The sequence below is a fragment of the Oncorhynchus mykiss genome, chromosome 23 (genome assembly GCF_057628025.1).
Source record: "Oncorhynchus mykiss isolate SJ-2025 chromosome 23, ASM5762802v1, whole genome shotgun sequence".
NCBI lineage: Eukaryota > Metazoa > Chordata > Actinopteri > Salmoniformes > Salmonidae > Oncorhynchus > Oncorhynchus mykiss.
The window spans coordinates 27193833-27319959 of NC_143044.1; the positions used below are offsets into that span (position 1 = coordinate 27193833).

At 42.7% G+C, this 126127-nt stretch overlaps 5 protein-coding genes across 21 annotated transcripts; 3 read left to right on the plus strand and 2 right to left on the minus strand.

The window, feature by feature from the left end:
• Positions 1–21714: 21714 nt before the first annotated feature.
• On the minus strand, positions 21715–22926 carry marveld1 (MARVEL domain containing 1). The gene has a single exon (XM_021580874.3). It carries the CDS (start codon positions 22665–22667, stop codon positions 22179–22181), a length of 489 nt encoding a protein of 162 aa, XP_021436549.2. The 5' UTR covers positions 22668–22926; the 3' UTR covers positions 21715–22178.
• A 13941-nt stretch (positions 22927–36867) lies between these two features.
• On the plus strand, positions 36868–43140 carry LOC110502664 (uncharacterized). Of its 6 annotated transcripts, none has more exons than XM_021580876.3 (6): positions 37033–37153; positions 37942–38052; positions 38538–38728; positions 38825–38994; positions 39171–39379; positions 39767–43140. In XM_021580876.3, the coding sequence occupies exons 4-6, from the start codon at positions 38878–38880 to the stop codon at positions 40026–40028; spliced, it is 588 nt and encodes a 195-aa protein (XP_021436551.3). In that variant the 5' UTR covers positions 37033–37153; positions 37942–38052; positions 38538–38728; positions 38825–38877; the 3' UTR covers positions 40029–43140. The 6 variants fall into 6 exon arrangements, with proteins under 6 accessions (XP_021436556.3, XP_021436550.3, XP_021436554.3 ...); XM_090217206.1 differs by lacking the exon at positions 38538–38728 and adding an exon at positions 37686–37728 and having other exon boundaries at positions 37058–37153; XM_021580879.3 differs by lacking the exon at positions 38538–38728 and having other exon boundaries at positions 37002–37153.
• A 4880-nt stretch (positions 43141–48020) lies between these two features.
• On the minus strand, positions 48021–60050 carry LOC110502666 (phosphatidylinositol 4-kinase type 2-alpha). 2 transcript variants are annotated; one of them, XM_036960375.2, is made up of 9 exons: positions 59557–60050; positions 53740–53940; positions 53159–53290; positions 52510–52663; positions 52293–52354; positions 52065–52164; positions 51842–51975; positions 50002–50061; positions 48021–49792 (listed from the first exon to the last, which is right to left on the minus strand). In XM_036960375.2, the coding sequence occupies exons 1-9, from the start codon at positions 59878–59880 to the stop codon at positions 49631–49633; spliced, it is 1329 nt and encodes a 442-aa protein (XP_036816270.1). In that variant the 5' UTR covers positions 59881–60050; the 3' UTR covers positions 48021–49630. The 2 variants fall into 2 exon arrangements, with proteins under 2 accessions (XP_036816270.1, XP_036816271.1); XM_036960376.2 differs by having other exon boundaries at positions 53740–53937; positions 59557–60003.
• Positions 60051–75682: 15632 nt separating this feature from the next.
• LOC110502667 (phosphoglycerate mutase 1) lies at positions 75683–85689 on the plus strand. Its single transcript, XM_021580884.3, has 4 exons — positions 75683–76041; positions 77515–77789; positions 83609–83789; positions 84181–85689. Exons 1-4 carry the CDS (start codon positions 75903–75905, stop codon positions 84348–84350), a joined length of 765 nt encoding a protein of 254 aa, XP_021436559.1. The 5' UTR covers positions 75683–75902; the 3' UTR covers positions 84351–85689.
• A 2741-nt stretch (positions 85690–88430) lies between these two features.
• On the plus strand, positions 88431–108706 carry LOC110502668 (uncharacterized). Of its 11 annotated transcripts, none has more exons than XM_021580892.3 (16): positions 88431–88623; positions 89830–89867; positions 92381–92916; positions 94053–94110; positions 94507–94669; positions 99158–99902; positions 100286–100365; positions 100615–100737; positions 100916–101083; positions 101203–101305; positions 101491–101720; positions 101800–102064; positions 103552–103875; positions 104196–104360; positions 104539–104607; positions 106199–108706. In XM_021580892.3, the coding sequence occupies exons 1-16, from the start codon at positions 88592–88594 to the stop codon at positions 106898–106900; spliced, it is 3801 nt and encodes a 1266-aa protein (XP_021436567.3). In that variant the 5' UTR covers positions 88431–88591; the 3' UTR covers positions 106901–108706. The 11 variants fall into 11 exon arrangements, with proteins under 11 accessions (XP_021436567.3, XP_021436560.3, XP_021436568.3 ...); XM_021580885.3 differs by having other exon boundaries at positions 88435–88623; positions 98303–99902; XM_021580893.3 differs by having other exon boundaries at positions 88435–88623; positions 94510–94669.
• Positions 108707–126127: the final 17421 nt, after the last annotated feature.

A 126127-nucleotide genomic window follows, 5' to 3' on the forward strand; every position in this document is an offset into this window, starting at 1 on the left:
AGCCTCGGACGCGTCCACCTCCACTATGAATGCTAGAGAGGGGTCCGGATGCGCCAACACGGGTGCATCCGTGAACAGCACCTTCAACCTGTTGAAAGCTCTGTCCGCCTCTGCTGACCACTGCAACCGCACCGGGCCCCCCTTTAGCAGTGAGGTAATTGGAGCCGCTACCTGGCCAAAACCCCGGATAAACCTCCGGTAGTAGTTGGAAAAACCCAAAAACCGCTGCACCTCTTTTACCGTGGTTGGAGTCGGCCAATTACGCACGGCCTTACTGCGGTCACCCTCCATCTCCACCCCCGAGGTGGAAATGCGATAACCCAGAAAGGAGACGGCTCGTTTGGAGAACACACACTTCTCAGCCTTGACGTAGAGGTCATGCTCCAGCAGTCTACCAAGCACCTTGCGTACCAGAGACACATGCGCGGCGTGAGTGGCTGAGTAGATCAGAATGTCATCGATATAAACAACCACTCCCTGCCCGTGCAGGTCCCTGAGAATATCGTCTACAAAGGATTGAAAAATGGCTGGAGCATTTTTTAACCCATACGGCATGACGCAGTACTCATAGTGGCCCGATGTGGTACTAAATGCGGTTTTCCACTCGTCTCCCTTCCGAATACGCACCAGGCTATACGCGCTCCTGAGATCCAATTTTGTGAAGAACTGCGCTCCCTGAAAGGATTCTACTGCCGTAGCAATGAGAGGTAGTGGGTAGCTGAACCCCACTGTGATGGCATTTAGACCTCTATAATCAATACAAGGACGCAAACCTCCCTCCTTTTTCTTCACAAAAAAGAAACTCGAGGAGACGGGTGAAATGGAGGACCGAATGTACCCCTGTCCCAGAGACTCCGTGATATATGTCTCCATAGCCAACGTCTCCTCTTGGGACAATGGGTACACGTGACTCTTGGGAAGCGCAGCGTTTACCTGGAGATCTATCGCACAATCTCTTCCCGGTCGATGTGGTGGTAATTTAGTCGCCTTCTTTTTACTAAAAGCGATTGCCAAATCGGCATACTCGGGGGGAATGCACACTGTGGGACCCTGATCTGGACTTTCCACCGAGGTGGCACCGACGGAAACTCCCAGACACCTTCCAGAACACTCCTCTGACCACCCCTTGAGAACCCCCTGTCTCCACAAAATTTTAGGATTGTGCCGGGCCAGCCAGGGAATCCCCAACACCACTGGAAACGCAGGCGAATCAAAAATATAGAGACTGATACGCTCCCTATGGTTCCCCTGCGTTACCATGTCCAGTGGGATTGTGGTCTCCCTGACCACCCCTGACCCTAATGGCCGGTTATCTAGGGAGTGCACGGGAAAGGGAGAATCTATCGGCACAAGCGGAACACCTAATTTAATAGCTAGTCCGCGATCCATAAAGTTCCCAGCTGCGCCTGAATCGACTAGCGCCCTATGCTGGGAAGAGGGGAAAAATTTAAGGAAAAAAATCAAGACAAACATGTGACCAACAGGGGGTTCTGGGTGAGTTTGGTGCTGACTCACCTGGGGTGATCGAGAAATGTTCCGCCTACCATCTCGACTCCCAGACGGACCCCCCCAGCACCGATCGGCCGTGTGTCCTCTCCGACCACAGTTGGTGCAGAGGGAGCCTCCTCCTCCGGTACCCCTCGGCAAAGCCCCTCCCAACTCCATCGTAACAGGAGTGGAGGTGCTGGGTGGTGGAACACACAGGACCCTCTCCGAACGCCCGCGGGCAGCCAGCAGATTGTCCAGTCGGATGGACATGTCAATTAGCTCATCCAAGGAAAGAGCGGTGTCCCGACACGCTAGCTCCCTGCGGACGTCCTCCCGGAGACTACACCTGTAGTGGTCGATAAGGGCCCTGTCGTTCCACCCGGATCCTGCTGCCAAGGTACGGAACTCCAACGCGTAATCCTGGGCGCTCCTTTTCTCCTGCCGGAGATGGAATAGTCGTTCTCCCGCCGCTCGGCCATCTGGAGGATGGTCAAACACGGCGCGGAAACGGCGAGAAAACTCGGGGTAGTGCTCCTTCGCTGAGTCTGGGCCGTTCCAAACTGCATTTGCCCACTCCAGAGCACGACCCGTGAGGCAGGAGATGAGGACATTCACCCTCTCCGCTCCCGAGGGAGTAGGTCTGACGGTGGCCAGGTACAGTTCTAGCTGGAGTAAGAACCCCTGGCACCCTGCTGCCGCTCCATCATAGACCCTTGGAAGCGTAAGACGGAGGGTGCTGGAGTCGGGAGATGGGGAGTCCTGAGGAGGGGGGGCCGAAGGTGGAGAGAGGGGGGCCGAAGGTGGAGAGAGGAGACCGCTTCTCTCCCATCGGTCCATTCTCTCCATCACCAGATCCATCGCCGTTCCGATCCGATGGAGAACGGTGGTGTGATGTAGAACCCTCTCTTCCATCGATGGGAGGGGAGTGGCTGTTGCTCCTGCTGACTCCATTCCAGGCGGTGCGGGATTCTGTAACGGTCTGAGTGAAGTGGGTGAGGAGTCAGGCGCAGGAAGCAGAGAGTTCAGGGGAGTGCTATTTTAATGCACTGAATAAACGCTGAACATAAACCAACCCTCACAAAAACACAGGGCGTACTGAACAAACAAATGCCCCAAACAGGGGGACTTAAACTGTACAGGGAAAAACCCACAAAATGGGAAACCACAAAACCCAATAGACGTGCACACAAGTACACCAAACAGACGATCACAATAATTAATCCCGCACAAGGAACCCTGCGGGCCGGCTGACTAATAAAGCCTACTACCTAACTCAAAACAGGTGCACACAATCAACACATAAGGAGGGGGAGGAAATAATCAGTAGCAGCTAGTAGGCCGGCGACGACGACCGCCGAGCGCCACCCGAACGGGAAGGGGAGTGTCCTTCGGTCGGAGTCGTGACAGTTGCTCTACATTACACACCACAAACTAGAAATATTATTTACATCATCAGCATACGAATCACTACAAAACTTATTGTACGATATAATATAACCTATATTAGGCCCAGCCTTTGGAACTTTGGTTTTCCTAGATATGGCTATTAAATTGTGATCACTACATCCTATGGATTTGGACACTCCCTTAAAGCAAAAATACATGTAATGATTAATTCCTGTGCTGTTTGTAACTACCCTGGTAGGTTGACTGACAATCTGAACCAGGTTGCAGGCACTGGTTACAGTTTGACGCTTTTTCTTGATGAGGGCAGCTTGATTAGGGCAGCTTGATGAGAGCCAGTCAATATTTAAATCACCCATAAAATATACTTCTCTGTTGATATCACATACAGTGCCTTGCGAAAGTATTCGGCTCCCTTGAACTTTGCGACCTTTTGCCACATTTCAGGCTTCAAACATAAAGATATAAAACTGTATTTTTTTGTGAAGAATCAACAAATCCGGCTTTAAACTTCTTCACAACAGTATCTCGGACCTGCGTGGTGTGTTCCTTGTTCTTCATGATGCTCTCTGCACTTTTAACGGACCTCTGAGACTATCACAGTGCAGGTGCATTTATACGGAGACTTGATTACACACAGGTGGATTGTATTTATCATCATTAGTCATTTAGGTCAACATTGGATCATTCAGAGATCCTCACTGAACTTCTGGAGAGAGTTTGCTGCACTGAAAGTAAAGGGGCTGAATAATTTTGCACGCCCAGTTTTTCAGTTTTTGATTTGTTAAAAAAGTTTGAAATATCCAATAAATGTCGTTCCACTTCATGATTGTGTCCCACTTGTTGTTGATTCTTCACAAAAAAATACAGTTTTATATCTTTATGTTTGAAGCCTGAAATGTGGCAAAAGGTCGCAAAGTTCAAGGGGGCCGAATACTTTCGCAAGGCACTGTACATTATCAGACCTTTCACATATTATCCAGATACTGACTGTTAGCACTTGGTGGTCTATAGCAGCTTCCAACAAGAATGGGCGTTAGGTGAGGCAGATGAACCTGTAGCCATATTACTTCAACAGTATTTAACAGGCCCAGCCTTTGTAAGTGTTCAATTGCTTTGCTAATGTTCTCAACCTAGCGAACACAAACTAATCATAACAGCAGGGAGATGTAGCTTACACACAACCTGTCAGTTTTTCTCAAGTGGATTTTAACCCCTGCCTACTCACACTTGTGATTTGTTGGGAGAGTTGTCTGTCTGAAGAGCATTAATTTCTGCCCTTTCAAAGTGACCAAGAAAATCTAACATGATCCCAATGTATGAGTTCCGCTTGCTAGATAATACAGAAAATGATGCGGCAGTCCCACGCACCCTCAAGTGCTGTTGTCCTAGGTCTGGGATTTCCGAGACTAACTTATATGTGATTGTTATTTAGAGGTATTTGCAGGTAGAAATGTTAGATGTACAGTGCATGTCAGGACTTCTAGAAGTAGTGGGTGGAGGAGTCAGGCGCAGGGAGCAGGGTAGTTTGATACTTGGATATTTATTTATTGTCGGTCCACGCCACACACACGGGCGCTAAAAGACCCAGTCCAAAACAAACAGGACGAAACGGTTCGGGAAATAAAATCCACAAAATATTCACACACCAATAACAGAAAAACAAGCCCGCACAAAAGCCGGCGGGCCTACCGGGTTTAAACAGCCCAAAACCAAACCCAAACAAGAAACAGGTGAAACTAATCAGAGAAAACTAAATGAAACAGAAAAGGGGATCGGTGGCAGCTAGTAGGCCGGCGACGATGACCGCCGAGCGCCGCCCGAACAGGAAGAGGCACCATCTTCGGCGGGATTCGTGACAGTGCATTCTGAAAGTATTCAGAACCCTTCACTTTTTCCACATGTTCTTATGTTACAGCCTTATACTAAAATGAATTCAATAATTATTTTTCCTCATCAATCAACAGAGAATAACCCATAATGCCAATGCGACAACAGGACATGTATAAAACGATATACAGTGCCTTGCGAAAGTATTCGGCCCCCTTGAACTTTGCGACCTATTGCCACATTTCAGGCTTCAAACATAAAGATATAAAACTGTATTTTTTTGTGAAGACACAATCATGAAGTGGAATGACATTTATTGGATATTTCAAACTTTTTTAACAAATCAAAAACTGAAAAATTGGGCGTGCAAAATTATTCAGCCCCTTTACTTTCAGTGCAGCAAACTCTCTCCAGAAGTTCAGTGAGGATCTCTGAATGATCCAATGTTGACCTAAATGACTAATGATGATAAATACAATCCACCTGTGTGTAATCAAGTCTCCGTATAAATGCACCTGCACTGTGATAGTCTCAGCGGTCCGTTAAAAGCGCAGAGAGCATCATGAAGAACAAGGAACACACCAGGCAGGTCCGAGATACTGTTGTGAAGAAGTTTAAAGCCGGATTTGGATACAAAAAGATTTCCCAAGCTTTAAACATCCCAAGGAGCACTGTGCAAGCAATAATATTGAAATGGAAGGAGTATCAGACCACTGCAAATCTACCAAGACCTGGCCGTCCCTCTGAACTTTCAGCTCATACAAGGAGAAGACTGATCAGAGATGCAGCCAAGAGGCCCATGATCACTCTGGATGAACTGCAGAGATCTACAGCTGAGGTGGGAGACTCTGTCCATAGGACAACAGTCGTATATTGCACAAATCTGGCCTTTATGGAAGAGTGGCAAGAAGAAAGCCATTTCTTAAAGATATCCATAAAAAGTGTCGTTTAAAGTTTGCCACAAGCCACCTGGGAGACAGACCAAACATGTGGAAGAAGGTGCTCTGGTCAGATGAAACCAAAATTGAACTTTTTGGCAACAATGCAAAACGTTATGTTTGGCGTAAAAGCAACACAGCTGAACACACCATCCCCACTGTCAAACATGGTGGTGGCAGCATCATGGTTTGGGCCTGCTTTTCTTCAGCAGGGACAGGGAAGATGGTTAAAATTGATGGGAAGATGGATGGAGCCAAATACAGGACCATTCTGGAAGAAAACCTGATGGAGTCTGCAAAAGACCTGAGACTGGGATGGAGATTTGTCTTCCAACAAGACAATGATCCAAAACATAAAGCAAAATCTACAATGGAATGGTTCAAAAATAAACATATCCAGGTGTTAGAATGGCCAAGTTAAAGTCCAGACCTGAATCCAATCGAGAATCTGTGGAAAGAACTGAAAACTGCTGTTCACAAATGCTCTCCATCCAACCTCACTGAGTTCGAGCTGTTTTGCAAGGAGGGATGGGAAAAAAATTCAGTCTCTCGATGTGCAAAACTGATAGAGACATACCCCAAGAGAGCAAAAGGTGGCGCTACAAAGTATTAACTTAAGGGGGCTGAATAATTTTGCACGCCCAATTTTTCAGTTTTTGATTTGTTAAAAAAGTTTGAAATATCCAATAAATGTCGTTCCACTTCATGATTGTGTCCCACTTGTTGTTGATTCTTCACAAAAAAATACAGTTTTATATCTTTATGTTTGAAGCCTGAAATGTGGCAAAAGGTCGCAAAGTTCAAGGGGGCCGAATACTTTCGCAAGGCACTGTATATATGCCTTATTTACAAAAGTATTCATACCCTTTGCTATGAGACTCCAAATTGAGCTCACATGCATCCTGTTTCCATTGATCATCCTTGAGATGTATCTACAACTTGATTGGAGTCAATTGATTGAACATTATTTGGAAAGCCACACACCTGTCTATACTGTATAAGGTCCCACAGTTGACAATGCCTGTCAGAGCAAAATCCAAGCCATGATGTCGAAGTAATTGTCTGTAGAGCTCTGAGATAGGATTGTGTTCGAGGCACAGATCTAGGGAAGGGTACCAAAACATTTCTGCAGCATTGAAGGTCCCCAAGAACACAGTGGCCTCAATCATTCTTAAATTGAAGAAATTTGGAACCACCAAGAGTCTTCCTAGTGCTGGCCGCCCGGCCAAACTGAGCAATCGGGGAAGAAGGACCTTTGTCAAGGAGGTAACCAAGAACCCGATGATCACTCTGACAGAAAAAAAACAATGTTTTTGCTTTGTCATTTTGGGTATTGTTTGTGGATTGATGAGAGAAAGTTTTGGAAAAAGTCAAGAGGTCTGAAAACTTTCTGAATGCACTGTAAAACCTTCATGAAATACTTCCAGCGCTTCAGTCCTTTCACTGCAGACTATTTTCACACTGCTTTGTTTGGTTGCACTTTTACTGTAACCTTAACTACAATCCACACTTTGGTTTTGGTTGACAAGTCATTGCCAAATGCTAATGTTAGCATTTTCAGACAAAAATGTGTATGAAGCTACACATCACTGTGCAGGTGTGTGAGGTGGCTGTGTCACGGCCCTATGTCCATATAGAGAGTACCTGCTACACGATCCAAGAAAGGCAGGAGCACATATATGCTGCGTTATCATCGTTGAACAATGCTCACAATGGACAGTGACTGATCGGTAATTGATTAAAACCATTAACGTTCTGTGTTTGTGCGGGGCAAGGACCGTTTTACACTCCATCACGCATGTACCAACAAAAACAAGCACACAAACAGAAACACATGCACTGAATACCTCTGACTTCACACATGACTTCACACACAATGCTCATGGGAGATAAATGGCATGTGAAAAAAATGGTATCTGACCACTGGGTTTTAAGAGAGGAGCTTCCTTCTCCAGACATATAAATGACAGAGATGGTCTGAGACAGAGAGACAGAGACAGACACTGACAATGATACGGATACAGAGGCACGGAAAGACGGAGAGAGATGATAGAGAGAGTGATCCATGGACACCGACGGAGAAGAGAGAGTGACAGAATAAGACAGTTGATGAAGAGACACCAGCTGTGATATCTCACTGAAAGTAAGACTTCATCATCATCATCATAATCATCCTCCTTACAATAAATTCAGTCTGGTGTTTAAAGGAAAATTCCATTACAATAAAACCAGTTATTATTCTGTTAGTGTACAGTATATGCATCAATGTAATATTTGATTAAAATATTGGTGTTTTATCGGAGGGTTTTCAGTTATACTGCACGATTCCTCACGTTAGTCATTTTTAAAGCCTCTGGTTGAGTTCCTGCCCATCTGCATTACACTCAAAGGTAATTTGAATTTAGATGCTAATCTGGATCAAGAACGACACTACCATGCGTTATCATAGCCTTTTTCATGCCTTCGTTGACATACACTTTTATTTAGTGCACTGGTTCTTAGACATTGAACATATTACAGTTTTTCTCAATTGCTAAAACACAATTTCTGAAACCTTGCTCCATTTCCTGAAAACATTAAACACAAAACCTCATCTTCAAGCACTATTTACATAACCTCTGACTCCTCTTGCAAAATGAAACATTCGCCTCAAAACAGTTTTACTTTACTAAACAATACACCGAAAAATAGAAAACACATTGTTCAAAACATACAATTCTCAGGAGAAGTACATTTTTAATCAAAAGAAATATTCATATTTTTCCGTCATTGTCTTTTGATGAACGAAAACATGTTCTATCATAGTAGCTCAAAATTGATCAGAAATTACTACTCTGCTTTGCTCTTTGCAATTTTGTTTTTTGTTCTTCCTCCTCCTTGTACCCCTATTTTTACAGTACTGTACCCTGCATCTCACAAACTTGTCATTTTTCTCTGTGATACTGTAATTCTTGTTCTTTGTTGATATGAACCTGCAACCAGTCAAAATCTATTGAGCAGTCAGTACTGTTACAGTTTTTCTCAATTGCTAAAACACTAAAACCCATTGGCTGAACAAAGTTCTCAGTTGCCTGGACTCATTTAGCTAATTATGCAGTCTGTTGTCAATACCTTAAACCATTTCACATGGTAAAACACAATTTGCAGATCTCACTTTTCAGCAAAACTCTTAACACATTCTCATTCTCAAAACACATTCTGCACTCTAATGCACATGTCATCCATACTGGTAAACACAAGTGGCAACAATCAAATACAAATAGAGAACACATGTCATTGATTGAACACAACCACTCAAAATTGATTTAACCTGTTTCAAATGATGCGACACAACCAATATAAGCCAGTTCAAAAATAAACGGAGTTAAGCAGAGGCAAAATCCTAGAGGAAAACCTGGTTCAGTCTGCTTTCCACCAACCACTGGGAGATTAATTCACCTTTAACCTAAAATAACCTAAAACACAAGGCCAAATCTACACTGGAGTTGCTTACAGTACCAAGAAGACAGTGAATGTAACTGAGTGGCCGACTTACAGTTTTGACTTAAATCTGCTTGAAAATCTATGGTAAGACCTGAAATGGGTTTCTAGCAACGATCAACAACCAATTTGAAGAATTTTGAAAAGAATCATGGGAAAATGTTGCACAATCCAGGTGTGGAAAGCTCTTACAGACTCATAGCTGTAATTGCTTCCAAAGGGGATTCTAAAATTTATTGGCTCAGGGGGTTGAATTCTTATCTAACAAAGATATTTTTATTTTATTTTTCATGATTCTTTTTTTACAAATGTTAGAATTTTTCTTCCACTTTCACATGACATAATATTTTGTGTAGATCGTTTAAAAAATACAGAATTCAATCCATTTGAATCCAACTTTGTAACAACATGAAGTGGGAAAAGTCAAGGGGTGTAAATACTTTTTGAAGACACTGTATCTATTGTCTGGAACACCTTGCCAGTCCACTCAGGTTGAAAAAATATGTGAACCATAGTAATTCAACTTTTTCCGAAGCTCACTGCCCACCTCTGGTAGTGAAATGCCATCTTTGAAGACGCGATTGTCTCGCGCGGCCAACTTACTTCCAAAGTTGTGGCAAAATGGCTTATAGACAAAAAAGTCAAGGTATTGGAGTTTCCATCACAAAGCCCTGACCTCAATCCTATAGAAAATTTGGGGGCAGAACTGAGAAAGCGTGTGCGAGCAAGGAGGCCTACAAACCTGACTCAGCTACACCAGCTGTGTTAGGAGGAATGGGCCAAAATTCACCTAACTTATTGTGGGAAGCTTGTGGAAGGCTACCCGAAACGTTTGACCCAAGTTAAACAATTTAAAGGCAATGCTACCAAATACTAATTGAGTGTATGTAAACTTCTAATCCAATGGGAATGTGATTAAATAAATACAAGCTGAAATAAATCATTCTCTCAACTATTATTCTGACATTTCACATTCTTAAAATAAAGTGGTGATCCTAACTGAGCTAAGAAAGATCATTTTTACTAGGATTAAATGTCAGGAATTGTGAAAGACTGAGTTTAAATGTATTTAGCTAAGGTGTATATAAATGTCTGACGTCAACTGTATATTGGGAAGGTAATCAGTGAGGTGAAGGAGTCCAGGTGAGTCTGATGTGCGCGTATCGATGGTGACAGGTGTGCGCCATAATGAGCAGGCTTGGTGACCTAGAGACCGGAGAGGGACCACACGTGACACTGGTCTGTGAATCTGTCTAATGTTAAACTGCCCCAGCAGATCTCTACTCTCTGACAAGGATAGCATCCTCTCATGTCCTCATTTTAGTGAATGTTGGCAGAGCGAGCGTGGTCTGCAATTAGACCAGCATGCCAGTGGCTGTGGAGAAGACCTCCTTTGTGGGTCTCCATGAGGACCAGTCCTGCAGCCTGAACTCCAAAAGCAGCCACGTCTTCAGGACCCTGGCCCTTAACCCTGTGGTACCCTGCTGGAGGTCAGGGCTTGTATTCACAAAGAGGCGGTCCTATCCTCAATCAGGTTCCCCCTGTCCCTATAGTAATATTAATTATGATCTCAAATGGAAATCTGATCCTATATCAGCACAGAATTACATACTTTTTTTTGTTTACATACAACCAGATCTTTGCCCTTGATGTCAGTCTAACACTGATCATCAACAGTTATTTTCACTGCTGAATTAAAGCAAAATGTGTTGTTTTTCCGGAGGAAGGTGTCAGCGTCAGCGGTGTATAGGTGAGGACGGAGTCAAGCGCAGGAAACAGAACTGAGTAAAAATAACGTACTTTACTCTGGAAAAGTAAACAGTACAATAAATCCACGTAGGGATAACAAACCCTAACACACAAGCCTAACACAAAACAGGAACAATCACGCACAAAACATAATGAGAACTAGATGGTTAAATAGGGAAATAATAATAACGTAATGGGAACCAGGTGTATACAATCAAGACATAACAAATGGAAAAAGAAATGTGGATCGGTGGCAGCTAGAAAGCCGGTGACGACGACTGCCGAACGCCGCCCGAACATGGAGAGGCACCAACTCGGCGGAAGTCGTGACAGAAGGGAACAGCCTGATCTTCAGAAATTAGATCTTCAGAAAAGAGGGACAAACAAGATGGAGATCAGGTTCTGCTGTGTCTACCCTAAGAAGGGTAACGTGAGCCTAGAATTCCTGGCCCACAAGATTCTGTACATTTTCAGAGAGGAAAGTTCAACTATCAGTTCAAGTTCTTCCACAACAGTCGTTTCAACAGGATGGTGGATCCAGCCAGTTACCCAGTGGAGGTGTGCATGTAGCAGAGGTAGTTCAGTGAACTATGCTTGCTTAATGTGCTACCTGGCTTGAAACATTAAGTTCAGAACATCCAGACCAATTAAGTTTTAGCTCAGTGGGCAAAGACAATCTTGATTCATGCAGACAACCCAGCTTCATTGAACAAGACATTGTATATTCTCTACTGTTGTACTTTCACTGTGTAAATATAGCTATATTGACTTAACCAATAAATACTGCCCATTTTTCCTAAAGAGGATCTAGCCAATGTACAGGCTAATTGGTTACTGTATGTCACAGATCTAGGATCAGCTTACCTTCCCCAAATCCTAACCTTGACCTTTAGGGGTGGGGAAGTAAAACCATTAAAGGTCCAGTACAGTCAAAAACTGCGTAATTTATGTTTCCACACTGTGAAATTTTGAAAATTATGACAATGCCCTTTTAGTGTAAGAGCTGTTTGAAAAAAACACCAGAAATTTTAGCCTGTTTTGGTGGGATAGAGTTTTGGGCTTTCACGGTGACATCAACATGCTGTAAATTAGTTAATAGCCCAATAAGACAGAGAGTTCCAAACCTCTCTGCCAATAACAACAAATGTTCAGTTTTCCTCTCCCCACTCAGACTACTCCCAGACAGTCTAGCAAAATTCTTGCTTGAGAAATTGCTATTTGCTAAGAAGCTATTTTTGTTTATTTTTGATAATTTTAATTGAAAATGATCACAGTAAGGTACTTATTACCAGAAATGATTTAATATTGAGGTTTTTTTTAAACAGCTGCATTGGACCTTTAAACTGACCTCATTCAGCATTTATGGACAACATTATGCTGTAGTAAGTTCCAGGTGGATCTGAAGGAGATGGTCTACATGGAGATCACGTCTACATCCTCGGTCCCCAACACTGAGATGTTTGTGGAGTCCAGCATGTAAACTTCCAATTTCAACTGTTTATTGCAGTGTTCTCTCTAGGGGAAATGTTGCATTTTTGGAAGAACCACCGACAGCAAAGGCAGTCCTGAAAACCTGGTCAACTGAATGATTTGATCAGATTTAGATATATGGTCATGGCCCAAAAACCTAAAATTAAGAGGGATAAATATTTAGCCAATAACTGTAGCTATTGTGTTATTTGCATATCTCATTTCAATCTCTTTTGCATTGAAGAAGTACTAATAGTAGAGAAGGCAAACACCCTTTAAATCCATTCCTTTTCCCTTTCCAGCTGCTGATGTGGCTTTGAACCTGAACTTGAAGTTGATCACTGACTGTCTCCTGGCAGCAGTCGCCCTAATGAAGGCATCAAAACTATGAAATAACACATGGAATTTAAAAAATTGTTAAACAAATCAAAATATATTTGAGATTCTTCAAATAGCCACCCTTTGCCTTGATGACAGCTTTGCACACTATTGGCATTCTATCAACCAGCTTTACCTGGAATGCTTTTCCAACAGTCTTGAAGGAGTTCCCACATATGCTGAGCACTTGTTGACTGCTTTTCCTTCACACTGCGGTCCGACTCATCCCAAACCATCTTAATTTGGTTGAGGTCGGGGGATTGTGGAGGTCAGGTCATCTGATGCAGCACACCATCACTCTCTTTCTTGGTAAAATAGCCCTGACACAGCCTGGAGGTGTGTTGGGTCATATTCATGTTGAAAAATGATAGTCCCAATAAGCCCAAACCAGATGGGTTGGCGTATCGCTGCAGAATGTTGTAGTAGCCATGCTGGTTAAGTGTGCCTTGAATTATAAATAAATCACAGACGTGTAACCAGCAAAGCACCCCCACACCATAACACCTGCTCCAACACTAACACCATGTTCTATGGTGGGAAATACACATGCGGAAATCATCCCACACCGCATCTCACAAAGACACGGCGGTTGGAACCAAAAATCTCTAATTTAGACTCCAGACCAAAGGACAAACTTCCACCGGTCTAATGTCCATTGCTCGTGTTTCTTGGCCCAAGCAAGTCTCTTCTTCTTATTGGTGTCCTTTAGTAATGGTTTCTTTGAAGCAATTCGATCATGAAGGCCTGATTCACAGTCTCCTCTGAACAGTTGATGTGTCTGTTACTTGAACTCTGTGAAGCATTTATTTGGGCTGCAATTTCTACTACGTGCAGGTATGTACGGCAGGACCAAATCAGAGAGAGAGCCCATGAAATGCTTTGTAGGTTAGCAGTAAAACCTTGAAATCAGCCCTTGCCTTGACAGGAAGCCAGTGTAGGGAGGCTAGCACTGGAGTAATATGATCAAATTTTGGGGTTCTAGTCAGGATTCTAGCAGCCGTATTTAGCACTAACTGAAGTTTATTGAGTGCTTTATCCGGGTAGCCGGAAAGTTGAGCATTGCAGTAGTCTAACCTAGAAGTAACAAAAGCATGGATACATTTTTCTGCATCATTTTTGGACAGAAAGTTTCTGATTTTTGCAATGTTACGTACATGGAAAAAAGCTGTCCTTGAAACAGTCTTGACATGTTTGTCAAAAGAGAGATCAGGGTCCAGAGTAACGCCGAGGTCCTTCACAGTTTTATTTGAGACGAATGTACAACCATTAAGATTAATTGTCCGATTCAACAGAAGATCTCTTTGTTTCTTGGGACCTAGAACAAGCATCTGTTTTGTCCGAGTTTAAAAGTAGAACGTTTGCAGCCATCCACTTCCTTATGTCTGAAACACAGGCTTCTAGCGAGGGCAATTTTAGGGCTTCACCATGTCTCATTGAAATGTACAGCTGTGTGTCATCCGCATAGCAGTGAAAGTTAACATTATGTTTTCGAATGACATCCCCAAGAGGTAAAATATATTGTGAAAACAATAGTGGTCCTAAAACGGAAACTTGAGGAACACCAAAATGTACAGTTGATTTGTCAGAGGACAAACAATTCACAGAGACAAACTGATATATTTCCAACAGATCAGATCTAAACCAGGCCAGAACTTGTCCGTGTAGACCAATTTGGGTTTCCAATCTTTCCAAAAGAATGTGGTGATCGATGGAATCAAAAGCAGCACTAAGATCTAGGAGCACGAGGACAGATGCAGAGCCTCGGTCTGAAGCCATTAAAAGGTCATTTACCACCTTCACAAGTGCAGTATCCGTGCTATGATGGGGTCTAAAACCAGACTGAAGCATTTTGTATACATTGTTTGTCTTCAGGAAGGCAGTGAGTTGCTGCGCAACAACTTTTTCTAAACATTTTGAGAGGAATGGAAGATTCGATATAGGTCGATAGTTTTTTATATTTTCTGGGTCAAGGTTTGGCTTTTTCAAGAGAGGCTTTATTACTGCCACTTTTAGTGAGTTTGGTACACATCCTGTGGATAGAGAGACGTTTATTATGTTCAACATAGGAGGGCCAAGCACAGGAAGCAGCTCTTTCAGTAGTTTAGTTGGAATAGGGTCCAGTATGCAGCTTGAAGGTTTAGAGGCCATGATTATTTTCATCATTGTGTCAAGAGATTTAGTACTAAAACACTTGAGTGTCTCTCTTGATCCTAAGTCCTGGCAGAGTTGTGCAGACTCAGGACAACTGAGCTATGATTTAAAGAGGAGTCCGTAATTTGTTTTCTAATAATCATATTTTTCTCAAAGTGAAAGCCATCCTCACTTAGGGAATGCTGCTTTTTAGTTAGCTTTGCGACAGTATCAAAAATAAATTTCAGATTGTTCTTATTTTCCTCAATTAAGTTGGAAAAATAGGATGATCGAGCAGCGATAAGGGCTCTTCGATACTGCACGGTACTGTCTTTCCAAGCTAGTCGGAAGACTTCCCGTTTGGTGTGGCGCCATTTCCGTTTCAATTTTCTGGAAGCTTGCTTAAGAGCTTGGGTATTTTCTGTATACCAGGGAGCTAATTTCTTATTAGAAATGTTTTTAGTTTTAAGGGGTGCAACTGCATCTAGGGTATTGTGCAAGGTTAAATTGGGTTCCTCAGTTAGGTGGTTAACTGATTTTTGTCCTCTGACGTCCTTGGGTAGGTAGAGGGAGTCTGTAAGGGCATCAAGGAATCTTTGTGTTGTCTGTGAATTTATAGCACGACTTTTGATGCTCCTTGGTTGGGGTCTGAGCAGATTATTTGTTACAATTGCAAACGTAATAAAATGGTGGTCTGGTAGTCCAGGATTATGAGGAAAAACATTAAGATCCACAACATTTATTCCATGGGACAAAACTAGGTCCAGAGTATGACTGTGACAGTGAGTAGGTCCAGAGACATGTTGGACAAAACCCACTGAGCCGATGATGGCTCCGAAAGCCTTTTGGAGTGGGTCTGTGGACTTTTCCATGTGAATATTAAAGTCACCAAAAATTAGAATATTATCTGCTATGACTACAAGGTGCGATAGGAATTCAGGGAACGCAATGAGGAACGCTGTATATGGCCCAGGAGGCCTGTAAACAGTAGCTATAAAAAGTGATTGAGTAGGCTGCATAGATTTCATGACTAGAAGCTCAAAAGACGAAAACATTTTTTTTTTGTGAACTACATGATTCCATATCTGTTATTTCGTCATTTTGATGTCTTCGCTATTATCCTACAATGTAGAAGATAGTAAAAATAAAGAAAAACCCTTGAATGAGTAGGTGTTCTTTTGACCAGTAGTGTATATCTGTAATTTCAGGCAGCAGCCACAAATCCAGTCCCTTATAAGTGACTCCAGTGACCCACTGACAGAGGGAGGGAGCAGCAAAATATCATAAACTGATCACTCCAGATTGTTCACTTTGGCTCCTTTATGTAGAGGCCGATGTTAAAGACACTCAGACATGGAAGAGGGGAGGGAAAAGAGGGAAATAGCCTGAATGCATGTCAGGTACAGCTTAAGACAGCTCTATAGCCCTCTATTAAAAAACACAATGACATAAAAGTGTGCTAAAGCAGAAACACTAGCATCCAGGCTAGAGAAAAGCTCACTTTTAGCAGAAACAGACTGGCATCAAAGCTAGGGAAATGCTAACTATTATCACATACAGAATGGCTCCATGCTAGGTATCCTAACTATTAGCAGAAACAGACTGGCATTCAGGCTAATGAAATGCTATCTATTCACAAAAACAGAATTGCATCATGGCTAGGTAAATGCTAACTATTAGCAGAAACAGACTGGCATCTAGGCTAGGGATATGCTAACTATTAGGAGAATCAGACTGAAATCCAAGCTAGGGATGTGCTAACTATTAGCAGAAACAGACTGGCATACAGGCTACAGATGTGCTAACAATTAGCAGAAGCAAACTGGTAAACTGGCACTCATCACAGCCTGTTTGATGCTCTAGTGGTTTTTACTTTAGTGGAATAATCTTTTGGTCAAAACATTAGAGAAAGAGAGTCCTGAATAGACCATGTTGATTCAAGCAGTGAAAAGAATGCCTGCTGTTCCAACAAGGGGGAAATGAAATATGGGCTAAAGGCCCTGTGTAATAACCACATCTGTTAAATAGCATTGATGTAGGTTATGATGGCTGCAAGATTAAAAAAAGGTTTTGGGAACACAGAACCAGGGCCCATATTCAGAAAGTGTCTCAGAGTAGTAGTGCTGATCTAGGATCAGGGCCCGTATTTATATTTCCTACTCTGGGTACGCTTTGTGAATACGGGCCCAGAAATTCCCAAATAGAGCGAGACAGATAGCACTTTGTTCATGTTCTTGAAGAAAGCCTGCCAGTGATGTAGTTATAGTTGTGAATCATAGTTGAGAGAGAGAGAAAAAGAGAGGCCATTGAAGTAGTAGCTGGTCTCCCAGTCTAGTCCAGTCCAGTTTGAGTCCATGCAGGAAATGTCTCTCTGGTTGAGTAGCCAGAGTAAATATAACTGGGCTGGCACTCTATCATCCGCCTGGCTTTATATGTGTTGAAGTGTCTTTTTCCCGGGGTTTCTCTCTGTCACACACGACGCATATAAGGCCCTGCCCCGCCCCCCTTTCGGAAAAGCTGACCACGACTCCATTTTGTTGATCCCTGCCTACAGACAGAAACTAAAACAAGAGGCTCCCACGCTGAGGTCTGTCCAACGCTGGTCCGACCAAGCTGACTCCACACTCCAAGACTGCTTCCATCACGTGGACTGGGAGATGTTTCGTATTGCGTCAGATAACAACATTGACGAATACGCTGATTCGGTGTGCGAGTTCATTAGAACGTGCGTTGAAGATGTCGTTCCCATAGCAACGATTAAAACATTCCCTAACCAGAAACCGTGGATTGATGGCAGCATTCGTGTGAAACTGAAAGCGCGAACCACTGCTTTTAATCAGGGCAAGGTGTCTGGTAACATGACCGAATACAAACAGTGCAGCTATTCCCTCCGCAAGGCTATCAAACAAGCTAAGCGCCAGTACAGAGACAAAGTAGAATCTCAATTCAACGGCTCAGACACAAGAGGCATGTGGCAGGGTCTACAGTCAATCACGGACTACAGGAAGAAACCCAGCCCAGTCACGGACCAGGATGTCTTGCTCCCAGGCAGACTAAATAACTTTTTTGCCCGCTTTGAGGACAATACAGTGCCACTGACACGGCCTGCAACGAAAACATGCGGTCTCTCCTTCACTGCAGCCGAGGTGAGTAAGACATTTAAACGTGTTAACCCTCGCAAGGCTGCAGGCCCAGATGGCATCCCCAGCCGCGCCCTCAGAGCATGCGCAGACCAGCTGGCCGGTGTGTTTACGGACATATTCAATCAATCCCTATACCAGTCTGCTGTTCCCACATGCTTCAAGAGGGCCACCATTGTTCCTGTTCCCAAGAAAGCTAAGGTAACTGAGCTAAATGACTACCGCCCCGTAGCACTCACATCCGTCATCATGAAGTGCTTTGAGAGACTAGTCAAGGACCATATCACCTCCACCCTACCTGACACCCTAGACCCACTCCAATTTGCTTACCGCCCAAATAGGTCCACAGACGATGCAATCTCAACCACACTGCACACTGCCCTAACCCATCTGGACAAGAGGAATACCTATGTGAGAATGCTGTTCATCGACTACAGCTCGGCATTCAACACCATAGTACCCTCCAAGCTCGTCATCAAGCTCGAGACCCTGGGTCTCGACCCCGCCCTGTGCAACTGGGTACTGGACTTCCTGACGGGCCGCCCCCAGGTGGTGAGGGTAGGCAACAACATCTCCTCCCCGCTGATCCTCAACACTGGGGCCCCACAAGGTTGCGTTCTGAGCCCTCTCCTGTACTCCCTGTTCACCCACGACTGCGTGGCCACGCACGCCTCCAACTCAATCATCAAGTTTGCGGACGACACAACAGTGGTAGGCTTGATTACCAACAACGATGAGACGGCCTACAGGGAGGAGGTGAGGGCCCTCGGAGTGTGGTGTCAGGAAAACAACCTCACACTCAACGTCAACAAAACTAAGGAGATGATTGTGGACTTCAGGAAACAGCAGAGGGAACACCCCCCTATCCACATCGATGGAACAGTAGTGGAGAGGGTAGCAAGTTTTAAGTTCCTCGGCATACACATCACAGACAAACTGAATTGGTCCACTCACACAGACAGCATCGTGAAGAAGGCGCAGCAGCGCCTCTTCAACCTCAGGAGGCTGAAGAAATTCGGCTTGTCACCAAAAGCACTCACAAACTTCTACAGATGCACAATCGAGAGCATCCTGGCGGGCTGTATCACCGCCTGGTATGGCAACTGCACCGCCCTCAACCGTAAGGCTCTCCAGAGGGTAGTGAGGTCTGCACAACGCATCACCGGGGGCAAACTACCTGCCCTCCAGGACACCTACACCACCCGATGTCACAGGAAGGCCATAAAGATCATCAAGGACATCAACCACCCGAGCCACTGCCTGTTCACCCCGCTATCATCCAGAAGGCGAGGTCAGTACAGGTGCATCAAAGCTGGGACCGAGAGACTGAAAAACAGCTTCTATCTCAAGGCCATCAGACTGTTAAACAGCCACCACTAACACTGAGTGGCTGCTGCCAACACACTGACACTGACTCAACTCCAGCCACTTTAATAATGGGAATTGATGGGAAATGATGTAAATATATCACTAGCCACTTTAAACAATGCTACCTTATATAAATGTTACTTACCCTACATTATTCATCTCATACGCATACGGATATACTGTACTCTATAGCATCGACGGTATCCTTATGTAATACATGTATCACTAGCCACTTTATACTATACTATGCCACTTTGTTTACATACTCATCTCATTTGTACATACTGTACCCGATACCATCTACTGTATCTTGCCTATGCTGCTCTGTACCATCACTCATTCATATATCCTTATGTACATATTCTTTATCCCCTTACACTGTGTACAAGACAGTAGTTTTGGAATTGTTAGTTAGATTACTTGTTATTACTGCATTGTCGGAACTAGAAGCACAAGCATTTCGCTACACTCGCATTAACATCTGCTAACCATGTGTATGTGACAAATAAAATTTGATTTGATTTGATTTGATTTCTCTATTGGTCATGCGCTCTCTCTATTTGTATTTCCCTCACACTCTTGCGTCCCCCCTCTTTCTCCCTTTCTTCCTGGCTTAGCTAACAAGGAAAAAACCATCTCACATCTGTCCAATGCCATTCTCTCTCTCTCTCCCTCTCCCCTCTCTCTCTCTTTCACTCATGTTCTTAGAGGGAAAATACACTTAAAAACTATATTTTGGTATTTTTTTCATTAGTCCACTGGCGGCAGGTAGCCTAGTGGTTAGAGCGTTGGACTAGTAACCAAAATGTTGCAAGATTGAATCGCCAAAAATTGTTCTGCCCCTTAACAAAGCAGTTAACCCACTGTTCCTAGGTCGTCATTGAAAATAAGAATTTGTTCTTAACTGACTTGCCTAATTAAATAAAGGTAAAATTGAAAAAATACAGTCCCAATATGTTTTGCATGTCAGCAATCAAGTTGGACTTTCAAGAAGCAAAGTGTCAATGGCCACATCAGCAGCAGCAGCAGCAGCAGCACCGACACACATTAAATTTACTTCATTAGCTGACGCTCTTAGGAATAGAGTCTTGCACATGCAGTCAGTCCATGGCTGAGTCAAAATATCTAGTTCTGACGAGAAAATTTGAACATTTGAGAAAAAACGACAACGGCTTAATGCAACTAAAGCAAAGCTGTCAGTTTCCCCACAAACAAATCAACGATAAATAACTTTCATTTTGGGAAGACTCATTGTGATTGATCATAAGAAAAGTATCTGTCACTAATTGAAGTTGTGAGTTAGAGAGGCCTAGAGTTAGCAGGTCTTATTGAGGAGGGTTATTGTTTGTTTCTATCTGAGCTGTTTGCTTAGGCTGTGCTGCAGATCCATCACTTATGACTCACACACACTGTGGTAGATTTACAGTCTATCCCTGCAGTGCATCTGTTCAACATTAGCCTCACCATTCCATCTTGTGTTTTGTGTCCTCCAGTCTACTCAGGGCTCAGCACAGAACATGGGTCCTGTCCCAACATTTTCACATCTCTTCCTTCATTTTCACATTGCTAGGTTTAGCCTGTGTCATACACTCTGTGGCTGGATTTATTTCTGCTTATTCCAACTCTGTTGTCGTTGTCATGCCACGCATGCTTTTCTTTTTGCTTTCTAAGTTAGCAGGAAATGTGGGTTTGCCTGGAATAGACCACTACTCATCTACTCTCCCTGCAGACCACTTCTAGACCACTTATCAACACTTCTCACCCCCTCTCTCCGCACACACACCCTCAACCCCCCACCATTAATAATAATAAGAACTTCCCCTTCCCAGTCAGTATCATCTCTCTCTCTCTCTCTCTCTCTCTCTCTCTCTCTCTCTCTCACACACACACATAGACACACAGACACACACAGATATAACAATAATCACATAAATACGTACCCAGACACACACAGTTCCAGTCACAGAGATTACAGAGTAAAAGCACACGCTCTTCCATGTCTTTCATGTGGCATCCCAGAGACCCCTGCTGATTGGTTAAGCATGTTTGTCTCAGACAGGAAGTAGCTGAGGGCTCCCAGCCCCAAACTGGCTTCTCATTTTGGAAAGCCACCAACATCATAATCATTCACAAACAGGTGCAAACACAGAGTCTGCAGATGTATACTTTTCAGATTTGAAATAACTCTGGAAATAGTTATTAATGAAACAAACTGGTGTAGACCTATTACTGCAAAATAATGATAATAATAGTGGTAGCAATAGGCTACTTCTGTAAATGATATCTGCCCCTACATGCAGAAGGTGTTATTACCAAATAAGAGAACCTTGTCTCTGGTGTTCAGTGACATTGGTTTTAATTCATCAACATTTGGTTTTAACATGAAGGACACTTCAGGAATAATTAGGAACATAATTGTTTTTGCTTTTGATATAGACATGTGTTATTTCTGGCTAAAAGGATACAAAAAAAAACATTGGCAACAAATATGGTGTAGTTTCTTCATATCAAAGGCATGTCATATCATGTCCCTGCTATTACAGCTTGTAGTACGCTGCAAAGCATAAGAGGTATGCTTTTCAAAGGCATTGGTAAAAGGTCCGGTAGACTGCTCGTGGTTTCGGAATGTTGTTGTCAGTCAACGCACAAACATTGTACCAAAAAAGTACTGTACTGTAGCTTACGTTGATAAACTACTGAAATTATGCTGACATTAAATTACGGAACAGGGAGAGCTCTTGCCTCCCCCCCCAGTCCTCCAACATATCCCTTCCACCTTAGTCCCCCTCTGTCCTCCCCTCTCTCAAACCACCGTCTGCTCTCCCCGGCACTTCCTACAACCAACATACACCGACGAGACAAGATACACAACAGCGGCCAGACATGCGAACACGGCAGCAGCCAGATAGACTTTATACAGGCAGTGGTGTTTATATTGCTCCAGGTTGCAGTACTCGTACCGCCCTGTCTTGTAGATCATGACGCCGATCGCCGGTAGATACAGCACCGCAGCAGCGATGTCATGAACCAGGTTGCTAAGCAACCACCGGTCCCCTCCCAAGACGGGGACAAGGTCCTGTTTGTCCAGGAGAGTGATAAAAAACGCGGTGAGGGTGAGGAGCCAGAAGAGCACGGCCACGAACAGGACGAAGTGAATGGAGCCTTCGTATTTGTTGGCGGCGATTGTGACCCATAGTCCTGCTCCGAAAATGATTTGGAGGATTCGGATAATGCCGAGAAAACTCTTTAGGAAGTCCCAGAAATGTTTGTTCACCTCCGGCTGGGGGGGCATCTCTAATCCAGCGAACACTGGGTCCTTTAACTGAGCACTAGGTCCTTTAAAATCTGCCACAAAATAAAAATAAAAACAGCAACAAAAAAATGACAAATAAAAAGGGAGGGTGGAGTGCTAAATAGGTGGTTATAAAGTGTAAAGTTTGTCAAAGAGTTGTATTTTCTTCTTCACAGCCCCGGGGTTTTAAAATGAGGATTTTGTGAGTTTCGTCTCTTCCGTTTCCTTTGGAGGGCTACAGCACTCCCCTCTCACCCAGGGGTTGGGGGAAGGAGACAGGGGACGGACTGGAATTCCAAGGCTGCTCCTCCTACTGGGGGGGAGTGCTTACTCTGTTTATTTTTCTCTTTCATGAGACAATCATTTCTTATTTTGTAACTTTTTTTACTTAAAAAAATAAAATTAGTCTATCTTTATTATTTAAACTGGAATAATATCATACATCGTAAATTACAACACATTTACATTACATACAGTACCAGTCAAAAGGACACACCTACTCATTAAAGGGTTTTTCTTTATTTGTACTATTTTCTACATTGTATAATTATAGTAAAGACATCAAAACTCTGAAATAACACATATGGAATCATGTAGTAACCAAAAAAGTGTTAAACAAATCAAAATATATTTGAGATTTTAGATTCTTCAAAATAGTCATCCTTTGCCTTGATGACAGCTTTGCACACTCTTGGCATTCTCTCAACCAGCTTCACTTGGAATGCTTTTCCAACAGTTTTGAAGGAGTTCCCACATATGCTGAGCACTTGTTGGCTGTTTTTCCACTCTGCAGGGGGGCAATGCAAATATGCCATACCAGGCAGTGATGCAACCAGTCAGGTTGCTCTCGATATTGCAGCTGCAGAACCTTTTGAGGATCTAAGGACCCATGCCAAATCTTTTCAGTCTCCTGAGAGGGAATAGGTTTTGTCGTGCCCTCTTCACAACTGTCTTGTTGTGCATGGACCATGTTAGTTTGTTGTTGATGTGGACACCAAGGAACTTGAAGTTATCAACCTGTTCCACCACAGCCCGTCGGTGAGAATGAGGGTGTGCTCGGTCCCCCTTTTCCTGTACTCCACAATCATCTCCTTAGTCTTGATCACATTGAGGGAAAGATTGTTGTCCTGACACTATATGGCCAGGTCTCTGACCTCCTCCATATATGCTGTCTCGTCGTTGTTGGTGATGAGGCCTACTGTTGTGTCATCGGCAAACTTAATGATGGTGTTGGAGTCGTGCCTGGCAGTGCAGTCATGAGTGAACAGCGAGTACAGGAGGGGACTGAGTACCACCCCTGAGGGGCCCCCGTGTTGAGGATCAGTGTGGCAGATGTGTTGTTACCTACCCTTACCACCTGAGGGCGGCCCGTCAGGAAGTCCAGGATCCAGTTGCAGAGGGAGGTGTTTGGTCCCCGGGTCCTTAGCTTAGTGATGAGCTTTGATGGCGCTATGGTGTTGAATGCTGAGCTGTAGTCAATGAATATCATTCTCACATAAGTGTTCCTTTTGTCCCGGTGTGAAAGGGCAGTGTGAAGTGCAATAGAGATGGCATCATCTGTGGATCTGTTGGGGCGGTATGCAAATTGGAGTGGGTCTAGGGTTTCGGGATAATGAATTTGATGTGAGCCATGACCAGCTTTTCAAAGCACTTCGTGGCAACAGACGTGAGTGCTACGGGTCGGTAGTCATTTAGGCAGGTTACCTTAGTGTTCTTGGGCATAGAGACTATGGTGGTCTGCTTTAAATATGTTGGTATTACAGACTCAGACAGGGAGAGGTTCAAAATTTCAGTGAAGACACTTGCCAGTAGGTCTTTGCATGCTCAAAGTACACGTCCTGGTAATCCGTCTGGTCCTGCGGCCTTGTGAATGTTGACCTGTTTAAAGGTCTTACTCATATTTGATGCGGAGAGTGTGATCACAGAGTGTCTAATGTTCATTGCTCGTGTTTCTTTGCCCAAGCAAGTCTCTTCTTATTATTGGTGTCCTTTGGTAGTGGTTTCTTTGCAGCAATTTGACCATGAATGCCTGATTCATGCAGTCTCCTCTGAACAGTTGATGTTGAGATGTGTCTGTTACTTGAACTCTGTGAAGCATTTATTTGGGCTGCAATTTCTGAGGCTGGTAACTCTAATGAACGTATCCTCTGCAGCAGAGGTAACTCTGGGTCTTCCTGTCCTGTGGCGGGCCTCATGAGATCCAGTTTCATCATAGCGCTTGGTGGTTTTTGCGACTGGACTTGAAGAAACTTTCAAAGTTCTTGACATTTTCCGGATTGACTGACCTTCATGTCTTAAAGTAATGATGGACTAGTTTCTCTTTGCTTATTTGAGCTGTACTTGCCATAATATGGATTTGGTCTTTTACCAAATAGGGATATCTGTATACTTATGTGTTATTTCATAGCTTTGATGTCTTCACTATTATTTGACAATGTAGAAAATAGTAAAAAATAAATAAGAACCCTGGAATGAGTAGGTATGTCCATACTTTTGACTGGTGCTGTATATATATGTATTTTTTAATCAAAAGTCAAGAACTTCCCATTGTTCACCCCTTCTCGTTTCGTTTAGATGGTTCTCCTCCTTATGAGTTCTCTTCTAATTTGTTTAAAAACTGTTTTGGGAACTAATGCAAGATTTTGGAGTAACTACTCAAGTAACTATTCAAGTTGTCATTTGGCACCGGGTTTTCCATATTTGTGCGTTTCACTATACATATGATCAAGTGAAAAAGGTCTTTGTAGATTTCTTTCAGCGTTCCATCGAATTTGTTTCGACTTGAATAGTTACTCCAAAATCTTGCATTAGTTCCCAGATTTCCTTAGTTCTGCTATACTCTAATAATAAGTGTTCAATTGTTTCATCATCAGTGCATAATGGTATTGGGCATTTTTTTGTTTTAACATAATAGCGCCATTGGTATACTGCTCTCACCGGGAGTCTTCGCACTGAGATTAGCCACGCCGTGTGTCTCTTAAGTGATTTTCCCATAGTCTTTTCACGAATTGTACACATTATGATATAGCAACGTTTCTGTACGTTATAATTCCACTGTAAACATCATTCACACTTGAGCCATAGATGTCTTTACTTGACTGCGTACACCAATTTATTTGTAGTTGACTGAGCTTTTCGGTAAAGTCATCATACAGTTGCTTGTAATATGGGACACTACTTATTGCTCTCCCTTTTTTTCCAGCCTGGTGGGAACTTAAATCTCCAAAAGTCCCCACAAGGATAGTAAAACCAGGACAATTCTTGGAAATTAGGCAGAGTTGGAAAAAAAAAAAACATATCTCAGACTGGCCAATAAAAAGAAAAGATTAAGATGGGCAAAAGAACACAGACACTGGACAGAGGAACTCTCCTCTTCACTGTTGACGTTGAGACTGGTGTTTTGCCAGTACTATTTAATGAAGCTGCTAGGTTGAGGACTTGTGAGGCGTCTGTTTCTCAAACTAGACACACTAATGTACTCTAATGTATTTGTCCTCTTGCTCCTCTTGCTCAGTTGTACTCAGTTGTGCCTCCCACTCCTCTTTCTATTCTGGTTAGCGCCAGTTTGCACTGTTCTGTGAAGGGAGTAGTACACAGTGTTGTACGAGATCTTCAGTTTCTTTGCAATTTCTCACATGGAATAGCCTTCATTTCTCAGAACAAAAATAGACTGATGAGTTTCAGGAGAAAGTACTTTGTTTCTGGCCATTTTGAGCTTGTAATCGAACCCACAAATGTTGATGCTCCAGATACTTAACTAGTCTTTAATCAGGACAACAGTTTTCAGCTGTGCTAACATAATTGCAAAAGGGTTTTCTAATGATCAATTAGCCTTTTAAAATGATAAACTTGGATTGGCTAAAACAACGTGCCATTGGAACACAGGAGTGATGGTTGATGATGATGGGCCTCTGTACACCTATGTAGATATTCTCCAGCTACAATAGTCATTTACAACATTAACAATGTCTACACTGTATTTCTGATCAATTCGATGTTATTTTAATGGACAAGAAATGTGCTTTTCTTTCAAAAACAAGGACATTTCTAAATGACCCCTAACTTTTGAACAGTAGCGTATATATATATATATATATATATATATATAGAAAATCCCTTGATGAGTAGGTGTCCAAACTTTTGACTGGTACTATATATATATGTGTGTGTGTGTGTCCAAACTTTTGACTGGTACCAGTCAGTACCAGTACCAGTCAAAAGTTTGGACACACCTACTCATCAAGGAATTTTCTGTATTTTTACTATTTTATACAGTACATTGTAGAATAATAGTGAAGACATCGAAACCAGTGGTGTAAAGTACTTAAGTAAAAATACTTTAAAGTACTACTTAAGTAGTTTTTTGGGTATCTGTACTTTTCTTTGGTATTTATATTTTTGACTACTTTTACTTCACTACATTCCTGAAGAAAATAATATACTTTTTACTCCATACATTTTCCCTGACACCCAAAAGTACTCGTTACATGTCGAGTGCTTAGCAGGACAGGAAAATGGTCAAATTCACGCACTTATCAAGAGAACACATGGTCATCCCTACTGCCTCTGATCTGGCAGGTTCATTAAACACAAATGCATCATTTGTAAATGATGTCTGAGTGTTGGAGTGTACCCCTGGTTATCTGTATTTTATAAACAAGACAATGGTGCCATCTGCTTTGCATAATATAAGGAATTTGAAATTATTTATACTTTTACTTTTAGTACTTAAGTATATTGTACCAATTCCATATATGTTTGATACTTAAGTATATTTAGAACCAAATACGTTTAGACTTTTACTCAAGTAGTATTTTACTGGGTGACTTTCACTTTTACTTGAGTAACTTTCTATTAAGGCATCTGTACTTTTACTTTTTACTTTTAAGTATTACAATTGGGTACTTTTTCCACCACTGATCAAAACCCTGAAATAACACATATGGAATCATGTAGTAACCAAAAAAGTGTTAAACAAATCAAAATATATTTTATATTTTATGTTCTTCAAAGTAGCCACTCTTTGTCTTGATGACAGCTTTGTACACGTTTGGGTATAAAAATAGACATCTTGTCATGTCTGCTCCTGCTCCCCCTCTCCCCCTCTCCGGTGCTCAATGTCACAAGTTCACTCATCATTATGCGTACCTGCGCTTAATTATGGTACTCACCTGGACTCCATCACGTCATTGGTGTCTAGGTGATTCTTACATTCTTCAAAGTAGCCACCCTTCGCCTTGATGACAGCTTTGCACACGTTGGAGTATAAAAAATAGACATCTTGTCAAGTCTGCTCCCACTCCCCCTCTCAGGTGCTCGAGGTCACCAGTTCAGTTATCATTACGCACACCTGCCACCATCGTTATGCGCACCTGTGCTTAAATATGGGACTCACCTGGACTCCATCATTGTACATTTTGCAATACAGTAATTTACCTCCCCTTTATCTGTCACTTCCTCAGTTTCATTCCCGAGTCAGCATTGATGTTGTTATGTTTCTCCTATCCAGATGCTGTTCTTTTTTTGTTTCATGTCTATTTATTATTAAATCCACACCCTGTGGTTGCTTCTCGTCTCCCAGCGTCTGTCGTTACAGAACCGTTATACATCTGGATAGAAATACCGTGATTGAATGTAATAAAATATACATATACATACATAAGCATTCAAAATACAGCGCAGCCATATAATCAACAAAAAAGGTCTGATTGAGAAATTATCATTTAGACCTCAAGGATGCATGATATATTAAATATATCAATCCAAAACACCTCTCAAATCTATCAATCCAAAACACATCTCATTGTGAGATAATTTTAGGGTGGTTCCCACCTCTAATAGGTGTGACCTGTTCCAGGCCCACAAAGCGCAAAGAGGACGATGGGCCGTGTTTTGCCATAGCTTATTCAATATTGCCAGTGCGGACAGCTGTTTTATGTTCAGATATTCTTATTTTATTTTTGTTTGGCCCACATAGGCTTACCACACGGGCACGTAAACATATACACAACGTTGGTACAAGGTAAGCGTTTACGAATAAAAATGATTGACCTTGGGTGAAATGAAGCCTCTTCACAGCTCGACTCCGTTGGTGGAGTTCATAATAAACGTCATTCACCATAGAGTTGAGTTATAGTGCCTTGCAAAAGTATTCACCCCCCTTGTTGCATTACAACCTGTAATTTAAATGTATTTTTATTAGAATTTCATGTGATGGACATACACAAAATAGTACAAATTGGAGAAGTGAAATGAAAAAAAAATTAGATCTGAAAATTAAAAAACTGAAAAGTGTTGCGTGAATATGTATTCACCCCCTTTGCTATGAAGCCCCTAAATAAGATCTGGAAACCAATAACCAATCCGAAATTAAATCTAGAATCAGCTTCCTATTTCGCAACAAAGCCTCCTTCACTCATGCTGCCAAACATACCCTCGTAAAACCGACTTTCCTGCAGAACCTTGACTTCAGCAATGTCATTTACAAAATAGCCTCCAATACTCTACTCAGAAAATTGGATGTAGTCTATCACAGTGCCATCCATTTTGTCACCAAAGCCCCATATACTACCCACCATTGCGACCTGTATGCTGTCGTTGGCTGGCCCTTGCTTCATATTCTTCACCAAACCCACTGGCTTCAGGTCATCTATACGTTTTTGCTAGGTAAAACCCCGCCTTATCTCAGCTCACTGGTCACAATAGCAGCACCCACCCGTAGCACAGTAGGCATATTTCACTGGTCAACCACACAAAGCCAACTCCTCCTTTGGCCACCTTTCCTTCCAGTTCTTTCCAGTTCTCTGCTGCCAATGACTGGAACGAATTGCAAAAATCACTGAAGCTGGAGACTTACGTCTCCCTGACTAAGCATCAGCTGTCAGAGCAGCTTACCGATCATTGCACCTGTACATAGCCCATCTGTAAATAGCCCACCCATCCACATATTTTTTTCTTTTTCTTTTTTGCTCCTTTGCACCCCAGTATCTCTACTTCCACATACACCTTATGCACATCTATCACTCCAGGGTTTAATTGCTAAATTGCAATTATTTCGCCACTATGGCCTATTTATTGCCTTACCTCCCTAATCTTTCTACATTTGCACACACTGTGTATAGACTTTTCTATTGTGTTATGTACTGTGCATTTGTTTATCCCATGTGTAACTCTGTGTTGTTTGTGTCGCACTGCTTTGCTCTATCTTGGTCAGGTCACAGTTGTAAATGAGAACTTGTTCTCAACTGGCCAACCTGGTTAAATAAAGGTGAAATAAAATAAAAAATAAACTCCAGAAGTCACATAGTTAGTTAAATAAAGTCCACCTTTGTGCAATCTAAGTGTCACATGATCTCAGTATATATACACCAGTTCCGAAAGACCCCAGAGTCTGCAACACCCCTAAGCAAGGGGCACCACCAAGCAAGTGGCACCATGAAGACCAAGGAGCTCTCCAAACAGTTCAGGGACAAAGTACAAATCAGGGTTGGGTTATAAAAAAATATATGAAACTTTGAACATCCCACGGAGCAGCACTAAATCCATTATTAAAAAATAGAAAGAATATGGCACCACAACAAACCTGCCAAGAGAGGGCCGCACACCAAAACTCATAGACCAGGCAAGGAGGGAATTAATAATCAGAGAGGCAACAAAGAGACAAAAGATAACCCTGAAGGAGCCACTTTAAGCCGCACACTCCACTGAGCTGGGCTTAATGGAAGAGTGGCCAGAAAAAAAGATATTGCTTAAAGAAAAAATAAGCAAACATCTGGTGTTCGCCAAAAGACATGTGGGAGACTCCTCAAATATATGGAAGAAGGTATTCTGGTCAGATGAGGCTTTTTGGCCATCGAAGAAAATGCTATGTCTGGCACAAACCCAACACCTCTCATCACCCCGAGAATACCATCTCCACAGTGAAGCATGGTGGTGGCAGCATCATGCTGTGGGAATGTTTTTCATCGGCTGGGACTGGGAAACTGGTCAGAATTGAAGGAATGATGGATGGTGCAAAAATACAGGGAAATTCTTGAGGGAAACCTGTTTCAGTCTCCCAGAGATGTGAGACTGGGACAGAGGTTCACCTTCCAGCAGGACAATGATCCTAAGCATACTGCTAAAGCAACACTCAAGTGGTTTAAGGGGAATCATATAAATGTCTTGGAATGGCCTAGTCAAAGCCCAGACCTCAATCCAATTGAGAATCTCTGGTATGCCTTAAGGATTCCTGGAACCCATCCAACTTAAAGGAGCTGGAGCAGTTTTGCCTTGAAAAATGGGCAAAAATCCCAGTGGCTAGATGTGCCAAGCTTATAGAGACATACCCCAAGAGACTTGCAGCTATAATTGCTGCAAAAGGTAGCTCGACAAAGTATTGACTTTGGGGGGTTGAATAGTTATGCACGCTCAAGTTTTCTCTTTTTTTTGTCTTATTCCTTTGTTTCTCACAATGAAAAATATTTTGCATCTTCAAAGTGGTAAGCATGTTGTGTAAATCAAATGATACAAACCCCCCCAAAATCTATTTGAATTCCAGGTTGTAAGGCAACAAAATAGGAAAAATGCTATTACTAATGCTAATATACTAATGCTAAAATTGCAAGCCACTGTAAATCAGCTATTAATCTGTTAGGAAGAACTGATCAGGAGCCTTCCATAGTACTATTAGCCCTGTAACCTACCATCAGACGATGCTGGGCTAATTGTGCGCCGCCCTATAGGACTCCCTTTCACAGCAGGTTGTGATACAGCCCAGGATCAAACCCGGGTCTGTAGTGACACCTTGGACCCCTGCGCCACTTGGGAGAACCCTTTTTTGTTGTTGTTTTAACCCTATCCCAAACTTAAACATTCAGAATGAATGCCTAAACTTAACCAACCGCGAGGCTCCAGCAATAGCAGCGGAGCAACTCGGGGTGCAAAAACACTTTGAAATTTGACATTTGAAATTTGACACCTTCGAAATTTGAAGTTAAATTGGTCAAACCGTGAGAATTTGTTGAAAAATCGTGTGTGTGATTGATGAGGAAAGAAATAAATTTAATCAATTTTAGAATAAGACTGTAACGTAAAAAGCTGTGGAAAAAGAGAAGGAGTCTGAATACTTTCCTAATGCAAAGTACATCTTGAGCTGTCTGTATCCTCCTGACTGGTGGTTATGTTCTTTAAGAAACATTGAATATGCTTTTCTGCATTTGTTAAAATCTGGGTAAAAGATTACAAGGAATGTTAGTCTTATTCAGTACATTTAGTAATTGCTTGCTTTTCTAAAGTCTACCAAACTTGTCAGCAGGCATGCCAGCTAAGATAGTTAGACAAGCTAGCTACTCTAACTTGATTGATAGCCTGAAATGGCTTCTTGGTAGCTAGTTGTAAGGTTGGGAGATTGGGAACCTATCTGGGCTAGCTAAAGACAATTTTATAAAATTGCTAAGTGGCTTGTGGTATTATAGAGAGGAAAAAAATAAATTTGATTAAAAAATAAAACGTTTTAATAGGAGAAATCTCAGGGGGGACGTGCTATGGGCATGATGCCTCAGGCCATACATACACATGTTTCACGTTATAAATAAAATTGTGCTCGCAAGAACAAGCAATAAAAGTTGAACATGTCCTCTAGTCACCTTTTATGGTGACAATAATGCCCTTTATTTGCTGTATAATTTGTAACTATTGGCATTAGGCCTCTAGATGCAAAAGACACATTTTTAGTTTATCAATAGATTATTGGGTTTCTCCATCCTCCCTTGGTATAGGCAATGATGTTGGACTCCTATCGCACAGCAATACTGTAGCCTACCCATACTGTCAAATATTTTACATAAGCTATCAGTCTATTTACTGTGTTGGCAGTAAGGTTATTATACTAAATGAAAACAGAAACTAAAAAGAAAAACTAAAATTGGAAAAACAATTCAGTAAAAAGTACATATTTGAAACTTTTAGCTTTGACTCCAAACCAAACTAAAATCAAATAAAAACCATGATAAATTATGTTCAGTTGTAATGGTTTTCTTCTAAGCTTTGAGCAAAAATTAAATGGGGTTTTCAAGCTTTTTTTCTAATGGGGTTTTTGAGCTGAATCTGCCAATAGACACTGATGTTTCAAATAGGCCTAACTTGTGCATCACCATAACTAGCTATCACGAGCTAATAGGGAAGAAATTTGAGTGCGATCACAGAGCGTGACTGGTCCAAGCTAGAACAGCTTGTGAAGTTGCTGGAGCCATTCGCCATCCACACTGACCAACTTCAAACTCATAGCCAGTAGCTAGCTGTCTGATGTGGTGCCGTGCCCTCTCAACCTTGAGGCACACTTGCAGACATTATTGTTGCAAAACAGTTGGCACAGGTCCTCCTGAACTTACTGTTCTTCGCATGCATACTGAATCCTCTGGCAGCCAACTTCGATCCAACCCCTGAAGTAGCTTGCCTTATGGACCCAAGTGTGTCTCTATCACTTTGCTCAACAGAGAGCAGCAGAACCCCAGGAAGATGTCAGTACGGTGAACCCAGCAAGCATCTCGACTACATACAGTGCTTCAGAAATATAGCCTCCTCGAAACAAAGATTGTTTCTGAGGTCACTGTCCAGCGGGGGGTCGACCTGGCTGGGCATTAAGTGCCCCTGTGTAAGCTGCGGAGAGCGACATCATTGATGTATACAGAGAAGAGAGTCTGCCCGAGAATTGGACCCTGTGGCACCCCCATAGAGACTGCCAGAGGTCCGGACAACAGGCCCTCTGATTTGACACACTGAACTCTATCAGAGAAGTAGTTGGTGAACCAGGTGAGGCAATCATTTGAGAAACCAAGGCTGTTGAGTCTGCCAATAAGAATTGGGTGATTGACAGAGTCGAAAGCCTTGGCCAGGTCGATGAATACGGCTGCACAGTAATGTCTCTTATCGATGGCGGTTATATCGTTTAGGAACTTGAGCGTGGCTGAGGTGCACCCATGGCCAGCTCAGAAACCAGATTGCATAGCGGAGAAGGTACGGTGGGATTCGAAATGGTCGGTAATCTGTTCGTTGACTTGGCTTTCGAAGACCTTAGAAAGGATAGATATAGATCTGTAGCAATTTGGGTCGAGAGTGTCTCCCTCTTTGAAGAGGGGGATGACCGTGGCAGCTTTCCAATCTTTGGGAATCTCAGACGATACGAAAGAGAGGTTGAATAGGCTAGTAATAGGGGTTGCAACAATTTCGGCAGATATTTTTTTAAAAGAGAGGGTCCAGATTGTCTAGCCCGGCTGATTTATAGGGGTCCAGGTTTTGCAGCTCTTTAAGAACATCAGCTGTCTGAATTTGGGTGAAGGAGAAATGGGGGAGGCTTGGGCAAGTTGCTGTGGGGAATGCATGGCTGTTGACCGGGGTAGGTGTAGCCGGGTGGAAAGCATGGCCAGCCGTAGAAAAATGGTTTTTGAAATTCTCAATTACAGTGGATTTATCGGTGGTGACAGTGTTTCCTAGCCTCAGTGCAGTGGGCAGCTGGGAGGAGGTGCTCTTATTCTCCATGGACTTTACAGTGTCCCAGAACTTTTTTGAGTTTGTGCTACAGGATGCAAATTTCTGCTTTAAAAAGCTAGCCTTAGCTTTCCTAACTGCCTGTGTATATTGGGGGCTATTCGATGCTAATGCAGAACGCCACAGGATGTTTTTGTGCTGGTCAAGGGCAGTCAGGTCTGGAGATATCCAAGGGCTTTATCTGTTCCTGGTTCTACATTTTTTGAAAGGGGCATGCTTATTTAAGATGGTGAGGAAGGCACTTTTAAGGAACAACCATGCATCCTCTACTGACGGGATGAGGTCAATATCCTTCCAGGATACCCGGGCCAGGTCAATTAGGAAGGCCTGCTTGCGGGGTGGTCGTTTGACTGCAGACACGTTACGGATGCAGGCAATGAGGCAGTGATCGCTATATTTGGAGGGCAAGTTGGTGAGGATGATATCTATGAGGGTGCCCGTTTTTACGGATTTGGGGTTGTACCTGGTGGGCTCATTGATAATTTGTGAGAGATTGAGGGCCTCAAGCTTAGATTGCAGGATGACCGGGGTGTTAAGCATGTCCCAGTTTAGGTCACCTAGCAACACTAGCTCTGAAGAGAGATGGGGGGCAATCAGTTCACATATGGTGTCCAGGGCACAGCTGGGGGCAGAGAGTGGTCTATAGCAAGCGGCAACGGTGAGAGACTTGTTTCTGGAAAGGTGGATTTTTAAAAGTAGAAGCTCGAGCTGTTTGGGTTAGTAAACCCTCTACAGTTTAGCAGTTACACCGATGGACCCCGGTGACTTGGAAGAGTTCCAGTGTTGGATAGGCATAGCCAGATAGCTAACATACAGTAGCATCCCTCTCTGTTTGAACCAGGTGTGTGAGTAAGCTGAACTAGCTGCATTCACTAGCTAAGTGAAAGGGAAAGAAATACAACGAAATATAGCTATCTCTCTCTCTCTCTCTCTCTCTCTCTCTCGTCTCCTTCATTTTTAAAGAAATTAATTTGTTCAAAATTGTTAAACTATTGGCTTTCTCTCTCTTTGAGTCAACTACTCACCACATTGTATGCACTACAGTGTTATCTAGCTGTAGCTTATGCTTTCAGTGCTAGATTAATTCTCTGATCCTTTGATTGGGTGCATAACATGCTGCAAGAGCTCTGATAGGTTGGAGGATGTCTTCTGGAAGTTGTCATAATTACTAGGGAAGTCTATGGAAGGGGGTGAGAACCATGATCCTCCTAGTTTTTGTATTGAAGTCAATATACCCATATGAGGATGGAAACTAGTTGTCCTCAGGCTACACCATGGCGTTACCCTACAGAGTGCTGTTGAGGCTACCTTCATTGCAAAACAGTGTGATTTAATAAATTATTTGGTGACATTAATATATTTAGTATAGTTTTACCTACAAAGTATAACTTTTTTAATGTTACAATATTAGATTTTTTTGTGAAATTCACTGAGGAGAATAATTCTCCCCTTCCTCCTCTGAGGCTCCACTGATACATAGACTTTATGTCTCTCCAAGTCACCTTATGTATTACTGCCCCCCAGTGACAAGAAGTGACATCCGCAAAAAAAGAACTACAGGCCAACAACACAAATTACTCCTAGCCCCCCATGGAAAGGCTACGTTCTGTCCCTAAAACTAAAACTGATACTAAATTAAATAAAAATGAGATACAAATGTTTTTATCAACCTGAAACTAAAAGGAAACTAGTAAATCAAGTCTGAAAATGAACTGAAACTTAACTCAATTTCAAATAAAAATCTAAAAACTGATAGAAATAAACAATAATAACCTTGGTTGGCAGGATGTTTTAATCTTTAGCAGTAATTTATTATTTATCTGGAAAAGGACGGTCAGTTTCTGAAAGAAAAAACAATGGTAAACTGTGGACCTGTCAGCAGTGAATTCAACAATGTTTTGCATCAACTTTTCCACCAATCTAAATAAGATAGACAATTATTTCAGAATTCGCAGGCAGTCCAAGGCAGATGGGGGGAAAAAGCAATTGCAGTACTTACAGTAGCTTGCTAAGGCCTACTTCAATGTAAAATATTGTTAAAATCGACTGAATACCTGTATTATAAACCGCACTGCCTATGATTTAAAAAAAACTTTAAATACATATAGCCTATCTATTTACTAGGCTACTAGATCCAAATAAATGAGAGATGAGCATGATAATTTGATGTATGGCTACTTTGGGACATTTCTTCTGCAATTGTTATGAAAATAAAATACATAGGAAAAAGATTTATGTCTAATGAATAATGGCAACCTAGTGATAGGTTCACGTGGGTCTTGTAGCCAATAAGATCAGCTCTGAAAAAGATCTGATGTGTAAAGATCTGATGTGATTGGTCAAAAGACGAATTAGTGGAAAAAATATCAGAATTGGGCTGCCTGTGTAAACCTAGCCTTTATTGTTAGCATGATGTCAAGTCCCATGATGCAGTTATACCTTCATGTCATGAGTAGATTCAACTCTTTGCAACCCCCTGTGACTTGTGAAGTTAGTGTGCACATGGAGATGTAGTATACACGCGCGCGCGCGCGCACACACACACACACACACACACACAGTCTGGGAGAGACTTTTTGTCGCTCCTATAATCATGAATCGTCTCCGATACCTCAGTGTTTCACACACAGCCTCATGCCTGGAACATTGACGTCAATGGATTAACTGCGCGGCCAAGGGGCGGGGCTTCACACCTCGACCCGCACACAAACCTTCTGATTGCTCGAGAAAACATTCCAGTGGCCCTATAAAGTGGGAATAATTACCATATCCGCTTTCATTGGTGTATAGACCCCAAACTACTACTCCACATCAACGACGAGTGGACAGAGCAACATATAAATCAAAGGTATTTTGTTAGCCATATTGACGAAATAACCGTAGCTTAGCACAAAAGAACTTAGAGGAATTTATCTTGGGAAAAGCATCAGAACGAAAGTCGCTATCATCTTGGCCGCCGGGTAAGAACGTGTTTAGGCTAGTCTTTTATTCGGCTTTCATGTATGAGACTTGACCTATATTGTGTAGAGTACTAATAATCTAATTAATTTGTTTGGATTTGAAATGCACCGTAGCTCTGCCCTTGTACGTTTTACAGAAAATAAGTCCAAATATGTTTCTTTTGACGCCAACAAACAAAATAAAAATAGTTATTGTCGGCTCTTATTGCCTCACTGGATAGGCTAATTGGCTTTGAATGTCACATCTGCATGCCAACGAAAAGTGCGTATGTCTGCTTTGCCTAAACAGACCGTTCCATGGGGTAGAAATTGTAACAAACGTTAACCCCATACATTTGAAATGTGTCAGTTATCTCGACAGTCTTAGGTTTATGTACTCGTGTATGTTTTTGTATTTGCTTTTTTGTTCATTGAAGGTTTACCCCATGGATATTCAATCTGAATGACATCTGCCTAAAAGGCTATACAAGCCAGAATGTTGACTAAAATTATATTTACACTAACTACAGGTTGTTTGTCCTTTTGATGGTAGGAAGTGGAGATAAGTGTTGTTTACCTGACTGTTTGCAGCGCAAGTAGGTTCAGTCCCTCTTATTTTCAATCTCCTAACACATTGCAGTGGACTGAAGCATGTTCCCTCATAATCAACTGGAAGTGTTTGAAATTTACCAGCTGATTGAGTGGGACAACATTCTGTCTGGTTCGGTTAGGCTCGCCCATATTGTGCAAGTGTTTCATGTGTTAAAAGGTCGGGTTGATAAAGCTTCCCTGTGCGTGTTTTGTCACAGATTACCTCCAACAAAGTGGCAAAATCGTCTGAGGACATTGAGTTTGTTCAACATTCTGACTTGTAATGGGACTGTTCATGAATACTGAGCCTACACGTTAGAGACCAGAGTGTAAGTATTTCACTCTGGGGTTTTAAGAGGCTACCCACCTGCTGTGATGCACATAAGGTTGAATGATGTGCATGGCCTATGTGCATTTGCTACATTCTTTATCTCTGTTTTTTTATGCAATTACTTAAGTTAAAGGCCTTTCAATTCCATTATTGATGTGAGTCATCTTCGGTGCATAATATTTTAGTGGCTTTCTGAGTGAGAGAACTTAAAGTTGGAAAATGTATTGTGCATGCATTCCAAGTGGAATTTTAGTGACTATTGGAGCAGAGCCCTTATTTCCTCCAGTACAGTTGATCTAGTGACACAGCCAGGTAGCTACTCTGCTAATACCATTACAGTTCCTCATGTGACCAAGCAGACTTAGTTACTAGGTGGACTGGTTCTTACCAGAGTTACTGTATAGCTAGATTGATTATTACCATCTGCAGTGTAATGGGCTTTCAAGCAAGACCGATTAAGTTCCCCTCTGCTCCGTCAAGCAGGATTAAATAATCAAGGAACGGTAGAGACTGGCAGGAGCTTACCTTGCATCCTACAGTGTGCCCTCACAAGGCCAGGAGTTTTTCCTAAACCATAACCTGGCCTGGAAAAAACAAGAACCTGGAGTTTCCCTTGGCCAGGACATGCTTCAGTCACACCATCCCAAGTCTGTAACTAGCACAGTCATTCCTGAGTAAGGTCACGTTGCCCATAGAAACAGATTGACATGCCATACAATTGCAACAAGTGAGTTCTAGCACTTATCCCTAACCTTTCCTATCCTCCACAGGAAGGCCCATCTCGCGGCATCGCCTACCGCCCTTGCAGCCTTTCACTTGGAGGATGGATGCGGAGGCAGCCTCTCCGTCTCTCTCCTCTACGGTGGCAGGGCCCTCCACACTGTGGCGTCTCGCTGAGCGGAGGAGTAGGAAGGCTGGCTCAGGGAACATCTTTGGCGGGGTGAGTTTGGTATTATTTAGGAAGCAGATTCAGAGGTATAGGTTAGGCACAGTGATTAACAAATGTCAAGGGTTTGGATTAATGGGGCGAGGTTAGGGTAAGGAACAACAATTAGGAATCATTCAATCTTCTGGCTGTATAAAGGTGGTTAATGCACAATTCCCCCCCCCCCCAAGGTGAACCTGCGTCAGCTGCAGAGGCTGTTCACAGCAGCTGGGGACCAGGATGCAGAGCAGAGGGCTGAGCTGGTGTGGGGCCACGGGGACGAGGCTGAGCTGGCCCAGGCCCTGATAGGACTGAGGGCGAGGGGCCGACGGAGAGGACTCAGGGTGGAGGGGCGAGACACACTGGGGTCGCGCTGGCTCCGGGCGTTTAATCATCTGAGGTGGGTTGACATTATGTAATATGCCGTTATGATTTACAAAAATAATAATTTGATATAAATATATAATAATCATGAATATTTACACACATTGTTAAGTTGAGGGGAGAGACACTAGGACCATGCTGGTAATGGGTGTTCAAGCATCTGAGGTGGGTGACTGTCTCACACACACACACACACACACACACACACTGAATGCTCTCAATTCCTTCCCATTCTCCACATACAATCGCACACACACCATTCAATCACAATCAAGAGATAAAAATGTCTCACACAAAATCTAGAGATTTAAAATGTCTGCTTTGAATCCTTCATAACATTCTACTTTTTCCAAGTCCTCACAGAGCACAATAACTCCCTGAACTTTGTGGCTTGTTTCTACAGGATTGGTAAGAGTTCAGCGAGTAGCCAGCAGAGCGAAGAGCAGTCATCAGACAGCAAGATGGAGGCAAGAGCAAAACGCAGCAGCCCAGATACACAGCCACTGACTCATAAGGGCCCCAGAGGTGCTACAGGAGTCAGAGAGGACCTAACTGAGGGCCAAGGCCCTGCAGGGGCCTCTGAGAGACCAGCCAGACCAGGAGCTCTACTGAAGAAAGGAGGGGAGAGCGACCCGGAGAGGTACCTCCACCGCATCCTCCACTGATGGACACAGAGGACTAGGATGGCTTTGTTGCCCCTAGATCCCTTCCCCCACTAATCATTCATGTGTGTATTAGGTGATGGTAAACTGATCCTAGATCTGTGTTTGGGGACAACTTCTATGTGGAGTATTGACCAACTCTAGTTCAGAGTGACAGAGTCAAAGATACTATATATTTTTTACCATTTCATTTCTAACATTTCATTCTCTCTCAGGAACTGGCTTATCTGTTCTTCTGTTTGTCTCGTGTCTCAAGAGCATCACGTATTAGACCTTGGATTCATACAAAAGATTAAGGAAAGAGGTTTCGACTGTGTGGGATATAGCAGAGCACTTTGGGAGAGCTCAATTCCACCTGGACTTGTTTTTGAATGAAGTATTTTGGTCATTTGATTCTCCAAATTAGACATGTGCCAAGATGTGTCCTAAAAAAGAAAGGAAAATAAGTTGTCAACTGGAAAGGAGATATTTTGAAGAAGTCAACATTTCGACCAGGGTTGTGGAACTCATTCCATACAGGGACAAGTGTCTGCTGGTATCGTTATTTCCTTTTCAATGTGTAAAAACAGAAACAGCAGGGGTTCAAACTTTAGAACCCAGTTCCTACATTTGAATATAGAAATTGATTTTATCAAACAAAACTATGCTACATTTTATCTCTTGGACCCTCAGGATGACAAACCAGAGCAACATTACTGAATGTAAATACATTCACCTCTGAAGGTAAATAATGTATCAACCCAAGTGCTGTGCTGAATGTTACTTATGTCATTCTAGTCAGATTAGTGCACGTTAGCAACCGTCCCGGTATAGGGACATCGATCTCAGAGGTTAAAGGGCCAGATGCACAATTAAAGGGCAATTACACTCAAATCAATGTGTTAGTTTCCTTCCAGACCAAAAATTAATGCTATTCTGATGTGATTTAAGCATTGACGTGGACTCAGAACATCCAATTTTGATGTTTCTCTAAAACAATTTAATTGTGAGAAATTCAAAACAGGAAAAATAAAACCTAATTTTGGGGGGGTGGGGGATTTGTTTTTGGACCCCCACCCCTTAGTTGTTTTATTAACCATTCTTTTGCCAGATATATTGACAGAACACTGCACTACTTTCTCTTGTACATCAGAGGAAGAGTTTCAGGGGAGATGAGAAGTTTCCTACTCGAAAGCTTGATTAAAAATGAGTAGCTGGTAACTTTATTTAATTTTTATAAAATGGTTCTCATGCTAGACAAGGTTGGCAAAAACTAGGGTAAAACGCTGGGCCCTAGATGTAGCCTATAACTAGGACACATTTTCTTGGTCAGGTGACAGGAAACTCATGGCCCAACTCATACCTGGTCAATGTACAAAGAAAGAGAAACCCCCAAAAATATGTATCACTTCAATGTTAATGTTGCCTTTAATTTGACACTACAGTATATGGTCTTCCACACATACATTAACGGAACTTGACATTCATTGATTTAAATTATTTTTAAATCTATATTTCTACAGGTGAAGTTTACATACACCTTAGCCAAAAATACATTTTTAACTCAGTTTTTCAAAATTCCTGACATTTAATCCTAGTAAACATTCCCTGTCTTAGGTCAGTTAGGATCACTACTTTATTTTAAGAATGTGAAATGTCAGAAAAATAGAACAGGGATTTTTCATCTTTTATTTCTTTCATGTTCCTAGTGGGTCAGAAGTTTACATATACTCAATTAGTATTTGGTAGCATTGCCTTTAAATTGTTTCACTTGGGTCAAACGTTTCGGGTAGCCTTGCACAAGCTTCCCACGATAAGTTGGGGGAATTTTGGCCCATTCCTCCTGACACAGCTGGTGTAACCGAGTCAGGTTGGTAGGCCTCCTTGTTCGCACACACTTTTTCAGTTCTACCCACAAGTGTTCTAGCTTTGTGGTGGCCACTCCAATACCTTGACTTTGTTGTCCTTAAGCCATTTTTCCACAACTTTGGAAGTATGCTTGGGATGATTGTCCATTTGGAAGGCCCATTCGTGACCAAGCTTCAACATCCTGACTGATGTCTTGATGTTGCTTCAATATATTCACACAATTTTCCTCCCTCATGATGGCATCTATTTTGTGAAGTTCCCCAGTCCCTCCTGCAGCAAAGCACCCCCACAACATGATGCCCCCCATGCTTCACGGTTGGGATGGTGTTCTTTGGCTTGCAAGAATCCACCCTTTGTCCTCCAAACAACGATGGTCATTATGGCCCAACAGTTCTATTTTTGTTTCATCAGGCCAGAGGACATTTCTCCAAAAAGTACGATCTTGGTCCACATGTGCAGTTGCAAACCGTAGTCTGGCTTTTTTATGGCAGTTTTGGAGCAGTGGATTCTTCCTTGCTGAGCAGCCTTTCAGGTTATGTCAATATAGGACTTGTTTTACTGTGGATATGGATACTTTTGTACCTGTTTCCTCCAGCATCTTCACAAGGTCCTTTGCTGTTCTGGGATTGATTTGCACTTTTCGCAACTCACCATCTCTTCCTGAGCGGTATGACTGCTGCGTGGTCCCATGGTGTTTGTACTTGCGTACTATTGTTTGTACAGATGAACGTGGTACCTTCAGGCATTTGGAAATTGCTCCCCAGGATGAACCAAACTTGTAGAGGTCCACAATTTGTTTACTGAGGTCTTGGCTGATTTTCTTTAGATTTTTTTTCTCCCCCCATGATGTCAAGCAAAGCGGCACTGAGTTTGAAGGTAGGCCTTGAAATATAGGTACACCTTCAATTGACTCAAATTGCCAGTCAATTATCAGAAGCTTCTAAAGCCATTACATAATTTTCTGGAATTTAGTGTATGTAAACTTTTTTTGACCCACCGGAATTGTTGTGATTAAGTGAAATAATCTGTTTTTAAACAATTGGAAAATGACTTATGTCATGCACAAAGTAATGTCCTAACCGACTTGCCAAAACTATAGTTTGTTAACTAGAAATGTGTGGCGTGGTTGAAAAACACGTTTTTATGCCGCCAACTTAAGTGTATGTAAACTTCTGACTTCAACTGTGTGTGTGTGTGTATGTATGTATATATATATATATATCTCAAAGATGTGATTGCAGAGTTTGATTAAAGGTGTTGATAAATATTGTGTTGTCTTTGCGGATTGTTTATGAACCAATAGTAGAACAGAGTTTGTATGTTGGAATTTTGTGTTGCTGTATTTGGTTAGTGTTCTGAATTTGTCTGACCTTTACTAGCAACCATGTGAGATAAGAGAGATGACGTAAAGGGATTGAGAGCGGGATAGAGGAAAACAAATAGCCAGAGGGTTACCAGGTCATCATACTTATCTTTTGACATGTGAACAGGAGGTACTGCTGACCAATGGGATAAATCACAACACCCTTGTCACATGACTGCAGTGATCCTTTGCTGACCTCTGACACAGTTGAGCAAGTCATCACCAACAGCAACCCTTGATCACCTGACTGCATCTCCCAACATGCATGGTATAACCATACAAGAGACTACCCATCTGTTCCAATTCGCTCCCTAACTCTTCAATGTTTCCATTTCTGTAGAGTGTAGACAATTTGATGAAAGTTCAACTACTACACTCCTTCTACATATCCAGACCCTTCAGATCTGAAATCATTGGGCTCCGCAGTGAGGCTTCGTCCAGAAACAACCAGGCTATCTTGAATTCTAGCTCTATCCTTAGCGCCCCCCCCCCCCCCTACTCACTCCTGTAGATCTTAGCCTTGGATAGGTGGAGGCAATATGCCATTCTCCTGGAGAGCTACTATGACTATACACACTTTTTCTCCAGCTCTGCTCTAACAGATCTGATTCATCTAATTTGCTTCTCACTGGGATTTTGATTAGCTGATATCCAGTGGCTCTTCAGGAGGAAGGTGGATGGGGCTTGTTTAAAATGACATGTAGGATGTAACAGAACTTTCAGGCAAATGTATGATATACAGATATGATTCTGTCAAATAGGCTGTGTTTAGACATGCACCCTAATTCTGTTTTTTCCACTAATTGGTCTTTTTATCAATCACATCAGATCTCAAGTTGTCATGTGCAGAAGTACAGTGAAATTCCTTACTTGCTTGCTCTTTCCCAACAGATTTTTGAAACAAGTAAAACAAAAACACACACACAGAATTAACATGAGAAAGTGTAAGATATCAGGGAGGTGCATGTGTGGACGCATGGAGTGAGTCGCTCAGTTTTGTATTGACAATACTGTGGTTATATGTAGAAACCAGACAAAGTTTAAATCAAGCCTCTAAAAACGATACATCAACATATACCCACGCAACTGGAAGAGAGTGAGCAATCAGTTGGTAAAGCGGTGGCAGCGACACTAATCCAACAAGCCATAGCTTCCCCCAGAGGAAACATCCATACGACCCATCTCCACGTCTTGTACCAACACACCGTAACCATTTGTTTAAGTGTCAGACGAAGGCAAAACACCCTCCAAAATGAAGGACTGGGCTGCCCCAGTGACTCGCAGCATCTTCACTGGCTGCTTAACACCATTGCTTCTCCGCAGAGACACGAACCCATCTGAAACAAAGGGTTCATTCATGTCTGATTCCAAATCTTGTTTACGAGATACACCAGTCCCATTCAAACACATAATAGGCTGGAGTGTGCTCAAGCTGTAATTTCTGTTGCTTCAACTTTGCCTTTAGTTCTAACTCTCACAATTACACGTCTGCAGGACTCCCCTTTTCATCAACCTCCCTCTCTGGAAGGATTTGCACCTCCACCAAAGCAGTACCGATCAACTCTTTGACTACTGCTTTTGGATCGCCAGATGCCACCTTGATGTCATAATGCCTTGAAATGATGAGCAGATTTGCCTTTGTACATTTATCTAGTATCGCCCATGTAAGGTTATCCACAAATGCTTCCAACTGGAAGTTGAATTTTTAAATTTATTATCTCCAATTTTGTGGTATCCAATTGGAAGTTAGTCTTTCTTGTCTCATCGCTGCAACTCCCGTAAGGACTCGGGAGAGGCGAAGGTCGAGAGCCCTGCATCCTCCAAAACACAACCCAACCAAGCCGCACTGCTTCTTGACACAATGCCCACTTAACTCGGAAGCCAGCCGCACCAATCTGTCAGAGGAAACACCATACACCTGGCGACCATGTCAGCGTGCACTGTGCTTGGCCTACCACAAAAGTTGCTGGTGCGCGATGGGACAAAGACAAGTCCTCCCCTAACCCTAATGACACTGGGCCAATTGTGCGCCGCCCCATGGGTCTCCCGGTCATGGCCTGCTGCGACAGACTCTGGACTCGAACACAGAATCTCTAGTGGCACAGCTAGCACTGTGATGCAGTGCCTTAGACCACTGCGCCACACAGGAGCACCCCCAACTTAAGTTACATAAAAGCCTGTGCGATTATGCAACTTTCAAAATGATTCAAACTCCTCAGGGTCGATATTAGTGACAGAAACTATCACAAAAGTGTATTTAGAACACTCAAATATCCGGGCGCTTCAGAGTAAGTGACTAGAAAGACTACCATACTCATGGGAAACAAGATCGCGGACGAGCCTCCATTTTGTTATGTTCCCAAGCAAGAAAACCAAAAATGTCACTCAAACAGAAGAGGGAACTAACAAAGAGTCACTGATAAGAAATAAATGAAATGTCACATTTACATAACTATTCAGATCCTTTACTCAGTACTTTGTTGAAGCACCTTTGGCAGCAATTGCAGTATCGAGTCTTCTTGGGTATGACTCTACAAGCTTGGCACATCTGTATTTGGGGAGTTTCTTTCATTCTTCTCTGCAGATCCTCAAGCTCTGTCAGGTTGTATGGGGAGCATTGCTGCACAGCTATTTACAGGTCTCTCCAGAGATGTTCGATTGGGTTCAAGTCCGGGCCACTTAAGGACATTCAGAAACTTGTCCCGAAACCACTCCTACATTGTCTTGGCTGTCTGCTTATGGTCATTGTCCTGTTGGAAGGTGAACCTTTGCTCTAGTCTGAGGTCCTGAGCGCTCTGGAGCAGGTTTTCATCAAGGATCTCTCTGTACTTTGTCTCGATCCTGACTAGTCTCCCAGTCCCTGCCTCTGAAAAACATACCCACAGCATGATAATGCAACAAACCATGCTTCACCGTAGGGATGGTTCCAGGTTTCCTGCAAGAGTGACGCTTGGCATTCAGGCCAAAGAGTTCAATCTTAGTTTCATCAAACCAGAGAATTTTGTTTCTCAAAGTCTGAGAGTCTTTAGATGCATTTTGGCAAACTCCAAGCAGGCTGCCTTTTACTGAGGAGTGGCTTCCGTCTGGACACTCCACCATAAAGGCCTGATTGGTGGAGTGCTGTAGAGATGGTTGTCCTTCTGGAAGGTTCTCCCATCTCCACAGAGGAACTTGAGTGCTCTCAGAGTGACCATCGGGTCTCCTCCCTGACCAAGGCCCTTCACCCATTGCTCAGTTTGGCTGGGCGGCCAGCTCTAGGAAGAGTCTTGGTGGTTCCAAACTTCTTCCATTTAAGAATGAAGGAAGCCACTGCGTTCTTGGGGACCTGCAATGCTGCACAAATGTTGTGGTACCCTTCCCCAGGTCTGTGCCTCGACACAATCCTGTCTCGGAGCTCTACAGACAATTTCTTCGACCTCACGGCTTGGTTTTTGCTCTGGCATGCACTGTCAACTGTGGGACCTTATATAGACAAGTGTGCCTTTCCAAACCATGTCCAATCAATTGAATTTACCACAGGTGGACTCCAAGTTGTAGAAACACCTCAAGGATGATCAATGGAAACAGGATGCACCTGAGCTCAATTTCAAGTCTCATAGCAAAGGGTCTGAATATTTATGTAAATGTATGTTTTTTTTAAATAAATATGCTAAAATTCTACAAACCTATTTTCACTTTGTCATGTAGTATTGATTGTAGAACTAGGAAAAAAATGCATGTCATCAAATTTAGAATACGGCTCTAACGTAACAAAATGTGGAAAATGGGAAGGGGTCTGAAAACTTTCCGAATGCACTGTAGATGATGATTATTAGAGTGTGTGTAGTCAGTATGAGTGTGTGAGCAAATTAAGTGTGTGTGTTGGAGTGTGCATAGAGTTAGTATGCGTACAGACAGAGCAAAAATAAACTATAAAATAAAAGGGTCAATGCAGATAGTCCATGTAGCCATTTTGTTAGCTATTTACCAGTCTCATAGCTTGGGGGATAGAAGCTTTTCAGGAGGTTGTTGGTGTCAGACTTGATGCTCCGGTACTGCTTGCCGTGCAGAAGCAGAGAGAACAGTCTATGGCTGAGGTGGCTGGAGTATAACAATGTTCCGGGCCATCCTTTCACCCCCCCCCAGTGATGTACTGGGCTGTCCGCAACTCCCTTTCCACATCAGATCTTTTTCAGAGCTGATCTGATTGGTCAAAAGACCAATTAGTGAATATATTTTTGTTGTTGCTGCCTGTCTAGACACAGCAATAAAATAGAAAATTGTGACAGCCCTGTTCTTTCTGTTTCACACCACTGAATACAGTTGTACAGTAAAGCCTCGCTGACACAGGAGGCTGCAGAGTGGAGGACAGCTCATAATAATGGCTGGAATGAAGTGAATGAGGTGGTATCAAGCACTTGCGATCCATGAGTTTGATAGCATTCCATTAATTCCGTTCCAACCATTACTATGAGCCCGTCCTCCCCAATTAAGGTGCCACCAACCTCCTGTGCGCTGAACTGACTCATGATAAATGGTTTCTTCTGTGGACATTGAAAGGATTTTGCAGAACATTTTAAAGATCGACATTCCTTTCAAGTTTTAATAAAAAAACTAAACCAAGTCTGTCATCCAATTCTCCGTCCTCTTTGGATTTGAAAGCATATGATTGGTGTGGATTGAGTTTCCACCATTGTTAAATCCATGTGATGAAGTGTGCAAGTGCATACTACTTGCACAATTTGGGAGAAGGGTAGAAAATCAGGATGCAGCCTACAAGACAAGAAAAGTACAAGAGACCCTGATAATGCAATAGTACAATTCTTTATGTATTTCATTCTGTAATACATTACATACAATTTGTACAGTGCATTGTCAATACAATACATTAGTAGAACAGTTTGGTTGCTACAGCAGGAAATATCAATTAAAAAAAACAAATACAAAAAATGTCAACGTAACAAAGACAAAATGAGATGTAGGGAAACAAGCAATACAGGCAATGTGCGTGTTTGAGACCGACTACATTGCAGTCCTCCCCTAGGTGGTGCCACAGGGCTGCCATCACATGCCAATAACACATCAGGTACTGTTGCCTGGGTTATGTTCAGTAGGCATGAAATGGAAGAAAAGTGCCAGAAAAGGAGTGAAATTAGAAGGATCTGGCTTATTTGAATTTTTTCGTTTTTTTCTGCTACAGTGTACCCTAATGAACATGGCTCAGTTCAGTCTGCAGTTCAAACCTAATCGACTACAACGTGAGTACCACCTATAACCTGGCCCTAAAGTCAGCTTGGTTAACCCAGACTTAACACTGAAGTGTTGACAATGGTGAATGCAGTGTTCAGTCTGGTCCAACCAGGCTACTGTATCAAAGAAAGAGACTCATTAAAATAAGGCCACAAACGCTGAATGTCTGACCACAGCATTCATACACCACAGGGTTGCAAAATTATTGTAACTTTAGGTTTTTCAAGTTGAAAGAATCCCGGAATCAGAAGGACATAAGCAGGGAATCCGTAATTCTCCAACCAGGATTTCTGGAAAACCTAGGATTTTGGGAAAGTTACTGGAATTTTGCAAACCAAATGTCAGGACACTTGACTTCTTATCTGCTTGCTAGCTACAAGCCATGGTAATGCCGTACTTCCATAAGAGATGCTACTAAATCTGTAACTTGGTAAGGAAAATGAAGAGTTGGGGCTGAAATGTTTAGCCTTAGATAAAAACGTTTTCTGTGCACTTGGATGGATTTGATTGGACTACCATATATTGACATTTTGTACATTATGTCACTGAAGGAGAATGCTACCATAGAACCATCAATTGGGAACCTCTACTATAGTTGGAGCCTTTCACAGTTTTTGGTCTCTATAATCATATTTCAGCCAGCTACCAGTGTAGGGCTACCCAACTGTCTTAATATACCATACTTCTCTTCTTTTTCTTTTTTCCTCCCCATTCTGAATATTGACACTAGACAAACTAATCTCTTTACTCAATGTAACTCCTCCATCTCTCTTTCTCCACCCTCCCATCTTTCTGGTGAATGTCTGTAGTTAAAGCACAACTGTGAATGTGATGGATTCCAGGGAAAGTGTAAACATACCTGGCTTCCTATTGGCTATGGAGCGGGAGAGGGGAAGAGCTTTACAGGCTGATGAAACAGGACTACGGCAGAGGTTTTTGGACGAAGCTCTTCTCCTCCTCTTTCTCTCATTTTATAACCTTCTACTTGGCCTTTGTCTCTCTACTCTTCAGTCTCTCAATCTGGTTCATTCCTCCTATCAATTCTCCCTTTCTCATCTTCCTCCCCCCCTCTTCCTCTTTCTGATCCTACCATATTCATTCTTCCTCCCTCCTGAGTCTCCTTCACTCCCCCTCTTGCCTCCTCTTCTACTTGGCCTCCTCTCCTCTACCACCAGGTAAAGAAGGGTTTCCTGCTCTGGAAGCTCTGTGTGTAGGACTCACTGTTGGCTCTCTGTGGTGCTCTGGCTGTCTCCACTATGACTGGGGGCATCTGAACCAGGTGTAGCGGGGTCCTACTCTCCTTCAAGGCCTGGCTCAGGTTCAGGATCTGGTGGTAGAGACATACAGAGTTTCAGCATAGGTTTACACAAACAGACAGACTTACATAATCAAGTTCTGGTGACAGAAACATACAGAGCTTCAGCACAACTTAGCATACACACATGCCCACACGTACAATTTCACACACTCAGGGTAACAGTCTGACAATATAAAGACAAATACTGACACTGTCCAGGTATTCCTCCAACAACTCACCTGTCCCCTCATCACAGCTATCTGTTTGTGAAACTGCCCTCTGTCAAAACCTGGATCCTTCTGTAGGATACACACAACAACTTCAATAACGCTGGCATGATTCATTCAGTGCTGTGAGGATGACAGAATAGAGTAAAATATAAAACTTTGTTGTGACGTTAAAAGGCCATAAAAAAACCCTTGGTCCCAGATACAGTGGGGGAAAAAAGTATTTAGTCAGCCACCAATTGTGCAAGTTCTCCCACTTAAAAAGATGAGGCCTGTAATTTATCATCAGATACACTTCAACTATGACAGACAAAATTAGAAGAAAAAAAAATCCATAAAATCACAGTGTAGGATTTTTAATGAATTTATTTGCAAATTATGGTGGAAAATAAGTATTTGGTCAATAACAAAAGTTTCTCAATACTTTGTTATATACCCTTTGTTGGCAATGACAGAGGTCAAACGTTTTCTGTAAGTCTTCACAAGATTTTCACACACTGTTGCTGGTATTTTGGCCCATTCCTCCATGCAGATCTCCTCTAGAGCAGTGATGTTTTGGGGCTGTTGCTGGGCAACACAGACTTTCAACTCCCTCCAAAGATTTTCTATGGGGTTGAGATCTGGAGACTGGCTAGGCCACTCCAGGACCTTGAAATGCTTCTTACGAAGCCACTCCTTCATTGCCCGGACAGTGTGTTTGGGATCATTGTCATGCTGAAAGACCCAGCCACGTTTCATCTTCAATGCCCTTGCTGATGGAAGGAGGTTTTCACTCAAAATCTCACGATACATGGCCCCATTCATTCTTTCCTTTACACGGATCAGTCGTCCTGGTCCCTTTGCAGAAAAACAGCCCCAAAGCATGATGTTTCCACCCCATGCTTCACAGTAGGTATGGTGTTCTTTGGATGCAACTCAGCATTCTTTGTCCTCCAAACACAACGAGTTGAGTTTTTACCAAAAAGTTATATTTTGGTTTCATCTGACCATATGGCATTCTCCCAATCTTCTTCTGAATCATCCAAATGCTCTCTAGCAAACTTCAGACAGGCCTGGACATGTACTGGCTTAAGCAGGGGGAAACGTCTGGCACTGCAGGATTTGAGTCCCTGGTGGCGTAGTGTGTTACTGATGGTAGGCTTTGTTACTTTGGTCCCAGCTCTCTGCAGGTCATTCACTAGGTCCCCCCGTGTGGTTCTGGGATTTTTGCCCCACGGGTGAGATCTTGCATGGAGCCCAAGATCGAGGGAGATTATCAGTGGTCTTGTATGTCTTCCATTTCCTAATAATTGCTCCCACAGTTGATTTCTTCAAACCAAGCTGCTTACCTATTGCAGATTCAGTCTTCCCAGCCTGGTGCAGGTCTACAATTTTGTTTCTGGTGTCCTTTGACAGCTCTTTGGTCTTGGCCATAGTGGAGTTTGGAGTGTGACTGTTTGAGGTTGTGGACAGGTGTCTTTTATACTGATAACAAGTTCAAACAGGTGCCATTAATACAGGTAACAAGTGGAGGACAAAGTAGCCTCTTAAAGAAGAAGTTACAGGTCTATGAGAGACAGAAATCTTGCTTGTTTGTAGGTGACCAAATACCTATTTTCCACCATAATTTGCAAATAAATTCATTAAAAATCCTACAATATGATTTACTGGATTTTTTTTCTCATTTTGTCTGTCATAGTTGAAGTGTACCTATGATGAAAATTACAGGCCTCATCTTTGTAAATGGGAGAACTTGCACAATTGGTGGCTGACTAAATACTTTTTTGCCCCAATGTATGTTTGTGTTGTCCATAGGAATTGGTAGAACCGCACAAACAGATCTGTGACCAGGCAAATGAAACCCCATGCTAACCTTAAAGAGTTCGTAGAGGTCTTCCTCCAGGTCTTTGATGAAGTTGGGGTCAGCCAGTTTGGGCAGAACCAAGTCCCTAATCTCCTGAGAGAAAGGAACCTTAGCCTGGGACAACCACACCCAGTAGAATGGATCTACACAGAGGAGGAATAAAGTAGTTTTGTGTGTGAGTGTGTGTGTGAAAGAGAGTGTGTGTGAGAGAGTGAGAGAGTGAGAGACTCACAGGCTCTCCAGGAGTCAGGGTGTTTGATTGGGAAGGCCAAGCCGTTGTCTATGGCTGCCAGTCTGACGATAGGCTCCTTTACCACCACCCAGTCTGTGTCCTACACAAACAGACAGAAGGATATGAATGTGACGTTCTAGTTTACCATTTAAAAAAATATATTTCCTATAAAAGTAATGCGGCAGATTAAATCTCTAGGTTTAAATAATGTTTTATACGTCTACTCACCCGTTTCCCTTCCGTGTCCATTGAACAGTCATATTTTAACAGCCAGTTGTCGTTCCCCCGATCTGCAAGCATCAACAGCATCATCATTAAACAACAATAAATCAAATTCAGTCATACATCCTCCCCACCACAAACACACACGCCTTTGTTCCTGATGATGAAATACAGAATCACCAGTTCCTCTGTGCACGCACACGCGAATCACACAAACACACACCTGTGTTCCTGATTATGTAATCGAGGACCACCAGTCTCTCAAACTGAAGTTGCAGCTGCCGATTGGTGTTCTCTGGAAGAGGCTCCACCTCAAACCGTCTCAGCCAATAGTCTGCATCTTTGTAGCCCTCCACAAACAACTGGAATGATCCCACCTGTGTGGAATGTATTATGTATAAGCATGATTCTAAGACATTATAAAGGATCATACATGCTTATAAGAAGTTTTAAATTATTACACCTGCAGGGTTTAAGTGTTACAATAGTATTTACTTTCAGGGCAGTGTTCTTCAACTCTGGTCCTAGGGACCCATGGAGGGTGCAGGCTTTTTTTTCTAGTCCAGCACTAACACACCTGATTCAATTAGCCGTTGAGCCGTTGATTGGTTGAATTAGTCAACACTACAGGAGGCATGAAGTGCTGTCTAAACTTTAAAGCAGAGACAGAAATCACCCTATTACATGGTCGTGTTCATTAAAACACTGTAGCAAAACATTTATAAACATTGTACAATGGAAAACTAAATGAGTGTTTCTTATTGGACAAGTTCAGGTAGTACTTTACTGTTTCGGACTGCTTTCTCCAGTTTCATGCCTAATGAACAGGACCCAGTTGTAGGTTCTGAACCCTAGACAGAAGGTGTACCTACCTTAGGAGGGAGGCCTATTCTGTGGAAGCGCTGTCCCACTTTGGGAACTTTCTCCAGAGCTAGCCTCTTTCCCCGAGACTTGACTCGGTCTATAGCATTGTAGTTAAACGTATCACTGGCCAGGTACACCACCTAGAAAAGAGAGAGAGAGAGAGAGAAAGAGATGGTGGTGAGAGGGAGGTGGTAGAGATAAGAGTCAGAGAGATCAGTCAATTATCAGTGCATACCCTTGTGTGTGTGTGTGTGTGTCTGCTAGAACTGGGCGATATGGACAAAAATTAATATCACAATAAATTGCCTGAATTATCAAGATAACGATACATTGAACGATACTTATGAAATGAATAAGCACCAGTTACTTGTTTATATTACCCTTAAAACTATTCCTACTACTTTGAATGGTATTATTGTCCTGTGAGCAATAACCCATATGAGCAAACCTAGGCATACTTCATTTCAAACTTTACATTCCTCTAGTCAAGGCTACTTGACTATGTTATCATTGATAAATTGTTGGTTTGTTCGGTGTTGATAATTGTCGGTTTATCATCCCAGCTCTGTCTGCCTGTAACCCTTCTTACCTTGGTCCGGGGCACGATATTGAGCTCTAGTTTTTGGTCGACCAGACTGGCTCCGGCCTCAGACAGATAGCCCTGGTTCAGGACCAGACAGTCCCGTCCGAAGCAACAGGGACAACACAACTTCTGGAGCCACTTGGTCCACTTTGGGTTCAGCTGACCGTACGGCTCCTCAGTCTTAGGCTTGAACACACCAATGACCTTCTACACACAGACAGATTATTATTACTGGTATTTGTTACACGCAATTAATATTCTTTATTTGTAGCGTAAAAGAGAGAGAGAGTGTAAAACGCACCTAACATTATCCTATAGCTATGAAAAATTAGATTTTTTTGCACAATAAAAGACAATCTCATCTGAAACCATACTACAGTTTTACAGCAGTACAAAGTTGGACAGAGCACAGTGGCTCACTCATCTACTATTTTTAGATTAACCCAAATCTTCACGACAATCTAATGTTGGTTCAGGCACACTATTACTGTGTACAAAGACTGCTCAGGAGGATCATATGATAAACAAAGCATTTGCTTGATAGAAACCTAGGTATCAAAATACTGCCTGTGCTTCACTGATTACCTGAGGCCTGCTGATGACCCAGAGTATCAAACAGACACTGATCTTAAGATTTTTTTAGCATTTTCCCTGTAAATGGTTAAGTTTACGGTGAAGGAATGAAAATCTGACCCTTGATCTGTGCCTACAGGCAATGTCTACCATGTCATTCTTCTAACCATGACTCAGTCCCCTCAGTCCTTAATACATCAAATGTGAGTGGTGATGTCAGAGGAAGTGACATCACACAACATCTGCCATCAGAGGGTTGATTCATGGTACAACAGAACCTGCAGGCTGGGGCTAACGAGCTGGAATGAGAATGGTTTCGCAACCCATTAAAGTCAATCAGATTAACTTAAGATTCCTCACATGATTGACTGTGGAAGGAGAAGCACAGGAGGCTAAGTACAGAGACTGTGGCTAGCTTTTTAGTCTATGGGCACGTTCCAGGTAGTCTTAAATGTAGTCTCGCTGTCTGTGTCAGATGATCCGATCTCACAACACCTGGATAAGTGTTAAGGCATTGTGGTTCCAGAGATGCTAAACTATTAGACAAAGAGTAAATTCCCTCTTGGGCCGAGGGTGACACTGATTTGTGTAGCAGCAGGCAGAGCTACATCAACACGAAAAAGTGTCAGTCCGTCTCGCCTCCACTTCATATGGGTGATTCCTCATAAACAAGATTTAATCCATAGAATGGTCCTTTGGAGGAAGGATTGTTGACATATATATCTTAAAGCATAACTGAGAATGAAATCATTGAAGTTGGAGTTTTGGCAGATTTGGAAATCACAGTTGGGTCACCTGCTACAGTCCTCCCTTCCACAAGCATATTGTTATGTTCCGCTCATAATGTTGTTTTTTCTATTTATTTTGTCTGGTGGTCAAAGCAAGACTGAAAACAGTCTGGACAACCCCTCCCTCTCACTCTTTCCAGTTACTGTCACTTCTCCCGGCTCATACTGGCACCTACCACCTTTCCATTTACATGCAACAATTTCAAAGTTTGACTGAATTACAGTTCATACGAAAATCAGTCTAGACAAATAGATTCCTTGTACATATATTTGTATGGTTTGTTAAACTTGGGAATCAATGTTTATTGTTTGGCATACATTTTAAAAAGTAAAAAATCTGAGTTAAAGCGCAAATCCGTTAACGTTCCATGACCATTTAAGTTGACATTCGACAGAGGGTGGACTGGCGGTCATCTTTGTGGTAGTAATTATAGATAAACATGTTTAATTCAATTTTTTTTAAATGTCAATGGTGTACTAGCTAAATTTCAGTCTTCTGAAGGGGTAGGTCCAGTCTATGAAATCTATATTTCTATGATTGAATACAGGGTTGGTGACATTTCAGTGGCATGCTGTCTCAACCGATGGCGGGCACAACACAAAAACCTCAGATGATGTGAAATAGAGTCTGAGCAACAACATATGCGAATATGGAAGAAACGTTACGTGTTTTTAGATCATTGAAGGTTTAAAAATGACATTGTGATTTTTTCAAGAAATAACTTTTGTTGACAACACTGTTGTATGTGGACACCTGCTCGTCGAACATCTCATCCTAAAATCATGGCCATTAATACGGAGTTGGTCTCCCCTTTGCTGCGATAACAGTCTCCACCCTTCTGGAAAGGCTTTCCACTGGATGTTGGAACAATGCTACGGGGACTTGCATCCATTCAGCCACAAGAGCTTCAGTGAGGTTGGGCACTGTTGTTGGGCAATTAGCCCTGGCTCGCAGTCGACATTCCAATTCATCCCAAAGGTGTTCGATGGGGTTGAAGTCAAGGCTCTGTGCAGGCCAGTCAATTTCTTCCACAACAATATCGACAAATAATTTCTCTATGGACCTCTCAGTGCACGGGGGGGGCATTGTCATGCTGAAACAGGAAACGGGCCTTCCAAACTGTTGCCACAAAGTTGGAAGCACGGAATTGTCTAGAATATCAATGTATGCTGTAGCGTTAATATTTTCCTTCACTGAAATTAAGGGGCCAGGCCCGAACCATGAAAAACAGCCCCAGACCATTATTCCTCCTCCACCAAACTTTACAGTTGGCACTATGCAGTCGGGCAGGTAGCATTCGCCAAACCCAAATTCCTCTGTCGGACTGCCAGATGGTGAAGCGTGATTCATCACTCCAGAGAACACGTTTCCACTGCTCCAGAGTACAATGGCGACAAGCTTTACACATTTGATGAACTAACTTGTTGGAAAGGTTGCATCCTTTGATGGTGCCACGTTGAAAGTCACTGAGCTCTTCAGTAAGGCCATTCTACTGCTAATGTTTGTCTATGGAGATTGCATGGCTGTGTGTTCAATTTTATACACCTGTCAGCAAAGGGTGTGGCTGAAATAGCCAAATCTACTCATTTGAAGGGGTGTCCACATATGCTCATGCTATGGTGGGGTATGCAAAATGGGTCAACTTTAATGTTTTGGCATTCAGGCCCAAACAATAACTTTCTAACTACTTCTTCCATTGGAAAACATGTATGGAAAGTTCTGTCTAAATAAATAAAAAATGCTGTCAAAAAGTAATTGAATTCCAATGGATTTACCCAGAGGAAACATTAATGTTAAAGGACGCCTGGATAAATGCAAAAATATTCCAAATGATTTATTTCTCAATTATACTGTAAAATACAAATGTCAATAATCCTTCCTCGGATTACATTTTGTGAAAATCCCCCAAAAGAATCATGGTATTGTTTTGTCCCATGACTGCAGTAAAGACACCCTGGAACGCAGCCTATGTAACCTTGGCTGAGACAGTGCCTGGATAGAAGGTTATATCTGTTGCCTTTAATAGTTCACTGGTCCATAGGAGAGTAACAGAACTGTGTTAATTGAGCATGTGGAGAGAAGAGAGAGAGAGGCTAGGAAATGGAAATTAAGTGGCCATCTTCAGAGAGTGTGAGGATGCTTATTACTAGGCATACCTCTGGAGAGAAAATGGAGACGTCTACCTTTAGCCATTCAGATTGCTAATACATGACCTCTCCTGAGTTACGACATCTTCACACAGATAGTTGCCTACATGGTACCCAAACACACAGAGTAAGCTAAATTGATTTTCTATGGATTCAAAAAAAGACTGACAGGTCTAGGGTTGATCTCACTTACATGTGAACAATGCATAGAATGTCTGTACAATTCTCTCCCAGCCTGCTTCATTTAAAAAGGAACTAACAAGCTGTATAACAGGATATCTCAACCTTTTCAATACAGGAATGGCAGCAAATTACAATTGTTTTATGCCTGAGAACTGATAGTGACAGCTAATCTCAGAGACTGGGCCTGTGTGCACTTTGCACCACACTTGAGTTAGAAGTTGCCCAAAGGCACATCTAGGATCTTACAATGTCTCTATCCTTAGACCAGTGTCTGGGGGCAACTTCTTTCTATTCTATGCATTATGCAGGGCTGGCAGCCCACAGATTTGTTTTTCCTAGCCTGACTGCCAATGACCCTGGGCTTTGAGATGCCGCCTTGTCACACCCCCAGCCTAGCATGGTTGAACTACACTGAACAAAAATATAAAATGCAACAAGAAACAAAGATTTTACAGTTCCAGTTCATATGAAGAAATCAGTCAATGTAAATACATTAATCAGGCCCTAATCTATGGATTTCACATGACTGGGAATGCAGATATGCGTTGGTTGGTCACAGATACCTTAAAAAAAAGATAGGGGTGTGGATTAGGAAACCAGTCAGTATCTGGTGTGACCATTTGCCTCATGCAGCGCAACACATCTCTTTCTCGTAGAGTTGATCAGGCTGTTGATTGTGGCCTGTGGAATGTTGTCCCACTCCTTTTCAATTGCTGTGTGAAGTTGCTGGATATTGGTGGGAAATGGAACACACTGGAGTACACGTTGATCCAGAGCATCCCAAACATGCTCTACGGGTAACATGTCTAGTGAGTATGCAGGCCATGAAAGAACTGGTACTTTTTCAGCCTCCAGCAATTGTGTACAGTGACATGGGGCTCTGCATTGTCAAGCTGAAACATGAGGTGATGAATGGCACGACAATGGGCCTCAGAATCTCATCACGGTATCTCTGTGCATTCAAATTACCATCGATAAAATGCAATTGTGTTAATTGTCTATAGCTTATTCCTGCTCATACCATAACACCACCACCACTGTTCACAACGTTGACATCAGGAAACCACTCGCCCACACAACGTCATGCATATGCCATCTGCCCAGTACAGTTGAAACCAGGATTTATCGGTGAAGATCACACTTCTCAAGCTCGCCAGTGGCCATCGAAGGTGAGCATTTGCCCACTGAAGTCAGATACGATGTTGAACTGCAGACCCTGATGAGGACGACGAGCACACGGATGATCTTCCCCGAGACTGTTTCTGACAGTTTGTGCAGAAACTCTTTGATTGTGCACAGCCAGTTCCATCAGCTGTCTGGGTGGCTGGTCTCAGACAATCCCGCAGGTAAAGATGCTGGATGTGGAGGTCCTGGGATGGCGTGGTTACACGTGGTCTGTGTTTGTGGGGCCAGGTGGACGTACTGCCAAATTCTCTAAAATGACACATTGAAGGCGGCTTATGGTAGAGAAATTAACATTAAATTCTGGCAACAACTCTGGTGGACATAACTGCAGTCAGCATGCCAATTGCACACTCCCTCAAAACTTGTGACATTTGTGGCGTTGTGTGACAAAACTGCAGTTTAGAGTGGCCTTTTATTGTCCCCAGCACAAAGTGCACCGGTGTAATGATCATGCTGTTGAATCAGCTTCTTGATATGCCACACCTGTCAGGTGGATGGATTATCTTGGCAAAGGAGAAATGCTCACTAACAGAAATGTAAACATATTTGTGCACAACATGAGAACACACCGATCTACTATACGACAAGGTCTACCATGGCTAGAAACAAGCCACAATGTGAAAAATGTTCAACTCAAAAATCAACACTGCAGATACATGCTGGAACTCAATACAGAACATGATGACATCACTGCACAGTCAGGGCTAGAATCAGCAACAGCAGGTTGCCAGAGCAGACAGACAGTAAGCAAAATCATGTGATGTTGTTGCTGCATGAAACTGAATTATATGATTTACTTGAAAACAAAGGACATTTTCAAACATAAGAGATGGCATCCTCTCCCTATTCGTCTCCCTCCCTGTTTATCGGACTGTATTTTTTTACATCTCTCCCTCTGCCCCTCTAGAAATAAAGACCATAGTAGCTAGAAGCTTGTCTGTCTCACCCCTTGAGAGTCTTTGACGAAGTAGCTACCACTGGATCCTTGGCAGATCCTCTCTGGAAATATTTCTTCTTCTATGGCTTGTTCTGCTTTCCTCACGATCTCCCTAAACTCCGGGTCGTCCGGAAACTCATTCCTGTGTGGATCCCGCGGCGAATTCCCTCTGTCCCGGTCCAGAAGCGGCTGTCTCTCACGGCTGCGTCCCGGGCTCCCAGCCGACACTCGCACAACAGAACCCGGCGTTCTCGGATTGGTGGCTTCGCTCTGGCAGTAGTTGTAATCTATGGAGTCCTGGAGAGGGGAGACAAGGGGGCTCGTTTCGTCCATCCCAAAGTGGGATGTGGGGTATAACAAGCGTCGGCGAATGGACAGATAAGAGCCGGGACTCAGACGAGTTATTTCTACGCTGTTGTCTCAACGCTGCTGATTCTGGCCTACCGCAAGCTTTCAAACAAAACAGTGTCGTCTTTCCGCGTAAAAACACGCCCACTTGGAATAGAGACTCGCGATTGGCGCTTTCCCTGCCCAACCTCCTAGATGTCTAATGCTGCATTTATAAGCAAGTGAGAAGGCGGCAATTACCAGTTGTGAAGGCTTAAATACCAGTTGGATGCATTCACTTGTTATCAACTCGTTATGAAACGCTGCGTCAACCACAAACTGCAAGTGCAGCTTTCATGCTTGTAAACAAAGCGTTCAAAAACCATAATAATATATTTTTATAAATAATGTTTTGTAGTTGCAATTAACTGCCGAAAATGCTGTTATGAGGTCATTTCCTTAGTAGTTGACCTCAGAGGTCAGCATGTGTGAGAGGTTAGAGCTCAGGCTTGACCCCTCCACTAGTAATTGCCAGTTGGAGGGGAGTTTAAATGGATTTATCCCAGTTGTATGTGGTTATGGACCAACTATGTTGAAATGTGGTTGGGAGGGGGGAATCGGGTAATACTGAACTTTTACAGCCTGTGAAAACTGATCAGGGTTGTGGTCAAAATACTATCTTGCTGTAGCTGTTGGTTTGAGTTAAGGCTATTGTGGTGGAGTGACCATTCAAACACAGATGGTGGTTAGCAGTTCAAATAATAAATCCATCTGGTTTATTATTTCAGTTTAATTGTTGAAGATAATGATGACAAGGTTCAGGATGTAAGGATTGATGGTTAACTAGGAAACAAAAACATACATGTTAGTGATTTCATATAAATCAAGTGCAGATCCACAAATATACTCATGAATCTCAATAATATTACATTGAAAAAACCTTAGGCTACAGGTTTAAACATGATTAAAAGAAAAGCATGAAGTAAATGTTCTTCAATTGGTCATATAAAAGAAGAAATAAAAACAAACTTGGTCATAAACATCCAAAATACACAAAGGGAAGGTTTACAAGAGAAAAAAGTGTCTTGTAACAAAACACTTACAAACTGAAACAGTGAGGTCTGGCACACTGATTAGTGACTGGTGGGGGTATTTAAAGGTGGTGAAGGAGCTTGAGTCCCACCTCTGCTGGAGGGGGATTGGACAGGCGATGGTGGTTGGTGATAGGGTGAGGGGACTGTTTGTATTCATTATTGATCCCTATTAGCTGCTGCTAAAACATTACAATACATTAACAGATTTCACAACATATTAAGTGTGTACCCTCTGGCCCCTAAACTACTACCATATTTCTACAACACAAAATCCATGTGTACGTGTGTGTATAGTGCATATGTTATTGTGTGTTTGTATGCACGTATCGTGCCCTCTTCATGACTGAGTGTACATTTACATTAGATGGCGCATTAAGTATATATATATAAACTGTGCAAACAGATCACTGTACAAACAGACTGCGTTAGATACTAATAGAGCCGTTTGGTGTGTGTGTTGCCCATAGTTGTCCCGGTGTCGTGTATCTGATGAAGTCCGGGTGGCTTATGAGTTGTAAAGTAGTGATTCAATTTCTAGTACTTGGATAATGATACAGCTATATAGAAATTTGACAAATATACATGTTTCTGTCTCTCGTGTTTCAGAACCGGGTAGACTCGGTCATTATTTATTTCTCGAGCGAGGACAAAGAGGCAGCCGATTGAATTTTGAGGACATATTAGCAGACCAAGCAATAATTCTCGGTCCCCTGCGTTTTCAGTAGTGTGGGTAGGGCACAGGCGTATCTTTATCCTAAAATTACTGCGAGTTCCGGTAACTTAGGGCTAGCAAAGAAAATCGCTGAGAAAGGGTTGAATGTAAGACGTTTCTAGTAAAACCGTTCCCTTGTTTAAGGGGATCCTATGTTATGCTTGAAAGTGTACAAAGTAGGACTCGCTTGCACGAGATGCTAGAACTAACAAGTTGAGCAGCCATTTTGTTTTTCCTGTTTCATGTTGAAATTCCTCCGTCTTGGGCGACGGAAGTCCCGCCCTCTGTATTTCTGTTTGATTTCAGCTTTTTGCAATCACTGACTCCTGGTGGTGAAGAATCACCAGTAATATTCATTTTAAAATAATTAGTTCTATGTGATATCGACCATATGCTCACGTGTATTGAAATGGGGTACTGACTTTAAACTGTTTGGATATGTCTCATTCAATTTTAACTAAAGTTAAAATTGCCTAACAAATCTTTTCAGGTGGATCTTTTAGATAATATCCAAAGTGATTAGTTTCTACATGAACCTAGATCAACAATGCTGTCAGGTTAATTAAAGTTGAATTCCCAAATAGCCTATACAGGTTTGATTTATCATTAACACTGATTAATCAATTACATTTGTGTTTGCAAGCATTAATCCAACTCCTACATTACTGACCAGTATTGATGAAAGTTCCCCCTTCGCGGGAATCCCATGTGGTTTCAGCCCTCAGGGATAAGTGATCCCTGGTGTAACAGAATCGATTAAAAAATATATATATTCCATTGAGGTCCACCGTTGTCCTACAGTGCTAACAAATGGTTACTCTTCTGATATCCAGCCAAACTACACTGATTGGATATCGGTCTCATTCAATTTAACTAAGAAATTAAAATTGCTTAACTTTTTCAAATGGACATTTTAAATCATTTCCAAATTGATTGGTTTCTACAAATGAGACCATTTAAACTCTTCCACATTAACGTTGATACAGCTACTCTCTCAGGTTCATTAAAGTGTAAATCCCAAATAGCCTATATAGGTTTGATTTATCTTTAATTTTGATTAATCAGTCAAATTTGTTTTTGCAAAGCTTATTTTGGGACTACCCAGTACTGAAGGAAGTACCGCCTTCACGGAAATCCCATGTGGCTTTGGCGTTATGGATAATTGAACCTAGTGGTGAATGTACCAACATTTGCTCTACTGGTTACACGTATGATAATCCAGACAATCTCAATTGATTGGACATCATCGTCTCATTCAATTTAATAAGTTAAATTGTCGAACATACATTTTCAGGTTCTTCCAATTAAAGGAGACATTTTAAACTTTCCCATATTAACTTAGATGAACCAACTTCTTAGGTTAATTAAAGTTCAGTTGCCTAAACAGGTATGATTAATCATTATCATTGATTAATCAAGTCAATTTGCTTTTGCAAATTCATTCACCTCCAACTCCCACATTACTGATACAGTACTGATGATTTATTAACATCTATAAATAGATTAAAATTGTCTTTGCAGCTTCCAACGAATTCCCAACCCAAACTTTAGAGAAAAAAATGAACATTTTTCAAATAATGTGCAAGCTATCAGAGGGGGTGGTCCCCACTCCTCCGTTAATTAGTGAACCTCCACCCATAAAAGGATTGATTTCTGACCTCAGCAGTGATACCAACCCTAACTATGCCATTAGCGGAAAAACAGCAGAAATTGCGAACGACCTCCAAAATCAACCATCAAATGCAGGCTTTGCAACGGTTCTATCCACTTCAGCCCTTATGTATCGGCATCAAAGATTGGCATCGGTACAATACCGCAATGCACAACTGAAGCACGTGCAAGACATGGCTGACATGAAGGGACAGGTGGAGAGAACCAAGCAACTATTGACAAAAGCAGGAAATGAAAACATTCTGCTCGCCAAGGAACTGCGTTTGAAATCGGAACAATTAAAAGTAATTGAAAATACTCATGACGATGAACGAGCACAAACTCTTCAACAAAATCATTGTCTACAGGAACAACTAGATTTAGCCAAAACTAAATACGATGTAGTCCACAGCAAACTAGATAAATCTGTGGAGTTATCTACAAACAGGAGCGCGCAATTTGATAACATGCAGGCAGTTTTGTTCTACTCCAAATGCTGCAGACTAAAGACGATCAGTTAATGAACACAATGACTAAGTTGGATGACAAATCAACAGAACTCATTGATGTTGCTGACCAAATGAATGATGAGAGAACGCAGGTGATGAGGATGGAAATATGGATTTCTAAGCAAGCAGAGGAAATCTCATCACTGAATCTCACGCTCTGTACTCAAGACCTCTTTCTGCAAACCATGACAGATAAGTTTGAGACCGAAAGGAGCAAGTGCAACACTCACGTGTGCAAAATTAGTATTCTAAGCTCTCAAGTTTACTCTACAATGCAGCAGAATACCACCCTTAGGTACAATCTGGTGGAATTCCAGAAATGTTACGCGCTACAGCGTGACTACCCAACCAAGCAACCAGAGCCCGGTACTCAAAGGAGTGAAGAGATGGAAGGTTTCAGACTTTGCCTCCATCATGTGTCCCTCAGTCTTCTCCACTTGGCCATTCGGCACTGAGTAATATGGCACCTCTTCGCCAACAAAGCCAAAGCTCGGCTTCTCCTCTTGGCCTTTTGCCCCAATTTCCCCATAAGATGAAGCCAACCCTCTCTGCCCACTTGGTGCGGAACGCCTTGACAAATTCGTCAAAGATTTCCTCACCTTTGAGTGGAACATAGAGGACGCATTGGATGGCTACCCGAACACTACAGGTTCTGACAGGGTTTACCTATGGAAGCGAACGTCAAATAAACACGTGACGAGGTCCATTCGTCTATAACAGCAACACGTGCTAAACGACCACGGTAAACTTGCCACAGCTTTGAAATTAGAATTCAGTGGTTCTGCTAAACACAATAGCTCACTGGCAAACACTGTCAAACAAGCTTGGAATGAACACGCACAAGCTTACTATCATAGGCTTCGTTCAACTTACTCACTACTCACTGAAACAGGAATGGAAGAGCTGTTACCATTCAAACAAATGTTTCTGTCGAACATGTATCCCACCTTCATTACCTACTTGGGCCCTTACAGCCCATGTTGGCTTGCCTATCTTACAACTCAGAGAACTTGCAAGCACAGCTTTTGAGGCATCAACAGCTTGCAATGCCTAGAGCCCTGACCAGGAGCACTCGAGTTTGACCAGGAGCACTCACTCCAGTTAGAGGGTGCATTATCAGGTATTGGAGCGTTGAGAGATAACGCACAAGAACGGTTTCTACCACAAAACCATGAATCCAATAACCACCGCAGTCGAAATAACTGTAAAGTACTTCGCCATCGAAACAACTACCGTTACAATCGACCTGTTCGCTACGTTCCTGCACCCAACCCACAAAAAGTGTTAGAGCACAAGGGTAACAAAGGGTTGAAGGACGATCAAAACGTAGACCAATGTTCTCTGGAAGTTCCACTAGGTGAAGAACCTAAGCGAGAACAATTTGAGTAAAGGGTAAAAGAAAAGTCACAAGAACTAAACAGGAAATTGCCGGACACCAGGTCGGCAGGAATTAACACCATTAGCAAGGAAGTTAAAAATCTAATTTCTCCCGCTCTCACTCAAGACCCTATCCAGGGCCCGCTTGATCAAGAAACAAGCCCACAGACTTTGTCTATAGACTCTGATAGAAAGGTTGCGAAGAAAAAGGCCAAAAGCTTCATTAATGCCAAGCCCACTCAAAATCTGAAAAGTAGATCTGCTTTCACCTTGAACAGGAATGGCACTACCACTCCACCGTGGGGAATATGTCCACTAAACGCGACTCTAAATATGTAAATTGCATTTTATTTTTGAATGAGCAATCGTTCATGTGAAGTATTAGCAATTTCTATGAGTGTAGTTATCCATTTTGTTCTCCCGCTCTTTCTCAGTTGCCACCCCTTTCCTTTGTCTACCAAGCCGTCATATCAGCTTAGCCCACTAGGGACTTTTCTATCATGTTATCAATGCATTGTGTTAGTAACCAATATCTACTGTTTGTTTGTTATGTATTTCTGTGATTGACTAAGTTAGTTAGTAAATAAATAATTAAGCCAATTTGTATTTCGCTGATTCATAATTTATGCTAGGGTTCGTGCAGATGACCAATAATTTTACGTTTGGAATGAGACTAACAGAAGGTAAAGATTAATAATCATTAATAGAAGACTGTATCGATAAGATATGAAAATATCTGAAGAGTCAATTCGGGTAATAGAGACTATAAACATTTTTTTCATGGTGCCCTGACTTCCTAGTTAATTAAAGTTTACATTATTAGTTTAATTGGTAATAATAATTACACCAAGAGAATTGATTTGAAAAAATAACGGTCTTCATATTTGACTATAGTCCAGACACAACAGTACATATCCCAACCAGAAGCCTTGGATTATAGGAAACATCTGAATCGAGGTAAAGGCTAGAGCTGCCGCTTTCAAGTCTAGGACCAAAAGGCTTCTTAACTGCTTCTACCCCCAAGCCAAAAGACTGCTGAACATTTAATAAAATGGCCACCAGACTATTACATTGACCCCCCCTCCATTTGTTTTGTACACTGCTGCTACTCGCCGTTTATTATCTATGCATAGTCACCTCACCCCTACCTACATGTACAAATTACCTCAACTAACCGGTACCCCATGTATATAGCCTCATTATTGTGTTACTTTTTATTATTTTATTTTATTTTTTACTTTAGTTTATTTGTTGAATATTTTCTTAATTCTTCTTGTTGCTTAAGGGCTTGTAAGTAAGCATTTCACGGTAAGGTAACGGTAACACTTGTTGTTTTTGGGGCATGTGACAAATAGAGTTTGATTTGATGTGTGTGTGGCTACAGTGGGGCAAAAAAGTATTTAGTCAGCCACCAATTGTGCAAGTACTCCCACCTAAAAAGATGAGAGATGCCTATAATTTTCATCATAGGTACACTTCAACTATGACAGACAAAATAAGAAAGAAAATCCAGAAAATCACATTGTAGGATTTTTAATGAATTTATTTCCAAATTATGGTGGAAAATAAGTATTTGGTCAATAACAAAAGTTTATCTCAATGCTTTGTTATATACCCTTTGTTGGCAATGACAGAGGTCAAACGTTTTCTGTAAGTCTTCACAAGGTTTTCACACACTGTTGCTGGTATTTTGGCCCATTCCTCCATGCAGATCTCCTCTAGAGCAGTGATGTTTTGGGGCTGTTGCTGGGCAACACAGACTTTCAACTCCCTCCAAAGATTTTCTATGGGGTTGAGATCTGGAGACTGGCTAGGCCACTCCAGGACCTTGAAATGCTTCTTACGAAGCCACTCCTTCGTTGCCCGGGCGGTGTGTTTGGGATCATTGTCATGCTGAAAGACCCAGCCACGTTTCATCTTCAATGCCCTTGCTGATGGAAGGAGGTTTTCACTCAAAATCTCACTTTACTTGGCCCCATTCATTCTTTCCTTTACATTGATCAGTCGTCCTGGTCCCTTTGCAGAAAAACAGCTCCAAAGCATGATGTTTCCACCCCCATGCTTCACAGTAGGTATGGTGTTCTTTGGATGCAACTCAGCATTCTTTGTCCTCCAAACACGACGAGTTGAGTTTTTACCAAAAAGTTATATTTTGGTTTCATCTGACCATATGACATTCTCCCCATCTTCTTCTGGATCATCCAAATGCTCTCTATAAAACTTCAGACGAGCCTGGACATGTACTGGCTTAAGCAGGGGGACACGTCTGGCACTGCAGGATTTGAGTCCCTGGCGGCGTAGTGTGTTACTGATGGTAGGCTTTGTTACTTTGGTCCCAGCTCTCTGCAGGTCACTCACTAGGTCCCCCCGTGTGGTTCTGGGATTTTTGCTCACCGTTCTTGTGATCATTTTGACCCCACGTGTGAGATCTTGCGTGGAGCCCCAGATCGAGGGAGATTATCAGTGGTCTTGTATGTCTTCCATTTCCTAATAATTGCTCCCACAGTTGATTTCTTCAAACCAAGCTGCTTACCTATTGCAGATTCAGTCTTCCCAGCCTGGTGCAGGTCTACAATTTTGTTTCTGGTGTCCTTTGACAGCTCTTTGGTCTTGGCCATAGTGGAGTTTGGAGTGTGACTGTTTGAGGTTGTGGACAGGTGTCTTTTATACTGATAACAAGTTCAAACAGGTGCCATTAATACAGGTAACGAGTGGAGGACAGGGGAGCCTCTCAAAGAAGAAGTTACAGGTCTGTGAGAGCCAGAAATCTTGCTTGTTTGTAGGTGACCAAATACTTATTTTCCACCATAATTTGCAAATAAATTCATAAAAAATCCTACAATTTGATTTTCTGGATTTTCTCCCCTCATTTTGTCTGTCATAGTTGAAGTGTACATATTATGAAAATTACAGGCCTCTCTCATCTTTTTAAGTGGGAGAACTTGCACAATTGAAGGTTGACTAAATACGTTTTTTGCCCCACTGTATGTTTTTCTATTGCTTCACAGTCCCCGCTGTTACATAAGGTGTGTTTTTATAATTTTTTTAAAATCAATTTTTACTGCTTGCATGAGTTTACTTGATGTGGAATAGAGTTCCATGTAGTCGTGGCCCTATGTTGTACTGTGCGCCTCCCATTGTCTGTTCTGGAGGACTGATGAGACCTCTGGTGGCATGTCTTGTGGGTATGCATCGGTGTCCGAGCTGTGTACCAGTAGTTCAAACAAACAGCTCAGTGCATTCAACATACAGTGCCTTGCGAAAGTATTCGGCCCCCTTGAACTTTGCGACCTTTTGCCACATTTCAGGCTTCAAACATAGAAATATAAAACTGTATTTTTTTGTGAAGAATCAACAACAAGTGGGACACAATCATGAAGTGGAACGACATTTATTGGATATTTCAAACTTTTTTAACAAATCAAAAACTGAAAAATTGGGCGTGCAAAATTATTCAGCCCCCTTAAGTTAATACTTTGTAGCGCCACCTTTTGCTGCGATTACAGCTGCAAGTCGCTTGGGGTATGTCTCTATCAGTTTTGCACATCGAGAGACTAACATTTTTGCCCATTCCTCCTTGCAAAACAGCTCGAGCTCAGTGAGGTTGGATGGAGAGCATTTGTGAACAGCAGTTTTCAGTTCTTTCCACAGATTCTCGATTGGATTCAGGTCTGGACTTTGACTTGGCCATTCTAACACCTGGATATGTTTATTTTTGAACCATTCCATTGTAGATTTTGCTTTATGTTTTGGATCATTGTCTTGTTGGAAGACAAATCTCCGTCCCAGTCTCAGGTCTTTTGCAGACTCCATCAGGTTTTCTTCCAGAATGGTCCTGTATTTGGCTCCATCCATCTTCCCATCAATTTTAACCATCTTCCCTGTCCCTGCTGAAGAAAAGCAGGCCCAAACCATGATGCTGCCACCACCATGTTTGACAGTGGGGATGGTGTGTTGAGGGTGATGAGCTGTGTTGCTTTTACGCCAAACATAACGTTTTGCATTGTTGCCAAAAAGTTCCATTTTGGTTTCATCTGACCAGAGCACCTTCTTCCACATGTTTGGTGTGTCTCCCAGGTGGCTTGTGGCAAACTTTAAACAACACTTTTTATGGATATCTTTAAGAAATGGCTTTCTTCTTGCCACTCTTCCATAAAGGCCAGATTTGTGCAATATACTTGTTGATTGTTGTCCAATGGACAGAGTCTCCCACCTCAGCTGTAGATCTCTGCAGTTCATCCAGAGTGATCATGGGCCTCTTGGCTGCATCTCTGATCAGTCTTCTCCTTGTATGAGCTGAAAGTTTAGAGGGACGGCCAGGTCTTGGTAGATTTGCAGTGGTCTGATACTCCTTCCATTTCAATATTATCGCTTGCACAGTGCTCCTTGGGATGTTTAAAGCTTGGGAAATCTTTTTGTATCCAAATCCGGCTTTAAACTTCTTCACAACAGTATCTCGGACCTGCCTGGTGTGTTCCTTGTTCTTCATGATGCTCTCTGCGCTTTTGACGGACCTCTGAGACTATCACAGTGCAGGTGCATTTATACGGAGACTTGATTACACACAGGTGGATTGTATTTATCATCATTAGTCATTTAGGTCAACATTGGATCATTCAGAGATCCTCACTGAACTTCTGGAGAGAGTTTGCTGCACTGAAAGTAAAGGGGCTGAATAATTTTGCACGCCCAGTTTTTCAGTTTTTGATTTGTTAAAAAAGTTTGAAATATCCAATAAATGTCGTTCCACTTCATGATTGTGTCCCACTTGTTGTTGATTCTTCACAAAAAAATACAGTTTTATATCTTTATGTTTGAAGCCTGAAATGTGGCAAAAGGTCGCAAAGTTCAAGGGGGCCGAATACTTTCGCAAGGCACTGTATCAATACCTTTCACAAATATAAGTAATGATGAAGTCAATCTCTCCTCCACTTTGAGCCAGGAGAGATTGGCATGCATATTATTCATGTTCTATTCTGTGTGCATCCAAGGGCCAGCCGTGCTGCCCTGTTCTGAGCCAATTGCAATTTTCCAGTTTGTGGCACCTGATCACACAACTGAACAGTAGTCCAGTTGCGACAAAACTAGGGCCTGTAGGACTTGCCTTGTTGATAGTGCTGTTAAGAATGTAGAGCAACACTTTATTATGGACAGACCTCCCCATCCTAGCTACTGTTGTATCAATACGTTTTGACCATGACAGTTTATAATCCAGGGTTACTCCAAGCAGTTTAGTCTTCTCAACTTGCTCAATTAACACATTATTTATTACAAGATTTTGTTGATATTTAGGGTTTAGTGAATGATATGTCCCAAATACAATGCTTTTCGTTATTTTTTAATATTTAGGATTAACTGATTCCTTGCCACCTATTCTGAAACTATTTGTTAAGTGTTGCAGTCATTTCAGTCACTGTGGTAGTTGATAGACACTCTGGCTTTACTTAAAGCTTGTGGCATGTCGTTAGTAAAGTTTGAAAAAAGTAAGGGGCCTAGACAGCTGCCCTGGGGAATTCCTGATTGTTGGAGAGGATTCCATTAAAGAACCCCCTCTGTGTTATGTTAGACAGATAACTCTTTATCCACAGTATAGCAGGGGGGTGTAAAGCCATAACACATACGTTTTTACAGCAACAGACTATGATCGCTAATGTCAAAAGCCGCACTGAAGTCTAACAGCCCCCACAATCTTTTTATCATCAGTTTCTCTCAGCAAATCATCAATCATTTGTGTAAGTGATGTGGTTGTTGAATGTCCTTCTGTTGTCAATTTGTTTCCTGTAAAATAGCATTGTATCTGGTCAAACACATTTTTTTCAAAAGTTTACAAAGGGTCGGTAACAGGCTGATTGGTCGGCTATTTGAGCCAGTAAAGGGGGCTTTACTATCCTTAGGTAGGGGAATAACTTTAGCTTCCCAACAGGCCTAAGGGCACACACTTTCTAGTGGACTTAAATGGAATATGTGGCAAATAGGAATGGCAATATCGTCCACTATTATCCTCAGTAATTTTCCATCCAAGTTGTCAGACCCAGGTGGCTTGTTATTGTTGATAGGCAACAATATTTTTTCACCTCTTCCACACTTACTTTATGGAATTCAAAATTACAATGCTTGTCTTTCATAATTTGTTTAGAAATACTTAGATGTGTAGTGTAAGCATTTGTTGCTAAATTTGCTAATCTTGCCAATGAAAAAACAATGAAAGTAGTAGGCAATATCAGTTGGTTTTGTGATGAATGAGCCATCGTATTTTTTATTTATTTTTTATTTCACCTTTATTTAACCAGGTAGGCTAGTTGAGAACAAGTTCTCATTTACAACTGCGACCTGGCCAAGATAAAGCATAGCAGTGTGAACAGACAACAACACAAAGTTACACATGGAGTAAACAATAAACGAGTCAATAACACAGTAGAAAAAAAAAGAGTCTATATACATTGTGTGCAAAAGGCATGAGGAGGTAGGCGAATAATTACAATTTAGCAGATTAACACTGGAGTGATAAATTATCAAATGGTCATGTGCAGGTAGAGATACTGGTGTGCAAAAGAGCAGAAAAGTAAATCAACAAAAACAGTATGGGGATGAGGTAGGTAAATTGGGTGGGCTATTTACCGATGGACTATGTACAGCTGCAGCGATCGGTTAGCTGCTCAGATAGCAGATGTTTAAAGTTGGTGAGGGAGATAAAAGTCTCCAACTTCAGCGATTTTTGCAATTTGTTCCAGTCACAGGCAGCAGAGAACTGGAAGGAAAGGGGGCCAAATGAGGTGTTGGCTTTAGGGATGGTCAGTGAGATACACCTGCTGGAGTGTGTGCTACAGGTGGGTGTTGCCATCGTGACCAGTGAACTGAGATAAGGCGGAGCTTTACCTAGCATGGACTTGTAGATGACCTGGAGCCAGTGGGTCTGGCGACGAATATGTAGCGAGGACTAGCCGACTAGAGCATACAGGTCGCAGTGGTGGGTGGTATAAGGTGCTTTAGTAACAAATGGCACTGTGATAAACTGCATCCAGTTTGCTGAGTAGAGTATTGGAAGCTATTTTGTAGATGACATCGCCTAAGTCGAGGATCGGTAGGATAGTCAGTCTTACTAGGGTAAGTTTGGCGGCGTGAGTGAAGGAGGCATTGTTGCGGAATAGAAAGCCGACTCTAGATTTGATTTTAGATTGGAGATGTCATTCAATGAATGATGGAGTGGAGTTTGCCTTTTTGCCCAAAAGTTAATTTAAGGTGCTCAAAAGCTTTTTACTGTCATTCTTTTTGTCAATTGTCTTTGTTTCATAGTGTATTTTCTTCTTCTTTTTATTCAGTTTAGTCACATGATTTCTCAATTTGCAGTACATTTGCCAATCGGTTGTACAGCCAGACCTGTTTGCCATTTATTTTTCCTCACCCTCTTAACCATACCATTTTTAAATTCCTCATCAATCCATAAGGATTTAACAGTTTTACAGTCATTTTCTTAATGGGTGCATGCTTATTAGTAATTGGGATAAACAATTTCATAAATGTGTCAAGTGCAGTGTCCGGTTGCTCCTCATTACAGACCACGGACCAACAAATATTCTTTACATCATCAACATAGGAATCGCTGCGAAACTTATTGTATGACCTCATATACACTATATTATGCCCAGCCTATAGAACATGGTTTTCCTAGATATGGCTACTATATTGTGATCACTACATCCAATGGATTTGGATACTGCTTTCAAACACATTTCTGCAGCATTAATAAAGATGTGATCAATACATGTTGATGATTTCATTCCTGTGCTGTTTGTAACTACCCTGGTAGGTTGATTGATAACCTGAACCAGTTTGCAGGCAGTAGTTACAGCTTGAAGCTTTATCTTGAGTGGGAAGCCTGATGAAAATCAGTCAATATTTAAATTGCCCAGAAAATATACATCTCTATTGATATCACATACATTATCAAGCATTTCACACATATTATCCTGATACTGACAGTTAGCACTTGGTGGTCTATAGCAGCTTCCCACCAGAATGGGCTTTGGGTGAGACAGATGAACCTGAAGCCATATTACTTCAACAGTATTTAACATGAGATCCTCTCTAAGCTTCACAGGAATGTGGTTCTGAATATAAACAGCCATACCTCCACCTGGCATTTCCGTATTTTATTATAACCATGTATTGCTACCACTGTATCATCAAACGTATTATCTAAGTAGGTTTCAGAGATTGTCAGAATATGAATGTTACTAGCAAATTATTGATTTCATGAACCTTGTTTCTTAAGCTACATATGTTAACATGGCAATTTTTAACACTTTTCTGGGATGCTTGAATGTTTTTCTTGCTTTACTGGGAAGCTTCGCAGAGGTAGACATGCTCAGGTTATTTATGTTAGTGCAGGATGAACTACACACAGTGGACTTCTTGCTAGGGCACAACACCTCAGTGCTAACAGTATAACTCTGGTTCATAGGCATATGATTACTGCATGCAATAGCTGTAGGATCAGCAGATGCATTGACCCAGTTAATGGGAATGGATCTGCTCTGGCTCTTCCTCTGATCTCGAGTTCATTGGCAGGCAGATGTAATTGGGAGGTTTAGGAAGAATCTACAGGGGTTAGTGATCCCTACCCAATCATGTGTTCTGTAGGAATGAGGGTGGAAGATACAGCAGATTGCGTCATCTATGGATCTGTTGGGACGGTATGCAAATTGGAGTGGGTCTAGGGTGTCTGGGATGGTGGAGTTGATGTGTGCCATTACCAAACTTTCAAAGCACTTCATGATTACATGATTACAGATCAAATCAAATGTTATTGGTCGCATACACATATTTAGCAGATGGTATTGCGGGTGTAGCGAAATGCTTGTGTTCTTAGCTTCTGTGCGGTAGTGTCTAACAATTCACAACAATACACACAAATCTAAAAGGAAAAAAATTGAATTAAGAAATATATAAATATTAGATTGAGCAATGTTAGAATGTTAGAGTGACTAAAATACAGTAGAATAGAATACAGTATATACATATGAGATGAGTAAAGTAGTATGTATGTGAGTGCTACAGTGTGGTAGTAGTTGTGGCATGAAGCCTTAGAGTTCTTGGGAACAGGAATAAAAGTAGTCATTTTAAGACATGGGGATTATAGGCTGGGACAAGGAGAGGATGAAAATTACATTGAATATGCCTGACAGTTGACCTGTGCATGCTCTGAGAATCTGTCCTGGAATATATTCAGGTCCTGCGGCCTTACGAATGTTGACTTCATGTCGGCCTTGGAGAGCGCGATCTCCCAGTCCTCTGGGTGGGTGGGGGCCCTCACGCACGTCGTTATTGCCGAAGCATACATAAAATGCATTGAGTTCATCTGGAAGAAATCGTTGGGCAGATCATGGCTGGGTATTCCTTTATAATCCGTAATGGACTATAGCCCGTGCCACAAGCGGCGGGCGTCAGAGCCCACCTTATTCCTATATTGTCCTTTGGCTCATTTGATGACTCTGCAGAGGTCGTAACAGGACATCTTGTGCTTTTTCCTTTCCTCAGCCGTAGCCTCAGGGTTGTCTGCGATAGCCCTGCATGTGGTAGCACTGTCCTTTATTTTAGCACCAACCTCTGTGTTAATCCAGGGCTTTTGATTGGGAAAGCAGTTAACCTTCACTGTGGGGACAACGTCGCAGATGCATTTCCTTATGAAGCCGATGATGGAGGATGTTAGCTCGTCGATGTTATAGGCGGAGTCTCTGAACACTTTTCAATCAGTGTTAGCAAAGCAGATCTGTTGCATAATCTCTGATTCTGATTACCATTTCTCAATGGAGTTAGAAACCCAGTGCATTCAAAAAGTATTTAGACCCCTTGACCTTTTTCACATTTTCTTACGTTACAGCCTTATTTTAAAATGGATTACATTGTTTTTTCCCCTCATCAATCTACACACAATATCCCATAATAACAAAGCAAAAACTGAGTTTTTGAATTTTAGCATACAAGATCCCCAAAATTTTACTTTTATTTTAATTTGTTTATTTCAACTGACTGTTTTCCTTGTATGATCTCAGTAAAGTCTTTGAAATTGTTGCATGTTGCGTTTATAATTTTGTTCAGTGTAAAACGGAATTATAAATGAAAAAAATGTATCAGCCTATTTGACATCAAAGATGGTTGAGAATGCAGTGATGATTTTTTAAACTGTCGCGATGACTCTGAATTATTCTGAATTATCCGTATTCTGAATGATCCACCCAATTGATCAAAGGAATGTGACAAATCAGGCGAGATTGGGGTGCTGGTAGTTAAGTATTCTTTCATAACATTTACAATCCTTCATCATTTTCAGTCCAAATTCAGTGGTTGTTTTTGATGCCACTGAAATGTGGTAGTAGACACATTGTAGGTATCAAACTACAAAACAGCTATAAAATAACTGTTCCCTATGAAGGTCATGGGACCTTGTGCCCGCCTACCTTTATTTCATTGGTCGAGAAATATTCAGGAAGTAGGTCTACTGCAGCGGGATCCCATTGGATTGGTGTGAAACACAGGGTGAGAAAACATCCAATCGCATCACTCATATCCTCTAGCGTCAAACGTAGCTAGCTGTGTCCTGCCTTTTCTATTGCTTCTTTTCAACTTGAACAGCGGCGTTTCCTCCTTATATACGGAGCTTGTTCAAATTAAGAGACTTCTATCACTATGGCCGCCTACAAGCTGGTGTTGATCCGCCACGGCGAGAGCAACTGGAACCAGGAGAACCGATTTTGTGGCTGGTTCGACGCCGATCTGAGCGAGACTGGAGAACAGGAGGCGAGGAGAGGAGGACAGGCCCTGAAAGGTGGATTCTAGTTCTATTTTATTTGATCAGCTAGTTACTTACATTGTAGGATACTATACCAGACACAACACATCAAATGTGTCCTCACTAATGCAATTGACTGATTGTACATTTCCATTCTCTGTTTATCGAAAGTCCTGTGGCAGCAGCGACTACAGCAATTTCAAAGGCTGAGTGCCTGAACGTTTGACATTTTTTGCCGCTTGAAGAGATCTCAACTATTATTGATGATTTACAATCAAACATGTAGATGTGAAACTACTTTTTACCAATACCAGCAACGTTACGTGACAACTCCATCGATTTGACATAGGATGGAGGTGTGTTTTGGTGGTCTCCCGGTTGTCAATCACGCCCTCATTTCAACTTTGACCATGCCCGGTTCTAATAAGGAGTCCATTAAGTGCACCCGGCTATGGCCTACTACGTGAATGGTCAAAAGCGGTGAGGAAGGAGCGTCTGTCTCAAATCGAACAGCAATCTTCGGCTCTCGTTCATGTTGTCAACAAGGCAGCATGATTCACTGGGAAGGCAGATAAGCTTTTGTATCAAATGCAATCACTTTTGCATGTGTAAACACAGAATCCTACTCATTACTCAACGTGCTGGTGGCCTAAACAGGGTCACCTGGCTCACGCCCGGGACGCAGCCGGTTCCAAATCGAATGCAATCACCGCTAACCCGGTTCGCTCGGGATATTAATAGAATGCCCTCTGGTGGCCTATTAGTTCAGCCCCCTTTCACTGTGGACAAATGAGCAACGGAGATCCCGACTCCACCGCTTTTGAGGGCAGAGCTTTTCCGAAGGATGTGAACCTGCAGTTCTAGACGTGCTGCTTCGTACAAGTAATACAATCAAGCCTTATGGTATTGGTTAGGGAAATATGTGGTGTTTCTGACTAAAGTCATATTTGGCCCAAAACGAAGAACTAGTAACCCATGCTATGTCAGCTGATGAATTTAACCCGTGACGTTTTTTTAAATGTGTTTTTTTATTTCACCTATATTTAACGAGGTAAGCTAGTTGAGAACAAGTTCTCATTTACAACTGCGACCTGGCCAAGATAAAGCGAAGCAGTGCGACACAAACAACAACAGTTACACATGGAATAAACAAGTGTACGGTCAATAACACAATATAAAGTATATATACAGTGTGCAAATGACATGAGGAAGTAAGGCAATAAATAGGCCATAGAAGCAAAGTAATTACAATTTAGCAAATGAACACTGGAGTGATGGATGATGACATTGCTTGCTTGAATTATGTAAAAATAGTCTACAGCAGTGTCCAGGTGTTGTACTCTCCATCATATCCACTCCTGGTCCTGTAGACCTAGCATAAGCTTTTGTCCCAACCCAGAACTTGACCATTGGTTGATTTCCTAGTCTTACTCTGTTGATCCATCTGTCCATCCACCCACCTACAAATCATCATGAATCAAACGCGATCACAACCTTTCTCTTCCTCAGATGCTGGCTATGAGTTTGACGTATGCTACACCTCAGTTCTGAAGAGGGCCATCCGCACTCTTTGGCTGTGTCTGGACAGCATTGACCAGATGTGGCTTCCTGTCCACCGGACCTGGCGCCTCAACGAACGCCACTACGGTGGCCTGACGGGGTTAAACAAGTCAGAGACTGCTGCCAAGCATGGAGAGGCTCAGGTGAAGATCTGGAGGCGGAGCTTCGATATCCCTCCTCCCTCCATGGACCCAGACCATGACTTCTACACTATCATCAGCAAGGTGAGGGACACACAGACACGCATTCACATACACTCACTATTATGGATAAGAATTTGCCTGATATATAACATCAGACAACAGAATATAAATATTTCTTTAAGCCAGCTCACTCACATTGGGAAGAGCCTATAGTGGAAGTCTTGACAGAGAAATGTTGTTGACGATTGGGTTTCTCCCTGTGCTAGTATGTTTCTGAGGGCTACAGTAAAGGGCTACAGTAAAGCACGTCTCAAAGTATCACCATGTGTTTTGCCCAGTGTTTTGCCCAGTTCATTGATGCACCGACCCCTTAACAGGAGAGATGATCAGAGTATGGGCTGTCTGATTACGTAGATGCCAAGGCATCCGTCATGGCAACCCAGTGTTCTGTGAGACTGGTAGTACCAGAAACTTATGGATTGTGTGTTCTGCTGAGGGGAGCGCTTTATTTGCTTTTTGGCAAACTCATGTACTTTTACTGGCGCCGACAGAGATGGCCGCCTCGCTTCGCGTTCTTAGGAAACTGCAGTATTTTAAAAAAATAATTTAATGTGTTATTTCTTACACTGTTACCCCGGGAAATCTTAAGTCTTATTACATACAGCCGGGAGGAACTATTGGATATAAGAGCAACGTCAACTTACCAACATTACGACCAGGAATATGACTTTCCCGAAGCGGATCCTCTGTTTGGTCCACCATGCAGGCCAATGGATTGGATCCCAGCATACGACCAAAAACAACAGCGCCACAAGAGGGAGCAGGCGGAGCGGTCTTCTGGCCAGGCTCCGTAAATGGGCACATCGCCCACCGGTACCGAGTATACTACTTGCCAATGTCCAGTCTCTTGACAACAAGGTAGATGAAATCTGAGCAAGGGTTGCCTTCCAGAGAGACATCATAGATTGTAACATTCTTTGTTTCACGGAAATATGTCTCACTCGCAATTCAGTACAGCGACCTGGTTTCTTCACGCATCGCGCCGACAGAAACAAACATCTCTCTGGTAAGAAGAAGGGCGGGGGTGTATGCCTTATGATTACCGCCCCCAAGCCTCGACGGCCCTGAAAGAACTTCATTGGACTCTATGTAAACTGGAAACCACATATCCTGAGGCTGCATTTATTTTAGCTGGGGATTTTAACAAGGTAAATATGAAAACAAGGCTCCCTTAATTTTATCAGCATATAGAATGCGTGACTCGGGGCGGCAAAATCCTGGATCATTGTTACTCTAACTACTGCGATGCACACAAAGCCTTCCCTCGCCCTCCTTTCGGCAAATCTGACCACGACTCCATTTTGTTGCTCCCAGCCTATAGACAGAAACTAAAACCGGAAACGCCCGTGCTCAGGTCTGTTCAATGCTGGTCCGTCCAATCTGATTCCACGCTTCAAGATTGCTTCGATTACGTGGACTGGGATATTTTCCTGGATAGCGTCAAACAACAACATTGATGTATACGCTGATTCGGTGAGCAAGTTAATTAGCAAGTGCATCGGCCATGTACCCACGGTGAATATTAAAACCTTCCCCAACCAGAAACCGTGGATTGATGGCAGCATTCGTGCAAAACTGAAAGCGCAAACCACTGCTTTTAATCAGGGCAAGGCGAACGGAAACATAACCGAACACAAACAGTGTAGCTATTCCCTCCAAAGCAATCAAACAAGCTAAACGTCAGTATAGAGACAAAGAGTTGCAATTCAATGGTTCAGACACGAGGTATGTGGCAGGGTCTACAGTCAATCGAGGACTACAAAAAGAAAACCAGCCTTGTCGGGGACCCCAATGTCTGGGAGCAAGACAAACTAAACAACTTCTTTGCTCACTTTGAGGACAATACAGTGCCACCGACACGGCCTGCTACCAAAACCTGCGGGCTCTCCTTCACCGCAGCCAACGTGAGTAAAACATTTAAATGTTTTAACCCTTGCAAGGTTGCCGGCCCAGACTGCATCCCCAGCCGCGCCCTCAGAGCATGCGCAGACCAGCTGGCTGGTGTGTTTACGGACATATTCAATCAATCCCTATCCCAGGCTGCTGTTCCCACATGCTTCAAGAGGGCCACCATTGTTCCTGTTCCCAAGAAAGCTAAGGTAACTGAGCTAAACGTCTATCGCCCCGTAGCACTCACTTCCGTCATCATGAAGTGCTTTGAGACTAGTCAAGGATCATATCACCTCCACCCTACCTGACACCCTAGACCCACTCCAATTTGCTTACCGCCCCACTAGGTCCATAGACAACGCAATTGCAATCACACTGCCCTAACCCATCTGGACAAGAGGAATACCTATATGAGAATGCTGTTCATCGACTACAGCTCGACATGTAACACCATAGTACCCTCCAAACTCGTCATTAAGCTGGAGACCCTGGGTCTCGACCCCCGCCCTGTGCAACTGGGTCCTGGACTTTGTGAAGGGACGCCCCCAGGTGGTGAGGGTAGGAAACAACATCTCCACCCCGCTGATCCTCAACACTCCTCAACACTGGGGCCCCACAAGGGTGCGTCCTTTCCTGTACTCCCTGTTCACCCATGACTGCGTGGCCATGCACGCCTCCAACTCAATCATCAAGTTTGCAGACGACACTACAGTGGTAGGCTTGATTACCAACAACGACGAGACGGCCTACAGGGAGGAGGTGAGGGCCCTCGGAGTGTGGTGTCAGGAAAGTATATGTATATACTGAACTCTATACTATCTACTGCATCTTGCCTATGCCGTTTGTCCATCGCTCATCCATAAATGTATATGTACATACTCTTATTCATTCCTTTGTTGTGAAATTGTTAGATATTACTGCATGGTCGGAACTAGAAGCACAAGCATTTCGCTACACTCACATTAACATTTGCTAACCATGTGTATGTGACCAATAAATTGGATTTGAAGAGTGGCTTCCGTCTGGTCACTCTGCTATAAATGCCTGATTTAGTGGAGTGTTGCAGAGATGTTTGTCGTTCTGAAAGATTCTCCCATCTCCACAGTGGAGCTCTGTCAGAATGACCCTCGGGTTCTTTGTCACCTCTGACCAAGGCCCTTCTCCCCCGATTGTTCAGTTTGTCAGGGCGGTTAGCGCTAGGAAGAGTCTTTGTGGTTCCAAACTTCTTACATTTAAGAATATTTGAGGACTCTGTTCTTGGGGATCTTCAATGCCGCAGACATTTTTTGGCACTTTTCACAAGATCTGTGCCTCGACACAATCCTTTTCTCGGGGCTCTACAGACAATTCCTTCGACCTCATGACTTGGCTTGATTTTTGTACTGACATCCACTGTCAACTGTGGGACCTCATAAACTGGATTGTGCCTTTCCAAATCATGTCCAATCAATTGAATTTACCACAGGTGGACTCCAAGTTGTAGAAAGATCTCAAGGATGATCATTTGAAACGGGATGCACCTGAGCGCAATTTCGAGTCTCATAGCAAAAGGTCTGAATACTTATGTAAATTAGGTATTTCTGTTTCATTTTTTTTGACATTTCTAAACGCCTCTTCATGTTATTGTGTGTAGATTGAGGAAATAATGTATTGTATCCATTGTAGAATATGGCTGTAATGTAACAAGGTGGAAAAAGTCAAGGGTACTGAATACTTTCTAAGTGCACTGTACGTACATGCATATTTTAAAGGCCCAATGCACCTGCTTTTATCTTAAAATCAAATCACTTCTGGGTAACAATTAAGTACCTTACTATGATTGTATTCATCAATGGTTAACAATAAATAATTGCTTCTTAGCAGGAGCAATTATTCAAGCAAGAATTTTGGTCTGAGTGGGGAGGGGAAAACTAGCTGTTATTGTCAGAGGTTTGGAACTCTTTCTTATTGGTCTTAATTAATTTACCACATGGTGATGTCACCAGACAGGCCAAAACTCCATCCCACCAAACCGATCTTACGCTAAAAGGGCATTATCACCATATTCACAGTATTATTCCAATCTCATAGTGTGGAAATATGCACTCAGTGGCCAGTTTATTAGGTATCTTTGCCTTCAGAACAGCCTGAATTCTTTGGGGCATGGACAAGTTACTCAAGTGGTGTCAATGAAAACATTCCCCACACCCCCGCCACCAGCCTGTACCGTTGACACCAGGCAGGATGAGGCCATGGACTCATGCTTCTTACGCCAAATCCTGACTGCCATCAGCATGACGCAACAAGAACCGGGATTTGTCAGACCAGGCAGCATTTTTCCACTCCTCAATTGTCCACTGGAGCCGCTTCTTGTTTTTAGCTGATCGGAGTGGAACTCGGTGTGGTTGTCTGCTGCAATAGCCCATCTGTGACAAGGATGATGAATTAGGCGGTCCAAGATGCCGTTTTGAACACCACTGTTGTACAGCGCCATTATTTGCTTGTTTGTGGCCTCTTGTTAGCTTGCACAATTCTTGCCATTCTCCTTCGACCTCTCAACAGCTCGTTGATTTCACCAACAGGACTGCTGCGACTTTTTTTTTGATTGTCGCACCATTCTCGGTATCCCTAGACACTTGTGTGTGGAAAAACCCAGGAGGCCGGCCTTTTCTGAGATACTGGAACCGGCACGACTGGCACCGACAATGATACCATGCTCAAGGTCATTCGTTTTGCCCATTCTAACATTAAATTGAACAGTAACTGACTGCTTCAATGCCTTCATATAGCAAGTGATGGCCACGTGACTTACTGTCTATAGGAGCAAACCAATTTTGTGAATAAAAAATTATGTTTGACTGCGCTGGGCCTTTAACAAAAAGAAGGTGTGTGTATATGTATCAAGGTCTTTTGGTGTTTCAACTCTGAGTTAATCTATTGCAGAGGAGTGTGATATAGTTCAGCTGAGATCAGAATCAATTGGTGACAGCGTCATTTGCACTGTCGGGTCGTGTTTAAAAATCACCAAGTAGGACTAGCAGAGGCATGGGCCTACTGGTCTTTATATGCTAAACGTATGGAAATATGCAATGAATTTGTCTGACTTGTTCAATGTAGAACCAAAAGCACTGGACAGTTGGTGTCTTCCTTCCCCCAAATTGTTTAATTCTTTATTTTTATTGTACCCTTAATTTACCAGGTAAGTAGTAGGAGAACACATTCTCATTTACAGCAATGACCTGGGGAATAGTTACAGGGAAGAGGAGGGGGGGACGAATGAGCCAATTGGAAACGGGGATGATACCTCTAGCCACCTAGCAATTGTATAACTAGCCATTTCAGGCTGTCAATCAACTTGAGTTAGTAGCTAGCTTGTCTATCTTAGCTGGCATGCCTGCTGGCAAGGTTGTCCAGCTCAGTTGGTAGAGATGGCACTCGCAACGCAAAGGTTGTGGGTTTGATTTCCCACATGGGACCAGTATGAAACTGTATGCACTCACTACTGTAAGTCACTCTGGATAAGAGCATCTGCAAAATTACTGAAATGTAAAGTGTTGGTAGACTTTAGAAAAGCAAGAAATTACTAAATGTACTGAATAAAACTCTCATTCCTTTCAATCTCTTAACCAGATTTGAACAGAAGCATATTTAGTAAAAAATAAATAAAACCCCATTCAGTAGAATACAGACAGCTCAAGAGATGCATAATGGTTATGACTCCAACTTCCAGCCATCAAGTTATTTGTACCCCTGAGATTTGGGGTGCAATTCTGATGTCTTACTAATTGGTCTTTTGACCCATCAGTTATTTTGCCAATAATTGAGCAAAATATCAGAATTGGGTGAAAAAGGGCTTTATAAATGCAATTGATTGACTGAAAGCAATATGGTGGTATGAGGGTTTAGGCCCAGGTTGCTGTTAGGCCTTTGTCTGTTTGTTGACATACTAAATATCTCCATCTTTTATTTAGGATCGTCGTTATGGAGACCTGTCGGAAGAGCAGCTTCCATCCTGTGAGAGCCTGAAGGACACCATCGCCCGGGCACTGCCCTACTGGAACGACGAGATTGTGCCCCAGATCAAACAGGGCAAGAGGATTCTCATCGCTGCCCATGGCAATAGCCTCAGGGGCATTGTCAAGCATCTCGAGGGTAAGTAGTAAGAACTGCCTAGAACTGTGATCTCTGGAGAGCCACAGGATGTGCAGGCTTTTGTTACAGCCTTTCACTGATACACCTGTTTTGAAATCATCAACTGTTCATGAACAGAATTAGTCGGATCAGGTGTGCTTATGCTGGGCTGAAACGAAAGCCTGCACACAGTTTCTCCCCAGGACTGGAATTTATTCTGCTTGGTTTCTAGGAAGTACTGGTCTGTGGTAGTATCGTTTTACTTCCTACACATTCTAATCTGCACATATGAAATGTGAGTGTCCATCTGTGTGCTCCTTATTTTTTTTTGTTTACACTTTCTTTGTTGTGATTGTTTAATTTATGTTGTTGTCACTGATTAACCATAAACCCTATGTGCTGCCCCCTGCAGGTATGTCTGAGGAAGCCATCATGGAGCTGAACCTGCCCACAGGCATCCCCATCCTGTATGAGCTGGACAAGAACCTGAAGCCTGTCAAGCCCATGCAGTTCCTGGGGGATGAGGAAACTGTCAGGAAGGCTATGGAGGCCGTGGCAGCCCAGGGCAAAGCCAAAAAATAGAGGGAGCACTTTGTGCATCGTGGAGTAGGAAGTTGTGCTTATTTACAGATCTAGGATCAGATTTTATATTAGCCTCCCATCAATTCCTAACCTTCTGGAGGAAGCATGTAAAACTGACCTTAGATCAGTGTTTCTGGGAAGCTTCATTCTACTCCATGTGGCACAGAGTAGGGGTAAAGGGATATGGGTTGGAGGTTAGTAATACTACAGATCTCAAAGGAGCTCACACACACTGTACTTGCAGTCCAAGAAACATAGCTACTAAGAATGTGTTGGTATTCAACCCTACTGTGCATAGAAAGTCTAACAAATGTGGATTATAAAGTAACCAATACATTAGTATAGATTAATATTGACCAAGCCACTTCTATGGGGACAACTGACTACACTATCAAATCAGTCATCATTCCACTGGCTTATTGTGTCTGTTTCCCTGTTTAACAATGGATCATTGAGATTACGAATGTGATGAAGCCTAATTTATTTGAAAATATTTAGTCCTGCGTTACCATACTTCCTAGTCTCGCTAAAAAAGAGTATATATTTAGATGTTATAGAAGAATATTTGCACTTTAAAAGTAAATAGTTATTTACACTAAACACGTAAGGTTGTACTGGTTCTTTTATTTTCCAATGTGCTCTGTCTCTGGTCGTACAATTCTCTGTAGAACCACTGTATCAGTAGTTGGAAGACTGTTTCCATCTCCTTCGAGAGCCATGGCAGAGACTAAATACCTTTTTCTCCTCTGCCCCCCTAGCCTTGGATGCTACTTCTGTGTCGTTTACATGTCTAGTACTACTGTGTGTGACATGTCTTTCCATCCCATTTCCTGGTGACTATTGTGGCACATGGCTACTGTTTTGTCAGTGGGATCAAATGTTTGGTACCTGCAATGTCAGTCTGTTTATGCTTCATCAGTGGCATTCAGGGCTAAACATTCATATTTCACAGCACAAAATAGATTGCACAAGACAGACCAACTCTCCTCTTCTATGTCCAAGCGAGCTGATTCTAAACATTTACATTTTTATCTGCAACTTTGAGCATTCCACAACCTATGAATAGGCATAGGCATGCATTTTACTATAAGTTTACTTTTGCTACCCTGTATTCTGCTGAACCCCTCTAAATGGGGAAACTGCAGTGTAGGTACCTGCTCCTATAGGATATGCCGCTTATATCCTTCCCCACCCATTCCCAAGGCTTTCTCTTTTGAAATTGTTGGCAATCTTATGACTGAAAATAAGATCATTTGGAATAATGTAATAATTGCAATGTACTTTTTAGATGTACAGCACTGAAACCTGTGCTGAACCAATAAATGTGTGTGGGAAGAAACATGATTTGGTCAGTTTAACCTTTTTTTAAATTGTATTTTTATTTAATTTTTTATAAATGTTATTTTAATCGAATTATTGTTTTAGTATGAATTTCACTGCAGGGGTTTATTCATTACTCTGATTCTGTTGCAAAACATTTTGCAACAAAAACAAGTTTCTATTGGACAAATTTAGGTGGGTCCCTGCTCGTTTTCGCTCTGTTTGGTTCTTAAACACAACAGTTTCTGTTGCAAGAGTTAATGAATACATCCCACAGTCGTGTTCAGCAGGACCATGTTTCTTTTGTAACGTTCAGACAACGATGTTATGTAGAAGAAAACCGCCTCCGATATGCAGAACAAGGAGTCATGTATAGGCTCTATTTGACAACGTTTGGCTACTGAACATGCAGTTAAGTGATAATGCCAGAGAAGCCGGTGTTTGGAGGATATATTTGGCACGGGTGTTGTCGAGGGCAGGCAAACCATGAATTATCACTTTTTTATACTGGTTACTGACATATTCAAATAATGATTTTTACATATTTTCATAATTTATTCAGACTACACAAACAAATAGTGGTGTAAAAATACTTAAGTACTATTTTTAAGTCGTTTTGGGGGGTATTTTTCTGTTTTTTTTTAACTGCACTGCTGGTTAGGGGCTCATAAGTAAGCATTTCACTACACCTGTTATTTTTATCTGTACTCTATTTATATTTTTGACTACTTTTACTTTGCTACATTCCTTAAAATATTGTACTTTTTACTCTACATTTTTCTTGACACCCAAAAGTACTCATTACATTTTGAATGCTTAGCAGAATAGGACAATAGTCAAATTCACGCACTTATCAACCGAACATCCCTACTGCCGCTGACCTGGTGGACTCACTAAACACACATGCTTTGTTTGTAAACTGTGTCTGAGTGTTAGTGTGCACCTGGCTTTCTGTAAATTAAAAAAAAAAAAAAATTGTGCCATCTGGGTTGCTTTAATTTAAGGAATTTGAAATGATTTATAATTTTATTTAAACCAAATACTTTTAGACTTTTACTCAAGCAGAATTTTACTGGGTGACATTTGTCATTTTCTATTAAGATCTCTTTACTTTTACTCAAGTATGACATTGGGTACTTTTTCCACCACTACAGAAATATAAACGCAACGTGCTGGTGCCATGTTTCATGAGCTGAATTAAAAAATCCCAGACATTTTCAATACACCCAAAATGCTTATTTCTCTCATTTTGTGCACAAATTTGTATACATCCCTGTTTTGTGAGCATTTTACCCTTTGTCAAAATAATCCATCCATGTGATGGGTGTGGCATATCAAGAAGCTGATTAAACAGCATTATTACACAGGTGCATCCTGTACTGGGGACAGTAAAAGGCCACTCTAAAATGTGCAGGTTTTTCATGCTACATATTTCTTACATTTTGAGGGAGCTTACAATTGGCATGCTGAATGCAGTTATGTCCACCAGAGCTGTTTCCAGATAATTACATGTTCATTTCTCTACCATAAGCCGTCTCCAATGTCATTTTAGAGAATTTGCCTGTATGTCCAATCGGCATCACAACCACAGACCACGTGAAACCACGCCAGCCCAGGACCGAGAACAGTGATCTCTGGAGAGCCACAGGGTGTGCAGGGTTTTGTTACAGCCTTTCACTAATACACCTGTTTTGAAATCATCAACTGTTCATGAACAGAATTAGTCAGATCATGTGTGCTAGTGGTGGGCTGAAACAAAAGCCTGCACAGTTTCCGGCTTCTTCACCTGTGGGATCATCAGAGAGGGAGGGTGGGGTACTGAACAGTATTTGTGTCTGTAATACAGCCCCTTTGTCAGGGAAAAACGCATTCTGATTGGCTGGGCCTGGCTCCCAGTCATGTGAAATCCATAGAATAGGGCCTACGGTATTTATTTCAATTGACTGATTTCCTCATATGAACTGTAACACAGCAAAATATTTTAAATTGTTGAGGTTTATATTTTTGTTCAGTATATTGCATCCTCCCACAAGGTATAATCCCGACAGAAATCTAGGGATGCTACCCAAGAAATTGTTGCGTTTATATTTTTGTTCAGTATATTGCATCCTTCCACAAGGTATAATCCGCAGAAATCTAGGGATGCTACCCAAGAAATTGTTGCGTTTATATTTTTGTTCAGTATATTGCATCCTTCCACAAGGTATAATCCCGACAGACATCTAGGGTTTCTACCCAAGAGACACGACCCAGTCAAATCTTCTTGCTCTGTATCTATGGACAAGACCCAGTTGTTCGTTCTAAAATGGAACATTTAGAATCTAAATGTTCCATTGCCATACTGGCTGGTAACGTTCCTATCCCTTGCTTTGTTAGCTAGCCAACCACGGCGAATTTACAGTCACGTCATTTCATTGTATATATCCATAAAAATTATGCTGATTCATGATTTCGACTGCCAGACACACTCATTACTATGCAACAGCTGGAGATCGAATTTGAATATTGAAACAATGTAGCAAATGTCAAGAGACAGACAGCTAGTTTTATACAAATCTCCGCGGTTGAAAACGAAATGTGAGAATGTCTAAATGGTTTTTACATTGGAGATCAAGTTTATAAATGGCCTGGATGTGATGATGAGACAGTGGATAGCGCAGTCAGATGGAACAGCGTAAATAGGCATTTTCATATAATAGATTTAGCCGGTGGTAATTTGCGGAATAGACACTGGTTTAAATGCGGTTTTAACCAATCCGCATTCATGTTTAGACCCACCCATTGTGAAAATTAACAAAAATGGCGGGTATCATGACAACTTTACTGCAGGCGGGAGAGTGAAAGGAAGTAAAGTATCATTAGTGATAGTCTGATACGGAAACAAATACATAGCGAAGTCAATTTAAATGTTAACTTGAGAAATGAGAAAAATACAATCTGAAGGAAATGGGAGGTAAGAAACTAACTGCTTTCCAGAAGATATAGCTAGCTAGCTAAATAATGCTAGCTAACGCTACCTAAGATTGTTTATAACTAACAAAAGATATACCAATAACTGTCCTTTCCAATGGAAGCACATGAATGATAGTGGGCAGAACAAGCAAGCTGGTGGGCAGAGCCAAGCACGAACTAGCGAGATCCTATTGGGGCGTTGCACATTTCCGTTAGGGAACGCCTACTCTGATGTGTGCGTGTGCAATAATCCAATTGGAACGTGCACTCCTAAACAACGCACTTTTTATACAATTTGGCAAAGGGTAAAGTCTACTAAACTTAGCCCATTGTGTTCGTAACAGGTAGTTTTGGATAGAGAAAAACTGTATCGAGATCAAATGTTTCATCGATGATAACATTTGTAGGACGGCCCAAATTAATTTATCCCACTGGTCTTCCTCAGTGGAAACGTCAACCGGATGCTTCAGATTTATACATCCGGTGAAACATCTGTCTCATTGTTCTATCTGTGACGGTATTGTGCAACAAACTAACCACCAAGCTAACCATTGTGAGCTTGTCAAAACTTTTTGACTTGTTAGTGATAACTAGTAATTACTAGCTTTGTAAGTTAGTCATCTCACATACAGATGTGTAACCTAGCTAGCTAGATGTTCCTGTCGGAAGTCTAATTAACATTGGGAGCTATCTAACGTCACCTAGCTAGTGGAGTGCTAGCTAGCTACAGTAAATAGCAATATATTACAAGTCGACAGAATATTTGGTTGCTAGAGTAGCAAGCTAAAAACCCAAACGTGTTGCGTTGTAGACGATTTTTTTTTAAATGCTAAGACTAAGTTAACGAGTGAAACACATTGCTTTGTAGACTTAATGTGTTATTGTCAATTAGGCCTAACTAGCCAACTTACTATTAGTGTCCTAGTTAATGCACAAGTATGTGAGCGAGACAGGTTTGACAGGTGTAACTCATCTACTTCAGTATAGGTCGTCATTGTAAATAAGAATTTGTTCTTAACTGACTTGCCTAGTTAAATAAAGGTTAAATTAAAAATGAAATACGTTGCCAAGGTCAGGTTGCTCTTTCCATTGTATGAATGACTTATTGTATGCCATTTTCAATGTTTAATTGACTAAAATAAAGCATCATGTTGAACCTGACTTTTTGGGGAATAACTTCTTGACTGACTTTTGTCTGTTGTTACAGATCAATTGCAGACTACTTGTCTCCAAAAGGCAGTATTGGTGAGTTTCAGATCTTGACAACTGATGAAACAACACTGAACTCAGGCAACCTATCTATATACAAACACACATGATTTCACTACATGCAGATAACTGTGGTGCCTGCTGCTTCGTGTGGCTGCCTCAGGCATTGTCACATGCTAATGTAACGGAGTGAGATTGTATTTACAGTTGAAGTCAGAAGTTTACACAAACTTAGGTTGGAATCATTAAAACTAGTTTTTCAACCACTCCACAAATGTCTTGTTAACAAACTAGTTTTGGCAAGTCAGTTAGGACATTTACTTTGTGCATGACACAAGTCATTTTTCCAACAATTGTTTACAGACAAATTATTTCACGTTTAATTCACTGTATCACAATTCCAGTGGGTCAGAAGTTTACATACACATTTGACTGTGCCTTTAAACAGCTTGGAAAATTCCAGAAAATGATGTCATGGCTTTAGAAGGTTCTGATAGGCTAATTGATGTAATTTGAGTCATTTGGAGATGTACCTGTGGCTGTATTTCAAGGTCTACCTTCAAACTCAGTGCCTCTTTGCTTGACATCATGGGAAAATCGAAAGAAATCAGCCTCAGAAAAAAATTGTAGACCTCCATAAGTCTGGTTCATCCTTGGGAGCAATTTCCAAACGCCTGGAGGTACCACGTTCATCTGTACAAACAATAGTATGCAAGTATAAACACCATGGGACCACGCAGCCGTCATACCGCTCAGGAAGGAGACGTGTTCTGTCTCCTAGAGATGGTGTACTTTGGTGCAAATCAATCCCAGAACAACAGCAAAGGACCTTGTGAAGATGCTGGAGGAAACGGGTACAAAAGTATCTATATCCACAGTAAAACAAGTCCTATATTGACATAACCTGAAAGGCTGCTCAGCAAGGAAGAAGCCACTGCTCCAAAACCGCCATAAAAATAGCCAGACTACGGTTTGCAACTGCACATGGGGACAAAGATTGTACTTTTTGGAGAAATGTCCTCTGGTCTGATGAAACAAAAATAGAACTGTTTGGCCATAATGACCATTGTTATGTTTGGACAAAGGGGGAGGCTTGCAAGCTGAAGAACACCATCCCAACCGTGAAGCACGGGGGTGACAGCTTCATGTTGTTTGGGTGCTTTGCTGCAGAAGGGCCTGGGGAACTTCCCAAAATAGGTGGCATCAAGAGGATGGAAAATTATGTGGATATATTGAAGCAACATCTCAAGACATAAGTCAGGAAGTTAAAACTTGGTTGCAAATGGGTCTTCCAAATGGACAATGACCCCAAGCATACTTCCAAAGTTGTGGCAAAATGGCTTAATGACAACAAAGTCAAGGTATTGGAGTGGCCACCGCAAAGCCCTGACCTCAATCCTATAGAAAATTAGTGTGCAGAATGGAAAAAGCATGTGCGAGCAAGGAGGCCTACAAACCTGACTCAGTTACACCAGCTCTGTCAGGAGGAATGGGCCAAAATTCCCCCAAACACATTGTGGGAAGCTTGTGGAAGGCGACACGAAACGTTTGATCCAAGTGAAACAATTTAAAGGCAATGCTACCAAATACTAATTGAGTGTATGTAAACTTCTGACCCACTGGGAATGTGATGAATGAAATAAAAGCTGAAATAAATCATTCTCTACTATTATTCTGACATTTCACATTCTTAAATTGAAGTGGTGATCCTAATTGACCTAAGACAGGGAATTTTTACTAGGATTAAATGTCAGGAATTGTGAAACTGAGTTTAAATGTATTTGGCTAAGGTGTATGTAAATTTGACTTCAGCTGTATATAGAATCTTTTATTTTACCTTTTATTTAACTAGGCAAGTCAGTTAAGAACAAATTCTTATTTTAAATGACGGCCTAGGAACAGTGGGTTAACTGCCTGTTCAGGGGCAGAACGACAGATTTGTACCTTGTCAGCTCGGGGATTTGAACTTGCAACCTTCCGGTTACTAGTCCAACACTCTAACCACTAGGCAACCCTGCACCAATGCGGGTGCGAAAAAGATAGTCTTTTTAAATTTTTAAATTGGGTTGTGACTTGGAGCAATAACAGGCTACAGCATAATGCTTCATTGTTGTGTCATTTGGTGTTATGGTTACACTAACCCTTGAACTGCGTCAAAATCCTGGCTGCTTCTGCGTGGTGTCTGTTTCTTTGTCTCTGGCTTTGTGGATTTTGTTTGACACCTTGGCACAATAACCATAACAAACTATATAGCTTACATGATTATTCTGGGCTCAAACTCAGAACTATTACATGCTCACTTTCTCTGTATTCTGAAAATACTTGATTTTAGTTATTATTAACCAATTTATGGTATCTTGTTGCCCTTCGTATAGTGGTGGGCCATAAAATGCTTTTGGGCTGTTAACCTGCATTAATACAGTGTATGTTTTTCTTTTGAGCAAACTTGTGGTACACTGGGAGGGGATGGTTCATCCATATGGTGCTGGGTTATATCTCTGCTGGTTTATTTGCTCACACCTGTGTCGTTCTTCCTCCTGTGTTTGCAGTCAAAGATGTCATCCCTCTAGGGTTGCCTGGTCCCAAACCCTCCCCGGCCGCCTCCTACCTCCAGGTGACCCCCATGAAACCCTCTCAGCCCCGCGGATGCCTGTCCAACCAGAACACGCACCCCCTGCCAAAACGAGTGCCACCCTTGACAAGCCCAGGACTGAACCCAGTGAGGGCCAAGCCCTCTCCTGGACCTCACCCTCCCCAAATGCCAGGGGTGCACCACCGAGCTTCTGGGGGTAGAGGTGGGGATGAAGCCAAGGATGGCAAGGCCAACTTAACAAACCCCATCACCAGGAAGATACAGACTTCCCACAGCCCTGTGACCTCTAACCCCTCTAGGAGTATAACCTTGGACCCTAGGGTTGGTACAGGATCAGGCAACAGTAATGTTGGAAGCTCTAGTGCTCTGTTTACTGCTGGCTTGCCCCTCCAGTCTACCCCCCAGTACACAGCAGGTGACGACAGGAAGGACACAATGAAGAACGGTTGTCCACTGTCACACACCATGTTTAGCCCTGTCAATCCACAGCAGGTAGATGGATAAAGATCTATATTGATCCCGAAACGTGGTGTCAGCAGCAGATACAAACACAGACCATAATCTAAACTCTCACCTTACACAGTTCAATAATTACAATTCAATAATAAGTTTTCCATCCAACCTTTTTTTATGTGGAATAAAAAAACATTCACGACAGGCTTGATGGAAACAGCACATTTGTCGGTAAACTTTCCAAATGTTGATAAAACAAAATACGCTATACAAGGTGGCATCTTTTTGTGAAATGGAGGTGGAAACTCCTTTATGCACTAATATTGATGTAATAACCATCATATCGAAGTAAATTTGGAGTTGGGCAATGACATGTCTGGTCCTCCCTCTACAACTTGGGAAAGCATGCAGTTTATTAGGCTACAGATAAAATAAGTTATGATGAACTTCACAGGGTGGTGAAAGTGCACTGTGATGAGCTTGGTGCTCCTTGCCAATAAATATGAAGTCTTATTCTGGTGACATGACGATTGATGCTTGGCTGCCGTTTGACAAATAAAAATAATCTCATGTTGGCAACCTACCTGCACTGTATCTGCAAGCTGTTGGCTAGGGGTTCCCAAAATGTTTCACCCAGGTCCCCCTTCCAGCATTGGGGAACATCCAGCACCCCACATCTATTTCTATGGGCACAAGCACTGTTCATGACACACTGTGCCCCGCCCCACAGTCTGGGAACCACTGGGTTAGAGAGCACCTATCAAGACCAGAGTGGGCACCTTTGCTATATAACTCAACATTTGTTATGACAAATGCGATGGAAACCCATTTAACTTGTATATTTTATTTAACTGGAAAAGTTATTTTATGTGCACTACGTCGTCATGCACAGCCTTTTTAATAGGCAACAAGTCAATTGGATGGAAACTTCTCTGTTGGAAAAATGTGACTATTGGTTTTAATGCAGATTTGAGAATATTTGCGTGAAATCTGTCACCATTTGGAGGAAAACCCATCTACTGATGTTGATATTGGCTCAGTTGGTAGAGCATGGTGCTTGCAACACCAAGGTTGTCTGTTCGATACCCACAGGGGACCAGTACAAAAATGTACGCACTCATACCTGTAAGTCGCTCTGTATAATATAAATGACTAATATGTTTGTTTTTCCGCAGAGTGGTGGTTCCCTGGACCACAGAGGAACCACTCAAACTAGCAAACTGTTCACTTCAGGTACAAATTATACCTAACTTATGTAAAATAACGAGCACATCCTAGACCTCTTAGTTTAGATTGCTGAATAGATTACTGAACCCGTGTAAATGTAGTCTATGAACAAATCAGTAGGGTAACCATCTCCAAATTATGTTTCACTGTTGTTTTTATACAGTAACATGAAGTGCAGCAGTTAGCTGATGGAAAAATAGAGTTGTAATCTAGTGGGACTCTGTTTTATTGTAATGTGCGTTAAAGGACTTTTTTCCCCTCGTTTTATGAAAAAATGTAATTTTAACGTTTTCACATCTATTGAAGGGCCTTTCTAGAACCCACTTACTCATTCTATAGTATTTTACTTTTTGAACTATTGGAGTTGTTGTTTTTGATGCTGATGATGCTTTCTCCCACCAGTAGGCACCAAATCCCTGTCGCAGAAGAGGGGTAGAAACCCAGACTTGGAGGAGAGAACGAAAGGGGAGGAAATGGCCAATAAGAAACTGCGTCCGGAGGACTATAGGCCAAACTCAAGCCCAGCCCCTATCTGTACCAGTCACCCACCCTATGGAACAGCCAGGTGAGAAGGGTAGACATTCAACACAACGTGGACCCTCTCTTTCTAAAAATTATCCGCTGAAATTGTTGCAACCCCTATTTACTAGCCTATTCAACCTCTTTCGTATCGTCTGAGATCCCCAAAGATTGGAAAGCTGCCGCGCTCATCCCCCTCTTCAAAGGGGTAGACACTCTAGACCCAAACTGTTATAGACCTATATCCATCTTGCCCTGCCTTTTTAAAATCTTCGAAAGCCAAGTTAATAAACAGATCACCGACCATTTCCAATCCCACCGTACCATCTCCACTATGCAATTTGGTTTACTGGTCATGGGTGAACCTCAGCCACGCTCAAGGTACTAAACAATATCATAACTGCCATCGATAAAAGACCGTACTGTGCAGCCGTCTTCATCGACCTGACCAAGGCTTTCGACTAGTCAATCACCGCATTCTTAACGGCAGACTCAAAAGCCTTGGCTTCTCAAATGACTGCCTCGCCTGGTTCACCAACTACTTCTCAGATAGAATTCAGTGTGTCAAATCGGAGGGCCTGTTGTCCGGACCTCTGGCAGTCTCTATGGGGGTGCCACAGGGTTCAATTCTCGGGCCGACTCCTTTTCTCTGTATATACAGTGGGGCAAAAAAGTATTTAGTCAGCCACCAATTGTGCAAGTTCTCCCACTTAAAAAGATGAGGCCTGTAATTTTCATCATAGGTACACTTCAACTATGACAGACAAAATGAGAAAAAAAATCCAGAAAATCACATTGTAGGATTTTTAATGAATTTATTTGCAAATTATGGTGGAAAATAAGTATTTGGTCACCTACACACAAGCAAGACTTCTGGCTCTCACAGACCTGTAACTTCTTCTTTAAGAGGCTCCTCTGTCCTCCACTCGTTACCTGTATTAATGGCACCTGTTTGAACTTGTTATCAGTATAAAAGACACCTGTCCACAACCTCAAACAGTCACACTCCAAACTCCACTATGGCCAAGACCAAAGAGCTGTCAAAGGACACCAGAAACAAAATTGTAGACCTGCACCAGGCTGGGATGACTGAATCTGCAATAGGTAAGCAGCTTGGTTTGAAGAAATCAACTGTGGGAGCAATTATTAGGAAATAGAAGACATACAAGACCACACAAGATCTCACCCCGTGGGGTCAGAATGATCGAACGGTGAGCAAAAATCCCAGAACCACACAGGGGGACCTAGTGAATGACCTGCAGAGAGCTGGGACCAAAGTAACAGCCTACCATCAGTAATACACTACGTCGCCAGGGACTCAAATCCTGCAGTGCCAGACGTTTCCCCCTGCTTAAGCCAGTACATGTCCAGGCCCGTCTGAAGTTTGCTAGAGAGCATTTGGATGATCCAGAAGAAGATTGGGAGAATGTCATATGGTCAGATGAAACCAAAATATAACGTTTTGGTAAAAACTCAGCATTCTTTGTCCTCCAAACACGACGAGTTGAGTTGCATCCAAAGAACGCCATACCTACTTTGCTTTGGGGCTGTTTTTCTGCAAAGGGACCAGGACGACTGATCCGTGTAAAGGAAAGAATGAATGGGGCCATGTATCGTGAGATTTTGAGTGAAAACCTCCTTCCATCAGCAAGGGCATTGAAGATGAAACGTGGCTGGATCTTTCAGCATGACAATGATCCCAAACACACCGCCCGGGCAACGAAGGAGTGGCTTCGTAAGAAGCATTTCAAGGTCCTGGAGTGGCCTAGCCAGTCTCCAGATCTCAACCCATATAAAATCTTTGGAGGGAGTTGAAAGTCCGTGTTGCCCAGCAACAGTCCCAAAACATCACTGCTCTAGAGGAGATCTGCATGGAGGAATGGGCCAAAATACCAGCAACAGTGTGTGGAAACCTTGTGAAGACTTACAGAAAATGCCAACAAAGGGTATATAACAAAGTATTGAGAAACTTTTGTTATTGACCAAATACTTATTTTCCACCATAATTTGCACATAAATTCATAAAAAATCCTACAATGTGATTTTCTGGATTTCTTTTCTCATTTTGTCTGTTATAGTTGAAGTGTACCTATGATGAAAATTACAGGCCTCTCATATTTTGAAGTGGGAGATCTTGCACAATTGGTGGCTGACTAAATACTTTTTGCCCCACTGTATCAATAATGTCGCTCTTGCTGCTGGTGATTCTCTGATCCACCTCTACGCAGACGACACCATTCTGTATACATCTGGCACTTCATTGGACACTGTTAACAAACCTCCAAACGAGCTTCAATGCCATGCAACACTCCCTCCGTGGCCTCCAACTGCTTTTAAATGCTAGTAAAACTGTGAATGCTCTTCAAACGATTGCTGCCCGCACCATCCCGCCCGTCTACCATCACTACTCTGGACGGTTCTGACCTAGAATATGTGGACAACTACAAATACCTAGATGTCTGGTTAGACTGTAAACGCTCCTTCCAGACTCACATTAAGCATCTTCAATCCAAAATTAAATCTAGAATCGGCTTCCTATTTTGCAACAAAGCCTCACACGCCAAACATAGTCAGTTTTACGAGGGTATCCTGCCGATCCTTGACTTCGGCGATGTCATTTACAGAATGGCCCCCAACACTACTCAGCAAACTGGATGTAGTCTTATCACAGTGCCATCCATTTTATCACCAACGCCCCGCCCCATATACTACCTACCACTGCGACCTGTATGCTCTTATTGGCTGGCCCTCACTACATATCCATCGCCAAACCCACTGGCTCCAGATCATCTACAAGTCTTTGCTAGGTGAAGCCTAGGTGAAGCCTTACCTCAGCTCACTGGTCACCATAGCAACACCCACCTGTAGGACGCGCTCCAGTAGGTATATTGCACTGGTCATCCCCAAAGCCAACACTTCATTTGGCTGCCAATGACTGGAACGAATTGCAAAAATCTTTAAGCATCAGCTGTCAGAGCAGTTTACCGATCACTGTACCTGTACACAGCCAATCTGTAAATGGCACAACCGACTACCTCATCCATCCCCATATTATTACTTACCCTCTTGCTATTTTGCACCCCAGTATCTCTACTTGCACATCATCTGCACATCTATCACTCCAGTATTAATGCTAAATTGTAATTATTTTAGCCTCTATGGCCGATTTATTGCCTTACCCCTCTACTCTTCTACATTTGCAAACACTACATAGACTTTTCTATTTTTCTTTTCTTTTGTGTTATTGACTGTACGTTTGTTTGTGTAACTGTTGTTTTTGTCGCACTGCTTGGCTTTATCTTGGCCAGGTCGCAGTTGTAAATGAGAACTTGTTCTCAACTGGCCTACCTGGTTAAATAAAGGTGAAATAAACATTTTAAAACTTGATTTGTCCCCATTGGGCAATTACTATTAGGGTTAACTTTGCATGAAGTGTACTTGTGAAAATTGCTACAGAAAGACAGACAATGGAGTAAGCCAACCTTATATTTTGGGTTATGATAAGTTAGTACAATTATCTATCTAGGCTCATAAGGCATTTCACATTTTTTTTTTTACATGAATCAATGAATATATCATCAATTGAAATAATGATTGAAAAGCTGTACATCTTGCTGATTGTGATATTTAGTCTGGTTTGCGATGGCTAAATGCTCTGTTGTAAATACCACCCCCCCAGCCCATCCTACCTGAAGAAAGTCTTCATGAAAAACAGTCTGAACTCAGGTCCTATTCTGAGTTTGAAGGAGCGTCTCACCCCTAAGAAGACGGAGGGAGGGATGGCGAGCGGGATGGAGATTGTTCCTACTTCTCCACTCCCCACACCCAAGCCTGTGAGGCAGGTCTTTAACAACCGAGGACAACCACCATGCAGGAACAGTGTGAGGGAGAATAGCAATCCTCAGTGTAGATACAGTGGAATGAATCACCAATCTGTCAACCCTCAATCTGTTTATAGTGGTAGTAATCTCCAATCCAGTCACCCAGCAAACTTGCCTGTCAAAAGTGCTAGTAGAGGAGAATGCAGCAGAGGGAAAGAGGGCAGAGCAAGCGCGCCAGAGAGTAGAGGAAGAGAAGCGACAGGTCGCCCCGACAGAAGAACCCCCAAACCTGTCTCGAGGTCTCACAGCTCATACTCCAGCTGCTCTAGTTCTCTGCGCCATCTCAGATTGGCACAGAACCGAAACGTCACTCGCCCCCGGGGAACGTCGGTCTTGACGGATGACTTGAGTGACCTTTTCACTCCTGACCCCATAACCTCTAGCCTGTCGAGAGCAGCGACCTTTTCCTCCAGTCCCCAGAGAGGAGGCGGGTCGCCCTCTGTACACAAGGTTCTTGTGTGTGGTGTGTCGGCTAAAGTCTGTGGTGCTTCTAAAAGACTGCGGCCCACCTCTGTAACAAGCCCCAGAGAAATCCCCCAAATCTCCCCCTTGGAGCGAATCTCTGGCCCCAATATCTTTCCCTGTAAGGTAGCGGCAGTGGACCCCTCTAAACTACACCTGGGCCCTAACATCTACTCTCCCTCTTTTTTAAGGCTGGAGTCGTGCGGGACTGACTTGACTAAATTAAAGACCGCCTCGTACAGGACCATCACCTGCACTTCCTCAGGGAAGCCATCATCCCCTAAGGATGAGTCTGTTACAATGGATGATGTTGCCTCCAAACTGAAAACGAGTCCTACTTTTCCCGCTGTGAGACTGTTTGCGGATGAGTCTGTTAAGACAGAGGCAGGACCCAGATCTCCTGGTATTCCTTCAGCAGGCTTGGAGTCACCTATGGATGAGCATGCCAACCTCAATAATGAGTATTCTGCCCTGAAAACTATCCCCCTCTCAGCCTCCGCAAAGTCCGCATCCTTGTGTAAGGACGAGTTGTTTAACATGGGGACTGCAGACTTCAAAGCCAGCACCCGCTCTCCCTTCCTCCCTTCTCCCACCTCACGACTGGACCGAAAAGGAAAGGAGGGTGAAAAGAGGAAGGAAGGAGACCAGAAGAGTTTATCATTCCTTGAAGAAGGAGAAAAAAGAAGCAAGATGGACAATCCCCAGAAAAGTCTGATATTTCTGGAGGAGGACCCTCTGGATGTGGAGCTGGGCCTAGGCCTCGACCTGGGTCTAGAGTTGGAGCTATCTCAGGCCAGCAGCAGTAGCAGCAGTGAGGACGAGCTGCCATCCCTGCAGCAGATCCTGGACCGTACCGCCCGCCCCCCAGACACCCCAGAGAAAGGAACCTTCACTGCACCCAGCACCCCTGTTGGGCCCCGACACCACAGCCAGCTGGTAAAATGCTACTTTCTTAGGGCTGTGTTCCAAATGGTGTCCCTATGGACCCTGGTCAAAAGTAATGCTCTATGCGGGGAATGGGGTGCCATTTGGGACTCAAGATTATTGTTTAAATGTGTATTTACTCATTGTAATTTTCCAGTTTTGAAGTAGGCTTAAATGTGCAGTATAGCAACAATGTAGCAGCTACTTTCTAGCATGTCGTTTGGTTGTGTTTCGTTAACCTACAGTAGAAGGTTATAAAAATTCAAATTACTCATTTGAGGTGCAGACAAATAGTGGACTACATATCCCAAGTCGTCACTAACAATATTAGTGTGTTACACTAGTATGAACTCGGTCTAAATGAGGGGATGACGTTTGTGTGTTCTCTCTGGCAGCCTGTGACGTCTAAAGCCAAACCCACGAGTTACAGGAACAACCTGGACGAGATGCTGAAGGAAAAGGAGAGCATTCAAAGGTATTGCTTTATCATACCTGACTATTATAGGTGCTATTTTCTCCATGTGGGTCAAGGTGATGGCAAAATCACTGCATTGCTTTAAAATGACAACGTGACATGACATTGTTCTGTCCTTGTTGTCTCCACCCCCCCACCCCCCTTGTTTAAGGAGATGTAGAGGTCTCTGCATTGCTTCAAAAGACTTCTATGTCATATCGTATGCGTACTATGTCATAATGTGTGCAATGTCATGGTTATTCCCCCAAGGTCTAAGGAGATGGAGACGAAGCTGCGTCTGTCCTGTGAGGAGAACCTGCTGAGACTGGCGGAGGAGGAGGAGGAGGATGAGAGCGCAGAGAACATTGAGGCGGCCATCTCCCACCAGCAGAGGTAACAGCACATACGCTTAACACACACACACTTAAATGCAGAGTAGGAGAGCACCGAGAACATAGAAGAGGCCATTTCACACAAACAAAAGTAACAGCAGAGGAGGCACGACAACAACAGTTTGGAGACCACTGGGAAAGGGTGAAATGATCACAATTCCACATTCTTCTCCGCCCAGGGAGTTCCTGCAGCGTTTCTCGGTGGTGTCCAGTGCCATCCGGGACCTGCACCCCGGCGAAGCGATGTTTAGCCTGGACAACTTTGGCCGTCTTTTCAGCCAACACACACTGCAGCTGAGACACTGTAATGTCTCCCCTCGAGACACCGCACAGAAAACACTACTCTGGTAAGACTTTTTGTGTGAGTGAACAGGCTGAAAGAGAGGCAGTTCAATGTTTAGTTCTAACCTCTCTTGCTCCCATAACCCTCATTTTCTCTCTCTCCCTCCCCCTTGGTATCTCGCAGGTCCACTCCAGACCAGTTCAGGTCCCATGTCAGTTCCGAGCTGATCCAGAGAGCCTACCGCTCCTCCCCCTGCCCTCCCCAGGTGGCCCGTTGGCTCTTCCAGGTACTATTCCACACCCCCTTTTACAAATAGATTTGTTTGAATAATTGCCTGAATTAAATGTATCAATGGATGGATCTGTCTTTCTCTCTCTCGTGGTATGAAATGTGTTTTTAGGGGAGGGGGGTTAATCAAATGAGGATGGCTTAAAGAAAGACTTTCTATCTATCTTTCCCTCCCTCCTGTAGATGGTGTCAGTCCACTCAGACAAGCTGACCTGTCATCAGGTACTAAAGGCCCTCAAAGATATTGCCTGCTCCGCTGCTGAACACATGATGCTGAATAAGAATGAGCGCTTTGAGGTGTGGGTGCCCAGTGTTGGAGACGTGACCCTGGTCTTCATGAACATGGGGGTTCCCTTCGTCACCCTGTTCCCCCTGGAGAACCTACAACCCCAGTTCACCGAGGGAGACCTGCTGTAAGCATGTGTCAATATAAACTTTGTTCATAAAAATGTGATGATAGACTGATAATTACCTGTGTGTTTGTCTGTGTAGAGAGGGCTTCCAGATCAGCACAGAGAGCCTGTCCAGTAAGAAGGAGCTCAGCACTTTCCCTGAACACAACTTTGATAGCGTCATCAAGTACCTGTCTCATTGTACGTCGTTGTGCCCGCGGGCCTACAGTGACGGAGAACTGTTGTTACTCCTGACGGTGGTGAGCAGAGTGGGCTTAGACACACAGCTCACCCTCCAGCCCACTGAGCACCTCCGCTCTCTACTGCGCAACCTGATCAGCAGCATCAGGGACTGGGATGTCATGGTCAGTCAACCTTTAATTTCTTTCTCCTGCGTGGTCCAGTAAAAAACAGCCATGTACAACCCCTATGGTTGTGGGTTCAGTCCCCGCCTCAGCCTTTCAAACTTAATCTCTGACTTGCCTGTCAGCCGTCTAATTAAGCGCAACAATACTTAAAGGGCAATTCCACCACTTTCCAAAATGTAATTCATTATTTCCAGCACCATACATGTGAAAACATCACATCTGTTTTGTAAAGAGAAATATTTCTATTCAATCGGTATCGCTGAAGTTCAGCGAAACAGCACGATCGAAATATAAAGGTCATTTCCCATTTGAGCTGACATATGCATCGTTTACCGTGACTGCTGTCTCTTCTAACGTGGGGAGCATTACCTTTTACATTTCTATCGAGCTGTAGTGCAGCTCTTCAGCACTACGGATTGAATTGAGCCCAAAGTGAAAAAGTTCAATATGATGTGGTGAAAGTAAAAACATTTGAATAAACATGTGGTGACATGGGGAGCAGGGAAATGCCCTCCCTCTGGCTGGAAAGCATTGCGGGTTTTGAGAATACTCGTACTTCCGTTATAAATAGTAGGCATTTTGGGAGTGCAGAAATTGAATGTTTTTATTGTATGTCAAATTTAGATGTTTTGAGTACTTTAAATTCCAGGATGTCATACTCATTTCGGCTTTTCATCTAATAGAATTTGGAGCACAATATGGAGGAATATAATTATTTCCAGACCCACGTGTGATTGGGACGGCAGGTAGTCTAGTGGTTAGAGCGTTGGGCCAGTAACCAAAAGGTTGCTAGATCGAATCCCTGAGCTGACAAGGTAAAAATCTGTTGTTCTACCCCTGAACAAGGGGTAGGAACAAGGCACTGTTCCTAGGCCGTCATTGTAAATAAGAATTTGTTCTTAACTGACTTGCTTAGTTAAATAAAGGTAAGCTGACAACAGCTGATAATCACAGGATGACGCGCTATACCAAAATGAACAAATGGCGGGAATCGATGCAATTGCACATTTTGATGCATTCTCAGAATGAATGAGCCTCATATGTTATGTGTTGCTTACTGCTTTCAATTTAACTCCACAGTACGATGTAAGTAGTAGCCTATGTTGTATGATACACAGCATGTAGTTTCAGTAAGTAGTAGCCTATGTTGTATGATACACAGCATGTAGTTTCAGTAATTAGAAGGCAAGAAAGATTTCGGACGCTGACATTTTTAAAAATCCTACTATGATCATGTCTTCGAGGACTTGTTTAGGACCTTATCTTTTTAGCTGCTGAATGTAGACATGCACCATTTTCACAAAAGTAGACACTGGTGATTTAATACATGAGGTTGAAAAGGGAATTCCCCTCCTAAACCGAGACAATGTCACGATTTTTTTCTTCTTTCTCTAGGTTGACCTTTCTTTCCTTCGCTAGGTAAACTCATGTCACTTGTGTGTTTTTTTTTCTGATGTTGATCTATCTCCTGTTTCATCCTGTAGCTGCCCAGGATCTGCATGTCGCTGATTGACCTGAGTGATGACCACCACAACCTGCGCTGGTTGGTCCAGCTACTGCCAGACAACATTCGCGGCAAGCAACTCAGGAGACACCTCAGTGTGTCGGCCATCTCCAAGCTGCTGAACATCAGATGCACTTACAGGCCCTCCAATACAGAGTTCCAGCTGTCAGACCTGCGTCGGTACCTCCCCCGCATGCGCCCATCCTCACTCCTCCGGGGCCTGGCCACCTCCTTCAGGAGGAGTCAAAACGCACACAGAGAGAGGGAAGAGGAGGAAGAGGACTGTGCCTCTCTGGACCAGCAGGTCAGCAAAGGGTTATTTACCAGGGTATATAAGGGTCATTTTGCAACAGAAAATGTTTATGCAACAAAACACGTTTCTTATTGGACAAGTGCAGCAGCTAGTCACTCCCAGCTTAGGTTTGTTTGCTTCCGTCTAGTTCCTAATTAGTACACCCCTGTTGTTCATGTAAATCAGGAGTACTAGGGTTTTGTTCATTAGGGCAGACAATGAACAGTGATTTCAACGAAAATATTTTTTTATTGGACCAATAATCCAAGTAGTCCCTCCCCGGTTCAGTCAGTGTACTTCCGTTTGGTGCCTAATGAACATGTTGTTTTTAGGCTTACTACCTCTGCTACAGCCTCCTGGCCCTGGCTAACGAAGCCACCAACTTTGAGTTCTTCCCTCCGGAGCAGAAGAACCAGTTGTTGTTGCTATGTGCTGAGCTGGAGAAACACATCAAGTGTGACATCAGGGAGAGTGAGAAGATGCTGTACAGGAGCAAGGTATGTGGTCACTCCTTCCGTATAGACGTTTCAATGGATCTGTAACCCACATAAATGCATTGATGATATGGTCTCTCTGGTTAAACTGCTCTTAACACCCCCCCCCCCCTTACGCTCACTTCCTCTCTCTCTCCGCTCTATCTTTCCCGTCTTTCTTTCTCCCTCCCCCTCTCTCCAGGTGAAAGACTTTGTAGCCAGGATCTACACCAAGTGGCAGGTGCTGGTCCAGAGAACCAGGCCTCTCCAGGTAGACCATGGCATAACTACAGTACATAAAGACATAGCTAGAAGTGTTCTAAACTCAGCAAGAAAATAAACATCCCTTTTTCAGGACCCTGTCCTTCAAAGAAAATTTGTAAAAATCCAAATGACTTCACAAATCTTCATTTGTAAAGGGTTTAAACACTGTTTTCCATGCTTGTTCAATGAACCATAAACAATTAATGAACATGCACCTGTGGAACGGTCGTTAAGACACTAACAGCTTACAGACGGTAGGCAATTAAGGTCACAGTTATGGAAACTTAGGACATTAAAGAGGCCTTTCTACTGACTCTGAAAAACACCAAAAGAAAGATTCCCAGGGTCTCTGCTCATATGTGTGAACGTGCTTTAGGCATGCTGCAAGGAGGCATGAGGACTGCAGATGTGGCCAGGGCAATAAATTGCAATGTCCGTACTGTGAGACGCCGTAGACAGAGCTAAAGGGAGACAGGATGGACAGCTGATCATCCTCGCAGTGGCAGACCACGTGTAACAACACCTGCACAGGATCGGTACATCCGAACATCACAGCTGCGGGACAGGTAGAGGACGGCAACAACAACTACCCGAGTTAAACCAGGAACATACAATCCCTGCATCAGTACTCAGACTGTCCACAGTAGGCTGAGAGAGGCTGGACTGAGGGCTTGTAGGCCTGTTGTAAGGCAGGTCCTCACCAGACATCACCGGCAACAACGTTGCCTATTGGCACAAACCCACCGTCGCTGGACCAGACAGGACTGGCACAAAGTACTCTTCACTGAATAGTCGCGGTTTTGTCTCACCAGGGGTGATGGTCGGATTCGCGTTTATCGTCAAAGAAATGAGCTTCACTCTGAGGCCTGTACTCTGGAGCGGGATCGAGGTGGAGGGTCCGTCATGGTATGGAGAGGTGTTTCACAGCATCATCGGACTGAGCTTGTTGTCATTGCAGGCAATCTCAACGCTGTGCGTTACAGGGAAAACATCCTCCTCCCTAATATGGTACCCTTCCTGCAGGCTCATCCTGACATGACCCTCCAGCATGACAATGCCACCAGCCATACTGCTCATTCTGGGCTAGAGCCATTCCCCCCCAGAAATGTCCGGGAACTTGCAGGTGCCTTGGTGGAAGAGTGGGGTAACATCTCACAGCAAGAACTGGCAAATCTGGTGCAGTCCATGAGGAGGAGATGCGCTGTAGTACTTAGTACCCCCCCCCCTTCGTTTAGGGACACATTATCCAATTTCAGGGTAGTCACATGTCTATGGAACTTGTCAGTTTGTCTCAGTTGTTGTATCTTATGTTCGTACAAATATTTACACATGTTAAGTTTGCTGAAAATAAACGCAGCCAAAATACTTGACAGTGAGAGGTTTCTTTTTTTGCTGAGTTTATATACTGCTGGAAAGTACTGCCAGGGTCAGCTATGGTATCGCAGAGCTGTGTTTGGTTTAATTCTGTGTATTTATCATTGCAGAGAGAAACTGCTGTAATAATGTATGTTCCCTCCCTCCAGGGTAAGCTGTAGTAATTCATGTTTGATAGCAGTGTGATGTGTTTTATAGTAATGCAATACGTCTGTTGCCTCCAGGGTAAACTGTATGACTACTGGCAGCCTCTGCCTGAGGATGCAGTGAGCAGCAGCCAGGAGAGCAAACACTCCCACAGGGAGAGAGAAGAGGAGAGAGAGGATGAGGAGACTGTCATGGAGTTGGAGGGAGAAGGGGTGGAAGGAAAAGGAGAAGACGAAAAGAGGATTGCAGAAAATGCTTTGTCCATGGAGGATGAAAGACGAGAGACACCAGAAAAATACTTGGCCATGGAGGATGAAGAGGGGAAAGTGGTGAAAGGAGAAGAGGAGGATAAGGAGGAGAGGATTGCAGAAAAGGCTTTGGCCATGGAGGATGAAGAGGGGAAAGTGGTGAAAGGAGAAGAGGAGGATAAGGAGGAGAGGATTGCAGAAAAGGCTTTGACCATGGAGGATGAAAGAGGAGAGACGCCAGAAAAATACTTTGCCATGGAGAAGGAGATTCTAGGAGGGGAGGAGAAGTTGCTGAAGATGGATGAGTTGGAAGAGGAGCGGATGGAACTTACGTTAGAGGAGTCAGGTGAGGAACGAAAGATGGAGGACATGGAGGAAAAATGGACAGTAGTCAAGACGGAGGAGAGGGTCACAGAAAAAAGGGAAGCAGCAGCAGTGGAGGAGGGAAGGAAAGGACCGACTGAAGGAGAGACTGAGGAGAGAGGCAATTTAGAGAAAGATTCAGAGATGGAGGAGAAAGGTGAAGAATGAAGGGAGACTGAGAGAAACCAGAGAAGAAGACTGCAACGGAAGACAACCCGGCTGCATCCATATATAATTGTACCGGTCTAGGCCAACTGTCATCTAGACTGTAGACTAAAGCTGAATCCAAAATGGCGCCCTATTCCCTTTTAACCAGAGAATAGGGTGCCATTAACCCAACTGTCTGCGTGTTTTTTTCTCAGGTAAATCACTTCAAGTGAAGAAACGTTACATTATTCGTTTTTTTTCATGCACTTTGTTGCACAATGCAAAAGACAAATCCTATCTACAGAAACTGAGGCAGTTCTATTAATTCATTTTACTATTTGCACTTGTTTTCTATTTTTGTTTGCACTCGATTGAAGTTATTTCTGTTTTTAGAACCGTTCGCTGACTGTGACCCCTCTGGTTATTTTTGTCACCCAATGTTAAACAGTTTGCATATATGACAATTGTTTTTGTTCATTTTGGTGTTCAGCAGCATTCGGCAGGTTTTTTTCCTGACTGTTCAACCAAATTTTTCTTGTGGCAAGCTGAAGTTTGCTAGCCGACGTCTATGCCCCTTCGTCTGTGATTGGTCAACAGTCGGGAGTCTTCAATGAAGTGTGTTGTCATTCAATTGCAGACTACTAGTTCATGGACATTTTTTCACTTGAGATATACTGTACCGATCATCTTGGATGAAAAGTTGCGCAACTAAGACCTCTGGAAAATTAATTACACATTTGAGTTATCTTAGATTCATTCTGACTAATTTGAGGAATGTACTGGCTATGGCGTCTTAAGAATGACAAAAAGTAATATTGCCACCTTATTCTCGTTTTTCAAATGAATGTATTCTAAACTAATATGCGAGCGCAGCCGTTCACTTCGCCTAGCCGAGTTCTGCTTGGAGCAAACCGAACCTATGAACGAGAACACCTTAACTGGGCGCTGTTCCAATGAGTTAGCCAGCTAACTGCCCAAAATGTATAAGAAAATTCATTTTTGCTAAATGTAGACTTAAAATGGATACAGTATATTTGACTCGACAACTTATACTGAAGAAAAAATGATAAATGCAATGTGTAAAGTGTTGGTCCCATGTTTCATGAGCTGAAATAAAAGACCCCAGAAATGTTCCATACATACAAAAAGCTTATTTCTTTCAAATTTTGTGCACAAATGTTTACATCCCTGTTAGTGAGCATTTCTCCTTTGCCAAGATAATTAATCCACCTGACAGGTGTGGCATATCAAGAAGCTGAGTAAACAGCATGATCATTACACAGGTGTACTTTGTGCTGGGGACACTAAAAGGCATCTTAAAACATGCAGTTTTGTCACAAAACACAATGCTACAGATGTCTCAAAATTTGAGGGAGTGTGCAATTGGCATGCTGATTGCAGTTATGTCAACCAGAGCTTTTGTCAGAAAATGTTATGTTAATTTCAATTGACTGATTTCAAATTGTTGCATGTTGCGTTTATATTTTTATTCAATAATGATAATGGCGGTCTGCAAACAAACATTAAAGGTGCATGCTGCTACCTACTTTACTGGAGTGTGTGTGTGGTCGTTCACGGTTTACAATATTGGCTCAAAATCCTCCTACCTAACTCAAGTACTTCTGAGAAAATAAAAAAGAGCCATACTAACGTCTTATAGACCCTGGCCCCATCCCCAAAATCCCGTCCAACCTCAATGACCCTACACTTCAATTTTTCCCTCACTTCAACAATCTAACATGTTATTTTTGCATTCATATGTGTCACATAACAATTTGCAAACAATGTAAAAAATAATATATCAGAGTTAATAAAGCCACATACAAACATGGTCTCCTTTGTTTTCTTTTTTGTTTTCTTGAGTAAGGCAGCTCCAAATGCAGGTGTTTCAGCCTAGTTCAGTGCTTTCAAATACGGAGCGTTGCGCCGTGATTGGCTCAGTGTTCTGTCACTCATGGGGACTACATCACTGCCAAGTGTAAGAGGAGACCTTGAAAATTCTCTCCCTTCGGGTGTTATTAGAAGTGCCCATCCAAGAAGGCTCAAGGTCATTGGCCACAGATATAACATGATTTAAAGTAATTTTATGTAAAGTAGCTTTGATTGGACTGATCATGTCAACATACTAAGGTGGCAGGGTAGCCTAGTGGTTAGAGTGTTGGAATAGTAACTGGAAGGTTGCAAGTTCAAGGGTCATTCTGCCCCTGAACAAGCAGTTAACCCACTGTTCCTAGGCTGTCATTGAAAATAAGAATCTGTTCTTAACTGACTTGCCTAGTTAAATAAAGGTAAATACTTTCACAATCTTAGCTAATAGTAATCATCATGAATCAAGTCGACAATCTACTGGCAAATCCTTTTTAACCCTTGTCATATGAAGTTATAGATAAAACGTATCGGTGCTCAAAGGCCATTAAACATTACACAAGTTGGGAATCGCAAATTCAACGAGTGGTTTGGAAGGAATCAGTGACTGGCTGTGTGGTCCCAAATCTGTGATTAAGGGGCTCTTTTCAAAGTTTAAAATGATAAACATTTAACATTAGCCATGCTGTCAATGAAGCATGATTTGTGCCACGCTCAAAACGACTAACTCGGAACTGCGAAAACTTGACTTCACTTCGGTGAGTTCAAAACAACTGGGAATAAACAAGCTCCAACTTTTATTTTTTATTTTTTTTATTTTTTTTATTTCACCTTTATTTAACCAGGTAGGCTAGTTGAGAACAAGTTCTCATTTGCAACTGCGACCTGGCCAGGATAAGGCATAGCAGTGTGAACAGACAACACAGAGTTACACATGGAGTAAACAATTAACAAGTCAATAACACAGTAGAAAAAAGGGGAGTCTATATACATTGTGTGCAAAAGGCATGAGAAGGTAGGCGAATAATTACAATTATGCAGATTAACACTGGAGTGATAAATGATCAGATGGTTATGTACATATTGGTGTGCAAAAGAGCAGAAAAATAAATAAATAAAAACAGTATGGGGATGAGGTAGGTGAAAATGGGTGGGCTATTTACCAATAGACTATGTACAGCTGCAGCGATCGGTTAGCTGCTCAGATAGCAGATGTTTGAAGTTGGTGAGGGAGATAAAAGTCTCCAACTTCAGCGATTTTTGCAATTCGTTCCAGTCACAGGCAGCAGAGAACTGGAACGAAAGGCGGCCAAATGAGGTGTTGGCTTTAGGGATGATCAGTGAGATACACCTGCTGGAGCGCGTGCTACGGATGGGTGTTGCCATCGTAACCAGTGAACTGAGATAAGGCGGAGCTTTACCTAGCATGGACTTGTAGATGACCTGGAGCCAGTGGGTCTGGCGACGAATATGTAGCGAGGGCCAGCCGACTAGAGCATACAAGTCGCAGTGGTGGGTGATATAAGGTGCTTTAGTGACAAAACGGATGGCACTGTGATAAACTGCATCCAGTTTGCTGAGTAGAGTGTTGGAAGCAATTTTGTAGATGACATCGCCGAAGTCGAGGATCGGTAGGATAGTCAGTTTTACTAGGGTAAGTTTGGCGGCGTGAGTGAAGGAGGCTTTGTTGCGGAATAGAAAGCCGACTCTTGATTTGATTTTCGATTGGAGATGTTTGATATGGGTCTGGAAGGAGAGTTTAGAGTCTAGCCAGACACCTAGGTACTTATAGATGTCCACATATTCAAGGTCAGAACCATCCAGGGTGGTGATGCTGGTCAGGCGTGCGGGTGCAGGCAGCGAACGGTTGAAAAGCATGCATTTGGTTTTACTAGCGTTTAAGAGCAGTTGGAGGCCACGGAAGGAGTGCTGTATGGCATTGAAGCTCGTTTGGAGGTTAGATAGCACAGTGTCCAAGGACGGGCCGGAAGTATATAGAATGGTGTCGTCTGCGTAGAGGTGGATCAGGGAATCGCCCGCAGCATGAGAAACATCATTGATATATACAGAGAAAAGAGTCGGCCCGAGAATTGAACCCTGTGGCACCCCCATAGAGACTGCCAGAGGACAGGACAGCATGCCCTCCGATTTGACACACTGAACTCTGTCTGCAAAGTAATTGGTGAACCAGGCAAGGCAGTCATCCGAAAAACCGAGGCTACTGAGTCTGCCGATAAGAATACGGTGATTGACAGAGTCGAAAGCCTTGGCAAGGTCTATGAAGACGGCTGCACAGTACTGTCTTTTATGGATGGCGGTTATGATATCGTTTAGTACCTTGAGCGTGGCTGAGGTACACCCGTGACCGGCTTGGAAACCAGATTGCACAGCGGAGAAGGTACGGTGGGATTCGAGAGGGTCAGTGACCTGTTTGTTGACTTGGCTTTCGAAGACCTTAGATAGGCAGGGCAGGATGGATATAGGTCTGTAACAGTTTGGGTCCAGGGTGTCGCCCCCTTTGAAGAGGGGGATGACTGCGGCAGCTTTCCAATCCTTGGGGATCTCAGACGATATGAAAGAGAGGTTGAACAGGCTGGTAATAGGGGTTGCGACAATGGCGGCGGATAGTTTCAGGAATAGAGGGTCCAGATTGTCAAGCCCAGCTGATTTGTACGGGTCCAGGTTTTGCAGCTCTTTCAGAACATCTGCTATCTGGATTTGGGTAAAGGAGAACCTGGAGAGGCTTGGGCGAGTAGCTGCGGGGGGGGGGGGCTGTTGGCCGAGGTTGGAGTAGCCAGGCGGAAGGCATGGCCAGCCGTTGAGAAATGCTTGTTGAAGTTTTCGATAATCATGGATTTATCGGTGGTGACCGTGTTACCTAGCCTCAGTGCAGTGGGCAGCTGGGAGGAGGTGCTCTTGTTCTCCATGGACTTCACAGTGTCCCAGAACTTTTTGGAGTTGGAGCTAAAGGATGCAAACTTCTGCCTGAAGAAGTTGGCTTTAGCTTTCCTGACTGACTGTGTGTATTGGTTCCTGACTTCCCTGAACAGTTGCATATCGCGGGGACTATTCGATGTTATTGCAGTCCGCCACAGGATGTTTTTGTGCTGGTCGAGGGCAGTCAGGTCTGGAGTGAACCAGGGGCTATATCTGTTCTTAGTTCTGCATTTTTTGAACGGAGCATGCTTATCTAAAATGGTGAGGAAGTTACTTTTAAAGAAAGACCAGGCATCCTCAACTGACGGGATGAGGTCAATGTCCTTCCAGGATACCCGGGCCAGGTCGATTAGAAAGGCCTGCTCACAGAAGTGTTTTAGGGAGCGTTTGACAGTGATGAGGGGTGGTCGTTTGACTGCGGCTTCGTAGCGGATACAGGCAATGAGGCAGTGATCGCTGAGATCCTGGTTGAAGACAGCGGAGGTGTATTTGGAGGGCCAGTTGGTCAGGATGACGTCTATGAGGGTGCCCTTGTTTACAGAGTTAGGGTTGTACCTGGTGGGTTCCTTGATGATTTGAGTGAGATTGAGGGCATCTAGCTTAGATTGTAGGACTGCCGGGGTGTTAAGCATATCCCAGTTTAGGTCACCTAACAGAACAAACTCTGAAGCTAGATGGGGGGCGATCAATTCACAAATGGTGTCCAGGGCACAGCTGGGAGCTGAGGGGGGTCGGTAGCAGGCGGCAACAGTGAGAGACTTATTTCTGGAGAAAGTAATTTTCAAAATTAGTAGTTCGAACTGTTTGGGTATGGACCTGGAAAGTATGACATTACTTTGCAGGCTATCTCTGCAGTAGACTGCAACTCCTCCCCCTTTGGCAGTTCTATCTTGACGGAAGATGTTATAGTTGGGTATGGAAATCTCAGAATTTTTGGTGGCCTTCCTGAGCCAGGATTCAGACACGGCAAGGACATCAGGGTTAGCAGAATGTGCTAGAGCAGTGAGTAAGACAAACTTAGGGAGGAGGCTTCTGATGTTGACATGCATGAAACCAAGGCTTTTTCGATCACAGAAGTCAACAAATGAGGGTGCCTGGGGACATGCCTGGGTTTACCTCCACATCACCCGCGGAACAGAGAAGGAGTAGTATGAGGGTGCGGCTGAAGGCTATCAAAACTGGTAGCCTAGGGCGTTGGGGACAGAGAATAAGAGGAGCAGGTTTCTGGGCATGGTAGAATATATTCAGGGCATAATGCGCAAACAGGGGTATGGTGGGGTGCGGGTACAGCGGAGGTAAGCCCAGGCACTGGGTGATGATGAGAGAGGTTGTATCTCTGGACATGCTGGTTGTAATGGGTGAGGTCACCGCATGTGTGGGGGGTGGGACAAAGGAGGTATCAGGGGTATAAAGAGTGGAACTAGGGGCTCCATTGTAAACTAAAACAATGATAAATAACCTGCACAACAGTATACAAGGCATATTGACATTTGAGAGAGACATACAGCGAGGCATACAGTAATCACAGGTGTTGAATTGGGAGAGCTAGCTAAAACAGTAGGTGAGACAACAACAGCTAATCAGCTAGCACAACAACAGCAGGTAGAATGGCGATTGACTAGGCAGAGGGGGGGTCGGATTAACTACACACAGAGCCTGAGTGCGGCTGGGGCCGACAGATAAAACATAAACAAGCAGAATGGATTACCGTGATTAATGGACAGTCCAGCATGCATCAGCTATGTAGCCAAGTGATCAGTGTCCAGGGGGCAGCGGTGGATGGGGCAGGGAAGCTGGACTGGCGAGTGTTATCCAGGTTAGAAAACTAACAATGACTAAATAGCTTGTAGCCAGTTAGCTAGCTGGGAAAATATGTTTTGAACGGTCAACCAACTTGGAATTGTAAATCCAGCCTCCAGTTGTTTTGAAAGCATCATAAATCCAGAGAATGCCAGACTTTGATAACAACATTCTCCCACCAAGGACTGCCGCGTCACCTTCCTGTTCAAGTGAGCACTGCACAACAAGGTGAGTCCAAAAATGTATTGTATACTGCTGCATAAATTATGTAATATGCCAGGGACATACAGTGGGGCAAAAAAGTGTTTAGTCAGCCACCAATTGTGCAAATTCTCCCACTTAAAAAGATGAGAGAGGCCTGTAATGGGATGGGATGATGTTCTTCGGCTTGCAAGCCTCCCCCTTTTTCCTCCAAACATAACGATGGTCATTATGGTCAAACAGTTCTATTTTTGTTTAATCAGACCAAAGGATATTTTTCCAGAAAGTACCATCTTTGTCCCGATGTGCAGTTGCAAACCGTAGTCTGGCTTTTTTTATGGCAGTTTTGGAGCAGTGGTAAGCGGCCTTTCAGGTTATGTTGATATAGGACTCGTTTTACTGTGGATGTAGATACTTTTGAACCTGTTTCCTCCAGCATCTTCATGAGTTCCTTTGCTGTTGTCCTGGGATTGATTTGCACTTTTTTTGCACCAAAGTGTGTTCTTCTCTCTAAGAGACAGAACATGTCTCCTTCCTGAGCGGGTTGACGGCTGCGTGGTCCCATGGTGTTTGTACTTGCTTACTATTGTTTGTACAGATGGACGTGGTACCTTCAGGCCTTTGGAAATTGCTCCCAAGGATGAACCAGACTTGTGGAGGTCTATAAGTTTGGCTGATTTCTTTTGATTTTCCCATGATGTCAAGCAAAGAGGTACTGAGTTTGAAGGTAGGCCTTGAAATACATCCACAGGGACACCTCCATTTGACTCAAATGATGTCAATTAGCCTATAAGAAGCCTTTAAAGCCATGACATTGTCTGGAATTTTCCAAGCTGTTTAAAGGCAGTCAACTTAGTGTATGTAAACTTCTGACCCACTGGAATTGTGATTAAGTGAAATAATCTGTCTGTAAACAATTGTTGGATAATTACTTGTGTCATGCACAAAGTAAATGTCCCAACCGACTTGCCAAAACTATAGTTTTTAACAAGACATTGTTGGAGTGGATGAAAAACGAGTTTTAATGACTCCAACCTAAGTATATGTAAACTTCCGACTTCAACTGTATATTGTGTAGTAAGATGTTAGTAGCCCGTGTGCCTCACCCTAATAATTTGGTCTATTTACCCCTCTTCATTTTGCCTACCATTCTGAATTTTCTGCTGTAGCCTATAACCTGTTTTAGAGAAATTAATATTGTAAGAGCATTCATTTTCTGCTTATATGCCCCCTTTATTTATCTTACGGTTCTGACTTGGGGTACAGGGAGAACATTGTTAGAATGGCCCATGTTCTGAATCCTGTCACTGTACATTTCAAAAGTGCTAAACAAATAGTTATATTGACTAACGTTACTTCCGTCCTAGCACGCTCATTCATGTCTTAATTGAAATTAAGGATTGCCTCTTATCCGCTTGTCCCCTTATGCCATATTTTGTACATCTCAACTGTCATTAGAAACCTCATTGGTTTAAGCAAGTCAGCCATATCAGCTATGTATTTTTTAAAGGCAGTAAATGAGACTGAATTAACTGTTTCGCTGCCAGATAAGGCTCCGCTGATAGCCAGGTGTAGCAGCGGTAAGATGTTGGGACAGCTTTATGTAGGCCCTAACAGTTTGTGGGCACCGTTTGTTACCGTTAAAGTGCAATTAATGTATTGTTTAGTGTTGTTGTGTTGTGTAGTGGCTTTTCTGGCATGCATCCCACTTTTCTTTTTTTTTTTGCCCCACCAAGATTTACATGCTAAGATCGCCACTGTAAGAATACATTAAGAAGTAGAGATGCTGTTCTCACGAGAAAGGATAAAGGTATTGGATCAATTTTGGAGTGTGTACATGTACTCTTGCATGTGTGAACTAAAACATTGTTCTTTGATGGCTAAATAACAAATCATTCATTCTCTCTTCCTCCCCACCATCATTGGTTGCACTGTTGCTATGTAGTGGAAATAGTTTTCATAACTTCACACCTATATGTAAAGAATAAGGAACAGTAAAATACAGTAAAAAGTGCTGCCAACTAGAGATCGACCGATAATCAGTCGGGATGGTATTTTGGGGTGATAGTAGCACTTTCCTATCGGCCCTTGACTATCTCTCCTGTACTCTGTGCTGCAACATCTTAAAGAGTTCTATCATCCTGTTATGAAGCCATAACTTCTGGTGTGTGCGTGTTTTAGGATTTAAAAAAACATGTTTTATACTTGCTTGCCATTTCATACTTTTCCACATGGTGGTGCAGTTGTTACATAACTGCACCAGGACAATGTGTCCTCAACCAAAATACAGACAGACCCCAATACAGAGGCATCTCGAGGGCTGCGTTTAGACAGGCAGCCCAATTCAGATATTGTTTTCTCGGTAATTGGTCTTTTGACTAATCAGCTCTGAAAAATATCTGATTTGAAAAGATCTGATGTGATTGTTAAAAAATACCAATTAGTGAAAAAAAATGATCAGAATTGGGCTGCTGTCTAAACGCAGTCATAGACTCATAAGCAAATGGGCAAAGACCACACATGGAACACTACTGCAGGTGGAATGAATGAAGGCCAAATTCACATTATTCACTGAACTTTATCACGGTATGGTTTTGATTTTAGCATTGTATAACACTGACTCAAATTCCTATAAATTATTTTGAATGAAATTTGGAATCAGCCAGTGACTAGACACACAATTAGACTGAGCAATATCAACTTTTAATACCAGTTAAAGACAGATGATTTCATAATGTTGAAAGTAGGTATAAAATAAATACTGTATGGCTTTGGTGAAAGGCATGTTGATGCAGCAATGTTGAGGTGACATTTTTGTGGTAACTGAAGCCACGACTCCCTTCTAACCATTGCTATTACAATAGCATATTTAAAGCACATTCAACAACATTGGACAAATCCAGGGGCACAAAGTTATATCCACAGAAACTTCCAATCAAACACACAACCCTGGCATTGCAAGCACCATACTCTACCAATTGAGCCATACAGAACCACATATCATGACAGAGCCCAGACAGATAGTTTCAATAACAGCACTAAGGAAATCTTAAGTGAAGGGCCCAACTTGAGAGTCTCCTTAACAGAAGATGGTTTCTTAGTGCTGCTATTGGCAGTGTCAGATTGGGCTCCATCAGCATCTTAAGTGGTCCAGCGCCTGTGTTTAATACAATAAGAGGCAATAGATCGGCTAGCAATGCAGCAGCCAGGGGAATACAGAGAGCCCACACAGAAGGGATCTGTTCTGTAACCCAAGGAAGAGTGTTCCCTGAACGTCCAAAAACAACCAAACACAGCAGGACATAAACAGGTTATCGTCTAATTTTCAGTCGGTATAATGTGAACTTTCTCTCTTGTTTTGCTTATGCTGTGTAAAATAACTCCTGTCATCCCACAGGAGAGGGAATGAAGTAGTGTGTTATTAGTGATCTAGGATTTCTCTCCTTGTACGTTTGTGTGTGTTCTGTGATACTGTGTTATTACTGAAGTAAGGTTTCCCGCTAGCCTCCTGTAAAACATCTCTCCCAGGACATGTTAGAGTGTGTTAGAGAGACATTAGGGTCAAACAAGAAGGATGATCCTTCTCCTCTTGCTTGGCCTTCATTTAATGAGTGCCTCTGGACAACTCACAATCAACCCTAACCCGATCAGGACCAGGGCCTTTGTTCTTTTAAGCAGAAATTAACACTTCATTCACCTTGGTCGGCAGAAATTCAAAACGGCAATATGCCTTGAAGATCCTCCCAGGGAGTAGAGGAGATAGTAGTGTTAAAACAGCTCCAAACTGAAACATGATTAGCTTGTTTTCTGGACAAATCAGCTAGTTGATGGCAGAGAAAAGTCTGGTGGATGAGATGATGTGTGGCCTGTAAAAATTGATTTAAGCGATCTCAGAGAGAGAGAAGCATTCCTAACTGTTGGGTCATCAGGATTCTTATAAGCAAGCTTCAGTCAATTCACAAGGTGTCATGACACGGAGTGAACATGGGGGCGACCTTCACTCTCATTCACACCAGAGTATGTGAGTGGAGCGGAGTGAGGAGTGGAGCGAGCCCAATTTGAGTACAGAGCGAGTTTCACAAAGGCAAAAAATCTGATATCTTAAAAGTTTTGTTCATTTTATTATCTATACAATCGTCCCTGTGCCCAAGGAAGCGAAGGTAGCACTCACGTCTGTAACAACCAAGTGCTTTGAAAGGGTGATCATGGCTCACATCAACACCATCATCCCAGAAACCCTAGACCCACTCCAATTCGCATACTGCCCTTACAGATCCACAGATGATGCAATCTCAATCACACTCCACGCTGCCCTTTCCCACCTGAACAAAAGGAAGACCTATGTGAGAATGCTGTTCATTGACTACAGCTCAGCATTCAACACCATAGTGCCCACAAAGCTCATCACTAAGCTAAGGACCATGGGACTAAACACCTCCCTCTGCAACTGGATCCTGGACTTTCTGATGGGCCGCCCCCAGGTGGTAAAGGTAGGCAACAACACATCTGCCACGCTTATCCTCAACCCCAGGTCTCCTTCAGGGTGCGTGCTTAGTCCCCTCCTGTACTCCCTGTTCACCCACAACTGAGTGGCCAAACACGACGCAACACCATGATTAAGTTTGCTCAGGTAGGCCTGATCACTGACAATGATGAGACAGCCTATAAGGAGGAGGTCAGAGACCGGGCAATGTGGTGCCAGGACAACAACCTCTCCCTCAATGTGAGCAAGACAAAGGAGCTGATTGTGGACTGCAGGAAAAGATGGGCCGAACAGGCCCCCATTAACATCGCCCGGGCTGTAATGGAGCGGGTCAAGAGTTTCAAGTTCTTTGGTGTCCAAATCACCAATGAACTATCATGGTCATAACTCACCAAGACAGTCGTGAAGAGGGCATGACACCTTTTTCCCCTCAGGAGACTGAAAATATTTGGCATGGGTCCCCAGATCCTCAAAGTTCTACAGCTGCACCATCGAGAGCATCCTGACCGATTGCATCACCGCCTGGCAACTGCTCGGCATCTGACCGTAAGGCGCTATAGAGGGTAGTGCGTATGGCCCAGTACATCACTGGCACCAAGCTTCCTACCATCCTAGACCTATATACTAGGCGGTGTCAAAGGAAGGCCCAAAAAATAGTCAAAGACTCCAGTCATCTAAGTCATAGACTTCTCTCTGCTACCGCACGGCAAGCGGTACCGGAGCGCCAAGTCTAGGACCAAAAGGCTACTTAACAACTTCTACCCCCAAGCCATAAGACTGCTGAACAATTAATCACATGGCCGCCCGGACTATTTTACATTGACACGTCCCCCTCCCCCTTTGTTTTTACACTGCTGCTACTCGCTGTTTATTATCTATGCATAGTCACTTTACCCCTACCTACATGTACAAAATAACTTGACTAACCTGTACCCCCGAACATTGACTCGGTACTGGTACCTCGTGTATATTGCCTCATTATTGTTATTTTTGTCTTACTTTTTATTTTATTTCAGTATTTTTGCTTCAGTTTATTTGGTAAATATTTTCTTAACTCTTTCTTGAACTGCATTGTTGGTTAAGGGCTTGTAAGTAAGCATTTCACGGTAAGGTCTACCGTGTTGTACTTGGAGCATTTGACAAATACAATTTGATTTGATCATAGATTTTTACCCAATATGCCTGACATATTACCTCTTTTCAAGGAGTTTTCCCGTTTTGATAGGCCTAAAGGTTTTTAGGCAAAATAACCCTATCTATGTAAAAAAAAATCTATGATAGTCTATTGTATAATCTCCCAACGTCCTCAGACATGTATGGACATTGAATACTGACTTGTATCAAGGGTGACCTGGCTGAAATAATACATTTTCTTTTCTTCGCCTGACCTATTTAGCATGTACAGTGGGGCAAAAAAGTATTTAGTCAGCCACCAATTGTGCAAGTTCTCCAACTTAAAAAGATGAGAGGCCTGTAATTTTTATCAGTGGTCTTGTATGTCTTCCATTTCCTAATAATTGCTCCCACAGTTGATTTCTTCAAACCAAGCTGCTTACCTATTGCAGATTCAGTCTTCCCAGCCTGGTGCAGGTCTACAATTTTGTTTCTGCTGTCCTTTGACAGCTCTTTGGTCTTGGCCATAGTGGAGTTTGGAGTGTGACTGTTTGAGGTTGTGGACAGGTGTCTTTTATACTGATAACAAGTTCAAACAGGTGCCATTAATACAGGTAACAAGTGGAGGACAGAGGAGCCTCTTAAAGAAGGTCTGTGAGAGCCAGAAATCTTGCTTGTTTGTAGGTGACCAAATACTTATTTTCCACCATAATTTGAAAATAAATTAATAAAAATCCTACAATGTGATTTTCTGGAATTTTTTTTCTCATTCTGTCTGTCATAGTTGAAGTGTACCTATGATGAAAATCACAGGCCTATCTTGTCTTTTTAAGTGGGAGAACTTGCACAATTGGTGGTTGACTAAATACTTTTTTTGCCCCACTGTATATGCTGTATAATACTACATGTAGGTTACTTGAAATGATGAGTGCTTGTTAGTCACCTTTTCATATTGTTTATTAAAATACTTTTTAAATTCAATTCATATGGTTTTGTTTCAATACTTCAGTACAAAACCAAATGTTAGGTCCAGGTAGTCAAAAAATAGATGGGTGTTGGCTAAATTGAGATTTTAATTAATGGTGCTAATTTGGAGTGGCAGTTTTTTTTCCTGAGTGAAGAGTGGTTTTTAGTGGAGCTGTTGGAAAGGACATGGTGCTGGGAGCTCAGTGAGTGATGAGCGGGATTTCAGACCGCTCAGCTCCACTCACACACTCTGATTCACATAGACCTTGCCTCCATATAATTTTATTTTAGTGACCAACCCTTTTCTAATCTCGATGTGGCATGTGGTCCACTAGATAACCAATTGAAAAGAAATGAAAGTAATACTCATCACTATGCAATTAAGAGGGTCTTCACACTGACTAGACTTTTCACAAAAATACCCTCGGCTACACATTATTACTGCAATGTAAACTTGCGAACTTCTCAAGTCTCGACCACTACCTCTGGAGGTAGCGCATGCCACTAGCCCGACAGCTACCCCCCTCTAAGCAGGGCAGTGTATTATCTTGTTGAGCCAACACTGTTACAGTAAAACATGCATTAGCTGAGCAATTTCACAGCTAAAATGTCTTCTTTTTTATACTAGTTTTATAGAATTTTTACCAGAAATTTGAGTGTCAGTCTTGTTGTGAAGGGTCATGGCAGCCCTACAGGACTCCAATTGCTTCCAATTACCATAGGCCATGCCAAGCAGTTAAGAGCGCGTGCCAGTAAACAAAAGGTTGCTGGTTTGAATCCCCAAGCTGGCAAGGTCGAAAAGTCTGCCGTTCTGCCCTTGAGCAAGGCAGTTAACCCCCCCAAAACAACTGCTCCCTGGGTGCTGATGAAGTGGACATTGATTAAGGCAGCCCCCCGCACCTCTCTGATTCAGAGGGGTTGGGTTAAATGCGGAAGACACATTTTTGTTGAATTAATTCAGTTGTGCAACTGACTAGGCATCCCCTTTCCCTTCATACCTGTTCCCACTCCCTTCATCACCTCTCTTGCCTTTTTCAAACCTCTGTTCCCCATACAAGCAGCATTCTTCTCTCTGAGCACTATTTCACGACTTTGTCATGTCTGCACCTTTATGTTGATGTGTCCTAATGTTTTTCCTATTGTATCTCCCTTCCAGACCACCACATCTTTCATATCACACCTAGAGGCCTTACCAGCCCAACTCCTAACCTCCATACTCAACTCCCTCCAAACCCTCACCCCATGTGCCTCTGTATAATACAGTGCCTTGCAAAAGTGTGTATAATACAGTGCCTTGCAAAAGTATTCATCCCCTTTGGAGTTTTTCGTATTTTGTTGCACTACAACCTGTAATTTAAATTGATTTTTATTTGGATTTCATGAAATGGAAATACATAAAATAGTCCAAATTGGCGAAGTGAAACTAAAAAAATAACTTGTTATGTATTCACCCCTTTTGCTAAGAAGGCCCTAAATAAGATCTGGTGCAACCAATTACCTTCAGAAGACACATAATTAGTTAGATTGCACACAGGTGGACTTTATTTAAGTGTCACATGATCTGTCAAATTATCTGTCACATGATCTCAGTGTATATATACACCTGTTCTGAAAGGCCCCAGAGTCTGCAACACCACTAAGCAAGGGGCACCATGAAGACCAAGGAGATCTCCAAACAGGTCAGGGACAAAGTTGTGGAGAATATCTGAAACCTTGAACATCCCACAGAGCACCATTAAGCATTAAATCCATTATTTAAAAAATGGAAAGAACATAGCATCACAAGAAACCTGCCAAGAGAGGGCTGCCCACCAAAACTCACAGACCAGGGCAGGGCATTAATCAGAGAGGCAACAAAGAGACCAAAGATAACTCTGAAGGAGCTGCAAAGGTCCACAGCTGAGATTGGTGTATCTGTCCATAGGACCACTTTAAGCCGTACACTCCACAGAGCTGGGCTTTAGGGAAGAGTGGCCAGAAAAAAAAGCCATTGCTTAAAGAAAAAACAAGCAAACATTGGTGTTTCCCAAAAGGCATGTGGGAGACTCCTCGAGCATATGGAAGAAGGTACTCTGGTCAGATGAGACTAAAATTGAGCTTTTTGGCCATCAAGGAAAATGATATGTCTGGCGCAAACCCAACACCTCTCATCACCCTGAGAACACATCCCTACAGTGAAGCATGGTGGTGGCAGCATCATGCAGTGGGGATGTTTTTCATCGACAGGGACTGGGAAACTGGTCAGAATTGAAGGAATGATGGATGGTGCAAAATACAGGAAAATTCTTGAGGGAAACCTGTTTCAGTCTTCCAGATTTGTGACTGGGACGGAGGTTCGCCTTCCAGCAGGACAATGACCCTAAACATACTGCTAAAGCAACACTTGAGTGGTTTAAGGGGAAACATTTAAATGTCTTGGAATGGCCTAGTCAAAGCCCAGACCTCAATCCAATTAAGAATCTGTGGTATGATTTAAAGATTGCTGTACACCAGCGGAACCCATCCAACTTGAAGGAGCTGGAGCAGTTTTGCCTTGAAGAATGGGCAACAATTCCAGTGGCTTGATGGCCAAGCCCCAAGCCCCAACACACCCCAAGATACTTGCAGCTGTAATTGCTGCAAAAGATGGCTCTACACAGTATTGACTTTGGGAGGGTGAATAGTTATGCATGCTCAAGTTCTGTTTTTTGTCTTATTTCTTATTTGTTTCACAAGAAAAAAATATATTCAAATTGGTAGGCATGTTGTGTAAATCAAATGATACAAACCCCCCAAAAATATATATTTTAATTCCAGGTTGTAAGGCAACAAAATAGGAAAAATGCAGAGGGGATTTAATGCCACTGGCATTAAACATGGCTAAAAGATAACATTAGCTCTGTTGGAATCACTTTTATAGATAACTTTGAGACCTTTTGGAACCAGAAGATGCTCTACATGAATGACAGAGTCCATCCAAATCATCTTGGCTAATGGCCCACACATTTAAAGTCTGCGTTGAGAGAATGACTTATCAATGACCCAAGCCCAGTTCAGTTAATCCTTACATACCTTTGTTAAACATTCAAACTGTAACCAGTGCCTGCAACTTGGTTCAGGTTATCAGTCAACCTACAGTACCAAGGTAGTTATAAACAGCACAGGAATGAAGGCAGTTACTACCAAGGCAGTTACAGTCAATTAACTAATCACTGATCATAATGATGTGATGTGATTGGCCTGACTGAAACATGAATTCACTGTGTTACATGAGGCCTCATCTCCTGGTTACACTAGTGACCATATCCCCAGCGCATCCCACAAAGGAGGAAATGTTGCTAACATTTACGATAGCAAATTTTCATTTACAAAAAAAACAATGTTTTTGTCTTTCTAGTCATGAAATCTATGCAACCTAACCAATCACTTTTTATAGCTACTGTTTACAGGCCTCCTGAGCCATAAACAGCATTCCTCATTGAGTTCCCTGAATTCCTATCAGACCTTGTAGTCATGGCAGATAATATTACAATTTAATGGTGACTTTAATATATAGAAAAGTCCACAGACCCACTCCAAAAGGCTTTCAGAGCCATCATCGACTCAGTGGGTTTTGTCCAATATGTCTCCGGACCTACTCACTGTCACAGTCATACTCTGGACCTAGTTTGTCTCGTGCAATAAATGTTGTGGATCTTAATGTTTTTCCTCATAATCCTGAACTATCGGACCACCATTTTATTATGTTTGCAATCGCAACAAATAATCTGCTCAGAACCCAACCAAGGATCATCAAAAGATGTGCTATAAATTCTCAGACAACCCAAACATTCCTAGATGCCATTCCAGACTCCCTCCACCTACCCAAGGACGTCAGAGTACAACAATCAGTTAACCACCTAACTGAGGAACTCAATTTAACCTTGCGTAATACCCTAGACTCAGTGGCACACCTAAAAACAAAAAACATTTGTCATAGGAAACTAGTTCCCTGGTATACAGAAAATACCCGAGCTCCGAAGCAAGCTTCCAGAAAACTGGAACGGAAATGGCCCTACACCAAACTAGGAGTCTTCTGACTAGCTTGGAAAGACAGTACCGTGTAATATCAAAGAGCCCTCATTGCTGCTCGATCATCCTTTTTTTCCAACTTAATTGAGGGAAATAAGAACAATCCTAAAAAAAAGCTTTGTGATGGTATCAGTTTAACTAAAAAGCAGCATTCCAAAAGAGACGATGGCTTTCACTTCAGCAGTGATAAATTCATGAACTTCTTTGAGGAAAAGATCATGATCATTAGAAAACAAATTACAGACTACTTTTTAAATCTGCGTATTTCTCCAAAGCTCAGTTGTCCTGAGTCTACACCACTCTGCCAGGACCTAGGAACAAGAGAGACACTCAAGTGTTTTAGTACTACATCTCTTGACACATTGATGAAAATAATCATGGCCTCTAAATCTTCAAGCTGCATACTGGACCCTATTCCAACTAAACTACTGAAAGAGCTGCTTCCTGCGCTTGGCCCTCCTATGTTGAACATAATAAGTGGCTCTCTATCCACCGGATGTGTACCAAACTCACTAAAAGTGGCAGTAATAAAGCCTCTCTGAAAAAGCCAAACCTTAACCCAGAAAATATATAAAACTATGGTCCTATATCGAATTTCCCATTCCGCTCAAAAGAAAATTAAAAACCTGTTGTGCAGCAAATCACTGCCTTCCTGAAGACAAACAATGTATACGAAACGCTTCAGTCTGGTTTTAGACCCCATCATAGCACTGAGACTGCACTTGTGAAGGTGGTAAATTACCTTTTAATGGTGTCAGACCGAGGCTCTGCATCTGTCCTCGTGCTCCTAGACCTTTGTGCTGCTTTTGATACCATCGGCTCTACATCTGCATCTGCTTTGCATCTGCTCTGCGTCTGTCCTAGTGCTCCTAGACCCCCGTGCTGCTTTTGATACCATCGATCACCACAAAATCTGAAACTTTCTGTCCAAAAATTATGCAGAACAATGTATCCATGCTTTTGTCACTTCTAAGTTAGACTACTGCAATGCTCTACTTTCCGGCTACCCAGATAAAGCAATAAATAAACTTCAGGTAGTGCAAAACACAGCTGCTAGAATCTTGACTAGAACCTAAGAATTTGATCAAATTACTCCAGTGCTAGCCTCTCTACACTGGCTTCCTGTTAAGGCAAGGGCTGATTTCAAGGTTTTACTGCTAACCTACAAAGCGTTACATAGGTAGGAGCAAGCCTATCTTTCCAATTCTGTCCTGCGGTACATGCATACACGTACGCTACGGTCACAAGACGCAGGCCTCCTTTCTGTCCCTAGAACTTCTAAGCAAACAGCTGGAGGCAGGGCTTTCTCCTATAGAGCTCAATTTTTATGGAATGGTCTGCCTATCCATGTGAAAGACGCAAACTCGGTCTCAACGTTTAAGTCTTCATTGAAGACTCATCTCTTCAATTGGTCCTATGATTGAGTGTAGTCTGGCCCAGGAGTGTGAAGGTGAACGGAAAGGCACTGGAGCAACTAACTGCTCTTGCTGTCTCTGCCTGGCCATTTCCCTTCTCTCCATGGGGATTCTCTGCCTCAAACCCTATTACAGGGGCTGAGTCACTGGCTTACTGGTGCTTTTCCACGCCGTCCCTAGGAGGGGTACGTCACTTGAGTGACTTGAGTCACTGACGTGATCTTCCTGTCACTGCCGCCCCCCCTTGGGTTTGTGCCGTGGGGGAGATCTTCGTGGGCTATACCCTGCCTTGTCTCAGGATGGTAAGTTGGTGGTTGGAGATATCCCTCTCGTGGTGTGGGGGCTGTGCTTTGGAAAAGTGGGTGGGGTTATATCCTGCCTGTTTGGCCCCATCCAGGGTATCGTCGGACGGGGCCA

Excerpts from the sequence above, each read along its gene's own strand:
- LOC110502664 (XM_021580881.3), top strand. The coding sequence starts at position 38,878 with ATGGATGCGGAGGCAGCCTCTCCGTCTCTCTCCTCTACGGTGGCAGGG. Across the intron at positions 38,995-39,170 it reads CAGGGAACATCTTTGGCGGG|GTGAACCTGCGTCAGCTGCA; the intron begins GTGAGTTTGGTA and ends CCCCCCCCCAAG. Across the intron at positions 39,380-39,766 it reads CGGGCGTTTAATCATCTGAG|GATTGGTAAGAGTTCAGCGA; the intron begins GTGGGTTGACAT and ends TTGTTTCTACAG.
- marveld1 (XM_021580874.3), bottom strand. The coding sequence starts at position 22,667 with ATGCCCCCCCAGCCGGAGGTGAACAAACATTTCTGGGACTTCCTAAAG.
- LOC110502667 (XM_021580884.3), top strand. The coding sequence starts at position 75,903 with ATGGCCGCCTACAAGCTGGTGTTGATCCGCCACGGCGAGAGCAACTGG. Across the intron at positions 76,042-77,514 it reads AGGAGGACAGGCCCTGAAAG|ATGCTGGCTATGAGTTTGAC; the intron begins GTGGATTCTAGT and ends TCTCTTCCTCAG. Across the intron at positions 83,790-84,180 it reads CATTGTCAAGCATCTCGAGG|GTATGTCTGAGGAAGCCATC; the intron begins GTAAGTAGTAAG and ends TGCCCCCTGCAG.
- LOC110502666 (XM_036960375.2), bottom strand. The coding sequence starts at position 59,880 with ATGGACGAAACGAGCCCCCTTGTCTCCCCTCTCCAGGACTCCATAGAT. Across the intron at positions 50,062-51,841 it reads ACCTCTACGAACTCTTTAAG|AAGGATCCAGGTTTTGACAG; the intron begins GTTAGCATGGGG and ends TGTATCCTACAG. Across the intron at positions 49,793-50,001 it reads TAGCTGTGATGAGGGGACAG|ATCCTGAACCTGAGCCAGGC; the intron begins GTGAGTTGTTGG and ends CTCTACCACCAG.
- LOC110502668 (XM_021580885.3), top strand. The coding sequence starts at position 88,592 with ATGAGAAAAATACAATCTGAAGGAAATGGGAG. Across the intron at positions 92,917-94,052 it reads GCCCTGTCAATCCACAGCAG|AGTGGTGGTTCCCTGGACCA; the intron begins GTAGATGGATAA and ends GTTTTTCCGCAG. Across the intron at positions 94,670-98,302 it reads CCACCCTATGGAACAGCCAG|CCCATCCTACCTGAAGAAAG; the intron begins GTGAGAAGGGTA and ends CCACCCCCCCAG.